The sequence below is a fragment of the Oikopleura dioica genome, chromosome YSR, assembly GCF_907165135.1.
Source record: "Oikopleura dioica chromosome YSR, OKI2018_I68_1.0, whole genome shotgun sequence".
Classification (NCBI taxonomy): domain Eukaryota; kingdom Metazoa; phylum Chordata; class Appendicularia; order Copelata; family Oikopleuridae; genus Oikopleura; species Oikopleura dioica.
In genome coordinates, this window is record NC_137295.1 from 2,164,685 (window position 1) to 2,303,469 (window position 138,785).

Consider the following 138,785-nt stretch of genomic DNA (forward strand, 5'->3'; position numbering starts at 1 on the left):
TCCCGAAAAATAAAACCGCGCATTTGCAAGACCTGACTGTATATAAAAGATATAAATTATATTCCAAAAAATTGCTGAGAAGGGGGTCGAGCAGATGGCTAAAATTTTGGATCGATCAATGATCAATTCTCTCTTTGATTAAATACCGATGAAAGTAGGGGTTGCCCTGGACTCGAGCCCAAATAAGCGAGACCAAGTGTTCGTGTTTCGCTTTTTCATTAAGCGGAGGACCACGCGGAGCCGTTTGATGCACGGTTCTACTGCAGCGCACAAGATCACTCTTTGGTGCTAGGGAAGTACGTCCGACATTCCTGCTAAAAATCTTATATTTATTTAAATTTGTCTTCACTTTTGTGGCTTATCCGCGGCTGAGCTTGATTCAAATCTCAGGCTCAATGCACCCTTGATTATGTTTACTCAGAACTCACACCGAGTCTTTGCGCGAACTTCGGCCCAGTAGCTGTCTCTGCAGGCTACTGCTCGCTCGCAGTATTAACTCGGAACGCGTCGCGGCAAAAGCTTCTCCCCGTGACCCTTTGCGTGATGCTTTGCCGCTGCGCTGCTAATTGGCTCTTCTATTCTTCTCTTTTGAATTTTCAAAGCGTGATAAGTTCTTTCTCGGGAGTTCTTGCGAACTCAGGTCTACGTCTTAGAAGAGCTGTTTTGAATCTTGAATCTTGTAGTCGTAGTGTATTGTCTCTTTAGTCGTACACGCAAAGACCCAAGTATAAAAAACCAGATCAGGAATTTGACTTTCTTCACGAGACTGAATCATTGTACTTAGTACAGTCTATTCGGTGAGCGAAGTAATCGGTTCCACGATAACAGATTGGACACGGTAGCTAACACCAAAACTTGCGCTGTCACCACCCTGGAGTGACTCTGTCAAGGTCTACCCTGATCTATAGCGGACTCTTTAAGAATCTTTTTGATTCGGTTCTCGGCGTATAGGTTTTATCACCTAGCGGGGAATAAAAAGATCCGTCTACGGCGCAAAGACGAAAAACTATCCGAACGCGGCCTAGCGTATAGGCGATTCCCTGTGACATCGTTCACATTCCCCTGAAATACCTGGAGAAGGTTTAGTTGACGCATTAGCAGTAAGCATGAGCAACAGCATAAGCAGTTAACTTACACTTTTCTTTTTAGCTAGGCCCAAAAATATGTCGACTTATTATTCAAAATCGACATTTGATCTCTCCAAAAAGGAGCTCTTGTTACGACTCACTTCCTGGTCGTACTTACCCAACTAAGCATTCGACAACAGACAAGGCTGATGTGTGTTGACATAAAGTCTCCAATTAATCGCCCGGGCAACCTAGATTAATTAGCACACTTCCGCTCTTTATCAACTGTGCGCACCTTAATCAGCTGCTTTCCCGCGCTTCTCCCTGTGCAAGATCCAAATAGTATTATTCAATAAAGTGAGCTTGAAAGAGTTGGACGACTTTCTATCACTAAGAATCAATACAATACAATAGGCATTACCAAATTGTATCACTGGTAACTGCACAGATTGAAAACCCAGAGACCTCCCACGAACGAAGACTGAAACAACATCAAAGAGAAATTTCCAATTGTGCCGAATCCAGATCCTGTTGCTGAGACTTGTAAGTTAAAGTGTGAATCTTGGGAGTGGGAAGAAGGGCAATTTGGAAAAAGTGTGTTATCTTTTGGTGGACGCCTTCTTTGGATCTTTTGATTGCCTGGTTACTTTATCGTCGTGATCTCCACGCGCTTGTGGTCTCCAACCGAGCCGCGCCGATTTCGAGCGCCGCATCGCCGCACGAGTGACTTCCTACCGCGACGCCGGAAAAACTTGCGCTAGTGGTCTCCAACCGAGCCGCGCCGACTTCGAGCGCCGCATCGCTGCACGACTGATTTCCTACCTCGTCACCGGAACTCGCGTTGCTCTCCCCCTGCGCAGATACACATCTTCTTAGTTACAATAGTAGTTAACTACCCACTGCGTTTTGGTTTTTGTTTCGAGCACCCGCTTGGTTCAGTAAACACAAATAACGACTATCAACCTCGATCATCAGCAACCCGCTGAGTGATCACAACGACGGTCGTACGTGCTGATATCCGCAGAAATCCGCTGCTCATTATCAGTGACCTGCTGCGCTAGTTGCAATCACACGAAGTATCCCGCAGAACTCCTCATTAGCAGCGTCCTGTCATTTCTGAAACCTGCTGAGCTGAACTCAGAAGAGACTTCCCGCTGCGACTGACGCCATTCCTCCCAGTCGAAATTTTAGGGTATCTCTTGCTTATCCGAAAAACGCTCGCTTGCCTGTCAATTCGTCGGAAAAAACTCATCTGTGCAAAAGCGCGTCTCTTCCAAAGTCAAGATGGGCCTCAAACCTGTTGCTGAACTTACTGTGGCCGAGCTTCGAGCGGTCTGCAAACGCCTCAAATTGGACACTAAGGGCCTGAAGACTGATCTCCAACAAACTCTTCGCGCTGATGCAAAGGAAATTGGATATCGCCGAACGGACGATCTTAAAGACCATGTCATCAATACTGACAACATCGATACCGAGATCGAGGATGCACCAGTCACGACTGCTAGTGGCGCTTATCCTGCTCTCACATCTTTTTCATCGATCATCCCAGTACCCACGACGGAGTTGCCATCGGTAACGAGTCCAGCGCCTGTTCCATCATCGACTTTTGCATTCCCCAAGTCTTGCTCAACGGCGCCGATCTCGATCACAAGTCTTGATTCCATGACTGCGTCTTCGATGTTCACTCCTAAGAAGAGCAATTCAAGAGCCGATTCTGTCTCTCGCATTCTGGATGGATCTACTACTACTATATCGCCAGCCTTTGGTGGTCAATATGGTCTTTTCGGAAATCGCCTAAATTCTGGATTGAACTCGAATAGGAACGTGATTGGCCAATCGACGCAATTTGCAAAGACTTCGCCTCCTGTGACTCCGCCGATGAATCAATTCGCAGTCAACTCTGCTGGCGCAAGCACTTGAAAAGCCAGAGACAACTTAAGGGTAATCCTATACATCGGCGCGGCGCTGCTCGCTCGATCCGCGCTACGCCAGAACCTATTTTTCACTAGCCCATAGAATCCGAACGGAGTAAGAATTTTCAAAATTCAACAAGATTTAAGATGCTTAAACTCTCTACTATTTCTCTAGCAAAAATGAAAAAATCGGCAACGAGGAACCATCTGAAAACCGCCGGTTTTCTCCAAAAGACATTTCCCGCCACATTTCTCATTCAAATTTCACAAAACTCAGATGGTCTGGTAGAGAATCGTCTGCTCTACAATTCCTGTTTCTTAGATTTTGATTTTGTGCTCTCAATAATTTCATATGGTCATTTGAAAAGAGCGCTATTCTTCCTCGCGCCTCTTTGCTTCCTATTTCTCACGGCGCGCTCGCGCAGAAAAGAATAGCACTCTCTTCAAACTATCAAAGAGAATTATTGAGAGCACAAAATCAAAATCTAAGAAACAGGAATTGTAGAGCAGACGATTCTCTACAAGCCCATCTGATTTTTGTGAAATTTGAATGAGAAATGTGGCGGGAAATGTCTTTCGAAGGAAACCGGCGGTTTTCAGATGGTTCCTCGTTGCCGATTTTTTCATTTTTGCTAGAGAAATAGTAAAGAGTTTAAGCATCTTAAATCTTTTGAATTTTGAAAACTCTCACTCCGTTTGGATTTTATGGGCTAGTGAAAATAGGTTCTGGCGTAGCGCGGATCAAGCGAGCAGCGCCGCGCCGATGTATAGGATTACCCTTAAGAAAAAAGTTCTGACATCAAACTCGTTGTCTCGCGAGAGCCGCAGGAGATTGAGAGTCTGCTTGACCAAATTCTGAATTTGGGAAGTATCTATGAGTGGAGCGACGCGCAGCGCATGATCGTGCTCCGAACTAAGCTCAGTCCGCAAATTCAGCGAGAAATTGGAATGTCGGGTCTTGGAAACTTCAATGATGCCGCGGAACGACTCCGTAAAAGATTGGGATTCAGTCATCAAAAACTGACGCTGTTGATCGAAAAGCTCTCTCGTGGACTGTGACGGCGAACTTCTGAGTAATTAGGGACCGCGAGGCCCTAGTTACGCGGTAAGCCCGCGCTCTTTACGGCTTAACCGCAGAATAGCTCCGTGCACTATAAAAGAAGCAGTTCGGCTGCAGTTGCTCAGTCTCATAATAAAGTCTCTATTGAAAAGAGGACTTGTATTTATAAGCAAGAGAAGCAGGCAATTCGGCAGAGCATCCATCAGTTTTATACTGGTGAAGAAGACAGAACTCCCCGAAGAAGAAGAAGAACAAGCCGCCGCCGCCACCTGCTTTGGACTCCGTAAGTTTTTCAATCAAATTTACGTAAAAAGGCGAAAAATTATCTGAAAAACTTTTATTTTCCTTGCCTTTGTCAAGGAGCTTTTTCAGAAATAAAAGGTGTCCCCCTTAATTGGAGAGCTATTAAATTCACGGAGTGATTTTAAATAGCTAATTAGAACCTATTCCATTTCCCCAAACAGCGGACGGCCACCGCGAAATCCGTTTCCAAAAGTTTTTGGAAGCGAAGTATAAAAATCAAGCCAAAAACGGAGAACTCCTTCGCGGGTCTCAAAGCTCTGGTTAGCCGAAGGGTTGAATAAAATAGTCAGTACCCCGGTAGGCTTAAAATTAGTTTATTTTCTTTGTTACGAGTTATTCGAACGGTAGCTCTTATATTGAGAACCGGTTTTAGAGAAGCGCGCCGCCAAGCGGCGCGAGAGAAAAGTGGCAGCGAGCGCGTTGGAGCGCGCTGATTGGTCCGCTTGAGAGCGAAAACCAGTCTAGCGAGATTTCGATTTACCCAAAATCCAGCGCCCCTTTTGCGAATAAGCGCCGCCTAACGAGCAATTTCGTAGCTTGTCGGAGCGGTTTTGAATTTTGCTGAAGCGTCAGAAATTTATTTTTCTCTATCGTTGTCTGAGTGGTTTCCTCTTTTGGTAACTAAGGATTCAGTTGATTCTTTGAAATTTCATCGATCACCTGCACGATTACAATGGACATTTAGGAATGGGAATTAATAATTTGGATTTAACAAAAAGTCACTTTATTAGAGTAAATTCGAGCATTAAAATTAATTGCCTCCGAGCGTGGACTATTTTGCTTTTTAAACAGGATAATAATTCTGACAAAACAACGCTTCTTAATCAAATACTCAAAAGCCCATTAATTACGTTCACGTCCAAATTCTAAGCGAGAACGGAGGATATTATCTTTATCCCTTGCAATTCTGGGAGAGTTGTTCGAAGCAAGTCGTTGGTTATAATCGCCTTATTTACAGCTTCAATAGTTTATCTGAAGAAGGCCTTCAAACCATCGTTAGCGTCAACTCACCCTTATTGGAATCTTTCAAAACTCTCGATACCGCGCATAAACTCGCCGAGAAAACTCCGAGCTTTAAAGCCCTTCTAGACATGGAGGAAAATTCGGAAGCATTTAATTTCGATGATATTAAGATCGAAGAGGATCTTCTTGCGAAGGAGCGCAAAAATAAGGAAGAATCGCTCCAAAAAGCGACCTTATATGATATGAACTTTTTCTCATTGTCAAAACCTTTGGACTTGTATTTATTAGCAAGAGAAGCAGGCAATTCGGCAGAGCATCTTCCAGTTTTATACTGGTGAAGAAGACAGAACTCCCCCGAAGAAGAAGAAGAACAAGCCGCCGCCGCCACCTGCTATGGACTGCGTAAGTTTTTCAATCAAATTAACGTAAAAAAGGCGAAAAATTTTCTGAAAAACTATTATTTTCCTTGCCTTTGTCAAGGAGCTTTTCTCAGAAATAAAAGGTGTCCCCCTTAATTGGAGAGCTATTAAATTCACGGAGTGATTTTAAATAGCTAATTAGAACCTATTCCATTTCCCCAAACAGCGGACGGCCAGCGCGAAATCCGTTTCCAAAAGTTTTTGGAAGCGAAGTTTAAAAATCAAGCCAAAAACGGAGAACTTCTTCGCGGGTCTCAAAGCTCTGGTTAGCCGAAGGGTAGAATAAAATAGTCAGTACCCCGGTAGGCTTAAGGGATCCCCCGATTTCGCCAATTTTGACGTCGAACTACTTTTTCTGGGCTTAGCTTTTTAAATGGTTGATAGCTCATTTTGAAGCCCGTTTCTCAGTGAACAAACTCTAGTACAGGAAAAAATTTTCATAAGGGGAAACACCTCGAAAAAGCGGGCTGAATACATAGATACTCGCGAAAACCCCCGTTTTGGGCCTTTTTCAAAGTCGAACTAGTTTTTTTTGCTCTTATATAGAGCCCTAAATCAATTTTTATTATCTTTCTTGATCCTTTATCTACAATCTCTAGTACAGAGAAATCGTTTGGTCAAGTAAGAAAAATTTTTTCTTAAGAAAATTTTTTTGATGCCATTTTGGCCCTTTTCTGGCTCAAAATTGCTCTCTAGCGCCGATATATGGCCGTAAATCCGAATGCGGTTATCAGATTCTTAGTCAGTGCGCTGTAAGCGTTCGAAAGACCCCTTACACGTTTATTTTCGATGACATCGAAAAGTCAAAAATAATTGCGATTTTCACGCTAAGTACAAATAACATGCATTTTTACGATTTTCGAGGGTCAAAATTTTGGGTAAAGATGATCGTAAGGGGGACATATAATATATCAAAATGATCCTCAGAACACGGGGATTCTTAAAATGCCGCATAGACACCCGTCATAAAGACTTGAAAAATCGGGGGATCCCTTAAAGTGAGTTTATTTTCTTTGTAACGAGTTATTCGAACGGTAGCTCTAATATTGAGAACCGGTTTTAGAGAAGCGCGCCGCCAAGCGGCGCGAGAGAAAAGTGGCAGCGAGCGCGTTGGAGCGCGCTGATTGGTCCGCTTGAGAGCGAAAACCAGTCTAGCGAGATTTCGATTTACCCAAAATCCAGCGCCCCTTTTGCGAATAAGCGCCGCCTAACGAGCAATTTCGTAGCTTGTCGGAGCGGTTTTGAATTTTGCTGAAGCGTCAGAAATTTATTTTTCTCTATCGTTGTCTGAGTGGTTTCCTCTTTTGGTAACTAAGGATTCAGTTGATTCTTTGAAATTTCATCGATCACCTGCACGATTACAATGGACATTTAGGAATGGGAATTAATAATTTGGATTTAACAAAAAGTCACTTTATTAGAGTAAATTCGAGCATTAAAATTAATTGCCTCCGAGCGTGGACTATTTTGCTTTTTAAACAGGATAATAATTCTGACAAAACAACGCTTCTTAATCAAATACTCAAAAAGCCCATTAATTACGTTCACGTCCAAATTCTAAGCGAGAACGGAGGATATTATCTTTATCCCTTGCAATTCTGGGAGAGTTGTTCGAAGCAAGTCGTTGGTTATAATCGCCTTATTTACAGCTTCAATAGTTTATCTGAAGAAGGCCTTCAAACCATCGTTAGCGTCAACTCACCCTTATTGGAATCTTTCAAAACTCTCGATACCGCGCATAAACTCGCCGAGAAAACTCCGAGCTTTAAAGCCCTTCTAGACATGGAGGAAAATTCGGAAGCATTTAATTTCGATGATATTAAGATCGAAGAGGATCTTCTTGCGAAGGAGCGCAAAAATAAGGAAGAATCGCTCCAAAAAGCGACCTTATATGATATGAACTTTTTCTCATTGTCAAAACCAACCAAGGTGACAATTTGCCAATATAACAGATCACTCCCCATCCTCAATTGGATAAAACTTGCCACTAATCAATTGGAACGGCAAGGGGTGACCGATCTTAATCTGGAGATCGAAAGTTTAATAAAGGCGTTACCTGCTGCCGACCAAATTTCTCTCAATACTGATTTTGCTAATTTGCCCGAAAAGACCAGAGGAATTTCGAGAAATTCCTTGACCTTCTGAAAAAGAGGTATAGGAAAAACAAAGCGGTCGCCCTGAAAAACCTTAATGACCTTAAATTCGGAAAGCCGACCGATATGAGGTCTTTCTTTCAACAGGTCAGAAGCTTAACTGAAGAAGCTCATTCAGAAAAGCCTAATGAGGTCATCGAAGCCTTGGCATGGGAAGCTTTTAAAGGCAAATTGCCGAATTACCTGACAAAGGAAGCTATGTTTAGAACGGCTGCCAATCGATCCAGAGATGAGCAGATCTCTCTCCTCGACGATTTGTATGCTACGGCTATAGCGCCAGCAGATCTGAACCAGATTTCCCATAAAAGGTAATGGCAAATCAGCAGACTCCGAGAAGGAATCGCTGAATGCCTACGGTAAAAATCAAAGTCATAATTCTGGCAAGAAAAAGGGTAGTGGAGGAAATAATAAAGGGAATAAGGGGAAAAAATGGTATAATAAAAGAAGTGATACCAAAAATAACGGGGACAAAAACAAAAATCAAGGAAAAGATGAAAAAGGCGGAAATAAAAAGAAAGACGGCGATAAAGGTAACAAAAATCAAAGGCTCACGTTGTTTGTAAGAAATGTGGGGTAAGGCCCACTATGCCAACGAGTGCCCTAGTGTTTTTTAGCCGTAAAATGATCATCATTCATGATCTTTTCGCGTTTCTTTTCTTTCTCTCGTTTTTTAAAAAATTTTTTTCTGCCAATATTTTTCCTGTAAATATTTTTACGTTTTGTTATTTTGAATTCCCATAAAAAGCCATGGGACATGATCTGCCTGTTTCCGAAATTGAAATCGTCCAGTACGACAACGACCACATTCTCACTTATGAGGTCAAGAACGTGTTATTGGACACTGGGGCCAGTTCGAGCTTTATCCGTAAGAACATGGTCCCAACCAATTTTAAAACTTCAAAGGTTTCGGTTGCACTCACCAACGCCTTCGGGAGCAGCATGTGTAGTATAACGGAGAAATTGTCATGTTCTATCAAAATTGACAATAAAATTATTCCGGATGTTGAGATGTTGGTCATTCCGAAGCAGAATCGAATCGATTTTAATGCTGTTCTCGGATACAACGTCTTAAAACGTTTTAAATTGAACCTCAATGGACCGACAAACAGTCCTCTCCTTCTAAATCGAATGAAAATTGAGTGCCTTAATGAGGAGGTTGAAGAGGTCGTTAAACGAACGGAAAAGTCTGCGCTAGTGGCTAGGGAAACTAGCTTTATTGGGCCAAATGAAACCAAATTTATTCGAGTAGTTAGAACCGAAACACATAAAGCGCCGTTAGAGTTAAATCTTATCGGGTCCGAAGGGCTCATTGAAAGAAATTTGGCGCTACAGACATATACTTTAACCGGCAATCATGATCAATTGTCGGTCAGCAACCATAATGATCATACAGTTGCTATTAAAAGAGAGCTGCTATTGCAGATTTAGCTGAGGAAATGCCTCAGCAGGTCTTAAATTTTTGGTAAAGAAAGCTGATTTACCACTGCGTGAAAGAAAAACTCATGAAAGTGAGTTTGCTAAATGGAAAAAGCGGCGAGACCTTCTAGTCGCGGACATAGATATGAGTTCCGACATTGAAATGGTCGCAAATACCGCGCCGATTCAATACGTTAAAGGTCTCCGCCAACTCCTTGACCAATATAGCTGGAACTGGTCAAGGTCGGCATCAGACACAGGTCTGTCCAAGCATTATCTATGTGAGATAAAGCTCAAAGACATAACTCCTGTCTATCATCGGCTTTATCCGATTGATGCCCACAAAATTGAGCCAGTGGAAGAGAAGCTCAAGGAAATGGTAGAAAGTGGAATTCTTGAACCAACCGTTAGTGGGTTTAACAGCCCTTTACTGACGGTGGTAAAGAAATCAGGGAAATTAAGAGTAGTGAATAATTATTCTGCGGGAGGTGAAAATTCGATTAACTCGAGATTGATCCTTCCAAGATTCCCCACTCTTCCCGTTCGAACCCTTTTGGCAAAATTGTCAACGGCCATCACAAAGCTGAAAGAAAGATTTCCCGAGGATAAAATTATATTTTGCAACCTTGATTTGGCAAATGCTTTCTATACTCTTGCGATTCGTGAAAAGCATCGAGAGTATACAGCCTTTATCTTTGGAGACAAACAGCTCCAATATCGAAAGATGTGCCAAGGGTTGGCATCAGCGCCCTCCACCTTTCAAGCTTCAGCAAATAAAATTTTGTACGAGATTGAAGGTAACGAGGAAAGTTTCTTCTGTTTCAATTATCAGGATGATTTCTTGGTAGTTTCGACAGAAAGAAATCATCTTCGCACTTTGGAAACTATATTTAGGAGAATAAAGGACTTCAACGTCGTAGATTCCCTGGCGAAATGCGAATTTTTAAGAAATCCGTGAAAATTCTCGGGTTTGTTATCGATGAGTCAGGGATAAAAGCTCCAGAAGCCAAAGTCGAGGCGCTTCTGAATTTGAAAAATCAAGAAACAGCCAAACAAGCGATGAGTTTTAATGGATGTCTTAATTATTATTGTAGACTCATCCCAAAACTATCCGCACTTCTCTCCCCAATTGCAAAGGCAATTTCTCAAGGGCGACAATTTAAACTGACCGAAGTCATGAAGGACAATATCGAAATTCTTAAATCACACATCAAGAACGGAATCGGTGTGTGTCATCTCGTTTATCCTTCAGATGAGCAAGAAAATGAACACATTTTCGTCGCCTCGGACACAAGTCAATTCCAGACAGGTGCAATTATTGGCAACCTTACGCTGGACAATGACGAAATCAGCAACGTTCGCGTTTGTGGATATTCGTCAAAAGCTCTTGAAGAACCCGAGACATTCTTGTCCGCAAGGGCAAGGGAACTTGCGGGCCTTATGCATGGCATCAACTCATTCAAAGACCTTCTTCCGAAGGATGCTAGGCTCATCTTCATAGTTGACCATAAGTCACTTGAAGATCTCCACTGCAAACCAAGTCTTAAACCAAGCAGCGGGACAAGAGCAAGACGAGCTTACAGCTCTGTCATGGAATTTTCTCGTGCTAGAGTTATCTACCTACCTAACACGAGTGATATCATTAAAACTTGTGATAATCTGTCACGACATCCAATCTTTGAAATTGACCACAAAGCTGTTTTCCATCCCTCAATTCTCTGTCCAAAGAGGACCAAAGAGAATTCATCGAGTGACCATCTGAACAACTTAAAGCTTCAGATTCCAAGACCAAAGGTCGATGTCAGAGCGATCATCGATGCCCAGAAAAAGTGCACTGAAATATCTGGGATTCGAGAAAATATTGAGCAAAACAAGTCTAAAAACAACGATTATTTTTTGCTCAATGATCTTGTCTATAAGAAGGTCCGTAACAAAAAACTTGTTGTTATTCCGGAAAGCCTTACCATAGACATCATCAATTATTTTCATCAAGCTCTGTTTCACATCGGAGAAAAACCCCTGCTCCAGCACCTTAATAAGAATGAACATTTTCTTTTTAAGCAAAAGGGAAAACATGTCAAAGCATGTGTTAAAAGTTGCCTCAGATGCAATCATATTCACCGTCGCTACAAGACTGCGGACGTCAAGCAGAAGCTCGAGCCGACATTACGTCCATACTCGGCTGTTTATGCTGACACGATGCACTATGTCTGCGAAGGAAAGAAATTTTATTTTTAACATTCCTAGACGGATTTAGCCGTCGGCTAACAGCAAGACATGTCCGGTCACTCAAAGCACCCCATATCTGCCCCGCTCTCACTGAACTCATCTATGAAGCAGGCGCGATTGGGAATTGCCACATGATTCTAGACAGTGGCCCTGAATTCCAAGAAGAAGTCATGACTCTTCTTACATCATTAGCAGTCAGTCATAGCAGAATTTCTCCCCGAAAATGTCAAGCGAACAGCATCATCATATCATCATCAGTCGGCCCCTTCCGCTGGACGTCCTGAAAATGGAACCTGAAGTCGACCAGAGACAATGCGACGTCGACCGCTGCATCAAACACTACAAAGCCAACCGTTGGGACAGGAGAGAATGCACGGAAAACCTCGCTAATAAACGAACTTTTGCCCTACTGGATGTGATCGAGCGATAATTCCGATTGTAACTGCAGTCGCTGAAAGCACAAGCAGCATATGCCAGATCTCATGAATCGCATCTGGGGAAAAGATTCGCCGGCGCTCCCGCTCTTGTTCTGGCAGCAGCGAACCTGGGTCTTAAGGGACCTTATCGAGCTGGCTGAAGCGCGACTTCAGGGGCGCTTCATTGATTTTTGATATGAGCTTTTTCGAAATTCTTTCTGCAAACATTATCTACAGACACTCTTCTTTTTATTGCAGCTCTTAGTTTTTCTTTATCATTCTAAATTCAGTCGCTATCGTTAGGGACCGAACGCAAATCGGGGGTCAAAATTTTAAATTGCTTGAAATGAAAATTTACAATAGTAAATCGACTACGGCGAACATTTTCTTCCATTACAGCCACCCCGAAAAATGTCCGGAAGACCGAGAAATCACAGCTGTTTTCACAATTTGGTCGTTTTGAGGGTGCTAGAGTTGATGCGCAATTTTAGTCCCCAAAAAATCGAAAGATAAAATAAAAACCATTTCTAAAATTGAAAAATTTGTACAGGTTTGTAGGGGTCCCTGGGTGCGCAAGCCTTTTGAAGGTTTCAAGAGTGAAAATGACTCATCATCATGGCGCGAGAAAAAACGAGGCGGCGGGTTTCGAACCCGGAGCGCCAGCATGCCGATCCATGACGCTACCGATGCGCCACATACATGTACGTTATCCTGAGAAACTTTATTTATAAACTTATATGGAAACCTCTTTGTTTCAAAAAAATCGGGGTCAAAAAAATCGATTTTTTTATTTTTGCAAAATTAGGCCTAGTAAAACCTAGCCGACCATTTTTAAAACTCAAGAATGATTTTTTCGACTCGTAAAAAATTAAAGCAAGATAATAAATCCGCAAATAAAGAAATTAAAATTAAAAAAAAAACATGTATATATAAACCATAAGAAAGCGTAAAATTTGAATTATTTATATTTTCTCCCTAAAAGGGTGTGGGTGGGGTTGGGGACATAACTGAGATTGATCACCTCAGAGACCGCCGCCGATCTCAAGCCCCTTAAATTTAATAATCAAGGAACGGGGCTGAGACGGCCGAAATTTAATAATCAAGGCTGACCAACTTTTTTTCTCGTTTGTGCCCGTAGAATTTTTAACCCTTTTCCTTCCCCCTAGCAGTTTGATTTTTATCTATTCAATCAGGTTTTCTCGCTTCTTTGGTCAAGAGAAATTAAGGGGGAGGTCGACGTGAATAAGAATTTTTCGGACAAATTTCCCGAAAAATCTGATTATGTAATTATATTTTGACTTCTCAGTTGGTAAAAGAAGGGTATTAAGAATCTATCGGCAAAGAGTTTCGCGAGTCTTCGCAGAAATTTCGTGCACTTCTTTACCAAAAGTGGCAGAAGAAAAATCACGAAAATATCAGAAAATTGCCAAAATGGTAATTTGGGGTCCACTTTGAGACAAGTTTTCGACCATTTTTTCTGGTCAAAAATTTTTCTTCTCTTCGCCGATAGATTTTTCAAACCCTTTTCTTCTCCCTTAAAAAGACAAAATTTTTCCAACCAATCAGGTTTTTCCGGAATTTTGTCCGAAAAATCCCGATTCTCGTCGACCCCCTGAAACTAAATTTATACCCATGCAAAATGGGTTGAGTGTCTAAGAACGAATGGCCTAGTTGGCACAAGATAGGGTCGGGTAACCTCTGTAGAGCGGGTTCGAATCCTGCCTGGGCACTCTTAATTAATTTTTTATTGGTGGAAGCGCAGGCTCGCTCGCAGTGAAAACTCGAAACGCGTCGCGGCAAAACCTTCTCGCCCCGGAGCGCCACCATCAGAGTAAGACTGCGCGCTTGAAAGTGGTTCGTTCCTGAAATTTTAATTCTTTCCAAAGGTCAATATCTCGGAAACGGAAGGGATTGGGAAAAATTGAGAACACAGTTCAATTTCTCTGGTTTCAATACCCCTTTTTTCATTCATAACTCTCAGAACTAAATTTTGGTCCGATTTGCGTTCGGTCCCTAGCTATCGTCGAAAAGACAAGTTCAACTTCAAAAGGAATCAGCACTTTAATTTTGAAGATATGGAATTATAATTACATTCACCGGAAAGCGCAGAAAATTCTGTACAAAAGTTACCTAATGGGGTTATGATGGTCGTCACTTCCAACCTTTCGGGATCCCGAATGTTTCGGGATTTCCCGAATCTTTCGGGATTACTCCCGAATCATTCGGAAATTTCGTTGAGGATTACGTTATGAAAAAGTGGTATAAATGCCGAATTCGGGCATTTTACTTATCAAAAAGAGAACTCTAGCTGCTTTCGTCAAATTCGATGGTCTAAGAAGGCCAAACATTGTTTCAATTGTGAATTTGCAGTCAAAGAGAATGTGTGCGCTCCGCGCCTGTCTTATAGAGAACTTCATGAGTTATAAATCCAATTATTCGTGTAAATTATTTTTTCCTTCGTGCCTTCATTTGCTTCAATAAAGATGTACTTAGACGTTACTATTTTGCTTTAGATATTTTCTCGGACAGAAATCATTCAAAAATCATCCCCGAAAGGTTCGAAGACAAAAAGGCCCTTTTTCACTGCGAATGTTTCGGGAAATCCCGAAACATTCGGGATACCGAAAGGTTGGAAGATTCAACCGGTTATGATAACAATAACCTGCCGTGTGCAAGGTGAGCTTTTCCGGAGTGTATCGGTTCCACAGCGGGCGTTCGCGCTGCGCGAGGCAATATTTTGGCTTGTTTGCGCTTGATTTCCGCAAAGCGCACGCTAATAACTATGGATTACAGATTCTTACCACTACATCAATGATTTTCATAAGACCCCTTTAGGTAACTTTTGTACAGAATTTTCTGGGCTTTCCGGTGAATGTAATTATAATTCCATATCTTCAAAATTGAAAGTGCTGAATCCTTTTGAAGTTGAACTTCTCTTTTCGACGATACCGACTGAATTAAGAATGATAGAGAAAAACTTAGAGCTGCAATAAAAAGAAGAGTGTCTGTAGATAATGTTTGCAGAAAGAGTTTCGAAAATAGCTCATATCAAAAATCAATGAAGCGCTCCTGAAGTCGCGCTTCAGCCAGCTCGACAAGGTCCCTTAAATTGAAAAATACGAACGACATTGCCAAGCAGAGTTCCAAAACACGCGTGCGTACGTTTGCACGCACTCGCACGCGGATTTTGAAAATTGTTGCGCACGCGCACGCACGCGCACGCGAAGATTGGGATAGCGCACGCACGCGCACGCGAAGATTGGGATCGCGCACGCACGCGTTATAATTAACGATTTAATTAATTAGAAAGGCTAAAAAAGCTAAAATTCGACAATTCTACCCTTTTTGCGCACGCGTGTTCGAAAGTCGTTTCCGCACGCGCACGCATGCGCACGGGAAATTTTAAATTTCTCCGCACGCGCACGCACGCGCACGCGAGAATTTTGCGTTTTTTGGAACTCTGTTGCCAAGCTTCGATCTGTATCTCTTCATCAAGGAAAGAACTTGGACAAACTCACACGAAACTTTGCGAAGCTCCAAAGCGCCGTCCAGGTCAATCTCAATGCAACTCAGGACCAGCTAGCGCGAATCGACAACGATATTTGCCGACTCAATAACCGGATGTTGGAAGCTCGATTCGAGGACTGGGCCCGGATCACCGTCGACAAATTCATGGAGGACATGGATTATCAAGTCGCCAGTTTGGAGAAAGGCTTGATTCCGAGCCGTGTGGAATGGAACAGACTCTTTACGTCTGCGTGTTGGGGATCATGCATTGCTCTGGAACCGAAAATCTGCGAGCGATGCTGTGAGAACATGCTGAGAGAATTTCCACAAAAATTAAAACCTTAACTCTACGGGCTGAACATCACTGAAAACTCTCTCGACATCCACATCCAGCTCTCTTTTCCAATCATCGAATCCGCACCTACACGACTGTATCATGCAAACTCCTTCGGAATCATCTCAAAGGACCCTTCAACCGAATCTCCTGATCGCCCCGGACATTTCCCCGTTTGCGACATTGATCCAGAACGAGTTTTACAAAGTTGACCGCTTTAGCTGTTTAAGCGCTCGCAAAAACATGATCTGCCGGCACTCAGCAATCTCAAGCGCTTCATGTCTCCGCGATGTCTAGAATTGCAACATCCGGAAAACGGCTACAAAAGCAACCTGTTCCTTCGCTTTCGACAGAAATGGACTCATCGTTTACGCGGCAGAGACAGCAATCCTCAGAAACAGAACGGTCTTGTCCGATATCGGATCGGCCCACGATACCTTCACTGGCTTCAAATATTTCCACGAAACAAGCTTGGAACAGGAAGTCTTTTGTTCTGGATCGCAGCAGCTCATCAAGATCCCAAAAACAAGCATCGTGACGTCTGACAACACCAAGATCGACTTCAGAGGAGCAAGAAACAACTTCACCTTCAGCGCCGCTCATCTTGACCACAACGACCTCACCGATGACGTCGAGGACCGTCTCGATGACTTGGAGGATGTAGTCGACGACAACTTCACTCGTTCAAAATCCATATCTCTAATCTCTAATGGTATTCTCATTCATTCTACTCTCTCAATACTGATTCTCTTCACTTGCATGTTCTGCAGGCGAGTACGCGGACTCGACAAAGCGATAAATAGGCATCTTCAACCACTTGTATAAGCTAGCGCCGTTAAGTTCACACCCACGTCCAACTTCTTTTTTTTTGGTGGAGTCAAGCCACTTCGAGTCCTACCTCTGGAGAGCCTGGTTAACAAGTCATAAAAAGATATTTTTTTGGTCCGATTTTAATTAAAGAGGGGGGCGGGAGAGACTTGGTTGACGGCAAGTCTGGCTCTGTATACGTAACGGTTGCAGAACGGGCTTTCCTCGATACCACTTAATACTCCTTACTTTTTATCGCGGAAGCTAACTCCACGCTGACCGACCCACATAAGCGGCCTTTTGGTAAAGGCGGGGGTTAATTGCTCTGATCGGACACTAGGATTAGAAATTAGCGAGGTCTAGCGTTTTACAGTTCAACTTATATATGTTGGATAAAGTAGCTAAGTTTAATCGCTTGGTCAACCCTGTACTCCGCTTTGATTATTGCAACCTTCAATACTATAATCATTTTTATCAATAGCTCTTGACATCATATACTCAACCCACTTTTCCTTTAAATCTCTTTGTTCTTTTATTGTGCGTGTGTGTGCCTTTCCGAAGATGCAGGATTCTTCAAACAACGACAAAACAACTCTTCAGAGAAGAAAACGTTGGAATATTACTGTATCTAATCTGTTTCTCAAAGTCCACCCTTATACTACGGTGTAAAACTTAACCGCTCGTGCCAGTCAAAATTTATCCAATCAATGTGTTTGTGTATTTCTTAACCTTCTACAGCTCTAGAATTCTGGTGGTGGGTGATGTGTGTTGACATAAAGTCTCCAATTAATCGCCCGGGCAACCTAGATTAATTAGCACACTTGCGCTCTTTATCAACTGTGCGCACCTTAATCAGCTGCTTTCCCGCGCTTCTCCCTGTGCAAGATCCAAATAGTATTATTCAATAAAGTGAGCTTGAAAGAGTTGGACGACTTTCTATCACTAAGAATCAATACAATACAATAGGCATTACCAAATTGTATCAAGGCATCACTTGTCTTAAATATCTTGTCACTTGACAAAGATTTTTTGAAAAAAAGCGAAAAACTAAATTGTTTCGAGAGAAAAGACATCGGGGATATTAAATAACATAAGGACTATGCGGAAACTTGCGAACAAATTGCGCAGAAGCGTTTCAAAATAAAACCGCATGATATCTTTGCACTTGTGTCAGCATAAAGCATGAGCGAGAAATACAAAAAGGACCTTTCTTGCTCTGATTACAAAATCAAAGCACCAAAATACCAATCATCAGTACTATTGAGAGTTGGCTGCGCAATAAATGAATTTTTTCATCTTGCTCAAATATGTCAAAACCAAAGCATATCACGATCGCTATTTCTCATCTACTGAGTTGTGAGGCAGGTGCAAATATAATTTAAAGCCTTGATAACAAAGAACTGAATGACTGGAGCTTATTCAAAAGCAAACTCATAAGCATAATGGGACGAACTAAAGAATTCTACAAGCATGAGTTTAGTAAATATCAGAGAGGTGCAAATTCATTCGGAGTCTGTATAGCAAATCTAAAAGCATACTTCAAGAAAGGTTACAACAAAACCACTATCACTCCTTCCGATGAGAAAATTATTCTTGAAAGATTCATCGATTGCCAGAACCCAAGACTTAAAGAGCTCTTTTTACGTGAAAAATCGATGCTGTCAATCGAAAAGAAAAATTTAAAAATATTCGACTCAAACTTCAAATCGATGTTTAGCCCGAACGGCAAATTATGAATAGCCTCATCGAAAAGCCCGTAGAATTTTGACCAAAGTTACGTTAGTGGCAACACGCGAAACATATCCGAAAACTGGTAATCGAGAGATTACTACAGTTACTTGGTGTGAGACTTGTCGCCCGCAGCTTAAAGCTCCTCTTTTCAGTGCAAATACCCCAGATTCAACGCCGAGCGCTCCGGGTAACTGAATTAATCTCTTGATCACAAGTTTCCGGATTCATTCTGCGAGTCGCCAATAACGTAACTTTGATCAGAATTTAACGGGCTTTTCACTGAGACTATTCACAAGTTGGTCATGTTAGCCGATCGGGCTTAACATCGATTTGAAGTGTGAGTCGAAAATTGTTAGACATCTCGTGAACAAGAAAAGGTATAGTCATAATTTTGAACTGTTCTTTTCACTCAAACCTAGCTGAGGGTCTAATCTGTGGCATGGTGGGGTTTAAAATTCTAGAGATGAGTCATTATTGCGTAATAGACCTCTAAAGTTGAACTTCTCTGAAAATCGCCATTTTCCCTTTTCCAAACGACCATTTCCCTTTTCTGAAAGAGAAGAACATCTTTCTAGACTCTCTATCTCTCTTTTCCAGAATAAGGCCACCACTCAGGCCCTTTCGATAATTTCACGAAACTAAAGTTTAGTTACTAAACTTAAAAAAAAATTAAATAAAAACCATAAAAAACTAAAAATAGGGACAATATAAATTTTTAAATCAGATGGTGGTGGGCGGGGTGTGAGACGGTAAAATACAGTATAATAATGCATGACGATGGCACACGCACGAAAACGGACGAGGCATATCCGCAAAGCCGGATAGACCTTCTCCGGGCCCTCTCCGGGCACGTGGCGTTGCTAATCGTCATAGTGCTGAAAAGGTGCTCTAGTGACACCACTAGCGCCCTCCACGGTGAGCGTAAATATCGCGAGCCGAAAGCACATCAACACACATGTTTTATTGATAATAAAAAGACCGCAATGTCTCCTCAAAAACTAGCAACAACAAACAAATAGAGATATATGATAGTAAGTATTTGAGTAGTAGGTGATAGTTTGATAGAGGTAGAATTACTATTAATACGGGGTTAGGGACGCAACTAAGAATGATCAACTCAGGCTTCTCCCAGCCTTTGTCAAGCCCCTCAAAATTGAAAATCAAGGGACGGGGCTGAAACGAGTTGTTGACTACGTGAAATCCCTTTGACTCCTTGGGAAGGATAGCCAACAAATATTCACTTGTCCAAATCTTTCATCAGCACCTATTTTTCTCAGATTTGTAAAAATAACTATCAATGATCTTGTCTACACTAGACTCTACACTGCCATGATAGACACTGGCTGTTCAAGAACTTGTATAAGATCTGACTTACCATTTATAAATAAGACAGCTGAATCAAATAAAAGACTCACTTGCGCAAACAATGACTCGATTCGAACACGCATTTTCTGTAGCGAGATTGTTATGACCGCATAGTCTAGATCTGGACAATTGAAACTAATAATAAGACCACTCGTTACTGAAAAAATATCTGTCCCCATTATTCTTGGTCTTGATGCGCTCAAAAATATGTAATCATTAACAATCAGATAATCAAAACAACGACACCGGACTTTTCATGCTCATTGTTTAAAATCTCAGCAATTATCGAGATAGAAGAGGAGAGTAAATCACTCAAACTATTTCAATCATCACTACAAATAATTGCGTCCCAAACAAATTTTAAACCAATTATTGGATCGTTTGGCGATGCTAACACTGAACGAAAGCAGCGCTTTAATAGTTGCTTCAGTTCATAAGCTTAGTTAGTTCATAAGCTTCAATTTGAGCTATAGAACGTCATAATAGCTCGCGTTAATCAAAAGTTGAAAATCTTGAATTTTCGTATCTGACGATTTCAGTCAACTTTGAGGCATCAGATACTACTGATAACGTTGAGGTGCAAAACCAATTTTTGGTGTGTCGATAGAATGGACCCTAAGCTTTCTTCCAAGGCGGAAGAATGCAATTAGTCTGGTCCCACGTGCCAGAATTCGACCAAAATCTGAATTCTGGTCCACCGAGCCAGAATTCGTTCCAGAGTTTAATTCTGGTCCCCCGAACCAGAATTCGCCTATTTACTTCTAGTCTGGCCCCAAGGACCAGAATTGCCATCTGACTACGAATTCTGGCTCACGATAATCTTCATATTTCCTTTCTTCTTCGTTCCAGCTTCATCAGATGTCCACAGTAGTCCATTGTTGCAATTTGAACGCATTTTTTCTTCTTCGACGATTTGACGATTCTAGATAAAAATATTTTATGTTTTGATTTCAGTCATAGAGTTTAATCTAAAATGTCAAGCTATCGACAGCTAGAGAACGTATTTATCCGATTCATAACAACTACAAGAAAAGCTGGGTTTCCTGCCTTAGTGATCTCTGATGAAGGAACAGATTATCGCTTTACTACTGGTTCTCCGTCTGGTCAATATTATACTTTTCAATGTGAGGATTCTCGTTGTAAGCGTACCTTGAAATTGCTTGTAAGTTGTTTTCTTCGTTGATTTCTTCCTGACTCTCGCTCTTTAATCTCATGATTAATATTTTAAGCTTTCACCTCAAATTTCTGAGACTAAAACAACAACAACAATCAAAAGATTGCCTGATGGCACGGAAAAGACTAAAAAGCGAAATACGTGTAGTATTATTCGAGGTGCTGAGGGAATGGAAAATACTGCGAATTACACGATAATTGGTGCTTCAAATGTCCATTCATGTACTGTAGATGGAAATGAAGAAGAAGAAACTGAAATCAAAGCAAAAATTATCGATGCAATTCGCGATTTTCTTTATGCCAGTGGAAAGTCCCTCGAAAATGCTACTTGTCAGGACATTCGGTCAAAGCTCCTCAAGATTCTCATCTACGATTATGGCTTTTCCTTCTCTGAAGTTCGTTACAATTTCCCAAGCCGTAACAAGTTTGATTCATTGATCCGGTACTTTTACTGTTTTTATCATTTATCATTCATTTATCACAGTTACCGCTTACTTAAGGGACCTGGCCGAGCAGCGCGCGCCTGAACTTCAGGCGCAAGCAGTATCTGATAAAAATAAGATATTTCAAAAATTTTTTGGGAAGGATATCTACTGTCTCTCAGCTTTCTTCTCGTGTTCTTTATTTTTCACTAGCATAGATTAAAGACTCACAAATTTAGAAAAAGAGAAGTAAAACTTTAAACTGCATCAGTTTCTTTACTAAGAACAATCAGATCACGAAAATCATATCATTGAAAAGCCCATTCAATTCTCTATAAATCTTTTAAACTTAGCATTTGCGAATTGTTGTTTTTTGGTTCGTGCGCGCTGATAAGTTATAGAACTCAGCGCACGGAGGCGCATGTGGTGCGATTATGAGCCTCGATCGAGCCAAAATAGTGCAAATGCGGGAGATTCCCGCCGTGATTGCGCTACATTCCCGGACTTATCAGCGCGCACGAACCAAAATACAACAATTCGCAAATGCTTAGTCTATATTATAGACTAAGCTATCGAGACTAAGCTAGGGTTCCGCACGATTGGACCAAAAATTTATTTTTTAATAAAATTTGGAGATTCCACCAAAAATATGCCAAGGAACTCATTCCTGGCCTCTGTTTTCCCCAAAAATCCCCCCTTCAGCCCTTTTTAGGGCTTCAAAGTAAATTTTGCCAAAGAGGCCTGCTGCGCGCTGATTGGCTGGCGCTCGTCGCGGGAATATAAATCGGGTAATGCTAACCACCGTCGCCCTGGAGTTGGCTGAGTGGTGAGCGCTTCTCTTTGCAAAGAGGAGGCGGCGAGCTCGAAGCCAGCTCGAACGCACCCCCTTTTCCATGTTTGGCTTTCTAGCTTCAACATGGAAAACGCGGATGGGCCTCGAAAAAGAAAAATTCTTTTTGAGATTCGAGCTCACGCCCGTCCGCCAATCCTTTTTGAAGGACTGCGCTCACCACTCAGCCAACAGCTACTTGGGGGGTGGTCCCGTTTACCGAGTTTCGACTCGAAATTTCCGGAGTCAAAGTTTCCGGACATTTTTTGGATTTTAATCAATCCCCCCGATTTCGTCAACTTTGACTTCGAACTACTTTTTTTTTGGTCGGTTTTTTAAAGGTTTTTAAAGGATGAGGGCTCATTTTGAAAATAGCAAAGTTTCGAAATCTTCAAAAATGGGATTCTCAGATTATTAATGAATTTTCTTGAAATTTTTACTTGTTTATATTCTGCCTATTTATGATATGCTTATTATTTATTATTTTCGAAATATTTTTTGCTTTATATATTATCTGGTTATTAGAATTTAGTCATTATAAATGATAGACACTTTAAAAAAGCGAAAAATGATCAGAAATAGCATCATTTGGGCCCAATTCTGATGGAAAATTTTTATTTTTGAAAAAGCGGCCAAATTTAAGCTTTCTATAGAGCCCTTATTCGTCTAATTCTATCGACTCTCAAAAGTGGAAAAATTGCGGGACCCTGCGAAATTGAGTGAAAGAAAAAAGAGAAGTTATAACGACATAGTGATTTTCAGAATTTACATTTTAAATTTACTGTGGAACAATGACAGATTTTTTAAATTTTCGCGGTATGAGCGCTAGCTGGCGTTGGTCTTCCTGTAGGCTTCTTCTTTTTCTCTCTTCGCGCTGAGTTTTCTGGCTTCTAAAAGCCGCCATCAGCTTCGATTCTGCTTCGTGCGGCTTAAGATCATCCAGCCATTCATTCAGCTTGTTGAATTTGGCTCGCCCGTTTTCGTACATCTTTTCGTGACATAGATTTTGGATTGATTTCTCAAATCCCTTGAGAGTGGCGAAGGACGATTCTTAATTGAAATTCAGATATGCTTTATTCAAAAGAAAATTACCGACTGCTCTGTTCGAGCAACTAATTTTTCTGTCGTCTGGCAAGTTCAAATCCTTTAGAAGCCCGAAATCCTTCATGTATTTCTTCAGACTTCCACCGACAACAGCAACAGCAACAGTGTTCAGTCGCTTGATTCTTGTTGCGGAAACCTTCTGGAATCTTTCTTCAATCAGTTCCACGGTTTTTTTAGATTCCTCGGATGAAGACATCAGAGCCGCCTTCTCCAAAAGACACGAATACGGCTCGTTTGAATCAACAATCGTCTTCATTCGCTGAATCACTGACTGGAACAAGTCTTTCAATCCCAGGAAAGACAGAGCTTCGTTGTTCACCTTTGAGATCTTCTTGTGGAAATGATTGATGTTCGCGCAGTAGTTCAGGAACAATGTTGCAGCGTCGAGCAAAACCCCATTATCTCGACCGGAGCAAAGTTTGTGGATCTGGTGAAACTTGCTGTCCTCAAAACTTCTTGTCATCATGTGCTTTGTCGCGTTCATCACCGTCGGAAAATGTCTCACAAGAGCGCCCGAGTTGCGACAGTCATTACCGAAGCGCTTGCCTATTAACATTAATTGAGAAAAATCATTCGAAGGAAGTTACCTAGATCGTGAGAGAAATTCTTTGTTTGGCCAGTCCCGGAACCTTTTATTCTGGTGCTCTCCAAATCGTATTTAAGAAGCAGCTGAAGCGATCGGCGACCATCCTGTTGGACGTACCCAAATTTTTCTGGTTTTCCGAAGACACTCTTCACAAGTTCCAGTAAGGTAAATGCTTCTTCATTGACCTCTTTTAACGCAGAACAGCTGTTCTTGTCGCAGTTCGAAACGCAGTGCATCGCACAAAAGAGTGATGGAGGTGCTTCCTTGTTGATTTCCCGCGTCAGTTTTTCTGCAACGATTGCGTTTGCGTTGATTTGAGCTGACTGCTGGTCAGACATAAGGAGATCAATCTTCTCGCCGATGACTCGTCCCAAACTGGTCTTGTTTATGATCGCAATCATTTGGTCGGCAATTATTTGACTTGTACCTCCGATCGAACGCTCGGTTCCGATGAGATGAAGCTTGCCAGACTCGTCTATCAGCCCGACTGAAATCGTTTTGGATGCATCTAACATGGCTGCGCCGTCACTTGCGAGGTGGAATCGTTTGCCTTTAAGAATGACATCTTTGGTGTGCTCTTCGTTCAAATACTTCAATGAATCACGAAGTCGCTCAAACCAGTCAGGCGATGGAACTCTTTTTTCTTCGCCCAGAAGCTCGGGATAATACTTTGCTGTCGTTTTAAAGAAATTGTGGATGCTACTTGCTGTTTCTCCTTTAATAAGCATTTCCAGCGACAAGTTGATAAATTTGGGACTCCAAGTTCTGTTATCACCACCTTTTCCGTTACTAGGAAGTTTCCCGCTGCGAAGAAAAATATCGGTGATCGGCGATTTATCTTTAACCAGTTCCGGCTCATCATTTGCTTCCTGGATTTTGTCGACAACTTCATCTTCTTGGATTATTTCTTCTGATTCAGGCATCCATTTTTCCTCAAGCTCACCAGAATCTTCAATGAACACCTCGTTCATTTTGTCGTTGTTGTCTTCGTTGATTTCAGTCGTTTTCAATATTTGCGACAGACCAGTCGATCGGGTTCCAAGATCTTTCGCCGCAAAAGTAACGCAATCTTCCTTCGAAAAAAACTCGTTTTCGATTCGAAACCAGTGCTCAAGGTCTCGACGAACCTGATTTTTTTTCTTTGTCAATTTCATTCCTTTCAAGCAATTGTCAAAGACAAGTTCTGGTTGGTTTGTGATGATGTCTATGAAGGAGGATAGAAAAAATAACTTAGATGTATCATACCTTCGAGATAGGGAATTATCGCTGAATAAAATCCAGAAGTGTTTCTCGAATGTTTCTTTGCAATTTTCTCCCATTCTTCGGAATTCTCTAAGATAGTTTCGAGGTATTCTCTTGAAAAGCCGGTGAATCGGACTTTCGTGTTGGAATGCTTAATAATAAGCGGTGCGCGAAGGAACTTCATAAAAGATCGCTTGTTGAAAGAAAACATCTTGACGATAAAATTGAGAAATATTACTCGCTCAATGATTCAAAAATTCGAATGAATTTTATTGCGTTAAAAAGTTAGGCTGAAATTGTAATCTAGAAAAAAAATTAAGTTTTCGAGAAAAAAAATGCTTTTTAATTTCTAGAACTTCTACGTCAAGAAAAGACTGAGACAGCACATCAAGCGCAAGAACAGAAACTTTATTTGAAAGAGAGTAGAGTTTCTAAAAGAAGAGACAGCTATCATTTTTCGCCCCTAGTCCCCCTATTTAAGGGATCCCCCGATCTCACCAACTTTGACCTCTATCTACTTTTTTGAGCTTACGTAGCTGGTTTTGGGCGCATTAGAAAGCCCGCTTCGAAAGGAGCAAATTCTGGTAGAATCAGCTTGCCAGCAAAACATTCGCTTATGCATTAGAGGCCGTCAAAGTGATTAACATTTTGAAAAATGGCCATTTTAGGTCATTTTCAAATCGTATCTACTTTTTTGGGCTTTGGGATTCAAAATCTTTTCGTTTATCTAAAAGTATAGACGCTAATCTTTATTTTTGGTAGAATCAGCATGATCGGATAAGTTAAGAAACGCGACGAATGTTTTTGCACAGTTGGACAGTCACTGGCGATAAACTTGGTGGATAGATACTTCTGCAGGTCGATTTGCACTTTGAGAGGGGCATTAGACCAAAGTGAGGGGTTGAATTTTGAGGCAGTTTTTGGATTTTTTAATTATTCTAATAAGTTCTTTCTGGTTTCATAAGAATAATCATTCTTCCGTTATAAGAGGGCCTCCAGAGGCTGCTTCGTTTTTAACCAATCAGAGCGCACCTAGCTTTCTCACGGCGATTCATAACAAACTGCTAGAATTAAAACTACCAGCACAAGAAAACGGTGAATTTTTAGAGAAACTTTCAAAAAGAAAAACGATTTTTTATTTTATCGCTATCATAATTTGGCAACGCGAAGTTCGTGCTGCCACTAGAAGTATGAAAAACCGAGAGAAATCGGCGACTCCGATGGTGAATCGGAATATTAATATCATCATTTTTTCGCCGTATTCGAAAACCTAAACTTTATAAAAAGTCAATTCTTAATACAATAAGGATTTGGATTTTGAAAAATAAGGTCCTCCAATCGTGCGGAACCCTAGACTAAGCTACTATAGCTCTATACTATAGACTCTATAAGATTTGTGGAGAATTGAATGGGCTTTTCAATGATATGATTATCGTGATCTGATTGTTCTTAGTAAAGAAACTGATGCAGTTTAAAGTTTTACTTCTCTTTTTCTTAATTTATGAGTCTTTTATCTATGCTAGTGAAAAATAAAGAACATGAGAAGAAAGCTGAGAGACTGTAGATATCCTTTCCAAAAAATTTTTGAAATATCGTATTTTTATCAGATACTTCTTGCGCCTGAAGTTCAGGCGCGCGCTGCTTGGCCAGGTCCCTTAATCTTTGCATTAATAATTTTGTATATAGTGTTTTCAAAGACAGTCTCAAGCCAAAAACTGAAGAAATCGAAACAATTGCCTCGTATGAATTTACTGAAGAACAAGCTAAATACAGTTATTTATGGAATTTGTGGACATTTTTTGTCCCCTAGTTTTCTGAAAAATGTCCACAAATTTGATAAAGAGCCTCGAAAAAAATTTCCCAACGAACTTGTTTAAATTTTTTCCTAGAAAGAAAATTTGATGATTTTTCTCAAAAAATAATGAGAAAAAGAATACAAGATTGAATCTAAAGACGTAAATCTAAACAAAAATTAAGATTTTTGACGAAAAACAGTTCTTTGCAAATAAAATTGGCTTCAATTACGAAAGTAAGACCATAAATTTAGAAGTAAAAGATATCAATTGAGAAAAAATGTCCACAAAGTTGATACCCTCTTTTTTTGAATATGTCCCAAGAAAACCCCTTATAATCTGAAAAATGTCCACAAATTTGATGTCCACAAATTCCATAAAAAACTGTATGGGGACACCCTTGTTCTTCGAAAATTGGATGATGATACCCTTATTTTTTATACAGAAGAGAACCTTGAGGTGTGCACTGACTTGGAAGCGCTTCTGATAGGTACATTTTTGAATGATATATGATAAAAGCAGTATAATTACCTTTTCAAACTGAATGTTGTTGCATTGCTTCATCAAATGTCCGCAGTAGTCCATTGTTCCAATTTGAACGCATTTCTTCTTCGGCAGTCTGTAATTGATAATTAGCTGAATTATAATTTGTCCATGATTAAATAAGTTTGTCTAGATGGATCTTTATGGAGTCTTTGGAAGGGCAAATTTGAGCAATGCCTCTTCCTTCAAGGACGTCTCAAGAACAAGTTTGGTGTCACTCTCAATACATTGCTCTTTGCCTGTTTACATACTGGAAAGAAGATGGAGGATTATCAAGAGTTATTTAAAAAATTAAAGGTTATTTTTAAGGATGTCACGGGTCAAGAATTAAGCGCATCTCGCTTAGTTACTGATCAAGAATGTGGGCTTAAAGGAGCAGCTGAGAACGTGTTTTTCAATGAAAAATTTGGCAAGTTTTGCTATTTTCATTATGTTCAAAACAGAAAGAAGGATTTTGCGAAATTCAAAAAGGAACTTTAATCCTCAGGTTTACTTTTGCGGTATTTCTTCGTTATTCACCTTCTTCCCCTTCTTCCTGATACCATATCAGTAAATTTTATTGAATGGTTGAGAAATGACCTAGCTAAATCCAAGGATTGTGTATTCTTTGAATATACAAAAATTGATAAAGACCACATGAAATTGATCGACGCAGAAAATCTAACCATGAAACTTGTACTCGATAAAAAACTCGAAACACTCGAGAACCGGTTCAGATCTCATGCAGGATCTCTTTCTTGGTATCAAGAACTCGTTGATGCCAAAAGACTCTTTGTGGATCGCACATCCAATACAGTAGTTTGGAGCGATCTAATCGTGAATTTAGAGATCTATTCCGAAAGAGCTCCAACAAAAGAGTGGTTGATAGGATTCAGCTTATAAAGGTTATGATGTTCGAGAAAAACTTGGCGTTTCTTATTGATTTGATCGCAGAGAAAAGGCTCGTCCTCAATCTCGATCTACGGAATTATCCGCGAAATCAACTCAGAGGCTCCTTAAATTGGTCCATGATCAGGCTCAATCATCCTTTGACTATCCCGAAATTTTTGAAATTCTCGGTAATGCCTTCCAGAAATCTGACCTTTAAAATCTTTCTACCTTTTCTATTTTTCTACTTTTAACATTTATTTTATATTTTATGAAGCATAAAAAAACAAAAAAAACAATAAAGATCATTTATCTGAACTGTAGTTAACATCTTTGTCCAGCATCAGCAAATCGCAAAGACCAGAATTCGAATCAAGAGCTGAATTCTGGCCCCTGGTGCCAGACTTGAGAAAATAAGGCGAATTCTGGTTCGGGGGACCAGAATTAAACTCTTGAACGAATTCTGGTTCGGGGGACCAGAATTCAGATTTTGGTCGAATTCTGGCTCGGGGACCAGACTAATTGCAACCCTCCTGCAAGGCTACTCTCGAACGTCTTACCAGGTGGGAAGGCTTTTCTAATCAGCTTCTAATCACTTTTGTGCTTTTTTCCTCGTCAAAAAACACCCAAAAAAGGTGTCAAAGAGACTCATTTCGAAAAATCGGCTAGTGCAGTTTTTCATAGCTTGTCTTGATGCATATTTCCAGCAAGTTTGGTTAGATTCGGCCAGAGAACCTGGAAAATAGAAAAAGGTGCGGGAAGCCTAATTATAATCTATTTTGATGATTCGATTTGCATTGATTCTTCCTTTGAAGACCACCTTAAGACACTTGAGTTTATTTTCAAAACTTGCTACGATTATGGTCTTCTCCTGTCTGCAAAGAAATGCAATCTATGTATGAGCGAAACCGACTCTTAAGGCCATAAAATTTCAGCCAGCGCCTACCCATAAATACCAAGAGGTTATTAAAAAGCTTGAGCCGCCAAGAAACAGAAATGAGCTAAAAAGATATCTTGCTATCCTAGCACCTCTATAATACCTAACAAGTCACAAAGTTGACTACTTTTGGACAGATGAACATCAAAAAGCGTTTCCAAAGATGAACGAAGAATTGCTTAAGGAGCCAACCTTACCGCATTTCCAATAAGGATCAAAACTCTTACTAACGACTGACAGTTCAGAGAAAACTGTCGGCGCAACATTGTATCAATATCAAAAGGAAGACTTTAAAATCATTGGTTATTTTTCGAAGGCTCTTCAAGGACCCCACCTCAAAAGACCAATGAGAATTAAAGAACTTTTCGCTTTAACATGGGCAATCAAGCACTTTGAATTCTACCTTATCGGTGCAGAGTTCGATGCATATGTTGACCACAAGTCATTGATCTACATTGATCTATTGATTGTATTTGTTAAGAGAACAACACCAGTCAAGACTTGATATTAAATTGACAAATGTCCATAATTATTTGATGCAATTTGACTTTAAAATCTTCCATAAGCCTGGAAACGACCCAATTATGACGTCGGCAGATTTTTTCTCCCGACTTCCTTACACCTTAAGGGACCTGGGCGAGCAGCGCTGAGCCAAACTTCACGCGCTCGCCGTTCTTTTTAGAAATAAGATTTTTGAAATTTCTTTTTGTAAATTATATCTTCTTATCTTAAGCTTTCTGTTCCCATTCTTAGTTTTTCTCTATCATTCTTGGTTGATGAGCTAGCGAGAAAAGGAAAAGCCCAACTTCAAAAGGCATCAAGTCTTGCAAACTTTATTTTTTCTTCATGAAACTAGAACCATTGAAAAGCGCGTTAAATTCTGAACAGATCCCACTCCATCAGCTTGACTAACTCTGTACTTGCTGGAGATAGAGCCCAGATAAACAAGATAACTTAGCGCCCGCCCAGCGGGAATCATGTCCAGGGAGCCCAAAATAGCTAAATCGGAGCGTCCAGCCGTGCCGCGACTAGCTGCGCGCGCTAAGTAACTTTGTTTATATGGCCTTACACGCCAACAAGTTCGAATTTAGCTCAGCTGATGGAATAAGATTTGTTAAGAATCAAACGGGCTTTTCAATGGTTCTAATTTTATCAAGAAAATATTAAGTGTGCAGGACTTGATGCCTTTTGAAATTGCGCGTCTCTTTTTCTCCCTAGCTCAACAACCGTTAGTGCTAGAGAAATTCTGAAAATCGGAAGAGAAAGCTTAAGATTCGCAGATATGATTTGCAAATATAAATTCCAAAAAATCATACTTCTAAGAGAAGCTATGCGCCCGTGAAGTTTGGCTCCGCGCTGCTCGCCCAGGTCCCTTAAGCAGCTCCCTCGATGAAGAAGCTTCAAAGTTCACAAATATTTCAGAAACTGTATACATGTTTCATACAAAGGATAGTTCAACAAAGCCTATTTTCTCGTTTGAACATCGTAGTTTTACATCTGCTGAACTCTCTGTTCTCCAAAACGCTTGCAATATCTGCAAAAACCTTATCGAAAAGACAAAATTGCAGAAAACTTCGAAATTCCATATAGTGGATGATGTTCTTTATGTTGATTCAAGACTCGTTCTGCCATCAAATCTTGCTGACAAATTTATCAATTATCTACACATTATCACTGGTGAGCAGGGTCGAAACAACTCCCCTAACCCTGCTAGGACTCATGGGTATTCCGGTCTCTCTGGCTGGAAATTGAGCAACTCGATTGGCCATCGTCAATCACCCCGCAGGCCTTTTAACAAATTACTGAATTATTACTTTTTGGACGCTTAAATGAATCGACCGCATGATTTTTGTGAAAAAATAACGATATTTATTAATTAAATGTGAAGAGACCATCCCATCAAAGAATGGGCAAATTATCGAGATTTGTTAACACAGCTCTGAGTTTGAAACTCCATTCGTAGTCTGTCTCAGAGTCATCCAACATAGATTCGTATTGCATCCAAAACAATCAAAAGCCAAAGTTGTTGCCATCGACACTTTCGGTTCACCTTCAGATCACTTTTATAGGTAACCGGTGAAAATAATTCGTTGGAACGAATAATTCGTTTTCCTAACGAATAATTCGTTACATACCGAATAATTCGTTGTTTCCTAACCCTGACCCTAACCCTAACCCATGAACCCAACCCTAAACCTAACCTAGCATTACAACTACCTAACTGCTTAAATCAGGGTATGTTACATACAGTTCCCTTCCTCTTTTGTGGACATTTTTTGTCCCAAAATTTTCGAAAAATGTCCACAAACTTGGGCAACGTCTTCCGAAAAAATGTCCCATCGAAATCGATTAAAATTTTTTTTCGAGATTTGAGTACGCCGAATGGTTTTCTAGACTTTGCATTTATGCTCCTGAAAGACTGACAAAGGCCCCTTTGTCTCTAGTTCAACCTTTAATTTTGTTTTTTTTTCGTAAACAATGAACAACTCGATCTTGATTAGCCGGAATTAATCTCACCACAAAAAAAAATTGTCTTTTTTATTTCTTTCCGCGAAAAAATGTCCACAAACTTGGAACATCATCTTTTATAAAGTGTCCCACTTAAAGGCCTAAAAATGGAAAAAATGTCCACAAACTTGGGGTCCACAAAAGAGGAAAAAAACTGTACCGTATGTATGCGCTCCGCGCCTGATTTCAGAGATAAGCTCCTTTTTTAGTATACTAAAAGCATATGCTGTCTTTCTTTCAGCCACGCCTTTAGTCAGTTTTTTTTTTATGAAAAATAGAGTTGTGAACCAAGCGGGAGGATAGCCTTTCAAAACGAATAATTCGGTATTACCGAATTTCGGTAACCCTAACGAATTATTCGTTTTAAACGAATTATTTTTACGGAAAATAGCTGTTTTCCCTTGAAAATAATTCGTTAGGGCAACGAATAATTCGTTGCAACGAATTATTGTCACCGGCGACGCTTCCATAAGGTCTGATCAACCGCAAGACCTCTCAAAAGCGTTACAGAGCAAGTGCTCACTTAATACAGCGCCACCTAGCAAGGGCTCTCGCGCCCCACCTGGTGGCAGGTCTCTAGCGTCACCTAGTGGACACTCAGGTAAAGCTAGGCCACGGACGTTAAAAAGACGATTTTCACCATCGGGTCATCGCACGGGAACAGGAGTGGGCTCATTCGAAGGTCTTGATAGGGGCTATTTATTTGACCGATAAAAATACTGGGCCCTCCCTTTCTGTTATGAGTTATTTTGAAAATATTTTTCGAAGCTTACATTCAAAATCAAATATCTCGAAAAAGGAGGACAGGGCCCAGTTTTTTATAAGCTCAACAGAAAGCCCTTTTTAAGAGCTTACGAATGAGCCTACTCTTGTTACCGTACGACGACCGGCTGGTGGTGATGATTTTTTACGTCCGAGGCCAAGGTATAGCTCTCTACTGCCCTCTAGTGGCCCCACAACAGCGCCATCTATGGTGAGCACTAAACCTTGCATTCCAACGCATTGAGTCACTAATGGTTACCTTGATGTGTGGGAGACAACTTCACAGATGACTCTCGTGCGGGAGACAACCCTGGATATGAGTCATCATTACATCACCTGGCAGAAGCCGCTAGAAGATTCCATCCAGCATGAGTCACATTGACTCACCAATTACAGCACCTTGGAGAATCAACACGATTGTTCTTCTACTGTCTTAGAAGCAACCTGAATATTCTATAACTGTTCTAAGAAGCTTCTCGAACATTCTTATTTTCCTTTTTCACTGTATAAAAAGGCGACTTCTGTCACAATAAAATCATTCTAACCAGAACCAACGAAACAACAAAAACTTCTCTTTTTATCCAGCAACAACATCAAGCAACAACCAGCAACTAGCAGCAACCAACCAGCAACTATCAGCAACCAACCAGCATTTACCGCCAACCAACCGGAAAATAGCAATACCTCTACAAATCTTTTCGCCGCGGCCACCCTACGTTCCCAAATAAGGAAGGTGACGCATCGCACGCTGAAAGAGCATCGCGCCACTCATTTTTGCATTTTTTAAGCCTTTTTTCAGGGGATTACAGACAAAAAACGCCCCATTACAAAAAATTTTATCTTGAATCTAGCTTAAATTAGGCCGAGAATTACGGGAGTGGGATTAAAATTTTTCTATAACTTGTTCTTCGTAGTTTTCTATACATTTAAGGCTTGTAACTCGTCAATCCTTATTTTTTGCAAGGGTAAAATTATGCTCAAAATATTCATTTTCTAAAGATCTAAAAGTTTTATGTTGATGAAATCATCCAAAAATCAATATTTTAAGAGTTATATTTTTTGTGGAATAACCTTATATATTGATGAAAGAATAAGATTTTAGCCTTGAAAAGGGCTTGGTTCTCTAGACTCGCAAATTGCGAATCCAGAAAAAATATGCGTCGCGACGTGACCAGCGCCAAGAAAAATCGCTGGCAAAGGGTGCAGCAAAGCCTCAATCATAAAGGGTGCATTACTTGCGCAATCCACTGAACTGCGTTTGTTTTGCTTCTCTCAAAATATCTTATATTTTCTGTTTAAATAAATCAACAATGTCAAGCGGTTAAATATATTTTATATTCCATTCGTAAGGCTGAAATAGATTCAATGTGCTATGGTGTCAATGTGTCAGTTATTTAATCCTTAAAGGGTATTGCCTCCAAATCGCCAGGAGGCATCTCCAAGGAGATTAAGGCTTAAATGAGGAAAGTTTCAACATTAAAGAGTTTACTATCACTGGTTGCTTTACATTAAGTTGATCGACGTCGAGAAAAATAAAAAGAGAAATCTCGAATTTTTTCTTTCAAACTTCAGCGTAAAGACTATACCTAGGCTTTGCATTAGAAAAATCGTAATTTTTTCTAGCTTTGCAGGGGTGTTTTTTTCAGTGGAGGTGAAAGAGCAGTGTCTATTTAGTCAAAAACCACTTTTAAAAGAAAAATAAAATTGGGGAAAGACGATTTTCGGGGGATCAAAATCGGGATGTAGGGCGCGTAGGGTCTGCAAAATGTAGACCGCGGGTCTGCACATGAAAAAAATGTACAGTTATTTATGGAATTTGTGGACATTTTTTGTCCCCTAGTTTTCTGAAAAATGTCCACAAATTTGATAATGAGCCTCGAAAAAAATGTCCCAACGAACTTGTTTAAATTTTTTCCTAGAAAGAAAATTTGATGATTTTTCTCAAAAAATAATGAGAAAAAGAATACAAGATTGAATCTAAAGACGTAAATCTAAACAAAAATTAAGATTTTTGACGAAAAACAGTTCTTTGCAGGTAAAATTGGCTTCAATTACGAAAGTAAGACCATAAATTTAGAAGTAAAAGATATCAATTGAGAAAAAATGTCCACAAAGTTGATACCCTCTTTTTTGAATATGTCCCAAGAAAACCCCTTATAATCTGAAAAATGTCCACAAATTTGATGTCCACAAATTCCATAAAAAACTGTATTTTCATTGAACAGGCGCTTTGATGCGCTGCGCGCCTCATCTTAGAGTAAGCTTCATCTTTGAACATTTCTAAATAAAAACGGGCCAAAAAAGCCAAAATTTTGCTCGTCAGTGCAGACCCAGGGTCTGTTTTTGCAAACTCCGGGTAGGGCAGCCCTACGCGCCCGACAAGAGCGTTTTTGCGTATATTGTTAAAATGTTGTTCTCTGCAAGAATTCCATCTTAAGAGCGTTTTTAAGATTTTTATTTATAATTAAAAAATTTTCAGACTCACAGTGAATCATCAATTCAAAAATTTTGTAATCTTCGACTGCTTTTCTGGCCATTTCAAAGTCAAAGGTTTTGCAGTGTCGGTGCTCTCTATTACTTGAACTTGAGGCTCTTCTTCAATCTCCCTCGGGGTCGCGGCTTGTATTTCATCAATTGGAAGCGCGAGGAAATGCTCGACCAGATTTTCCTCCATCATTCTTCTTTCGATAAAGCTCCATCACAGCCTTTCTACAATCGTTTTGGCGCCTTCAGAAGTATCTGCGCATATTTTTTTTTCTTTGCCAAGGAAATGTGAATTCTTTTCTCTTTTCCTGCCGTCTTTGCGGTAGAATTAAATTTTGAGGAATGAATGAACTAAGAATCATGAAATGCGCTCAAGCCCAATTCTGGAAAAATGATCTGATCTCGAAATACAATTTTTCCAAAGAAAAAATGGAAAATCCCACTGACATCCTACCTTCATTGAAAATTTCCCAACTTAACAGCGATTTAAGCGAGGCCCGGAAGACCGTTATACTGGAAGACAGGTTGCTGGAAGACAAATATTAAAAAATTAAATAGAAATGAAAAATGAAGCCTTGATTAAGATGTAACTGTCATATTTGGCCATTTATTGCGGGGGCGCTTGGTTTCATTACCAAAAATTTTTGGTATTTGAATACCAAAATTGGTATTTGAATACCAATTTTTTCTACTTGAATTAATTTTTTTCCTTGAAAAACAGGTAAATCATATCTAGAGCTTTCTATAAAGTAGGCGCGGAGCGCACACTCGCATTTTTTGGTGGGCGTTATTGGTATTCTTTGGCGAATTTGGTATTTCAATACCAAAATTGGTATTTGAATACCAAAAATTGGTATTTGAATACCAATTGGTAATGAAACCGAGCGTCTCCCATTTATTGCCGGAGAACCTCCCTGAGGACCCTTCTGCTGGAAAATAGGTTGCTGGAAGACAAAAATTTAAAAATTGAATTCAAATGAAAAATGAAGCCTTGATTAGAAACTTACTGCCATATTTTGCCATTTATTGCCGAAGGACCTCCCGGAAGACTCCATTTCTGGAAGACTAATTGCTTGAAAATCAAAATAAAGAAAACATCAATAATGAGCCTTAATTGACCACATGTTCCCATGGACCCCTCGGGTGGAAGACCATAAGCTCCAAGACCAAAAGATTTGGTCATCCGGGATGTAAAAATAGATTTGACTAAAATAAGCCTGTATAAAATAAAATAAATAAAGGAGAAATTTTATAACGACTGAGGTTAAACGAAAAATATAAATTTAAGGCATATTATCTCATTGAAAAGCGAAAAAGGCAACTTTTTGTCAAATTTAATTCCATTCAGTCTGAATCGGGGCCAAGCCAACCCAAAAGGGCGCCAACCCACGTTTATTCAATTCAAGCCGACCCGAAGGGGAGGCCAGCCCATTTATTCAATTCAATCTAGTGCAGGGCCAAGCCGACCCGAAGGGTCTTCTGAGCTTCCCTTCTCTTCGGCTCGGCGTTTCATACTCAATTGAAAAACGGGGCTTGTCTCTTCTTCAGGTCGGCTCGGTCATGGTCCAGACTGTATTCAACAAATGGTTCTGGCCTCCCCTAGCTTGACCTCTAGCTTGACCTTGCGTAAGACTAGATTGAATTAAGGGCAATTGTTGAAATCGGCGCTATGCTCCCCTCTCGATTCGCGCACTCCGTGACTTTTTAATTGATGCTTTCAAATCACCCCTTGGCGTTTTTGTCCCAGCCAAAATGTCCTCACCGCTTTCTCACTTTTGACCAAAGCAATGGCGGAACTAAATAAAAATATTTTTGGTGCTGTTTTATCTAACATGAAGTTTAAAATATAAATTAGCCCCTGGTCCCTCCTGGAGGGGTTGGGGACTGAACCGGCCTATGTCAAGCCCCTTAATTTAAATTTGCCAGGGATGGGGCTGAGAATTGAAAAGTTTTTTAATGAATAATTTAAATTTTTTTAATTTCTAATCGTTTTGATTATTATTTTATTAAAAATCATAATGAGTTAGGTTTTTTATGTGAATTAATTATTATTATTCAGAATTATCATTTTCTATAAAATCAAGAATAAAGAGTTTAAATTCTATTTAAAATAATAAATTATCTTTTTTATTTTTAATTCATTTTTCGACGCTGTATTTTTCTTCTTACGCCGCGCTCACCCTACGACTTCCAAATAAGGAAAGTGAGGCGCTGCACGCGCGGCGCGCCGCAAAAAGGCTCATTCTTGAGCTTTTTTCTCTAATTTGAGCATGTTCTCCTCGTGTTTCAAACTTTTTTATTGAAGATTAAAATAAAAATACCCCTTTTTACATAACTTGAAATTATAAAATTTTTTGAAATCGATGGAGAAGGCTATTTTTCAGCCTGTTTTGGCGATTTACTCCTCAACCCTTTTTCAAAATTTATGAAAAAATGTTTTTTTATATTTGTTTAGGGCATCCAATTAACCCCTTAAAATTTTAAATCATTTACTTGATGGACAAAAAAGTTAGAATTTTTGTGTACGGACCCTACCCATTACCCAATTTTTTTAAATTATATTTATCTGCTCGAAAATGTTTAAAAATTATTCTTCTTCCAGCAAGAATTTGTCTTCCACCAGTGTTAAATGAAGGTCCTCCAGGCGATTCCTGATCGATCAGAAACCCAAGCACTAAATTTTTTTCTTCCAGAATGATCAGAATTTCAAGGCGCATCGATTGAGAGTTATTTCGTTCTCATAGCTCGGTGCGTTCGGAAAATGGCATTTTCGGTGATTTTAGATGGCGCTAGAAATTAACACCATGATCATTGGGAATTTTTCTTTTCGAAAATGTCATTCATGTAATTTGGACATATGTGTTACAAATTTTTAGCCTCCTACGACCATCCAGTAAAAAGTTGATTTTTTGTAAGTTTACCCTAGTTATAAGGTTTCGGTAAACCTTACGTTTCATGTCTCATACGTAGTCATGGGTGAATACACATGAATGCGACGCGGTATTCCTTGTACCAGCGGTTTCACAGGTGAAACCGGTTGATTAATTACTTTCTACACTGCGCCACCTATAAAACCCTTACCCTATAAAACTGGAACTGTTCTCAACTAAACACGCACACTTCACTCACAACACCCACAGTGAGATGCACACGCTAGAGTGCAACTCACGCACAAAAAAGGCTCACTTAGAGTTAGAATTGTAGTCTTTCTGTACGCAGGCAGCGTTGGCCAGTCCCGAAACCTTTTACTGGTGGCTGAGTAAACGCTTGCTGTGAAAAACGCCCCCCGAAGAGATCCAGCCGCCGTTACAACCTGCCTCGCCAAGCAAACTGAAGATCGACAACAGAGTTGCCCGAGCACCAACCGATGTTTCATCTTGTCTACAACAGTCTTACTTTCTACATCGGTCAAAATGGTCTACCATCACCTTCAGCTTGAGCGTTCACGAACGCGAGATTGAGACGAATTCTGACTCCTACGACGCTGATCCTGAGTAACGCGCCCGGGACACATTTTCGCCGACACGGCCAATGAAGAATTTTATCTAAGTACCCTTGTGTTTCTTTTTTTTATCGTTGAACTTATCTTGTGCTATTAGGAGGTATAAGATCCCGTAACCCGCGAAATTTCTGGCTAAGATTAAATCGTGGTATGGGCTGATTCTTCGGCAAGGCCGAAGAATCAATGTCTGCAATTGCTCTGATTCTTCGGCTAAAATGCCGAAGTATTGATGCTTTTATTAACACTGATTCTTCGGTATCTCGGTCTGAGACCGAATAATGACTGGAAAATAATACACTGATTCTTCGGCAAAATTATGACGCAATATTAAAAATCTCGAGATTCGTTATTTCTATCATCTGCAAATCTTGTGACTAAAGCAATCTAGAAATTTTCCTCTATTAAAAGTCAGAAATCTTCTCTCATCGCTCATTCTTTTTCTTGCAGATAATCTTTATAAATGCAATATGGATGATATTATTTTTATCGAAATAAAAGAGATTGTGAGGAATAACAAGGACTATCCTTCCATCATAATTGTCGAAGGTGATCGAGAGATCTTAATTCACCAGAAATATGCCTTGTCCTCCTTCATTACTTATGGATGTTCCGGCGAAAACTGCCAAGTCACGTACAAAGTTCAAGTTATGGTTCAATTTTATATGTATGAAATAAGACTTTTTCATTTTATTGGACAATTTTTGAACATTTTAAAAATCGATCAATCTATCTCGGAAAGAAAACACTATATCCGATTTAGAAAAAAAGATGATGGAACGCCCTATCAAACGAATGAGTTCAAGACATTGATCGTCCGAAATTCGAACACATTTGATCCTTCAAAATACCATATCATTCCTGTCGCTGGTGGTGCTCACACATGTGGCAATCACATCACATTGAGAATTCGTGTTAAAAATTCTCTTAAACAAATTCTTAACGAGAATTTTGAAAGGTTTTTGGAGTGATCATTTTAAATTTTTAAAATTTTTCAAGCTTGCGACACAGTACTGATACGGAAATCAAAATGCTCTGTCATCGTAAATTGTTGGAGCTCTTTTCCGAAGATGAGTTTATTGAAAATTTCCCTGCTGACAGAGAGTTCTTTGAAATGATCCGATTTCTCCGACGAAAATACGAGCTTGAGCGTCAGGAGATTGATGATGTATCGAACTATGATTTTTCTGAGTCAGGAAATGAGCTCGAAAAAATTCATGAAAAAAATAAAGGAAGAGAATCGTATCTTCTTTCGTTTTGCGAAGCTTTCTGTGAGCTTTGACACAGATCTTTGTGAAAATGGAAGAAAAATCATGCATCCAGATGCAGAAACAGGAGTGATTTATTTCTACAACGAAAAACTCATTCGAAAACTTCCTTCTCAATATCAGTCGATTCTCGTAGGTAAGTGACAATTTATTAAAAATCAACTTTAAGCTTGAAGTATTCTTTATAATTTGAGGCTAGTGTTAGGGGCACTGGGCAAAATGACAGAACAAACTTACCCGAGGGGGATAGGCTAGGGTTAGTTAGGGTTACCGAAGGTAACCCTAAGTAACCCTAGACTAGACCCCGGCATCTTAGGACCAAAGGGGCGAAGCCCCGTGGTAAGGGGCAATTGGATTTGAAAATTTTCTGCTGAAAAGTAGGGGATTGTTCTTCCCCTTCAAATATTAATTATGCTCCTAGATTTCTTAAGCCAAGAAACACCAGACCATCGTTAACCCTTTACAATTGAAAAGCCTTCTTTCCATGGCTATTATTTCTCTCTTGAGCAAGTTAAATTTCCCTTCCGTCTATTTCAAAGGAACGTAAACACGCGAAAAAATTCGATCTGCGCGCTCTCTTAATTTTTAATTTTTGTTATGGCAGAGATAGATAAAATAGAATACGAGAGATGCTCATTGTTTTTTCGCGGTTTAAAAAGAAAAGAAATGTATTCTGATGATCAGAATCTTGCTATTGACTAGGACTATGACCGAGTAATTAGGTTAAGAGCAATTTAGAAGAATCTCTTTGTTGCCTGCAAAAATCAGCTTAAAATCTTTCGATTCTTGCTGTTTTTTTATTTCAGCTAAGGCGAATTAAGAAAATGATCTCGAGGAGAAAATAAAACCTGGGTTCCATCTCGCACAAAGCTTTTTGGTGGCGGATAAAGATTGGTAATTGATTAACTTGTCACTTTATAAAGACGCTCAGAACGATAGTACAGTCAGCTTTGACTTAAACGCATCTTTTATGTTGTGTTCTGATAAGTTTGATTGACTTAGCTTATTTGAGTGATTTCATGGTGAAGTTTCAATTGAAATTGCAACTGATAACTTACATCGTTGAGTTTGCTCTTTACGCTTGCAGATTGCATGGGAAGTGTGGAAAGATTTTGAATATTCGGAAAAGGGAAAAAATTCCTTTTTAGAAATTCATCAAATTTCTTGTCACCCTCATTTGATCCTTTTTCTCTGAATAAAGAACTGCCGTTTCTGGCATATTTTAAATCAGAAAATGACTCGAACGAAGGTCGACGAAGGTCAAGATTTATTAGGCCGGAACTCTGACCAGATACAGCAGATGTTGGCCAGAATGGCTTTAACTAGAATCTCTTTAGTAGCAGTTTATGAATACTTGGCATGAGTCTGTGCGCTAGTAGCTTGCTCCATAAACGAAATTATTGCGCCAAAATCGCAAGAGTGACTCATTCTAGGTACAATAGGCGATAAGTATAACAAAGTCGTCTGATTATTATTAGCGAAAGGAATATGCCCAGGCTTATTATCGCACGAGTCGTTAAAATGATAAAAACGGGACGATTAATAATAGTCATACATCAAACTAGCAATTTATGATGGTAAACCATTAATCTGCACAAATTGCAGAATGAAAATTCTTATTAATTATTTCTCTAAATAAACGACCACTATTAGCGTGTGGTCCTTTTTCCCTTCAATAAATTGACAATTTTGATCGAATGTGTTTTCGAAAAATGATCTTTTGGAAAAAGTAATTGTTCAAGAAGCGTCATTTTTGGAAATTTTCCGGAAGCGAAACCTTTGTTGAACCCCTCTTTTTGGAGACACTTTTTTTACCGCGCGAGTTGTAAAATAGATATTCGGAGGGTTTGCCTAGTAAAGCCGTTTTTGTCGTGCTCGACTGCACTGGGTACTTTTTCGATTCCCTCGGTTCATCAATTTGCCTCATATAAACGTAAAGCCCCATTGAGATGTAACTTTTTTGCTGAAGATTACGAGAGTTTTGAAGAACATGCATGAAGAAGCAAGATAGTGCTAGACCGTGCATGACCCCCATTTTTGATAGATGAATAGTCGAATTATCAATCATCGGTTGCGGAGTTAACAGATTCATTTAAGATGGTTCTTTGTGGACATTATGGCGAGGTCGCTTCAAGCAATGCTTATTTGTTCAAGCAAAGATCCATGATGAAAATGGCTCAATGCAAAATTGCGTCATATATGCGGTTTTACATTTCTACAGGACGTTTGAAGAGTACAACATGATTTTTACGAAGCTTAATGAAATTCATTTGTCCATCAAAGGTTCGAAAATGTATGGGTCAATTTTGTGTACAGATTCTGAGCCTGCTCTTTATTCAACTGCAGCAAATCACATTGATGGTATTTATACGCAAAATTGTTTTTTCACTATACAGCTAACGCTCGAAAGATTTTAATGCTGACAATCATGATGACTTGATTGAGAATGTGAGCTTTCAGAATTTGTACACTTGTATTCGTTCTCTTCCTTTTCTTCCACATGAAAGGATTGTTTCCTTTCTCGACTTTCTTCTTGAAAAATTCAATTCGATGATCTTTGTCGAGATCGTCTGAAAAACGACGAGTTGCGTAAAGCAAGTGAGAAACTCATTAAAAATATCGAAAACGGTTTGCCACCGACGCAGAGCGTTTGAGTTGGTACAAGCCTCTTAGTGAGGCTGATATCTTCCTTGATTTAACTAGTAATACTTTAGAAAGAAGTAATCAGGAGTTTCGAAAAATTGTTGCCAAGTCCCATAAGCGTCGGTGTATTGATCGCGTGTTTGTGTTGAAAAGTTACATGTATTTCCGGAGTATCGATTTTTGACCAATTTGGGTCGTAAGGCCCATATTGTGTCAGCAGAAGCACTGCAAAATCATAATTACAGAAAGCACATTGTTGACACTATTCGATCATACGAGGGCGAAATGGACTTTCAGCAAATTTTCAATCTCATTACTAATTCCTAAGTAATGACCTCTGAATGCTTGAATGAGATCTGAAGACTTCATCCTTTTTTGGCCTACCCTTCTCTCATTTTTTTATTTTTCTTATTGAAAATGATACTTTTAAAAAGGTGACACCCTTTTTCTTCTGTCTCTACCGCTGTACATAATGACTGGAATAAAATCAATTGAAAAATATTTATTCAATAAAATCTCGAAACTTACTTATTTTTATTTGATTTCTTAGAGCTAACGAATTTTTTAAGAAAAAAACAGAATTTTTGAGAAGCCGAAGAATCAGTGAATAAGAATTATTCAATTCTTCGGTTGTAATTATCCATAGCCGAAGAATCAGTGTTTTTATATCATCTATTCTTCGGATTCTTGCCGAAGGATCACTGTATAAATAGTCATTAGTTCTTCGGCTTTGCCGAAGAATCAGAGTTCTAACACGCATCAATCCTTCGGCCCCCAAGCCGAAGAATTAGGCCGTATCACCGATTAAATAATTTGTTGAAGGAGTTATAATTTCAGCCAAGCCCTCTCTTTTCTCACATTTTGCGATTCCGAGGTTCAAACTCCGAAATGAGTACCTGCAACGTTCAAACTCCGAGAGTACCTGCCAGTTAGTGGATCGAATGTGAGCTAACCCTTTCTTTTTCGCTTTTTGTGACTCCGATGTTCAAACTTTAATATGAGTACCTGCAATGTTCAGACTCCGAGAGTACCTGCAAAAATGGATCCAATGCGAGCCCTTTTTCCGCATAGGGTCGGAATTTATATAGTGCTGGTTACCTTAATTTCTTTGAGAAGTCTCGAATTTTATCATATTTAAAATTTAATTTTTAATTATCTTATGCTCTCGTGACATCCTAAAATAGGACTGTTTTAAGCCCATTGAAGTAAGTTTGTCAATTCAAATTAACTGTGCGACGCCTACCTCAGACGGATATAAAGGAGGAGACTTTCGACTGAATTTGAATTTTGCTAATGAGAATTCATGGCCTTAAACCTTGAAAATTATTAGTTTATGCTACACTTACTCTACTCTACCATGTGTTTAAACTTTGATTTCTATTTCCTCGAACTCGTTCGTGGTGCACTCCTATTCGAGAAAAGGGGAGAGCCCAGCCTCAACTTTTAGTGCGTCAAAAAATTGTGCCTGGTCACCTTAACTTCCCTTTTTTTCGTTGCATTTACGGATTTGTTCTTTTCTTTCTATGTTTTCTTCAAAGTGCTACTGTTTGTTCTTTCTGATATCCTAACCTTGACCTCTGTTATAAAGCAGGGGAAGAGTATAAGGTTTCGGTAAACCTTACGTTTCATGTCTCATACGTAGTCATGGGTGAATACACATGAATGCGACGCGGTATTCCTTGTACCACCGGTTTCAAAGGTAGCACTATCCACTCAGCCACACTTATTTGCTTGGCAATTACATTTATAAGGGTATATTGTTACTTTTTCTAGAGAAAATTTCAGCCCCGTCCCTTGATTTTTAACTTAAGGAGCTTGACTTCTTCCATATTTATCGGTCTTCCAGCAAAGTTAATCTTCCATTGGAAGAGTCCTCCGGAACAGGAGGGTTCTTCAAGGCCACGTGGTCAAAAAGTGACCGAGAAATTCTATGTGTAAGACTTAATGCCAGTGATTATTTGTCTTCCAGCAAAGAGGTCTTCCAGCAAAGAGGTCTTCCAGTAGAAAGGGTCCTCCATAGGTCCTCCAAGAGGTCACGTGGTCGAAAAACCTAATTGATAAGAGTTATCATAGGTTCAACCTTCGGTCTTAGTCCTGGGGTCGGAGGACCTTTCTGTGAGAACCCAGTCAAACTCACTCCGCCCACGCAATTTTTTGCAATGCAAATTTTGTCCAAACGATTTGATCGCCTAGGGGTCGGTCAGTCAGGAATGATAATCGCGGTATCTTTAACCCGTTAACAGGCGCGTGGCAGTCAGTAGCCGAACTTGGGAACATGTTGACAATTAAGGCTCATTATTGATGTTTTCTTTATTTTAATTTTCGAGCAATCGGTCTCCCAGTAAGGGAGTCCTCTGGGAGGTCTTTCGGCAATTAATGGCCAAATATGGCAGTAAGTTTCTAATCAAGGCTTCATTTTTCATTTCTATTTAATTTTTAAATATTTGTCTTCCAGCAACCTATCTTCCAGTGGAAGATTCCTCCAGGAGGTCCTCCGGAACAAACTGAAGATCATTTATTTTTATCATGAAAAATAATGGCGAAAAATGGCTTAAAAATGGTGTGTTTGGACCTTTCTCTTAAGCAGAGTATGGTGGTTTTATACTGAAAGTAATTGGAACACGGGAATCAATCTCGAATATGTTTATTATTCCTGATAGGTGTGAGCAGAAAATAGAAAATTATAAATATATTATATTTTATGTTATACCTGTGAAATCAGGGAAAAAATGATAAAATTATAAAGGTACAGTCGCTTTTATAGTGTAGGACACCACCCATCGGTGGCACGGACTTAGACTTGGTCGTATGAACTCGGCGTTGGCCATATCGCCAACGCTGGAATAGAGAGGGGCGAGCTGTCAACTGAGCATAATTATGTTGACCACGCGCGCTAGAATTCCATATTTGTATAGTAATCACGCATAATAAGATATGGTAAGAGGAATATTCCCGAGCACGCGCGATAACTAATACATGGGTATGGTCAAATTAGCAGGTAGTTTTTGGCAGATTTCAACAAAATATGCTAAATTGACCATTTTCTCAAAAAATTTCCGAATTTTGAGATCAGAATTTTTAAATCATCGAATTTGGCACTAACAAAGAAAAGGAACAATAAAGATATGACGAGACACGAAATGAGTGAATAATATAGTATCGTTCACCAAAGGAAGCGATTTTTTGGGTAATATGCGGTCAATAGGAGATTAACCCCTGCCCGCATGAAAAATTTGTTACCCCTGCCCGCATACCAACCTACGCGTAGGTCGGGCCTTTTGAGGGTCTTTCAGTCGTGATAAAACTCTCGAAAGGATATAAAGCCAATTTACCTACGTGTAGGTCGATATGCGGGCAGGGGTTAAGCTCCTAGTTCGTGCTTTTTCGAAATAGGATATTTTTTGGTAGGGAACCCAAACTAACAATAGACTAGACCCCGGCATCTTAGGACCTAGGGACCGAAGCCCCCAGGTAAGAGGCACACGACGACGCCTGTCGCAGGAAAAAATATCTCCCAGTTCAAAGATTCTTGACCGCGGTCAATGGGAGAAAAAACTCCTATTTCGCAAAAGTACGAACTAGGAGATAAATCTCCTATTGAACGCCTACAACCATTTTTTGGAGCCAATAAGATTGCTTTATTTGGCCTACCGGCCAATCAAGACCCTATCCTGGATAAGCTATCCATCAAAATCATTCCTTTGGTATCACGTACCGTGGGCGAGAGATATCACGACGGAGTCTGAGGGCCCGGGCCGGGGTTTTGAATATTTCGCGCACATTCAAGTATTTTCCCATGCCTGATGGAGGACTCTTATCTGGTGGAAGACCCAATTGATGGAAGATAGGTCTAACCTAGACTCTTTAAGATTATTTAATCTTTAACTCATAAATAGATAATAATTTTAAAAAATCTTGATCATGTGACTCTTGGAGGACCCCTGGAGGACCTTTTCTGGTGGAAGACCGGCCTTCCTGGAAGACCCTTAAAATTCAGCCCCGTTCCATGATTTTTAAATTTAAGGGCTTGACGGCCCTTCGGGCCGTCTCAGCCCCGTTCCATGATTTTTAAATTAAAGGGCTTGACGGCCCTTCGGGCCGTCTCAGCCCCGTTCCATGATTTTTAATTTAAGGGGCTTGACGGCCCTTCGGGCCGTCTCAGCCCCGTTCCATGATTTTTAATTTAAGGGGCTTGACGGCCCTTCAGGCCGTCTCAGCCCCGTTCCATGATTTTTAATTTAAGGGGCTTGACGGCCCTTCGGGCCGTCTCAGCCCCGTTCAATGATTTTTAATTTAAGGGGCTTGACGGCCGTTCGGGCCGTCTCAGCCCCGTTCCATGATTTTTAATTTAAGGGGCTTGACGGCCCTTCGGGCCGTCTCAGCCCCGTTCCATGATTTTTAATTTAAGGGGCTTGACGGCCCTTCGGGCCGTCTCAGCCCCGTTCCATGATTTTTAATTTAAGGGGCTTGACGGCCTTTCGGGCCGTCTCAGCCCCGTTCCATGATTTTTAATTTAAGGGGCTTGACGGCCCTTCGGGCCGTCTCAGCCCCGTTCCATGATTTTTAATTTAAGGGGCTTGACGGCCTTTCGGGCCGTCTCAGCCCCGTTCCATGATTTTTAATTTAAGGGGCTTGACGGCCTTTCGGGCCGTCTCAGCCCCGTTTCATGATTTTTAATTTAAGGGGCTTGACGGCCCTTCGGGCCGTCTCAGCCCCGTTCCATGATTTTTAATTTAAGGGCTTGACGGCCCTTCGGGCCGTCTCAGCCCCGTTCAATGATTTTTATTTAAGGGGCTTGACGGCCCTTCGGGCCGTCTCAGCCCCGTTCAATGATTTTTAATTTAAGGGCTTGACGGCCCTTCGGGCCGTCTCAGCCCCGTTCCATGATTTTTAATTTAAGGGCTTGACGGCCCTTCGGGCCGTCTCAGCCCCGTTCCATGATTTTTTAATTTAAGGGGCTTGACGGCCTTTCGGGCCGTCTCAGCCCCGTTCCATGATTTTTTAATTTAAGGGGCTTGACAATGGCTGGGAACTCCGAGGTGATCAATCTCAGTCCCTAACCCCACCCACACCCATCGTTTTTAAAATTCAAATGGATCAAGTTTTCAATTATGTTATGGTTTTGAATATATTTTTTCAATTTAAAGATTTTCTTTGATTATTATTTACAAATTATTATTTAGTTTATTTTTTTATTTAAACAAAATCAAAGTTATAAAAATTGAAGGAAGAAGAAGTTTCTTAGGTCAATTATTGAGAGAGGTGAATTGTGAAAAATGTTTCTAGACGGGGGGTTGTTGTTGTTCTTCGCGGAGGACCCACTCCCACGTGGCGCAAGATGCGCGCCAAAAGAGCAAAAAGATTGGGACGAGAAAAACACGCGCAAATGCCCCAATCTATTTCGCTCTCCGTCGTGAAATCTCTCGCCCACGGTACTCTTTTACTCGCTCGATTTGTTCCTTGTCCTATCTTTTCCGGGAAAATTACGATTTTTAATTTTTTCGATTTTAAGCAAAGTCTGCTAATTTGACCGCTGCTAAATTGACCATACCAACTGTACTATGGATGACTCTAGGGTCCGGCACGATCGGAGGACTCAATTTTTCAAAGGGCAAAATAAAAAACAAAACCCAATAAAATCATATGATAACCTAGGTTTTCGAATACGGCGAAAAATATGCCGGCGCTTAAAGCCCGGTAGATCTTCTAAATCGCCGATTTCTCTCGGTTTTTTGGAGTTCTAGAACACTCACAAATCCAGGCCTAGTCATTTTAGAAAGACTATAAAAAATAATAATTTTTGCTTTTTAGCTTCTTCTAACTCACTGGACTTTTTTTGTGAATTGATTTTAAAGTCCTACTCTTTATTTTGATTTTCCTGGGAAAAGAGCGGGGCGCTCTGATTGGCTCACACGGAGGACACTCTCCAAGCTTGCTCTCCAAAGAAAACTGAAGCACGCTCACTTAAACTTTGGTGAGGGTACTGTATTCGCCCGGAAAAGGATGAAATTTCCGAAGAAATAGCGTCATGACACGTGACTGAAGTCCAAAAAGTACCTAAACTTTCCCGCCCGGGCATTTTCGACTCGTCTGAGATACAAGAGCTAGTAATAGCTTAAAATGATCGTCTTCGGGCCGTCTCAGCCCCGTTCCTTGATTTTTAACTTTAAGGGGCTTGACGGCCCTTCGGGCCGTCTCAGCCCCGTTCCTTGATTTTTAACTTTAAGGGGCTTGACGGCCCTTCGGGCCGTCTCAGCCCCGTTCCTTGATTTTTAACTTTAAGGGGCTTGACGGCCCTTCGGGCCGTCTCAGCCCCGTTCCTTGATTTTTAACTTTAAGGGGCTTGACGGCCCTTCGGGCCGTCTCAGCCCCGTTCCTTGATTTTTAACTTTAAGGGGCTTGACGGCCCTTCGGGCCGTCTCAGCCCCGTTCCTTGATTTTTAACTTTAAGGGGCTTGACGGCCCTTCGGGCCGTCTCAGCCCCGTTCCTTGATTTTTAACTTTAAGGGGCTTGACGGCCCTTCGGGCCGTCTCAGCCCCGTTCCTTGATTTTTAACTTTAAGGGCTTGACGGCCCTTCGGGCCGTCTCAGCCCCGTTCCTTGATTTTTAACTTTAAGGGGCTTGACGGCCCTTCGGGCCGTCTCAGCCCCGTTCCTTGATTTTTAACTTTAAGGGGCTTGACGGCCCTTCGGGCCGTCTCAGCCCCGTTCCTTGATTTTTAACTTTAAGGGGCTTGACGGCCCTTCGGGCCGTCTCAGCCCCGTTCCTTGATTTTTAACTTTAAGGGGCTTGACGGCCCTTCGGGCCGTCTCAGCCCCGTTCCTTGATTTTTAACTTTAAGGGGCTTGACGGCCCTTCGGGCCGTCTCAGCCCCGTTCCTTGATTTTTAACTTTAAGGGGCTTGACGGCCCTTCGGGCCGTCTCAGCCCCGTTCCTTGATTTTTAACTTTAAGGGGCTTGACGGCCCTTCGGGCCGTCTCAGCCCCGTTCCTTGATTTTAACTTTAAGGGCTTGACGGCCCTTCGGGCCGTCTCAGCCCCGTTCCTTGATTTTAACTTTAAGGGGCTTGACGGCCCTTCGGGCCGTCTCAGCCCCGTTCCTTGATTTTTAACTTTAAGGGGCTTGACGGCCCTTCGGGCCGTCTCAGCCCCGTTCCTTGATTTTTAACTTTAAGGGGCTTGACGGCCCTTCGGGCCGTCTCAGCCCCGTTCCTTGATTTTTAACTTTAAGGGGCTTGACGGCCCTTCGGGCCGTCTCAGCCCCGTTCCTTGATTTTTAACTTTAAGGGGCTTGACGGCCTTTCGGGCCGTCTCAGCCCCGTTCCTTGATTTTTAACTTTAAGGGGCTTGACGGCCCTTCGGGCCGTCTCAGCCCCGTTCCTTGATTTTTAACTTTAAGGGCTTGACGGCCCTTCGGGCCGTCTCAGCCCCGTTCCTTGATTTTTAACTTTAAGGGCTTGACGGCCCTTCGGGCCGTCTCAGCCCCGTTCCTTGATTTTTAACTTTAAGGGGCTTGACGGCCCTTCGGGCCGTCTCAGCCCCGTTCCTTGATTTTTAACTTTAAGGGGCTTGACGGCCCTTCGGGCCGTCTCAGCCCCGTTCCTTGATTTTTAACTTTAAGGGCTTGACGGCCCTTCGGGCCGTCTCAGCCCCGTTCCTTGATTTTTAACTTTAAGGGGCTTGACGGCCCTTCGGGCCGTCTCAGCCCCGTTCCTTGATTTTAACTTTAAGGGCTTGACGGCCCTTCGGGCCGTCTCAGCCCCGTTCCTTGATTTTTAACTTTAAGGGCTTGACGGCCCTTCGGGCCGTCTCAGCCCCGTTCCTTGATTTTTAACTTTAAGGGGCTTGACGGCCCTTCGGGCCGTCTCAGCCCCGTTCCTTGATTTTTAACTTTAAGGGGCTTGACGGCCCTTCGGGCCGTCTCAGCCCCGTTCCTTGATTTTTAACTTTAAGGGGCTTGACGGCCCTTCGGGCCGTCTCAGCCCCGTTCCTTGATTTTTAACTTTAAGGGCTTGACGGCCCTTCGGGCCGTCTCAGCCCCGTTCCTTGATTTTTAACTTTAAGGGGCTTGACAAAGGCATTTAACTCCGAGGTGATTTTCAGTTTTGTCCCCAACCCCACCCACACCCATTTACATAAAAATTAAAATTATTCCTATTTCTAGGTTTGTTATGGTTATCATCTTACAATGAATTTTTTTTTCAAATAACGAAAATTATTCAATGACTTGTATTTCTGCTCAAAAAAGTGTGTCTGTGCATTTTCTGGTCTTCAAATTGAAGGAAAATTAGACGAAAAAAAATTGATTTTAGGTGACTCGATCTCACCACCTCTTGCTTGTCAAGCGAGAGCGCCTACATTTGAGCCACCAAGGGAATCATTCGGGCAGTAATCAAAATCGCTCGGCGGAGCTGACCAATGAGAGCGCACTTAGCTCTCCATTTAAATTTTCATTAAAGCCCTGAAAAGGGATGAATGGGGGTTTTGGGAGAATCAGTGAACGGAGTTGAATTCCTTACCGTCGAATTAGTGGAATCGTGAAGTTTCATTGAAATTAAATTTTTGGTCCTAATCATGCCGGACCCTAGATGACTCTTAGCAGCCTTAGAGTCTAGGTTATGGCTTGGGTCAGGGGTCTGGATTCGCTTTGCGAATTCGCTCATGAGCGAAGCGAAGCGAAGCGAAACGAATTCGCTTCGCTTCGCTTTCGCTTTTGTTATTTCAATTCGCTTCGCTTCGCTTTCGCTTTTTACCAAAAATTGCTTAGCTTTAGTTTAAACTCAAGTGGAAATTTTGCTGAATGAGCTAAGTTGGCACTTGTAAAAGCTGAGCTCAGAGAAGTTTTACTGTTTTTAAAGTAGACAATATTCTGAGCTGCGCTGAGCTGAGCTGTCCTTCACAAAAAAATCATTGAGCTGAGCTGACTCTTCAAATTCATTCAGTTAATTTGAGCAAGGCAGTCAATATTAAAAAATGATTGACCTGAGCTGAGCCACACAGCCTCTTCAGCTCACTAATCTCAGAAAATTTGCAATTTGAAAAATCGGAGAGGGAGTCCGAATGGAGTGGTCTCCATTTTCCTGAGTCGCCGTTTGCCCAAGATCTCTGTATGTCCAACTTGAGGAATCGGCGAATTGGACAAACGGCGATGTATTATAATTTAAATCGATTGATCTTATAACTTCATATATTGGCCTCCCGACAATCAATTTTGACATCACCATCTTCAATCCCGGCTTCAAAAATTTCGATCCTTGCTTTTCAGACGTCAATCAATCTTGGCATCTCCAGCACCGATCCGGGCGTCACTAATAAAAATGAAACCATACATAAAATGGACACTTTTTCAAAGGTTAAATATTTCCGGAAAATTTTCGCATTTTTTCGCTTTTTAGAAAAATTTTTCGCTTCGCTTCGCTTTCGCTCACGAAATTTTCATTCGCTTCGCTTCGCTTTCGCTTTTAATTTTTGAAAAATTTTCGCTTTCGCTTCGCTTTCGCTTTTCATTTTTGGCCAAAATCCAGACCCCTGCTTGGGTAGTATGTAAGCAAGTGCTCATCACCTACACACTACCTAGGGGAAATATAAATGAGCTTATTCTAGGGATGAAGGGCGGGTGAGAATTTTGAGAGTTGCATAATTCTCGGCTTCGCGAGTTTGGATACTCTCAAAATTCTCTTATCTTTTCCCCTAAGAATATTAAAGCCCTTGGCTATAATTTTCGGAACTGCTTTGCGTGAGTACCGGACAGCCGCTTAAATGACTCGCTCTCTCACGCCCGTATCACCTCCCAATTTTTTTCTGGGTCATGTCGTCTCCCTGGCTGCTTATCCGAGTCTACTAGCGCTTGAACTGATAATCCGAATCCTATATTACGAAGCAAAAACAGTAGGAAAACCACTACATATTTTCCCCTTTTCATTTTTGAAGCGAAGCGTCCGTTAAGCGTAGAAATTTTTATTGTTCTTTAATTACATTGTAAGTCCCAAACATTTTCTGGTAGAGAATTGTGCTGGATGGAGTTTACGACTTGTAGAGATTCCGAATGTGAAATTTCTGCATTATTGATTCGATAAGTCGAGTTATTGTGAGCAAGATCATTTTTGAAAATTTTGATGTGAGTCCTCGCGTATCTGAGCTGGTCGGAAAACGATTTTGAATCGGCTTCTAGAAATTTGAAAGCGATCCTTGAGGTTTAGTATCGTTTTTCATAGATTCTTTGAAATTGTTTCATCAATTCGATGCGAGTGTTTTTATCGACCAAAAGCTGATAGAGAATTGCTGTCTTGATTGACTGTCATGATTTTCAAAAAGCGATTCCTGAAATTAGTTCATATCAAAGTGAAAGTGATCTTTAAGGGACTTAACTTCGTTTTTCAATTCTTGCAAAAAATCGAGCAGTGACTGCAAGTTTTCTTTCGAAATTGTATTCGGTAAGAAGTGAATTGGAATAGTGACATCAAAGAGAGCAGAAATGATAAAGCGTTGAATAAGCCGCTTTGGAGGAGCGTCGGTGAGCAGGAAGAAGAAAGGTCATTTTCGCGCTTTTCTCTTCTTTAAAATGAGTTTGGGACCAACCAGTACTCCTTTCAGAACATATTTTTCTGAGGCTAGAATACGCCATCGAGTGGATCTTCCAGACGTTGTGAGGTCATTCCGATGTCCTCTAGTGAATTTTCGTGACCAGTGAGAAGTAGTCAAAGTCGTGAGTTGGGCCTTTCGTGATGGATATTCTCTGTCTAATTCTTTCCCCTTTTTATTTTTGGGCGAATGATCTTCACGAGCAGGAGATCGTCAATGAGCGCCAAGTGTTGAGTTTATGATCATCACGAGCAGGTGATCTTTCAATGTGTACCTGTGATCGGAGCAGTAATCTAGTAGAACTGAGCAGAGATTACAATAAGAACTAACAGCGAGTTCTTATTCGAAGAGAGTGTGACACAATGAGCGATAGAAAATTGTGAACAGAGCTATGAGATTGTGAATACAGTTTTTTATGGAATTTGTGGACATCAAATTTGTGGACATTTTTCAGATTATAAGGGGTTTTCTTGGGACATATTCAAAAAAAGAGGGTATCAACTTTATGGACATTTTTTCTCAATTGATATCTTTTACTTCTAAATTTATGGTCTTACTTTCGTAATTGAAGCCAATTTTACCTGCAAAGAACTGTTTTTCGTCAAAAATCATAATTTTTGTTTAGATTTACGTCTTTAGATTCAATCTTGTATTCTTTTTCTCATTATTTTTTGAGAAAAATCATCAAATTTTCTTTCTAGGAAAAAATTTAAACAAGTTCGTTGGGACATTTTTTTCGAGGCTCTTTATCAAATTTGTGGACATTTTTCAGAAAACTAGGGGACAAAAAATGTCCACAAATTCCATAAATAACTGTAATTTGCTTGTGATTATAATATTTAAGCAAATGTGAATAACAAATACCCTCTTGTGATAAATTTAGAAGCAAATGAGCGATATTGCTGCCAATAAAAAAAAAATTAAAACTTTTAGGCATGTGATTATAATGTAGAGCAATAGAGCGAAATTGCTGTGAACAGAACGATAGACTACTTAAGCGAGATTAAGTTCGTGAAAGTATTGTTATAGGGATTATATGGCCTACGAGCAGGGCGTGAATAAGAATTGATAAAGAGTACTTACCCTATTCTGAAAAATTTGTAAGCTATTGAGCGAAGCTAAGAGCGGAACTTGTGAGTTAAATGCCTTAGTATTCATAGATGGACTTTCTGTGTGTGATTTGGGCAACTGCACCAATTGCCAAATGAGGCTGGACCAAAGTTCGGAAAAGAGGCCAATTAATAAGTAAATTAGCTGGGTCATGAGAACGAAAATCCACAGAGGCCTGCATGTAAACTTCGTAATAACGATCTGGTTGAGCATTACCAGTAAGCTGGATTCCCATTTGAGCTTGATCGGGGGAGTTAGTATTCTAGTGAGCCAATTTCCAGTTGTGCATTGAATCGTTGAAGTTGTGAGGAACCAATTAAACAATTGACATCGATGTTGTGTGAGCAGGGCTTTAGACTACAGTGTGAGCGAGCAATTCAAATATGAGTGAACGGTGGCTAGATATTGGGAACGCATATCTGATCACCACCACGTCGTGAAAATTTGACGATTTGTGAGCGAGATAGTCGAGCAGCTATCTGTGAATAAGGTCGAGTTATGAGCAAAACTTCTAGACCATTATACGGATTAGTCGAGCAGCTAATCACTTGACAACACTATCGTCGTGAGCGGAGACGATCTTTCCAAACGTTGTCGTGAGCTGAGTCATCTCTATCACTTGGCTCTTTATGATCTTTATGACTCGTTAACATCTTTTTATTCTTCTGAGCAGGAATGATCTCATCTCTATCAACAAGGAGCGGTTGATCTTTATGAGAGCTTATTTTTGACTTTTCATTCTTCTGAGCAGGAATGATCTCATCTCTATCAACAAGGAGCGGTTGATCTTTATGAAAGTTAACTTTAGACATATTCTTAACTTCGTCTTTTAGGAATTTCCCTTGTAATTCGGCCACGTCATCTTCCTTGATAAATTCTGTTCTGTTTAAGGCAGTCTTTCGTTTGAGCGGTCGAATCAGACTGATATGACGCCGATATTCTTTCTTCGTATATGGACATTTGATTATGCAGCTGTCCTTAGATAATCGTCGGTGAACTTTGAATGGACCTGACCAGTGAATTCCAAGTTTTCCAGAGTATAAGTCTTGTTTCCAACAGAGTACGGAAGTGCCAATTTCGAGAACAGGGCAATCACTTTTGTCTCTTTGAAGGAGTTTTTGGTATCTTTGAACTTGGAAGTTAAGTATCGCAGGATGGAGTTTCTTCATGTATTCATTCAGAGCAGTAATGAATGGTTTGGAGTTTTCAGCAACTGGATCTTTGAGCGTAAATGGAATGTGAAATTGCCTCCCGTAGACAGCTTCGTTGCTTGAGATTCCATCGAGACTTCCTTTTGGCATGTTATTTATGTAGTACTGAGCAAACGGCCAGTTATCAGACCATGAGCGGTTTGTTGCGAGTAGGACCTTGAGTTTTTGGTGTAGGTCGCGATGAGTCCGTTCAACTTTACCATTCGCTTTACTGTGATAGGCTGTAGTAGTTGAGTGACGAATTTCGAATCGCTGGAGAATCGCTCTTGTTTTTGGTCCAAACTCACCGCCATTATCAGAAACGCAATTCTGAGAGATGCCATGACGCAGTATGAGTTTGAGGAAGGCTTATGCCACTAAGTTATCAGTTTTATTCGAAAGTGGTTCGCCATCCAAATATCCAGTTAAACTATCGACATACGTGAGCAGGTATCGTTTTCCATTGCGATCAGTTCGTCCATAATCGACGAGATATATGAATACTTTTTCGAAGGGTAATTGAGCAAAAATTCTGTCCTTAATGAGCGATGGGCGAAGTTGTTTGAGTGGTTTAAGTCGGATGCATGTTTCACACGAGCTGGTGATCGCTCTGACTTTTGTTGAACATTACTGATGAAAAATCTTGTGAGCATTTGCACTAGCTGTTGACTTCCAGCGTGAGCGGTTATTGTGTGCAAGTATTGTATAAATTCATCAGCAAGCAAACTTGGGAGAACAAGTCGATCACGAGAATAGAGCACATTGTCCTTGATCGTGAATCGCTTCTGATAAGGATTTATTTGCGATTTGACAATTAAATTTCTCGTGTCCGAGCAGGCATTCTGAGCAGTTGCCATTTCTTCTGACGAAAATGAGCGATCTTCGAAAGAGAATATAACATCATCTTGTGAAAGAGCGTGAGCAGCAAATGTTGTGTCAGCGACATCGAAGTAGTCTTCTGACTCTCTTTTTAGATCAACGGACTTTGATTTCGGTAATCTGCTGAAGAAGTCGGCAGATGCTATTTCCGGACGTGATCCACTTTTATGTATGATGTTGAAATTAAATGATAGCAGGTAGTGATGAACATTCACTAATTTTATATCCAATTTTGATTGAACTGACAGAGCAGATGTTTATGATCCACATAAACATCGAATTCAGTGTTTATTAGGTAGTGTTCAAAGAATTGAATACGCATTGGTCTTTTGAGATCGGGACCCTGGAGAGCTTTTGAGAAGTATCCGACAGTTGTGAATTGGTCATTTTCAACTTGATAAAGAGTTCCACCAACAGCTTGACCGGAAGAGTCAGTGACGAGTATGAGTTTACTTCCGGGCTTGAAATGAGCAAGTGTCGGTTCCTTAAGAAGTTCCATTTTAACCTTGTCGAATGCTTCTTGATGAGTAGGTGTCCATTCTTATACGGCTTTGGCAGATGTAAGACGATAGAGAGGTGCCAAAATTTCACTTCCTCGGTGAACATATTTTAAGTTGAAGGCAAGCATTCCAAGAAGTCTTTTAAGTTCAGCTTTGTCTTCTGGTGGCATCATATTTTTCACGGCTTCAAGATGCTTTTAAAGGGTACTTCCTTCGATTTCCCCGACTTTTGCCTTGAATTACTCTGAGCCCATCAATGCTAAAGCTTACGTTATGGGGTCTTTATGTAGATCTAACTTAGCTCTATAATCTGTCAGATCCGTTTTATAAATCTTCAGCAAAAAGTCGGCTGAATTTTAGCGCAAAGTCATCAACTATTCGAAAATAGCCTATGTTTACGGTCGAATGGCTCGGAAACTAGTCTGATAACCTACCCTGATTTTATGCTAGAATAAAAGAATGAGCTCTCAACTTTGATCTGTTAGAAGGATTTTTGCATTGATTAAACTTTTCATTAAGAAAATGGTATTTTTCCTAAACATACTCGACGGGGGCATGAAAAGATGCATATTTACGCATCATATCATTTTTAAATTTTCAGAAACATTTTTGGGTACCGTTATCTCAAAATTTTTTAATTAAAAACTCAATATTTATTTGCTCAACAAAGAAAGAAGATCAAAAATGATTTAAAAAATTTCAACCCTCTAGATGGCGGTCCTTATGGCTTAAGGATAAATTGTGGATCAATTTCGAGGGATTTTTTTTTTTGCCTTAAGGGCATTTCGTCATTTCCCACGTGATTTTGAACTGTCGACGTAATGAAAAAAAATGATCCTCAGGTCACGAGGATCAATTTCATGTATTGTCGAAGGTAGTACCGTTAACTTGAGGGCCGTAAGGGGTTTGATGCCAGCTGCAGTGATTCGGTGACCAATAAAGTCAAGTTCTTCACTTGCAAGCTTACACTTCATTGCACTAAGGATAAGTCCATAATCCAAGCATGTTTCGAAGACATATTCTAATGAGCATAAATGATCTTTCCACTTAGAGTCAATGATAATCAAATCATCAAGATAGAGGATGATTGATGGATGGTTCATGAGTTTCTTCATGATTCGGCTGAATGCTGCAGGAGCGTTGCACGATCCATAAATAGGGTCCGTACACAAAAATTCTAACTTTTTTGTTTCAAAAGCAAATCCTTTGAGAGTTTCAGGGGTAATTGATATGCCTTTGAAGATTGTAAAAACATAAATTTACGAAAAATACAAAAAAAGAATTGATGAAATAATCGCATAAATAGGCTGAAAAATACTGTTGCATTAAAATTTCAAAAGAATTAACTACACTAGTACATTTTTAGATAGCTATTTTTATTTTAATCTTCAAGAAAACAGTTTGAACACCGTCTGCAACATGCTCATTTTAAGAAAAGAAGATCAAAATTCTGCCTTCTTGCGCTGCGCAGGGCGCGCAGTGAGTCACTTTCCTTATTTGGGAGTCGTAGGGTGGCCGCAGCGCAACGACGCAATAAGAAAAAATTCCATTTTCATAGAAATATAAATTCTAATAAAAACTAAGTTTTTTGTAACAAAAGATAAATAGAAAATTAAAAAAAAAGATTTAAAAAAAAAGAAAGGATAAGTATTTCGGGTACTTAATTTTTGTGTACGGACCCTATCCATAAAGCATCCGGTTGCATTAAAAGTGCTGATTAAAATAACTGAATGCCATTTTGTGGGGGGTAGGAGAATGGCGTTTCTAAAATTACGAAAGGTTCTTTAATTAAGAAACTGTTCCTAAAATAAGGAACGCCATTCTCCGAAAATTTCTTCATCTCATAAATAGGAAAGGAACCGTTCCTAAAAAAATTTTCTAGAGGTCCTATTTTCATGTTCATTTTTCATTTTCTTTGCCTCAAAAATGAGCGAAAACCGATTACGGTTGCCTAAAAGTCGATAATCTGTTTTACTCTAACCCTTTTTTGATGAGAATCATATAAACAATGCTTTGAAAATCATGAAACTGTTAATTCCTAACCTTTCTTTATGAGAATTCAAGTCTACTAAAAATTTTTTTGCATTGAGTCCATCTGCTTGCCGCCAAAAACAAAATATGCGCTCCGCACCTGTTTTTAGCAAATTCAAGAATTTGTTTGCTTTTTGAATGAGAAAAAGAGAGACTATTGCTTCCCCTTACCCTAACCTTACCCCTAACCCTTACCCAAATTTTAGGAACGGTTTCTAATTTAAGGAACGCCATTCTCCGCTTTTTCGTTTAAGATCTTCAGCAACGGTTCCAAAAAAATTAGGAGCGGTTCCTTAAATTAAGGAACAGTTCTTAAAAAGAATTTGAGGAACGCCATTCTCTCATCTTCATTTTGTGCGCATCAGACTCGTTGATTTAGACTTGCCAATATCCCTTGTGAAAATCGACTGAACTTATGAAGCACTCTTTACCACTTGTGAATGGTTCCCCTATTGCAGTGAAAACAGTCTGCATGTGAGCGAGTGGGAATCGATCCTCCTCAAGAAGTGAGTTTATCCCTCGTGCATCCAGGCTGATTCTGATTGTATTATCACCTTTTCGAAGGATAATAAGTGGAATATTAAATGGTGATTGAGTTTCTTGAATAATTTTGAGTTGCTTCCATTTTTCGATTTCTTCTTGAACTTGCGCTTGTTAATGGATCGGAATGGGCCTTGGAGGCTGGTGAGAGGATTTTGTTTCATCGAAGAGCGGAAGTGTATATCGAAATCCAAAAAGTCTGCCAAGATCATCGCTATCCATATTGAAGCTTAGCCTGTACTTGTGAATGAGTTTATCTAATTGAGCTTTTTGTCGAGGAGTCGATGAGCCGTATGATTTCTGGAAAGAAGTTTTTCTTCTGAGCGAGTTTAGATCTTCTTTCAATGAATTCCTGTTAGAAGTAAGTCTGATGAGTAGGGATCAATTGTTGGTACGGTTTTGTTTTGGACTGTGATTGAGTTACAGTGATAACCCATTTTAAGGCCGGCCCTTTTAAGGCCACTTTTTCGGAAAATCCCCAAAATCTGTCATCCTCAAAAAATCCATTTTAAGGCCACTTTCTTTCAATTTTTATTCAATATCTTTAAGTTGCAGTGTCATTTTAAAAAATTTATATTATTCGCCTGCGGGATATCTTGTGTTTTATTCAGAGTTGGTAAAAAATGATACTTTTTATTCCTCTTTTTTGGTACTCTTTGATGATTTTTTCTCGAATTTTTTAATTGACGATGATTTCTTACGGTCTTCTTTAAATTTTCACTTAGATTTGAGTCCGAGAGTTACAATCTATCATTATATAGGCGTGTATAAAAACGCAGACAAATTTACAGACCATTTTTCTATCGAAAAAGCTCAGTAATTGTCTTCTTCACGTCACTATTCTTTGACGTCTTCGCTAGAATCTCTTCATATCTTTTTTCTTAGCATTTGTCATGTTTATATTTTTTTCAGACGTGTTTTACGAATATTATTTTTGAAATAATGAAAAAAAGAATCACGTTGAGTTCAATTCAAGAGACACATTTGGAAAAAGTCCATGAATCATGGACCATGATTTATACTTTCTTCGAGCGAAAAAAATATGCGATAACCCTATAACCCTCATTCATCATTTTTTATCCCAAGAATGAAAAAAATTTGTTGTCATCCGACTCGAAACAAAGAATATCCAATTTAAGGCCACTTTTGAAATTCGCTGTCATCCGAAAATCGGCCTTAAAATGGGTTTTCACTGTATCTCCTATCGTGATGATTTTGAGCGTGTCCATACCAAGAGTAATTGGACATGATAAGTTCTGAACTATCAGCGGGTTCAGTTTCAGCTTGAGCGGTGCTGATGATTACTCAAGTGTGGCCTCAACAAGTGAATCGAGCGTCTTCACTGTTACGAATTTTAGAATTCGCACACTTAAGAGTGATATTTGACGGTTTTTGATGGATGGATGCAGGAAGAAAGGCGAGAACATCTGAGCGGATGCATAATCTTCTGCAACCAAAATCAATGAGAGCGGGTAATCGGAGTCCATTAAACAAGATTTTGACATATTTAAGGCTACGGGTATCGATCAGGCTACGTTTGAGGCCGTATTCCTGACAACATGTAAATGGTGGATGGTTTCTAATCATTTTCAGATAAAGAACTATCCTAGATCTTAATTTTGTCAGAAGGAAATTATCTTCAGTGTTGACCTCTCATAATGATTTGATTCGTAATTTATTTGTGGTACGCGTTTCGGCGACTATTGTGCCTTCATCAGCCCCTAGTACAGATATAAATTTCACAGCTCAGAAAAATGAAAGAATACTCTCACCTAGAGTTGGACAATTTCGAATGAGATTGAAAGTTGAAAACAAAAGATGAAAACTCGCTTTCGCGGCAGATGTAATGGAGCGCCAGAGAAAGCGAGTTTCAAAAAAATGTTCCCGAGTTTGCCTGTTAAAGAAATAAGCAAATTAATTGTAGATCAGTATAGTAATCACGCATAACAAGATATGGTAAGAGGAATATTCCCGAGCACGCGCGATAACTTATACTATGGATGACTCTTAGCAGCCTTAGAGTCTAGGTTATGGCTTGGGTAGTATGTAAGCAAGTGCTCATCACCTACACACTACCTAGGGGAAATATAAATGAGCTTATTCTAGGGATGGAGGGCGGGTGAGAATTTCGAGAGTTGCATAATTCTCGGCTTCGCGAGTTTGGATACTCTCAAAATTCTCTTAACTTTTCCCCTAAGAATATTATAGCCCTTGGCTATAATTTTCGGAACTGCTTTGCGTGAGTACCGGACAGCCGCTTAAATGACTCGCTCTCTCACGCCCGTATCACCTCCCAATTGTTTTCTGGGTCATGGCGCTGTCGTCTCCCTGGCTGCTTATCCGAGTCTACTAGCGCTTGAACTGATAATCCGAGTCCTATATTCGTATAGTGATCACGCATAACTAGATATGGTAAGAGGAATATTCAAATGACTCATTTGAGCGCCTATAATTCGAGGTGCTCGAATGTAATGGAAGTCTTTTAGGCCGACGGTACTGAATATATAACGAATGTAACGAAAACTCAAAAACATGTCTTTTTCTCGTTACATTGTCAGTAAAATTCTAGAGATTTTTTGTTTTTCTAATTTCACCCCCTTAAGTATCCTACAATTTTACCCGCGGAGCGGGCGTTTTCCATCAACCCATCGAATTTCGAGCGGGTATGGAGAACGAATATGCCATTTTTTATGGTCTTTTTTCTGTATTTTTTGGTCTTTTAGACATTTTTTATCGTTTAAGAAAATATCGCACCCCAAAATCGCTCTTTACAAAAAGTTTCTAGACCTTCGGTTACCCTAACTAACCCTAGCCTATCCCCCTCGGGTTAGTTTGTTCCGTCATTTTGCAGGTGCCCCTAACCCTACTCTTAATTCTGAGCAAATACTAAAGTTTTAATAAATATCTTCGGTAGCCATCGCTTATCTTAGTCTGACCCTTCAAGTGAGTCTTTTTGTTAAGGAACGTACTTTCTCTTGCCCTTATCAGAAAACTTTTGACGCAGAAGACTATTATTATAAACCTTTAGCTCGAATTTTAGCTGCTCAAAATACGCCCATTGCATTCGAGCACCTCGAATTATAAGTGCCCAAAAGACATTTATAGCCAACTATCTACAAACATTTTAACGGTTGTCCCAATTTCCGAGAACATAACAATTCATATAAAAGTGATCCAATCACTACAACATTTCAATGATCCTACTACACTCTCCAACAGGGTGGAGAATGTCTTAAAAAAATTCAACGGCACCGGCACGGCACGGCACACCAAAAATTCCTGTGCCGCGGCAAGGCACGGCACGGCAAAAAATTTGAGAACGCGTGCCGGGACACGGCACAGCACGGCACGGCACAGTTTTTTCCTTTTTTTTCACGTAAAAAATACTCAAAAATATTTAAATATAATTAAATTTAATAAATTCGTCTACAACGTTGGTATCGGCCAAGAAATTTCGTGAAAAATTATTTTCGAAAAATTTGATTTTTCTTTGAAATCTGAATAACAACCATAATTTGAATTAAAACCCTGATAAATTGTATTTTAAGAGTTAATGGGGGTGGGTGGGGTTTGGGAAGTAACTGAAATTGATCACCTCAGAGTTCCCTGACATTGTCAAGCCCCTTAAATTTAAGAATCAAGGAACGGGGCTGCGCTTTACCGTAACCCCAGTGCCCCGGCACCGTGCCGTGTCCAAACTGAAATTCAGCGAATGGAGCGGCACGTGTCCGTGCCGCAGTGCCGTGCCGTAGACCTTTCCCCACCCTGCTCTCCAATACTAAACGAACAGAAGGACTTTAAAACCTTCAGAACCTTCCTATGACTTTATCGAACACTGATTTTGGGCAGCTTGGCGCTCGATAAAAATCGCTGTTTTTCTTTCCCTCATGTTAATTATTCAGTTAGCGGTACGCCCGTTTTATCATTAAACGAGGTATTTTGAGAGTATTTCTTTTTATCTTATGCTTTAATTAGTACTGGAGATGATTTTAAATATAAATCGAAAACGTTCTAAAACCTATTCTGTAAAAATAACAAAGTAAACATCCGAAAATAAAAGAAGTATTTAAAAAATAATAGACGCATCTTGCCAACCTTTGTCAGCTGGAATTCATGCACAAACTAAACATATTTACGTCTCCTCCTTGAATGTTGTCTTCTCTAAATTTGAAGGATTAAAAATCAATCAATTGACAGGTTTGTCTTTTATTTTAATAGATCCAATAGAACTTGTTGCTGAGATCGGAATTTGCTGATATCAAAAGCAAACCCCGACCCCATTTTGTAGAGGTTTTGCTGCGAAAAACTACAGTTAGTTTTGGATGAGCATCGTTTATTGAAAAATAAAGGTTGTGTTAGGTGGAAGTAGAGTTGTGAGTATGAGTAACAGTGTTGAGAAGCAGAGTTATTTATATAGTATTTTGGTTCGCGTGGATGGAACTTCATTCACGCGAATAAAACACAGTTTCATTCGGGGTCGGACGGTGCCGGTACCAATCAAAAATTGGTACCCGGTACCAAATTTTGGTACCCGGTACCAAAAAATGTTAGGATACCGAGCCAAAATTGATTTTAAAAGGTATATTCGGTCAATAAATGGAGTTTCCTCACACTTCAGCCGCGGAGCGGACATTTCTGGTACCGGGTACCAATTTTGGTACCGGGTACCAATTTGGTACCGGCACCGTCCGTCTCCCGGTTCATTTGGGTAGAATGTTAGTTCACAGAACTGAAAGGTAGTTCATAGGAATGAAAGGTAGTTCACATGAATGAAAGTTATTTCGCGGTGATGAGATGATAAATCGTTAGGAATAAGTTTGGTGTGCTGGCGCTGCTCGAGTCTCTGTTTGAACCGGTGAAATTTTGTTCGCGCGGCTGAAGCCAAAAAGTGTTCGGTGAAATTTTACTGTCGCCCTGGTGAAACCAGGAAGCCATGTTTTCACTAGTTACTTATAAAATAGAGGAAATCCATGAACCTTTCTATGACTGTTTCCTCTTCATTCGGACTAAGGAAACAATCAGACGAATTAAGAATCTTCTCCTCGCGAAACAATTCGACGATCCTTGCAACTTTGCGCATAAGCGCATAAAGATTCTGGCTTAAAAAATCTATCGCTGTCAAAAAGTGCTGCTGAAGAACAGTCAAAAAAAAATCAAAAATGCTGTTGGCGCGAAATTATAAAATAAATTTTCTCAAATTTTACTTTTTGTTTAATTAGCGATTACCTCGTTAAAAAATGACTTTTTACGATCATATTTGAAATAAATCAAGCAAAAATCACTTCTCATCAAAAAGCCATCAAAGTAAAAACACAGGGTGCGCGTCGATCGCTACGGTTTCGGGGTTTTGCGTCGATCCCTACGATGCGCCGATCGCTACGGTTGCGTCGAACGCTACGGTCGGTGTAAATAAGGGTCGGCACGCGAACAAAAAATACGGGAGACACTGAATTGTGCCGCCCTGCGCCGCCAAGCGTCGCCCGGTCTCGCTGGATCCGAAAATATTTTGCCTTTCAAAAGCAGATGTTTAAGATTTTCATGTCAACTTAGTTATTCTGACTTTTTATTCAGTCGTAAAATATAATAAAAGGTTAACCTTTTATAAAGGGTACGGGTATCGATTTTCTTAAGGGGTTATATTGCCTGTACAGTGGTGTGAGGAGTTTCCGCACCCTTTGTGAGTGCTGCGTTCCCGCACCCCTAGCCCGCACTTTTTCGCTAGATGAGGGTCACGTCGCGCCGGCTGTTTCGCCAAATCTAGAAGAATGAAGCCCTTTTAAGGGCTAAAATTTTTATGCTTTCATCAATCTTCAAAATTTAACATGCAAACCACACCCGGTAAAATTACCGATTCTGTCAAAGGGAAAATTTTTCGAACAAACAAGAAGCTGACACTCCATCAAAAAAGGCCGTGGTAGAAATTCATCACATAAATATAAGTTTGGGCTATAAACGGCTGATAAAACTTCTTCATGAGAAGCTAGATTTTACTGTATCCGTTTCAACTATTAGAAGTATTATAAAAACTAACTTTTAAACTTTTAAAAATCGACTACTGGTACTTGGTTTCCAGTAAGACTTGCCCCCAGTGTAGGAAAAACATTAGCTGGAGCGAAATTAACGGACAAAAATGGAAAACGAATTTGATTGATAGATTCAACGAAGAAAAAATTTAAAACATCAAATTTAACGAATAAGAACGAGAACTAAGAAACTTGAAAAATTTCTAACCGAAGGGAGGAGAGAAGAGGAAAGAAGTTGAATCTTCTTGTATTATTCTGGATCGCTCGCACATTAAAAAAATATTTTTTTCTGATTATTCTGACAGGTCCTACCTTCGTTGATCAAAGACTCCATCATTTAAGAAGCCTTACATGAAAAGCATCGTGATCGAATCAAGTCAGGAATCAAAAAGCGACAGCTATACATCTCGAACAAGACCTAAATGGCATCTTTCCCACTTAAACATTCACTTTCTTCTTTCGATTGTGGACAAAAGTCAACGTTTTCAGTGTTTCACGGAATGGATGATTGAATAAGTCGGAGTCAATTATTTTTCTAAATCAATGAACCGCTTTCGTCAAACAGTTGTGGACACAATCATTGCAGAAAGCCATTATATTGCCGTTAGTAATATAAATATACAGGAATATTGCTTCATCATTCAAAAATATCCTGAATTTAGAGAAGATAAAGCAATAAAAAAATTGACTTTCAATATGCACTGGATCCTTTCATTGAAAAAAGACTACGTAATAACTCATCGTAAAATCATAGGCAAAAAGAACTAAGTAAAACAAGACGCTGTCGATAAATGTAGAAAGCAGCTGAAGGAATCTTTGTCTAGCTTTGATAAGTCTGATAGGTGGAATATGGATGAGACCCGTTTCAATTTTTGGCAGGCAAACGGTAAAGGAAACTATATAAAATCCTTCGATACCGCAATGACCCATCGATTCGATGAAAGGGACGCTTATAGTGCGGGCTCATTCATTTCTTCCTCCGGTCAGACAATTTTTCCTTTTTCCATCGCTTCTTCTTTTCCTAGAAATCTCTTTGGTAAATCCATTAAATCAAAAAAAATTTAGTTTACAAATTCTCGAGGAGATAAAATGAGCTGTTATAGTATGACTATAACGTATGACTGTTTTACTGCATAGCATTTCTGCTTCTGATCACTGTGCGCGCCCAACGCGGGGCGACCTTTCCCTTTTCCCTTTTGTTATTAATTATTCACTGCACCACCAATAATTTCGGCGGCTCCGCCGATATTCTCGCGCGGCGCTCCGATATTCTCGGAAGGGCCGAGAATATCCGCGGACGCTCTCCCGATATTCTTGGACGCTGCTCTGATTTTCTCGGATAGGCCGAGAATATCCCTGTAGAAAAGTGTACCCTATATAAGGACGACACCCTCCATCAAATCAGTAACGTTCTCAAGGGTCACTTTGAGCAAGACGTACGGCTTTATGCCGAGAGATTACTGTACTGAGACTGTACTAGTGCTGGTCGCGGAATAAATCGGAAACGCTTGTTAGCTTTTTATAATAATTGTACTGTGTCTATATTTCACGCAAGCCATACTACAACATTGGTGTCAGAAGTATAAAGAAACCCAGCGCCAATCAGAGAATCACATCGACACCAACTGCAACATTGGTGTCAGAAGTATAAAGAAACCAAGCGCCTATTAGAGAATAACATCAGTCAGAAATATTCGGAAACCACACGCCAACCAGCTTCTACTTCACTGGCGATCAATGATGACATTTAGTAAGGTAAAAGTCTATGGGTTATTAAGGGTATAGAGCCAGCGATTTTCTCAGTAAGCTGAGCTTGCACCCTTAAGGGCAGCCACCGATAGGAAATCCTTTAGGCGAATCATATTATGATTTTTCAATAAAAAAAATAATCTTGAGGGTTTACATAGGCTTAACTTGACAGCTAATTTTATATAAGTTTTTCTCTTAAAAATAACAAAAAAAAGGGGAGTAAAATATTTTTGAAAAAGAGAGCATTTTCTTTCAAATTTAAAAATCTTGCCAAGAATAAGTATAGGACTAATTATATCATTAAAATTTTTATTTCCAGAAATAATAAAGACTTTATTATCTTTTCCCCAATTTTTCTCTTTCAAGGAGCTGAAAAATACGCGAAAAAAAGTGCGACTGATCACAAGCGAGGCAAAATGCAGAATAACGCTCGATTTCAAAAGCGAAAATTTCGGCGCTGAATGCATTAATATAAAAGGGCGAGCGCGCGCTCTGAGTGGCTCGCAGCACCTTTATTGACTTAGGCATCCAATCAGACGATAGAAAAAATAAATTATTCAGGAAGTGCGCACCCTCTCGAAATCACCCCTCTTAAAAAAGTAAGGCTTACTTCTCTTCGAAAATTGAAAAAATTCAATTTTTCCATATCGTGCAATGCCAATCAAATCGTAACAAATAATTTACTATTTTGAAGATGGCACCGAAAAAGAAATGGTTTACCGCTATGTCCTTCCACGAGTCCTGTCAATATATCCACCAACTGAACATATACAGAAACCAGAAAAATGGCGAATCATCTATCAGATGGTTGATCTAATAGAAGATATCCGTAAAGACGCGGCAGAATTTATAGTCAGGCAGAATTCTTCCGTCGAAGAATCAAAAGCTGCCTTCGATTCCTGGTTGTTGTTCAAGTCAAAAAAAGAGCACTTAATCCTCTGGATCTGCAAAGCAACGTTAATGTGTGACATATATAAAGCAAAGCATGGATCAATAACAGCGATCGGAACACTAGTGCGCGAAGCATTTGATAAAATGTTCAACGGACGACAGGAATTTTGGAGAAATTTTATGAAGATGGATACCAACTCTGAGACAAGAATTGCGAAAATTCTGATGGAGCAATTCAAGAACAAAGCTGAAACCTGCCTGTACGGAGGTAGATCCACTACTACTCAAGGATTATCCGAAGGAGAGGAACCTAGAAAGAGCCAGGCTGAATCAGGCATGGCATTGATGAGTCAAGATTTCGGACATTCTGCGAGAAAAGAATCCTTTTCGAAGGAAAGGGCACAACAAGTGATGGAGATAAATAAACTTTCAGTTCTTAATGTGCAATTTCAAGAGATGTATTACGCACCATTTAACAATAATGCCTCAGCTGTCGATGAAAGCCACCTTCCGACTATTACCAACCATCACAGTCAACAATCAAGCCTGCAGACAGAGAACAAACTGATGAATCAGACGGGAAACGGCGGAATTCGGCCAAGCCAAGAAGCTTTCGCCTCAACCGATGCGACCGGCCCACCAGCTAAACGACAAAAACTGTCGGCGACGGTGACTCTTCCTTCACGGCACATAACACTGGCGAGAAAATTAAAGCTGACCAATTGCCTGATAAGTTATCAGTGATAACGTTGACAAAATTTTGAAATCAGATGGTAGCCAGGGTAATTTTTCCGAAAATATGCATGAAGGGACACACACACTGGAACCAAGCAATCAGCTACAGTCGGCACCTACTGACCAACAAACTGATCGACAAACCAAAAGAGCGAGAACTCTTTCAGAGCAAGGATCAACATAAAATTTCGCGACTATTATTCTTCCAAATCCGAGTGCCGAACCATTGAATAATAACAAGAGTATTCAGCCAGATATACGACCAGCAAACGAAATCGGAGAGCCTAATCGAAACGACTCCAACAATTTAGATATTCCTTTTCCGTGCCTCGATGCAGACACCGACTTGGAAAGTTTTCTTGCTCAACTTGAGGACAATGTCAAGAAGTTCGATGAAACTTTCATCTACAACGGGAAGAATTAAATCTCGCATTGCGAAAATTATTTCATTAATAACAGAATTTCTTTAACTGAGGTTCACCTCTCACTTCTCCTTTACTGTCTAGTCTGTTCTGGCATAAAAGACACTAAGCTTATCAGAATTAAAATTCGTATGCTTTCAGACAAACGCAAATCTTAATAATGAAACTTATTAAAATCGCGATTCACGTGAACAAAGAAGATCTTGAAAGAGATCTTCAGCAGGCGGCGAAAGAAGCAGATTGTCCCGACACATTCGTCTTGATAGCAGAAAGCTCAACAGGTATAGTTAAGAGACTTGGTGAGAACGAAGAGGAGCTGTGCCAATCAAGAACAAAAGCAGAAAGGATCATGCGAGAAGAGTCGGATGAAGCGATTTTCATCGAGGAGGATTATGCAAAACGATCAAACATAATCATTGAAAGACCACAGCAGACCCAGACAAACAACATCGGAGCAGGGGTCTGGATTTTGGCCGAAAATGAAAGGCGAAAGCGAAACGAAAGCGAAAATTTTTCAAAAATTTTTAGCGAAAGCGAAGCGAAGCGAATCAAAATTTCGTGAGCGAAAGCGAAGCGAAGCTTAAAATTTTTCTAAAAAGCGAAAAAAAGCGAAAATTTTCCGGAAATATTTAACCTTTGAGAAAGTGTCCATTTCAAGTATGGTTTCATTTTTATTACTTTTTGGACGGTGGTCTCAGTTTGCCCGCGTCGCCGTTTACCCAAGTCGCCGTCTTTCAAAATCGTCATTTACCTTACTATGGGAAACGGAGATCTTGGGCAAACAGCGATGTGAATAAATTTATATAGATTGATAATTAAACATTGTTTGGCTTCTCAAACGTCAATCTTGACTTCATCAATGCCAATCATGGCTTCACATATTTCAATCATGTCTTCTTCAATATCATTAATATTTTATCAATGATGGCCTATCCATCGTCAAGTCTGCTTTCAACATTTTCAATTATGGCTTTACCGACTTCAATCATGGCTTTTTTATTCTCAATCCCGGGTTTATCGACGTCAATTACGACTTCTCCAACGTCAATCGTGGCTTCTCCAATGTCAATCTAATCTTGAAAAAGCCACGATCGACAATTGAGAAGCCGGAACTGACGACTGAGAGGCTAGGATTGAAATTAGTGACGCCCGGATCGGTGTTGCCGGGATTGATGTGAAGCTGGGATCGATGCTGGAGATGCCAAGATTGATATTTAACCAACCAGGATCGACTTCTGAAAAGCAAGGATCGAAGTTTTTGAAGCCGGGATTGAAGACGGTGATGTCAGGATTGATTGTGGGGAGGCCAATATATAAAATTATAAGATCAATCAATTTAAATTATCTTTTGAGCGAAATTTTCGCGAAAATTTTTGGTAAAAAGCGAAAGCGAAGCGAAGCGAATTGAAATTACAAAAAGCGAAAGCGAAGCGAAGTGAATTCGCTTCGCTTCGCTTCGCTTCGCTCATGAGCGAATTCGCAAAGCGAATCCAGACCCCTGAGTTAACCATGAAAAAAATTCGAATACAGTGTGAAGCACTTTTAAGGCCGATTTTCGGATGACAGCGAATTTCAAAAGTGGCCTTAAAATGGATATTTTTTGTCTCGAGTCGGATGACAACAAATTTTTTACTTTCTTTGGAAAAAAAGATAAATGAGGGTTCATAAAATTATTCAGAACTTAACTTTCTTTCACTGTTTTCGGAATATACTTTCAACTTATTTCCTAAAAAATAGAAATAGTATTATTTTTTTCGGCCGAACAAAGTATGAATCGTAGCCTTTTCAGAATGTGTCCTTTAAATTGAACTCAACATGATTCTTTCTTTCATTTTTTCAAAAGTAATATTCGTAAAGCATGTCTTAAAAAAGAAAAAACACGGCAAATGCTTAGAAAAAAGATATTAAGAGATTTTAGTGAAGACGTCAAAGAATAGTGACGTGAAGAAGACAATTGCTGAGCTTTTTCGAAAAATAATGGTTAAGACATTCCGAGAAATTATCGTTAATTGAAAAAGTCGAGAAAAAAAACATCGGAAAATACCGAAAAGAAAAATAAAGATAAAAGCACAAGGCATCACGCAGTCGAAGAAATAAAGGGGGACGGGCGGCTACGTTACAAATTTGTAACGCCGTTACAAGAATTCAGATTTTTTTCGCAATAAAAATTATTTTCCATTCCGTAATTCTTATTATTTTGGACAGAATAAGCGATAAGGTGTGCCAAAGTGTAGTTTCCTTTAATTCAGGCGCGAAGCGCCCACTCGTTCAATGATTTTGATTTTGAATTTTTGTAACGCTGTTACAATTTTAACTATTTGTAACGTAGCCGCCCTACACCCGAAATAAAGCTTTTTCAAGTGACACTGTAACTTTCGGATTTTGAACTGAAATATAACTGCTGACAGTTTTAAGTTTTCTTGGCGAGCCCTAATTTAGAGGCTACAGTTAGACTAGAGAGCAGAGCAGGACCACAATAGAGTGGAGGCATTCTTGACCTATCAATATCGATAAAAAGCCCATGATCCACTGATCATTATAACATGTGACTTGGGGTCATTAAAGGTCACGTGAGGTCACATGAGGTCAAAATCTGATTTTTCTCAAAATCGACGTAACTAGGGTTTCTTTGCATGATTTTGATCGCTGATGATCACTGATCATAAGAATTATCATATAACACTCATCCGGACCCCTCCTGAGCCATCAGATCAAAAAATGAAAAATGGCAATAAATTTTGGCAATAATCCAAAATATCCTGTCTAAAGCAAAACCAAAACCACCATGATGTTTCTCGTGCTCTGAGCTTTCAAAAAAGGCCTCATTGATAAAAATTGCAGCCAAAAATTTTTTTTGACCAGATTTCTAGCGCTCATATCTTGAAAACGACAAGTGATAGCAGCTAACATTAAATATTAAAAATGCTCAGAATTTCGTATTATAATCACGCATAAATAACAATGGTAATGGGAATATTCCCGAGCACGCGCGATTACAATACTGTAGCGGGGAAGCTTTAGAGCTTCTTAGGTTGAGGACTGGGCAGTATGTAGGGCGTGTGCTCGTTTACCCTAATTGTACTGCTTATTTCAGGGATGGTGGGTGGGTGAGTCTTTTTGAATCAGGTAGGAGTCTTATTGGTAATGCTCCAGCTGAGAAAAAGTCTCTTAATAATTTCCCCGTTTAAGGTTTGAGCTTCAAGCTATAACCTTTTTGGAATGAACCTGCGTGATTTCGGGGCACCCGCTTGAATAAAGATACTCTCGAGCGCCTTTGACACCTTCCGCTGCTCCCTGGGAGTTTCTGCTGCTGCTGAAGAGGCTATCCTGCCGCGTTCTATTTTTGGCGGGCTGCTTATCCCTTGTCCTAGGTTCGTATTATAATCACGCATAAATAACAATGGTAATGGGAATATTCCCTCCCTACCATTTTCGTTATTCTCATCAATTGTTAATGAGTCACCTTTTATATTTGAGTCTGAATTCTAAGTGAAAAAGGCATCTTTCTTTTAGGCTTCTTCAGTTGTATTTTTCGGCTTCTTTGGCTTTTGACTTGCTTCTGGTCGTTCTTGATTCTAAAGCCTTTCTATTGATTCCTGGAATCCGAAATATCGATACCTGTGGATGGTCACTGCTGGTGCTATCATTTCGTTTTCTGGCTCTTGATTTTGCGACGCTGACCGGTGCTCCTGAAGTGCTGCATTCGAACCAGCATCTTTCGTAGTAGTTTGGCATGGAGCTTCCGGGAGCCCAGCGGAGCGTGTGGGCGAGAGTCTTTTGTGAAAAGCCTGTCCGGCGTCCTTCGATGTAGAAACTGACTCTTCCTGTATGCGCAGAGACCTTAAAAATTAATCTTGAGAATCTCTTTTATTTCACGAAATCTGTACCTTTTTTGAAAATTTTGCCTTGGATTCGTAACGCGCCTAGTAGTCCGAGGCGATGCGAGTGTGACCTTCGAGAATTTTGAGTACGAGGCCTGAATTTTAACTGGCGAGTCTTGAAGTAAGGAGTACTGGATACCTGAGTCTCGGTATTTGAGCTGGGCTCTGAGTTCAAGGGCGAGAGGGACTCCGTGTCTCATATCCATGGGGATGGTAAGGGTTTCCATCCGCTTGCAGAACGGGTCGGTTTTGCTGCTCCTGATGTGGAAACGCCAGAATTCGTTTCCGTCCTTGGTGACCACTTCTCGGACTTCGACTCTCAAGTTGAGCGTTTCTTTCATTCTTGCCCCCGTCGTGAAGCAGATGAAGAAAGCGATGGCCGCTTCTCTTGGTTTTGGTTTGTTCGTTTTTAGAAGCTCTCCCAGAGTCGGACTGCCTCGGGCTCGTCGAAGAGCCAAGTCATGGTTCTTAAGGTTATAAATGTGACTCTTTTTTTTGAAAATTCTGATGATGGGCTATTTGGAAATTTCAGCAGTTTGAAGCAGCTACAGTTATTTATGGAATTTGTGGACATTTTTTGTCCCCTAGTTTTCTGAAAAATGTCCACAAATTTGATAAAGAGCCTCGAAAAATATGTCCCAACGAACTTGTTTAAATTTTTTCCTAGAAAGAAAATTTGATGATTTTTCTCAAAAATAATGAGAAAAAGAATACAAGATTGAATCTGAAGACGTAAATCTAAACAAAAATTAAGATTTTTGACGAAAAACAGTTCTTTGCAAATAAAATTGGCTTCAATTACGAAAGTAAGACCATAAATTTAGAAGTAAAAGATATCAATTGAGAAAAAATGTCCACAAATTTGATACCCTCTTTTTTTGAATATGTCCCAAGAAAACCCCTTATAATCTGAAAAATGTCCACAATTTGATGTCCACAAATTCCATAAAAAACTGTATAAATTTTTTTAAGGAGTCCTAGTAATTTGAGAGTCTGGGTTGGTTAGTTTGAAAGTCTTTGCTGTTGAGCTTTCTGGTCTTTTTCCGGTGGCGGTTTTTATTCAACTCCGCCCTGGTCCTGGAATTTCTTGGTTTCGTTTCCGGAGCTGCCTCCTCCTCGACCTCGGCCTCTTCCGCGGCCTCCCGAGTCGCTGTCTCTGTCTCTGGATTTTTGCCGTCCCCTTGGTGGTCGGTTTTTTGTTTCTTGGGTTGGCCACCGTTGTTGTGGCCACCTCGGCGTCCTCGACCTGTTTTTGAGTCTTTTTCTGACCGCCAATCCTCGGAGCCATCGCAAGGATTGCCGATCATCTTTTTGAAGACGTGGTGATTGGAGTTCATTGTGAGGACCCGGTCGAAGCTTTGTCGGACATTGGGGCGCATGAGTGGCTGAAAAGATACTTCAGGCAGTGTGGCTGCTTATTACGAGTCTTACCGTGAGCGAGAGCAGGGCATCTTTTCGAGTCATATCAGGCATCCTGATGAGTTCGTCCAGGATGCTTTCGATGATTGCCCGCTCCGGGTATTCTGGGAAAATGGCTCTTTTATAGTTGCCCAAGAGTCTCACAAGCTTGTCCTTCTTGAACATGCGCTGGTTTTTTGCGTCTGAGACGAACGCCCGGAATTCTTTGCCCATTTCCCGGAGAGAGTCGCCGTCGTCTTCAGGCATATTGCTTGTGCCTATTTGAGTCTGACGCGCAATTTAATTAGAGAGTTTTGGACTCGGTATATTTCATCAGCTTGAAAAAAGGGGTTTTTGGCTTACCATGAAATAGGACTCTTCTCCCGTGAGCGGGTCAACTTCTTTGAAGACTGCCGAAGTGTCCGTGCCGCCCGAAGATAGTTCGGCAATTTTGGATTCTCGGGCCTTGATCTGCTGGAACATGGACCCTTGATGCTGTATCGCTCCATCTTGTCCGCAATCAGACGGCGGATTTTCGCCTTCTACTCCGCCGGATTCCAACGGTCGTAGAATCTGTTGTCTTCTTAGGACCGTTCTTTGGCGTTTGGCTCGTTTTCCTTGATTGCAAGACTCTTCTCGCGGTTCGCTTCTAGTTCCGCGATTTCCGACTATAAAGCGCGGAGTTTTTGTCGATTTCGCTTTTACGATGAGGGCGTCAGTGAACTTGTCGTGAGTCAGTATGTCCTTCTTGATGTCCTCGATTTCCATAAAGAGTCTGTCCGCTTCTTCCGATGGTGTCTTGGACTGGGCGATTTCAAAGAACTGGGCCATCGAGATTTGGACTCTGGCTGCTCGCGTTTTTGCCTCTTGCTCAGTGAGTTTTGTATGGTCTGCCAGCAGCTTGGAGAGGATCTCGGTTTAATCCGACATTTTCACAAAGATTTCGAGTCTGAACAAAAGAAAGGTTTAACGCAGGCGATCCTCTTCCGCATTTTAGTGGGGGATTTATGGAGAATCTATTTGGCGCGAGGAGGCCGAGTTTCGAGTTTGTAAAGACATGATTTGTTAGGAAGGTCGTCACTTCCAACCTTTCGGGATCCCGAATGTTTCGGGATTTCCCGAATCTTTCAGGAATTCCCGAACCTTTCGAGATCGCCCGAATCATTCGGGAATTTTGTTGAGGATTACGTTATAAAAAAGTGGTATAAATGCCGAATTCGGGCATTTTACTTATCAAAAAGATAACTCTAGCTGCCTTCGTCAAATTCGATGGTCTAAAAAGGCCATACCTTGTTTCAATTGTGAATTTGCAGTCAAAGAGAATGTGTGCGTTCCGCGCCTGTCTTATAGAGAACTTCATGAGTTATAAATCAAATTATTCGTTTAAATTATTTTTTCCTTCGTGCCTTCATTTGCTTCAATAAAGATGTACTTAGACGTTACTATTTTGATAGATTCGCTTTAGATATTTTCTCGGACAGAAATCATTCAAAAATCATCCCCGAAAGGTTCGAAGACAAAAAGGCCCATTTTCACTGCGAATATTTCGGGAAATCCCGAAACAATCGGGATCCCGAAGGGTTGGAAGATTCAACCTGTTAGGAAAAGGTTGATGATGCGAGAGAAATCGACAATCTTGAACCCAGAGTCTAAATGCCTCCTGCTTCCGGCTTTTCCTGACGTGGCCTTTTCGTTATAAAGATGTTTTTTGGGTCTTTGAGCTTCATGAGGCTATCTTTGGAGTCGTAATTGCCTTGGAATAGAATCGCCGATGACTTCCATGCCTCCAAGACTGAGTCAAAAACCTGTACAATGGTGTTTTGGATGCTCTGGATAAGTTCAGAGTCCATGGATGAAAGATTTTGGGTCTTAAAGGCCTCCGAGAGTCGGGTGTACATTTGCTGCCATTCATCGCTGGCGTTGTTGATTCTGATTCTTTCCCCCACCAGATCTCTCTGGTAGATTCCATTTTTGGACATGCAGGATTCTGTGCATTGTTGCTGACGGAACTCTTTAATTTCTTGAGCCTCTTGGTGTCTAATGCACCAGGCTGATTTCTCTTTGGCTTCCTTGCAGAAAGGCCACTCGCAGGACCTCTCTCTTTTTTCCGGTTTTTGATGTCGGAACTTTAGACGCGTCATTTTTGAGACCTTTTCCCTTCTTTTTATCCAAGCGTCGGCGAAGCTTTTCAGGATCATGTTTGGGCTGAATCTCTTCCCACACCCCAACATCCAGCCTGTTGTCAGGATTCCCAGGTTTTGTTCCAGAGATCGGAATTGAGGGTAGGCTTTGGTGTCTCTGACTACCTTCCCGATGATTTCCGGGATCGTCTTTTGAGTCGAGAAACGGTTGTAGGCGGTTTGGTGGGATTTTAATCCTGCGAACACTGAAGTGCCTGTCGTGGCATTTTTAATCCCATGAAATGAAATATGCTGTCGTGGGTTTTTAAAAATCCCACGACAGGCACTTCGGTTGTCATGGGATTTTCAATCCCACCAAACCGCATTTCGGGCCATTATTTTCGTGGGATTTTTTTGCTCAAAAGTCGAAAACAAATTTGGAGTTTCTAGTGCATCTCCAGAACAAAGTTGTTATTTTCAAAAGTTAGTTTGCTCCTAAACGTGATTGAGGAAGTCGAAATGGATTTAAAAAGAGAATTAGCAGCTCTTCTTAGCGGAAGATATTTGTCTACAGCTGATTTGAAAGAAATTATCAATGAAGCTAATGAAGCAGGGGTCTGGATTCGCTTTGCGAATTCGCTCATGAGCGAAGCGAAGCGAAGCGAAACGAATTCGCTTCGCTTCGCTTTCGCTTTTTGTTATTTCAATTCGCTTCGCTTCGCTTTCGCTTTTTACCAAAAATTGCTTAGCTTTAGTTTAAACTCAAGTGGAAATTTTGCTGAATGAGCTAAGTTGGCACTTGTAAAAGCTGAGCTCAGAGAAGTTTTACTGTTTTTAAAGTAGACAATATTCTGAGCTGCGCTGAGCTGAGCTGTCCTTCACAAAAAATCATTGAGCTGAGCTGACTCTTCAAATTCATTCAGTTAATTTGAGCAAGGCAGTCAATATTAAAAAATGATTGACCTGAGCTGAGCCACACAGCCTCTTCAGCTCACTAATCTCAGAAAATTTGCAATTTGAAAAATCGGAGAGGGAGTCCGAATGGAGTGGTCTCCATTTTCCTGAGTCGCCGTTTGCCCAAGATCTCTGTATGTCCAACTTGAGGAATCGGCGAATTGGACAAACGGCGATGTATTATAATTTAAATCGATTGATCTTATAACTTCATATATTGGCCTCCCGACAATCAATTTTGACATCACCATCTTCAATCCCGGCTTCAAAAATTTCGATCCTTGCTTTTCAGACGTCAATCAATCTTGGCATCTCCAGCACCGATCCGGGCGTCACTAATAAAAATGAAACCATACATAAAATGGACACTTTTTCAAAGGTTAAATATTTCCGGAAAATTTTCGCATTTTTTCGCTTTTTAGAAAAATTTTTCGCTTCGCTTCGCTTTCGCTCACGAAATTTTCATTCGCTTCGCTTCGCTTTCGCTTTTAATTTTTGAAAAATTTTCGCTTTCGCTTCGCTTTCGCTTTTCATTTTTGGCCAAAATCCAGACCCCTGGTTAACTTGGATTCTCCGTAGATCTGAGATTAATCCCCTATAGAACAGATCATTGCGCTTTATTTGCGCCCTTTGCCGCGCGGGGGCAAATTGGGGAACTCGAGATATTTAAGGTTTTCTAGGTTGAAACGAGGCCAAAAAATGCTGAATTTCAAGGATTATGAAAAAGTTACGCTAAAAATTGAAAAAAATATTGAAATTTCCGAATAGATGACGTCATAGCACGTTATTGAAGTCCAAAAACTGGAATTTCGGCCTAGCTCTAGAATTTTTTCCCCAAGACTTACGAGTGACATAAGCACATCATTTGAATCAGAAAAGAACGGGGATCATTTTAAGATAAAATTCGTAAGGGAGAATCGACATCGACTTTTTTTTGGCGAGCCCTACTCTAGATAACACGGAAAAGGGTAGTTTAGGTGTTGTATTCAAGTTAGGTGAACACTGACTTGTGTTGAGTTAACACTTAATTGTGTTATGGTTGCACAGACTGAACGCAGTGAAAAAGCGGCGGGCGCCTCCAGATCTCTATCAGATCTAACGGCTTCTTGCTGACCTAACAGCTCCCCAGTCTTCGAAGTCTTCTGACGATTGGAGACTCTAGAATTGAAGAAAGAAGAAGTGTAGAGATGATCCAGCGGAAGATGTCCAATAGGAGTACAGTACACTCGCACAATTTGGCCCCGCACAATTCGGCCCTTTTTTCGAATTTCGCTAAAACGTTTGAAAATCGCACAATTTGGCCCCCTGACCCTCTTTATCAAAACTAATAATAGAACGAAAGTTTTATTTTATAGATATTTATTGTTTCTTGAAGAAAGACAGAATTGTAGAGTCTAATGTAGACTGCTTCGTTTTCTTCTAAGTGGGAGTTGGATGATCGCGACTTCTTCGGCGTCCATGTTTTCTTCGACTTCTTCGGCTTCCTAGTTTTCTTCGTTTTCTTCGGCTTCTTTCGGCTCTCACTGTAGTTGAGCGGTCGCGGAGGCAAGCTCATCGATTTCTTCTTCAAGGGCGTCCATTTGATCCCAGATCCTTTCTTCATCCTCGTCTTGAATTTTCATGTCCTTAAAAGTTTTTTAAAGAAAAGGGCCAAATTGTGCGAGTGTACTGTAGAGATGAAAACGGTGCTGAGCCAAGCGTTTCAATTTGTGATGCGCGTTGTGAAGATCGAACCAAGCGAGTAGAAAATATGCAGTAAGTTGACCAAACAAGAAGATTTACCTTGGTTGGGCACTCATGTTTTGGAACAATGAGTGGCGCGTTAGCGACTTGGTTTGAGCATAGTTCTAGTTGGCTGATCAGAACCTGTTGCCGATCAAAGGCGCAACTTTGACGGAGGTTTTGAATATCATCCAGCTCCCCAAACTTTCGGCAAGGCATGAAGTTGGAAGAAGGTTCTAGATGAAGCAGACGGGCGGTTTCGCATCGCGTCCAGGTGAGCATCCCCAAATACATACACTTGAAGCACTTTTAAGGCCGACCCTTTTAAGGCCACTTTTTCGAAAAATTCCCGAAATCTGTCATCCTAAAAAAATCCACTTTAAGGCCATTTTCACTTCAATTTCAGTTCAAAATCCGAAAGTTACAGTGTCACTTGAAAAAGCTCTATTTCGGGTGTAGGGCGGCTACGTTACAAATAGTTAAAATTGTAACAGCGTTACAAAAATTCAAAATCAAAATCATTGAACGAGTGGGCGCTTCGCGCCTGAATTAAAGGAAACTACACTTTGGCACACCTTATCGCTTATTCTGTCCAAAATAATAAGAATTACGGAATGGAAAATAATTTTTATTGGGAAAAAAATCTGAATTCTTGTAACGGCGTTACAAAATTGTAACGGCGTTACAAATTTGTAACGTAGCCGCCCGTCCCCCTTTAGTTCTTCGACTGCGTGATGCTGTTCTTTGACGTCTTCACGTAAATCTCTTAATATCTTTTTTCTAAGCATTTGCCGTGTTTTTTTCTTTTTTAAGACATGCTTAGGGTTTTTTTCGGGAAAATGAAGTTTGTCGTATTTTCATGAAAATTCACTGGTATATGTAACTTTTCTTGCTGATTCCAAATATATAACTATTTTTTTGATACGTCCACTAGTTCGCGCTCGAGAGCACTTTTCTTGAGCCATATTTGCCTCTCTAAAAATGGATTCAAAAGCCCGATAATCGTTCTTTTTTTTCAATTGCTAATACATAATAAAGATTCCGCAATCATTCCGGTCTAATGGCAGTTCTATTCTGGGGTTTCAATAAGCTCATTAAGTCCGTCAATAAACACAAATTTTCGGTGCGAGCACAAATGCGCGCGCTAATCCTGCCAATTCTGAAGAGTTTTTTTTCTTAAATTGTTTTTTATTTCAAATTATCTGGCAGTGTAGTTAATATTAGTGAAGAAGGATAAGAGTGTTGAAGAATTACAGAAGCTTCTTTTTTCGTGGGAGGGACGATCGCACTGGTGTCTGCATTTCTTTCTTGATTCTTTTTGCTTCTTTTTTCTCCAATTTTTTTGCTTTTTCTTCGGCGATTCGTTCTTTACGGCGATTCGCGATGTTCTGAAGCTTTACTTGAGTAGCTTTACGCGCAGCATGGTAGTTCGATAGTGCTGTCTTTGAGTCGATCTTTTTCCACAGCCTCTCAACTTGAGTTTTTGTCATTGAGCGGAAGAAGTTTTGCAGATTGTTCATTCGGGCGATTGTCATCTGAACAATAGTGTCTGTACTGGCCGCTGATTTGTGAAGCTCTGTCTCCTTGAAAAGGCCAAAGACGGATTCTGCAAAACGGTTGCAGCAAACATAAAGGCCCTCCACTGTGAGTGTCTGATAGTGTGCAAAATCTTTCTCGATTTTGTATTTCAGCTTGTTGATTGACGCGAGAGCTGCAGCATTGAGATTTGCCGATACAGTGTCACTTCTTTCTCCTTTCATCATCAAATCGAGGTCTCTAAAATGAAAATTAATTCTCATAAAAGGCTAGTCTGTGAAAAGCCCTTCTCAAAAAAGGCTAGTCTGAGAACAGCCCTTCTCGAAAAAGGCTAGTCTGAGAACAGCCCTTCTCAAAAAAGGCTAGTCTGAGAACAGCTCTTCTCAAAAAAGGCTAGTCTGAGCAAAGCCCTTTACTAATAAGGCAATTTTACCTGTAGAATTTTTGTCTGGAAGAGTTCGTAGAAGCAAGAAGATACAATGTATCAAATGGACTGTCGCATTGGAGAATTCTTGTGGCCTCTTCAGAAGATGTTCTCAAGGCGGTCTTGACATCTTGAATCGTTGATTCTTCCTTCTCTGCCGTACGAAGGATCGGTCCACAAAATGCTGACCAGACAAAGACAACGATCGCGATCTCAGGCAAGACTCCTTCTTTCCCAAGGTGGCTGAGAAGATTTTTCGCCCTGGTATTCGTGTTTTCGTTTCTTTTCAGAGCAGCCATCACTGCCTGGTAGTGGATGATGAGATTTTCTGCATTCTGTCGCGCTGTTCCCATGCGGCTTCCTAGATCTGTCGTGAAGGGAAATTTGTTCCTGCCTCCTCCACGAGCTTCGATTTCTTTCGATAAACTAGAAAAGCGTTATTTTGATTAAAAAGTATTAGACTTACTCATTTTTAATATCGAATTTATGGAAACCGCTGTTTGTTGGTGATCCAAACAAAATTTTAATCTCCTGGAGACACTCTTGAGCGAGAGTTGTCTGCCCTTCATGTCCTTTTTTGTCGAGATTAGAGCAGGTATGCAGGATACACCAGAGCACTTCTATAGGAGCATTTGGATCGTTTCTGCGGAGTCTGATGTGTTGAAGAAGTCGTTCATTCGCATTGATCTGGCCGGTGAATGTATCGCTCAGAATCGTATCAACCTTCTCCCAGATCTTCATACCAGTTGCTTCGTCTTGCTCGACAGATGCGATGATGGCTTGCGATGTGTTCTCACCATCTTTTCCGTGGCCAAGCAAAATATCGAAAAGAAGTTGCTCCTTCTTTTCGTTTATCAGCGTGATGTTGAGGATGTCCAAGTTTGCTCTTGCTGTTGTCTAAAACAATGATTATTACATGCATAGGGCATTAAATTGAGCCTCAAAGGCTAGTCTGAGTAAAGCCCTTCTCGAAAAAGGCTAGTCTGAGAACAGCCTTTCTCAAAAATGCTAGTCTGAGTAAAGCCCTTCTCAAAAAGGCTAGTCTGAGAACAGCCTTTTTCAAAAGGCTAGTCTGAGAACAGCCTTTTTCAAAAGCTAGTCTGAGGAAAGCCCTTCTTAGAAGGCTGGTCTGATAATAAGTTTAAAACTACTTACTCCGTCGGTGCCAAGTGTTAACCGCATGGGACAGAAGGTGTATTCCACTGCACTTAAGGACTTTTCAGCTAAATAACTTCCGAACGAATAGTCCAAATTAGATAAAAATTAACATGGTTGTTCCTTCACTTTATTGAAGCATGTCTGCCAAGTTTCAAGGAATTATCGGTTACCGACCGCCCTCTGCACCGGATTATATGCGGCCTAATTGCCCTCCCGCTGAGTGTTTGCACATTGAAACCGAACCAATATCAAGAATTTTGTCTACTAAAAGGGGTTTTATATGTTTTCGATACTGCTGATTTCAAATATTGAATTTACTTTTTCGAGAAATCTAAATAAGAGATAATTTTTGAAACCCTCCATAGAAAAATGGCATTTTTCTGCAATAAGAAAAAGCGCTATGCAAATTTTGATAGCGGATTTGAAATCTACACCCCAAAATTAGTATTGGGTATAATTTTCAAGTTTATCCGACCAGTAGTTTTCTTAAGTGCAGTGGAATACACCTTCTGTCCGAGCGCCTCTATCCCCCGATCTGTCCCATGCGGTTAAACGAGTTGCATTATCCACGAAAGCATCAATTTGCTCTTTGTTGGCAAGAGGAAGTTGTTGCCTCAGCTTGTTGAGTTGAGATGCGGATGGAGCAGCCCTAACTTTGTTGTCTGGTGAGTAGTGGAAGATCTCAAAATCGTCAAAGTAGTTCTGGTTGTTTCGCTGTATTGATGCAATCGAATCACCGCTTGCGACTTGACGCATCAACTTGTGTTTTGACGTTTTCGAAAGCTGCGGATTGTTAGATCCTTTGCCTTTTCCTTTTGACTCCTGTGACTCCTTGATGAAAAACTGATTCGCTTGGAGCGCAGCCCTCAACAAAGCGTTTTCAGCCGGTTCCTCTGTCTCTTCATCAGTTTCACAATAGTTCGGAGCTGTTGTTTTGCGTTTTTGCAGGTTTGCAAGGAAAGTCTTGCGACCCTGAAATTTGCGTCACTGGATGCTTGATTTTTGTTTAAATTTACCTCCATTTCGAAAAAGACGAGTAGCTTTCTCAGTGAATCTCTTCGGATCTGGTCTCTCTGGAAAAAGAAATTTTCTTCATCATCCTTGACAGCTCTGATGAATCGGTAAAGAATTCGGCAATTTCCTTTTCCGAACCTTTTCGTCTTTTTATCAGCATCGATCTCTTCTCTGGTCGTAAGACCTTTTTCAATCAATTTATCTTCTGCTTCTTCTAATGTCAAGAACATATTTTGGAATAATGAATTTCATTGTAACACTGGACAAGCAAGAAATACACATCGAACCACCTGTTTTTGTCACCTCGCAATAGAAGGTTCGGACCGCGCTGCGGGCGATTCAGCTCGGCGCTTCGAGCGCGCACCGAGAGTACTCTAGTTATCTGACGATAGTGGGCGACCGGAGGGACCCGGAAAATTTATTTTTGAGAGAAGAGAGATGAATGTTTGATTAAAAACATATCGAAAAATGAGCGTCCGGCCAAGATCGGCTCTATATGATTTACCCCTTCGAAAAGTAAAATTCAAGTTTTTGATTATTTTCAATCTTTTTTGCCATTTTTTCTTATATTTGGAATCAGTAGGTAAGATTACATATAACTCTTAAAAATCAAAAAGAAAGGATCAATATTTCGGGTAGTCGGGGATGCGAAAAAGGGCTCTCGCGTTCCCAAAAAACCCTAGACATGCTTTACGAATATTACTTTTGAAAAAATGAAAGAAAGAATCATGTTGAGTTCAATTTAAAGGACACATTCTGAAAAGGCTACGATTCATACTTTGTTCGGCCGAAAAAAATAATACTATTTCTATTTTTTAGGAAATAAGTTGAAAGTATATTCCGAAAACAGTGAAAGAAAGTTAAGTTCTGAATAATTTTATGAACCCTCATTTATCTTTTTTTTCCAAAGAAAGTAAAAAATTTGTTGTCATCCGACTCGAGACAAAAAATATCCATTTTAAGGCCACTTTTGAAATTCGCTGTCATCCGAAAATCGGCCTTAAAAGCTCGTAGTCTTTCGCTGTAGCTATCTTCCGATGAAATCGACGAGTCAGCACTTACATCAGCTGGCTTTTGCTCGGATTCCTGAGTCGAAGTAGGGTCGGCGGCGTGTCTGTTATGCGACTTTTGAGAAGATTCTGGATCTGGCGAGTTCAACGGAAAGTGCGTGTGAATCGCGACCAGAAGTTGAAGAATGGTGTCCGTTTGAGCATCAAGAAGCAGCAATTTCTCCAAAATGCTCGTGGCCAAAGACATCTTCGCGGCAACAGCTAGAATAAAATCTGCCTCGTGTTGTCGAGTCGAAGGGTGCCACAGAACAAATACATCATACGCCCATTTTACCATCGAGGTAAAATCTTCGACGCTTTCACGACTGATCAAGTCGTATTCAGTTGACAAGTCCAAGCAGTTGTAGATTTCCAGACGTTCATCGTGGTTGAGACAAGCCTCACTTACAGATTCATGAGCGCTTGCGTCGGTGGTGCGACGTGTCAGCCGTTTCAACCTCGCGCCAATCTCGGCGGGAGAGAAGAAGGAGAGTTCGCGGGAGACGATGGAGTCGAGAAGGTCCGATTGAAGTCGACGAGCGTATTCGAAGTCGGCAGTATCGATGAGTTTATCGGGGTGCAGAAGTACGTGAGTCATGAAGTGCAGATGCGCAGTGAACTTTTTGGCGGTGAGCGAAACCAGGCCAAAAAATTTTGCCGTTAAGATCGCATCATGAGCAGCAGCGTAGTCGGCGAAAACGGGCCGATCAGCAATGCCAACGGATTTCTTCGCGTTTGAAACCCAGCGGACTTGTGGAAATTACTGGTCGGGTTCTTGGGCAATCGTGCGCTGGCGAAAATCAGCGGCGGCAGAAGAAGAGGCTTACTACCTGTGGAGAGCACTGAAGTTGATTCCAAGTCGAATTACTTCGAGTGGCGCGAATCCGCGTCTTTTTCAGCTCCAGCTGTTTCGGGCGACGTTGAACAAGTGAAGAGGAGTTTAGCAACGGCGGTGACGAGTTAAAGTTGACCCAGCTAGGCGGGCTAGAAGATAACAAGTCGGGCAGTACGTCTCGGGAAGTTTGAGTCGACCAATGCGAGGCAGTGGCAGAAAGGGCGCTTCCGTTGTCGTCGTTGTTGAAGTCGAAGGTGGTGCAAACAGCGCGGTCACTGTTGGCCTGGTCGTTGGCGTGATGAAAAGAGCGGTCAAGTGTACACGAGACTTGATTTACCTCAAAGAAGCGCTCAAGTTTTTGAAAAACTATGAGCGGCGCGTTTTACGCGTCTTTGGGTCGTGACTTTACTTGCAAAAGTCCATCAGCAACAATTCGGTTGGTCCAAGCAGAAGTAGCGGTGTTGGCGGGAGATGTTGTGATTGCGCGCGGGAGTTGGCGGAATCAGCAACGGCAACGGTTGTTTTTGACCTGGCGCGCGAAGTTTGGGCCAAGTTGACTGTGGTGCGGTGGTTGACACGTCAGCAAACAGTCGAAAATAAGTTCGTCTAGGTCCAGAGTTGAGCGGCAGAATTCCGGTAGTTAAACTTGGCGGCAGAATCGGTGAAGTCGAAACGAGTACCTGCGTTGACCCCGAGTAATAAACTGATCAAGTTTATTTACTCCTCCAGGGGCTTTGTGGTGAGCAAATTCAGGCAGTTCCGAGGTAAGAATCACCGTTCGTGGCGGAGCAAGAATAAGCGGGAATCCAGCGTCCCAAAAGGTCTCCAGAAGTCTCCCAGATCGCGTAGTGGCCGAGTGAAACCAGGCGATCGAAAGCGTGTTACTTATTGTGAAGTAGTAGTCCGGTGTTCGTCGAAGAAAGCAAAAGAGCACACGAGTTGTCACCAGTTGATATTGCTTTTCGCTCTCTAAGTCTAACTGTAGCCTCTAGTAATTCGTAGGGGAGAATCGACATCGATTTTTTTTTGGCGAGCCCTACTCTAGATAACACGTAAAAGGGTAGTTTAGGTGTTGTATTCAAGTTAGGTGAACACTGACTTGTGTTGAGTTAACACTTAATTGTGTTATGGTTGCACAGACTGAACGCAGTGGAAAAGCGGCGGGCGCCTCCAGATCTCTATCAGATCTAACGGCTTCTTGCTGACCTAACAGATATATTATTCTGAATAATTTATTCATCATTATAAGAGGATGATAAAAAATTCGATTTTCCCACTGTGCACCCCCTAATTATTGGGAAAAAATGCAAAAATCGCCGAGATCAATTTTTCAAAAAAATATTTTCGATGTAAAAGTATATTTACTCTGAATAAACTACTGGCAAAATTTAGATAAAGGTCCGAACTTTCATATAAAAATATGAAATATGCATGTTTACAGGCAACATTCCTCGGAATACGGCCATTTTTAGGGCGAATTTCGACCGAGATCAAAACTTTTAGGCGAAATTTTGTTAAAAAAACCTTAGAGGAAGAAAATTTCCTTCTGACAAAATTAAGGGACCCGGTTAGGTAGCGCCGCGCCGAACTTCAAGCGCTCGCCGTTATTCTTGTGAATGAAATTTTTGTAATTTTCTTTTTGCAAATGACATCTACAGCTCTTCAGCTTTCTCATTCAGTTTTCCGTTTTCCTCTATCACCACTCATCGATGAGCTAGATCAAAAAAGGGGAGCGCAACTTCAAAAGGCATCAAGTCCTGCAAATTTAATTTAATCTTTCAGAAACCTGCACCATGAAAAAGCCCATTAAATTCTCTACAGATTCCACCTAATGCGCAAAACTGAAACAGTACTAATAAGCGATACAGGTCAAACAAACAAAAATTCCTTGCGCGCGCCCAGCAGGAATCATGTCTCGGGAGCCCAAAATAGCGTCCTGCCGCGCCGCGCCGTGCTGAGCGCGCTAAGATTTCTGGTTTATCAGCCGTTAATCCGAAATAAGTTATGTTTCAGTTTTGCGCATTAGGTGGAATCTGTAGAGAATTTCATGGGCTTTTTAATGGTGCAGGTTTCTGTAAGATTAAATAAAATTTGCAAGACTTGATGCCTTTTGAAGTTGCGCTCCCCTTTTTTGATCTAGCTCATCGATGAGTGGTGATAGAGGAAAACGGAAAACTGAATGAGAAAGCTGAAGAGCTGTAGATATCATTTGCAAAAAGAAAATTACAAAAATTTCATTCACAAGAATAACGGCGAGCGCTTGAAGTTCGGCGCGGCGCTACCTAACCGGGTCCCTTAAGATCTAAAATAGTTCTTTATTAAGAAATGATTAGAAACCTTCCACCAGGGGTCTGGATTCGCTTTGCGAAGCGAAGCGAATTCGCTTCGCTTCGCTTTCGCTTTTTGTAATTTCAATTCGCTTCGCTTCGCTTTCGCTTTTTACCAAAAATTTTCGCGAAAATTTCGCTCAAAAGAATTCTTTCCAGGAGTTGAAAATTTTGCCTTTTTTGCTTAGCTTTAGCTTAAACTTAAGTTGAAATCTCGCTGAATGAGCTAAGCTGGCACTTGTAAAAACCCGAGATCGACGTTGGAAAAAATTTTCGCTTTCGCTTCGCTTTCGCTTTCCATTTTTGGCCAAAATCCAGACCCCTGCTTCCACCATTTACAGGTTTTCAGGAATACGGCCTCAAATGTAGCCTGATCGATACCCGTAGCCTTAAGGGTGCGAATAGAGTTATTCTCAACTAAATTCAGATTTTGCCAAAAAATCACTTATTAATTGAGCACGCGACGGGCCAGAGGTCCTTACGCGTGCATTTTCTGGTAGAGAACTCATTGGGTTGGCGGGGCCCAACTCTCGCTCTTGTTCAGAATTGTTTCCTAGGTCATAGTTGGGTAGAATGAGAGCCGGATAGTTTCGGACCGGGCGGCGCTGGGCGGCGCAGGGCGGCACAATTCAGATACCCCCAAAAATACATTCAAAGACATGTTCATATGAATAGTTTATTGAATTTTCTAGTTATTATTTCGGGCTTTCGTCGAAGGGTTGGTAGGTAGGGTTGGTAGGTAGGTTCTCATCAAAGGGCCATCAAATTAAAAACAGACAATAACTCAACAAATAATAGCTGTAACCCATTAGATATTTTATGATAGAGTTAGAAATCTAGGGAAAATGGCGACTGCCACTGCTAAGCGACTTCCAGCATTTTTTAAAATGGCGACTGGCAGCCTTTTTTAAATTGCAACTGCCACTGCCAAGTGACTGCCAAAATCGGCAGCTGCCAGTGGCAGTCGACTGCCAAAACTGCCAATTTCGATACAATTTTTATAGATTTTTAAAGCCAAACTTAGTCCAAAAAAGTCTTTTCGACAAGTAAAACTTATAAAAGAGACGATATCTGAGATATAAATGTCTCTTTTGATTAAAAAGATTGAATATTATAGGTCTCGGGAGCGAATTTGGATCATGAGCGTTTTTTTGTGGTTCTAGAAAGAAAACTTTATTAATAAATTAATATCTTTCGAAGTGGCAGTAGGTTGGCAGCTGCCAGATACTGCCAGCCCTTGAAAAATGAAACTGCCACTGCCAAGTGACTGCCGAAATTGGCAGCTGCCAGTGGCAGCCGTGGCAGTACTGCCAACAAATTTCGAACTCTGTTACAGACCCTATCGTGGTTGCGCGTCGATCGCTACGATTGCCTTGCTCGCTACAGTTGTATGAGCGGTTTCCGCACCCCTACGATTTTTTGAAATTACAAAGTTAATTTCAGAAAAGTTTTTTTATTGTATTTTTCCCTAATAAAAAATGGCGTGAGAATTTCATTACTGAAAACAGAAATCAAATATCGTATCTAAGTCAAAAGATATGAAAAATGATTCGGAATCGGAATTTCCTAAATAAAAAGAAAAATTTGAGTCACCGAATTAGACAGTCTCGGCCTCGATCGTTGGGGAAACCCTTAAAAGGCGAAAAATAGGGGTGCGTAAACCGCTCATACAACTGTACGGTGCGTCGATCGCTACGGTCCCCGTGATTTAGGGTCGGCACCAAACCAAAAGATATTCTTCAAAAACAAGTTCTTATGAATATTTTGTTGTTATTTTATTGATAAATTATCAATAATCTAATTATCAGTGATTATAAAGATTGAATAATATAGGTCTCGGGAGCGAATTTGGATCATAACTGTTGTTTTTTTGTGGTTCTAGAAAGAAAATTTTATAAAGAGATTAATATCTTTCGAAGTGGCAGCCCTTGAAAAATTTAACTGCCACTGCCAAGTGACTGCCGAAATCGGCAGCTGCCAGTGGCAGTCGTGGCAGTACCGCCAACAACTTTCAAACTCTGTGACGAACCGTAGCTCTTTGGCATTTCCTGACGAATCGTAGGTAACCCGGATGATCCGCTGAAAAAAATTTACATGGATTCCATCTTTTTCACAAAATTAACATGGTTTCATTTATTTTATCAGAAAATATACTTTTACATGAATTCAGCTTTTTTGATCGGTTGAAACCATGTAAAGATGCAATCCATCTAAAAGAATATTTTTACATGGAATCATTTTTTACATGCTTTATTTTTTACATGGATCGCGCTTTTACATGGAATCAGCCGTACTCTAAAAATGCTTCACACTGTAATGAATTCTCCCGCAGGAAATCGACTTGGAGAAGTTGTGTTGATTGGAAGGTCTTTTTCATAAATCTTCAATTGAAAATGGTTACAACTAATGATAAATGTGGCAGTTTAATTGAAGAATGATAACAGATAATTAACTATAAGTACTTAATTTGAAAATTATATTATTTGAAGTGTTATCAGAGCATAAAAATCTATGTGATACGTGAAAATCAGCTTCCTACGACTTTCAGATAAAAAGTCGATTTTTTGTGCGTTTTGCGGCATAACTTATGCCTACAGATAAAATATAATTTATAAATTGATAATTATAAGCGGTTTTAAAATTCTTCATCATCGCTTTTCTCAATAAATTTTCTTGAATAAAAATTTGCAGCGTCATATTTGGGGAATTGAATAAGGGGTATCAAGGGGATGACCTATGTTACTCGAATAATATAAGCTCAAGATGATAGAAAAGAGACTGTAAGTGTTACGTAAATGAGTTTATCGATTGGTAAATGAAGAAGAGGGGTTACACTTGATTCGTTTAGAACCCTGGTCCAAGCATGAAAAATTTTTGTGTCAATTATAAGTTAATTTTAATGCTTACAACGACTTTGTATCAGTTTTCTTTAGATATGGCTATCATTCACACTTCACCAATGAATGTGCAAAAAAAAATTATTAACTTGTGTTTAATTTTGATTGTCATTATTCAAGGGCTCTATATCTGGATCGGGTATTTTTCTTATAGCGGAGGTTCTCGTAGTCGCTGATTTTTCTTCGAGCTTGCCCTTTGAAGCAGCTTATATAAGAGTTTTTACGAAAGCTTCAAGAAATAAGTAAAAAAAAAATTCTTTCAAAACAGTTCTCCTTCTGATTTTTTGTTAAGACATGTGTAAAAAATCATATAAGCTCAATTTTCGCCAAAATAACCCTCGCTTATTATTCGTTAAAAAATTTGTGAAAAATAAGTATCTTACTTTTTCTTGATTCTTTTCCTATACAGTAAAAACCCAAAATTTCCCCACCCGAAATTTGGCCGTTTTTTGTCTAAATCTGCCTTTTTTGGAAACTGAAATCAACCCTTAATTTGGCAGCTTTTTCCAAAATACATACAGTTTGAAGCACTTTTAAGGCCGACCCTTTTAAGGCCACTTTTTCGAAAAATTCCCGAAATCTGTCATCCTAAAAAAATCCACTTTAAGGCCATTTTCCCTTCAATTTCAGTTCAAAATCCGAAAGTTACAGTGTCACTTGAAAAAGCTTTATTTCGGGTGTAGGGCGGCTACGTTACAAATAGTTAAAATTGTAACAGCGTTACAAAAATTCAAAATCAAAATCATTGAACGAGTGGGCGCTTCGCGCCTGAATTAAAGGAAACTACACTTTGGCACACCTTATCGCTTATTCTGTCCAAAATAATAAGAATTACGGAATGGAAAATAATTTTTATTGGGAAAAAAATCTGAATTCTTGTAACGGCGTTACAAAATTGTAACGGCGTTACAAATTTGTAACGTAGCCGCCCGTCCCCCTTTATTTCTTCGACTGCGTGATGCTGTTCTTTGACGTCTTCACTAAAATCTCTTAATATCTTTTTTCTAAGCATTTGCCGTGTTTTTTTCTTTTTTAAGACATGCTTTACGAATATTACTTTTGAAAAAATGAAAGAAAGAATCATGTTGAGTTCAATTTAAAGGACACATTCTGAAAAGGCTACGATTCATACTTTGTTCGGCCGAAAAAAATAATACTATTTCTATTTTTTAGGAAATAAGTTGAAAGTATATTCCGAAAACAGTGAAAGAAAGTTAAGTTCTGAATAATTTTATGAACCCTCATTTATCTTTTTTTCCAAAGAAAGTAAAAAATTTGTTGTCATCCGACTCGAGACAAAAAATATCCATTTTAAGGCCACTTTTGAAATTCGCTGTCATCCGAAAATCGGCCTTAAAAGTGCTTCACACTGTATTTCTTCTCCAATGAGCATTTGAAGTCCTAGAAATGTCGACATCAACGAGAAGAGTACTTCGGATGATCGTGGCACTTGACTTCTCCCTAGTTTTGGACCAGTGCGCGTCCAAAAATTTCGGCGAGCTGAAGCTCTTTTGAGCCAGAGGCGCTTGGGCGTAGCTACAAAAGCATCAGAAGCAGCATGGTCGAGCAGTTCGCTGTAGCTATCTACCGATGAAATCGACGAGTCAGCACTTACATCAGCTGGCTTTTGCTCGGATTCCTGAGTCGAAGTAGGGTCGGCGGCGTGTCTGTTATGCGACTTTTGAGAAGATTCTGGATCTGGCGAGTTCAACGGAAAGTGCGTGTGAATCGCGACCAGAAGTTGAAGAATGGTGTCCGTTTGAGCATCAAGAAGCAGCAATTTCTCCAAAATGCTCGTGGCCAAAGACATCTTCGCGGCAACAGCTAGAATAAAACCTGCTCTAGGCAAACTCAGCAGAGTTTGGCACGGTCCTTATACGATTCATAAACGAATTGCAAAGGATTCCTACATTGTGAAAAACGTGCATACAGGACGCGAATACAAAAGACACATAAATCTGATTCGGCCCTGCAAAATAATACAGCTGGACAAAAGCGACTATAATAAAAACGAGAGTATGAAAACCGACAAAGCAGAATCAACCGATGTAAAAATGTCAACCGTGACACAAACAGAAAACGATGATCTTCCAGCGAAAGGATCAATCAAACAAACGCAAAATTGTTTTGATAAGATTTTGTCAACCGAGACAATAATCAACTCCAATGACGAGCAAAATTCTTGGTCAAACCGACTTCGACCGAGAAAGCAAATCTGAATAAAAATGGGGAGGAAGAGCCTCCACAACCCTTTTGTAAAATCCTCTTTCAAGCAAGAATGAGTGGTTGCCAAATATAAAAGTCCATAGGACGTCCGACTTGCCAAATTATCCAACTGTAGCTCATGAAGAAGGGACCTTCAACAAACAATGCAAATTCGTCAAAACCCTTTTGGATAACACAACAAAACAAGTCAAATATAGCCAGTCTTCGACTTTACCGCTGTTGCTGAATATACAGTTATTCAATTGGCCAAACGAATTTCTGTCATATCTGCGAAAATGTAACTGCCGAGCACGACTGTGGAAAACAAAATTGCTAAAATTCCAATTGGCATGAATAATTGAGATAATGAAGAAAATTTCAGCGAAATCTTCAAACACAAAACACCGATATACAATCCGCGAAACGAAATTTCGAAATACCAAAATCAAACAGATGAGCGCAGCGCAGCTCATAAATCATAAGGAAGCAATTGTGAAAGCGTCGAGCAAGGAGCACACGCACCGCGACTCGTCCGCCGTTACCCCGACGGGGAAACCCCCTCCTCAAAATGTACCTACGAAAATTCAGAAAAATGGAAAAACGTCAGCTTTTATTTAAAATATTTCGAAAAAAAAGAGCATATTACGAAGAAAATGTCCGGCAGTCGATTCGGCATAATTGAAAATATACCGTATTTGCAAAGAGAAGATCCGAAGCGACGATTTATTCAATTTTCACTTTCCTTCATCATTGGATTCAAAGTTAACCTTCATTGCCTCCGGAATGAACCAAAAACGCGCATTTTACGAGAATATCTCATCAAAATTCAGGAAGCCCTGCTAAAGATTGTCCAGAACAGAGAATTTACTTTCAAAGCGAGCAACCTTCGAGTCCAAGGAGCCAGTACGACTGAAGCTCTCCTAAACTGGTCGTTCAGAGCACTCATTCTTAGGTTCTCTAACCTACACGAAGATCAATCGTGAATGGAGATCATCAAGTCTTTCGAGACCGAGTTCTATGGAAAAAGATCTCTGTGGAGCGCAATGGCGAATATCAGCCCTTCAGATTTATCATCAATGACAACGAGAGCAGAAATCGTCTGCTATGACTATCTCAACTCATTGAATATTAGGAATTTCACGCTTTGCGTTGCCCAAGGACCCATGCTTACATGTGATACTGCGACGACATCAGTCCCAAATCTTTCGACTTCTGAACAACAGTATCCAAATGCAGAAGAAGTTCAATCGACGTCAACCGTTTGTAGCCGCGTAGACAACGCCATTTATTTCGACCAACATAAACTCGACAATAAGTGGATAAATTCTATAAATGGAGACAACCCGAACGATTCGACTCCTTGCTTTACATCTGCATCCGAACAAAAGACACGTCCAATCAGATGAATGATTTGCCAAAGCGAGGACGTTTCTAAAAAGGAGGAGGAATATATGTAGTAGTTTTACACTTATAAAAACAAAAATTCTCTCTTGCTAAAGCGCCAAGCTGAAATACAAATCCGTCCGCGTGAAATATTCACCCGCGCGCACGAACGCTCTCGCCGCCGCGACGAGTACACTCACCGCCACTACAGCGCTAGTCACTCTACCCAGCACGGACAGCTAATTCAACTCAAACTACATGTTACTCATCTCAATCTTCACTTAGCCCGCCGAAGAATACTTTTTATTCACCCTTACTTACAGCTCGTTCGCGTGAACTAAAGCTCTATTCACGCGAACATAACCACTATATAAGTGTGAGGTTCGCCAAGCTCCTTATTTGGTCATTCTCGATTTACGTCGGACCGCCCGCTGTCCAGCTGCAAAAAGCCGGCTCTCGCCCTGCCCTTTTCACCGACTGTCACTTTCTAACCAATTTGTTTTCCGCGAATACAAAAATTACGCTAAAGCTACTTGAATTCCTTATTTGATTACTTGGCAATCCTAACAGTGGTACCAGGAGTGAAACACCAGTATGGAGAGATACATCAAAGACATCGCCGAGTTGGAAAAAGCTATTGCAGAGCTGGAAGGACTAGCGACTCCACCTGAACAATCGATAAAATACCTGAGAAAAGCGATGAAAGATCTCAAACCGACGGACCACATATCAGTTAAGTCAGAAAGTACTCAACAAGTAGCATTAACTTCTCAATACACGGGCAGGCGACTAAGCGCTCAAAACACGGGGTCGGGAAAACCGACCACCAAGCATTATTCAGCCCGCGCGGCGCGCCAAATTCGGAGTGTGAAAAACAGCGCCGACTATTTTGATCTCTCATTCATTTTTCCGTCGAGATAATTAGTTCAAAACTCTACTGTTAGAAAGCCTGAACACTAAGCTATTTACTCATGTTATTATCAAGGAGAAATAACATTTCAATTTTTCGATAATGAGCTCGAAAGAGATCTGGTGCAAAGCGCCATCCCTCTTGAAAAATTTCACGAAACTTTGCAGAGTGGTTCGGTTTGTTCATATAAGTGCACATTGCAAAAATTAGGTCAAACGGATTACCACATTTGAAGTAATTGAGGGCCAAAGTCGCCGTGGTCGGTTTTACCGACCACGTGTATTGAGAAGTTAAGGAAATCCTGCGAAAATGCCCTTGATAAACTGGAATTGGAGGCACATGATTACGAGGAGGTTTCTCAATTCTGCGCCACCGTAGACAAAATAAGAGCCAGCTACGGAGGCATCTGCGACGAGGAATTCATCAGAATGGTAGTCTTGCGCTTCGGTACTGACGCCTACGCTAGATATGAAGCGAGCGGGAAAGATCATGGAGATTTGGCGAAATTGAGAGATTGGATTTTGGTCGAGTTCAGCAGCGGTCTCTCGGTGCTTTAGCTGATTGGACGAGCGCTCGATGCACCATTCGAAACCGCGCGCGGATGGAAACATTTTTCAATTTTGATAGAAAACAGGCTGAAATGCGCGGAAGCAGCGATTTTGAGGAAAATAAGAGAAAAGAAAATCGCCGAGGGTAAACCGAGAGAAGAAGCGCGACATGTGAATACCGCGCAAGAAGAAAGGGATCATACGTTCAGCCAGCAACTCCGCCATTGAAACATGTTCTCAAGGGCAACCGGCCCTTCGAGGTGATTTATTGCGATTATGTCCACATGCCGCCCGGTAAAACGGGAAAACATTACATTTTGACTATACAAGATTGATTCTCTCGGTTTTTGTATACAACTCCTCAAGCTAGGAATAGAGCGATAGATGCGGCACGAGGACTCTACACTTTCATGCTTCAGTACGGTTTCCCGCGAGTTTTATCGTCGGACAAGGGTCGCTATTTCATCTCAACAGTGATCAAGGACTTCGCAAAACTTTTGGGGATACGGCAGACTCTCCACTGCAGCTTCCGACCGCAGAGCACAGGTACGCTCGAAAGAGCTCATCGGGTTCTTAAGAACAGCTTATGGGCCCTTGTTAACGATACAGGGTGCGATTGGGAAGAGGCGCTGCCGTCAGTGACATCATGGATGAACAGAGGCTACAATAAAGCAATCAAATCTTCTCCTTGGAAAATTATCTATGGCTACGACTACAACGATTCTGGACTACGAGTTCCGACCAGCACAGAGAAAGAGATGAACCCGAACCAGTACGCAAAAAGACTGCGGAATACACTATCAGCAGCGCATAAAATGGTTAAACTCGCGCAAGAAGAAGCAGACCTTGCTATGGGCGCAAAGAAGCCACATTACACTCCAATAAGTATCTCACCGGGCGACCAGGTATATTTGAAGCGAGAGGTAAGCGCCGAGGCTAAACGAACGCATCAGCCCTACATCGGGCCCTACAAGGTATTGAAATGCAATAGCTGCGTGCTGCTCATCGAGATCGACGGAAAAACGGAGTTTGTGCATAGAGGTCATGTTGTGAAACGACTGCAGCGCGCCGCCCAGCAGGACGACGATCTTCTCGAGCTCATGGACATCGAGGAAAAACCGCCAGACAAAATTGCCCCACCTCTCCGCAGAAGTGGTCGAGTGAGGAAGCCAATTGATTGCCTCGGAATACGCCCAACGAGTTAATAGTCGAGGTATTACTCTTCCTTACATGTTTTCATCGTTTTATTTATCACCGATCACCGATACTTCGCCGCCTTTTTACAGCATTCGACGACTCTCATCTGCGCTGACCGGAGGGCTGTGAGGTTCGCCAAGCTCCTTATTTGGTCATTCTCGATTTACGTCGGACCGCCCGCTGTCCAGCTGCAAAAAGCCGGCTCTCGCCCTGCCCTTTTCACCGACTGTCACTTTCTAACCAGTTTGTTTTCCGCGAATACAAAAATTACGCTAAAGCTACTTGAATTCCTTATTTGATTACTCGCCAATCCTAACATAAGTTAGCTGCTTCTGCCTTTGACACACAACACAACACACTTTTGTAAACTTCTAAAAACACCAATACACTTTTTATCAAGCTCAAACCAACCGTCTTGTAGTTTTTATATGCATAAAACCACTACAAGGTCAGGATGCCGAGCCCAGCGCAGCTCAGTTTGCCGAGCCAAGAGCTCACGTCAGTGATTGCTGAAATGTCCTTCTCAGCTCAGCTCAATTCAATATTTTTCTGAGAGAACCAGCTCAGCTCCCATGTGAGAAATTGTAACAATAAACCCTTGTAAATGTGGGTCTTCCGACAAGTTAGTATAGCTGAGTGGTTAGTGATCCCCTTAGTGAGTGGCGGGCGCGAGCTCGATACCTCTTTTCTAACATTTTTTTCAGCATGAGTCCTTCGATGACGTCATGCAAGAGAGCCCCGCGCCTCGATTAACAAGGGTGCCATCGTTTTACCGATTAAATTTTTTTTTGCTGCGCCATCGTTTTATTGAGTAACTAACTCAAAAGTGCCAGCGTTTTATCGAGTAACAAAGGGTCGCTGGAATATCAATCGCGCTGGTCGTTAGTGCGCTTGCAAAAATCTCAGCGGGAATCATGCGCTCGTGTAGTAGGTCGGGCGCACTAGGAGACAAGCATTTATCCCTCGATAATCAAATAAAGAAATTCTGCCATGAGACTTAAAGAGATTACTATTATAAAGTAAACAACGGGCTTTTCAATGAATGAAATAACAGACTGATAAACTTCGTATTTTGAGGAAAAAAAGGGGCAAAACCTAATTACCTGAAGAGTTTAGTCTGTGACCAAATTTTCAGTGATATCGGCTCACTTTCACAGGCTTGAGAGAGGAAGGAAGAGCTGCGCGCGCTTTTGTAAAAATGGGTACACTTTCACCGGCCAAATGACTGGCTTTACATTATCGTTTTCTAATTTTTTAATGTTTCCGAATTAGTTCAAACGATTATCTAGCATTCTATTTAATTAGAATTTCGATATCAATTCTAGTTCTCCCTAAATCAATCGCCACAAAATTGGACGTTTTGATCTGTGAAGCGCCGCGCTTATCGCTTTTTCACACCGGAAGAGAAAAAGTACAATTTCTTCCGGGGTTTTCGAATACGCTGATTCGATAAACATAAAATAAAAAAGATCCAAGAAATTTTACTCTTACACGTTAATTTTGATTTATTTTTTCCATCGCGGAAGGGTTCAAACTTTTCTCTGGCATAAAAAAATCTTAAACAACCCATCTAAAGGTAACTCTACGACGTCAATACTGGCCGAAAATTGTTGTTGATACCCTTTATCTTAATTTTCTTAGAAATCATTGAAAATTTTAACTCATTCCTTTCCTTACTTCAGCCGAGTACTTCTTGATTTTTCTTTTACAGCAGGCTCTCTTTCAGAAAAACGAGCAGATCAATTTTTTAAAATTTTTGAAGAAAAGTTCCTTCATTTTTAATCCATATTTAAGCAGGAAAATCGCCAAAAGAGGGCGTTTTTCACCCAGAGAATCAGTAAAACAGATGAACAGGGAAGAAAGACGTCCCGCTGTGTGCATTCTAGTTATCAGAGTTCCAAATCAGCCATGAACGGCTGCTCCTGCCCCCAATCCGTCGGTAATTTTCTTGTCTCAGTTCAACTTGCCCCGAAAACTCTTTTATTTTTAATTATGTAGACTTTAAATAATAGTTTATTGACTATAATTACCATAATTATAAGAAAAAGAATTGCCTTGTTTAGCAAATTTGTCGAAAATTCGTAATTTATGTATTAAAAATGTCAAAATCACCATTAATTTAATATATTTCATTCATTCTTAATTTCATTTTCAAGTGAGGGCGCTTTTTTTACGCCGCGCTCTGATTGGCGCGCGCTCGGCAAATCTCCGAGCTTGGGGGAGTGTGGTTGGTGTTGTACGCCTCAGAAGATACACGCCTCGCGCTAAATCTCGGTCTGATGGAGCCTCAAATCCAGATTTTTCACCACCTAAAAAGTGAGAGCGCAACGAGAGTTCTGCCAAACAAAATGGTTCTGTCAACAGAATTATTTCGAAGGCCGGCCGGTATTTTCGGCCAAGGCCTCTGGCGAAGCCCTGCTCAAATCCTGCTAAAAATTACAGTGAGAAATTCTTTTGTGGGGGCCCCGACGGAGCCCTACACGAATTCTGCCAAGAGGCAAGAATAAGGATTAATTTGCGCGGGCCTTGAAAGAGTGCTGCGGAATTTTTGGTCGAAGAGTGATTTTTGAAGAGATTTTTGGCTGCGGCCCTGGCGGAGCCCTGCGCAAATTATGCTGAGAAGGCACATTTAAAACTAATTTAAGGCCGGACCCCGACAGAGTCCTGCCCAAATTTTGCCGAGAGGCATAATTAACTAAATTTTTAGCCGGGCTCAGGCGGAGCCCTGCAGAAGTTTGCCAAGGAGGCCAATCAAAACTTTATTTTTGAGCAGGCCCCGGTGGAGCCATTCAAAATTTTTTTGCCAAGAAAGCCCATTTTAACTCGTTTTCCGGCCGGGCCACGAATAAGTTCTGCAGAATTTTCCCCGAAAAGGCTCATTTCAACTTGATTTTTGACAAAAAGGTTAAAAGTTTGTCCACAAGAAAGCATCGTTTTTGCTCAAAACGCATTAGAGCTGTTATGTTCCTGCCAAAAACTCTCGGTTTTACGCGAAAACGTGATTTTCATGATATTTATGCCTTAGCTTCGGCTAAGCCCAGGATTTATAGAAAAATGAGCCACTTCCTTCAACAAACCCCCGCGGAGCAAATTGATTAAAAGGGCACCGGAGCTCCCGAAAATTACGTCAATTGATCATATTAAGATACGATTGCAACCCCTTAAACCCCAGAAATTATGAGTGAACAAGGCAGCAGTGTCACGGGTAAGATTTCACAAAGAAAAATCATTAATGAACGGTCCTGGGCTTTGCTAATCAATTCAAAATGGATAACTGCGAGCTTTCCCGTGGAACCGACTATCAAATCCGACAATTCTCATCTAAATACGAAACGCAACGGCAACGTCGGCAGAACAAACGATCGTTCGCAAATTATGGCATGTCTCAAAGAACCTCTTGTTGCCGAAAAGCGGTAATACGCCAAAAATCCTTCTCTCGGCAAAACTTTCTTTAAACTCAGTAGACGACGGGAATAATAAGTATATGTTGCAATCAATCTTCTTTAACATTATTTATCAAGCCTAACAACCTCATTAAGCAAAAAAAGGCTTCAGAAGCACGTGACAAATCAAAAAAGATCTCTGTCTTCAAAAGAATGCTGCCATTTACCGCCACTGCTGTTACATAAATTCCAGGCTTGCCAAGATTATCAAAAAGGAAGAACATAAGGCAATTTTAATTTTGAATATATTTATTTACACTGCGAAACCCGAAAATGGATTCTCAAAACAACGAATCAAAATCTACCTAGACTGAACCCGATGTCGTGTTTTTCCGTCCTCAGCCGGAAACTAACAGATCCAATTCAAAATGGACTCAAACTGACGCCCCTCCGTCTGAACAGCCATCTCCGAAAAAGGCGAAAACCAACGATGAGGCACGCGGCCCTGAACAAAACTCACTCGTTAGTCGAGCAAAATTTTGAGCGATCATCTGGCAAGATGCCGAGAAAATCGACTTTTGGGAACACTATTGTCGGAATCGCCTCTGCTTCAAAAATGCGCGCGAATCTGGTTTTACAACAAAGCAGCTCATCAGCCTACATCTCCTTACACTAAGACGGCAGGATGTTTTTGTCGACGAAGTGATTGGACAAGACGAGCGCAAGGACTTTGATACGTATTTGGAATCGGTTAGGAGGTTTCTGAATAACACAAGAACAACTGCATTTGGGGAGATACTGAAAGTAAAACGAAAACCCCAAGAAACCTTTATACAATTATTCATACGAATATGTGAAATATGCCGTTACAAGGTTGGAAAAGAATCAAAATCACTGGCAACTTTGATATACCCGACTCCTCTCGAGATCTGCATGCCGTTGGAAAAGATGGAAATGACACGGGTGATCGAAGCCGCTGAACAACTCGACTTTGAAACCCTCAGAACAGCGGTCAAAAAAACTCTTATTTGGACGGCATAGGTAATATTCGTTTGCGACTGCTACAGAATTAAAAATTATTTTCGGCACTTTGGATCAGCGAATCAAGCGGATCTGGATCTTCTTTAAGAGGCAATCGAAAATCACGCTTCTGCACTGAGTGAACCTTCAAAGAAAGGGGCACGAGCGGCCTTGACGACTACTTTTGTGAGTTGGAATGTTGTAATATGCTTCCTCATTTATGACTTCTATGTACTAAGCTAAGTTCCTGCTAAGTAAGCATACTACTTTTGTATTGACGGTAATTCGGTGTTTATTTGTGATTCTGGGGCAAGGCCAGAATGAGGGAAAATGGGCATGGTCAGGCACTTTTATAGGAGCGCTCGCTCACAAGTCTCACTTCGAGTTCGACTTTATTTCTGAGCTGCAGTTCCGAGTTGAGTGATGAGCTCGCGCTTCGCAGTTGGTGCTCGCGCTCGCCCCTCAGCTTCGGATTCTGTGAGCTTGGCTCGAGACTCGACTTTCGTTTTTGTAATCATAAGTTATGGACCATAACACTTTTCCCCCCTTGCTGGCAAAATAAAATTGAGTTCAGGTTACAGCTACAGTAAAGTTTAACGATGAGCTTCAGTAAAGATTAACGTTGAGCTACAGTAAGGTTTAACGTTGAGCTACAGAGAAGATTAACGTTGAGCTACAGTAAGGTTTAACGTTGAGCTACAGTAAAATTAGACGTTGAGCTACAGTAAGGTTTAACGTTGAGCTACAGAGAAGATTAACGTTGAGCTACAGTAAGGTTTAACGTTGAGCTACAGTAAAATTAGACGTTGAGCTACAGTAAGGTTTAACTTTGAGCTACAGTAAGAGATAAAATGTTCTTAGTCGAAAAATTTGATGGGCTGTTGCTTCTGTTTGAGGTCTTCTTCCCACCTATTCTTCCCCTCCTTCAGCCAGTGTCGTTGAGTTGAAGTTGTTATGCTGCAAAGCCATCGTAAGAAATGCCATCCTTGAGCATCTGCAAAGTATGCATTTTCATGTAAGGCGAGCGAATTGTACGGCGCATTCAGGATGAAAGGAGTGAAGGCAGCGCAGTGTTATTGTGGGGTTACCCTTTCGACAAATCGGGCATAAACGGCCGTTTGTATGATTCTCCATGTGTGTGGTAAAGAGACGAAGTCCCATCGAGTCCCAGCAAGCAGGACAATGATCATATTTTTGGCATCGCTCAAAGAAGCAGTTTATATGAAGAAAGTGCCCACATTTTGCTTTGATACCCATCTTCATACTTGATTCACTGTCTCGCGTTGAACAAATAACGCAGACTTCGTCAGGGTTTGGCGTTACTATTCGGCATCCTTCGACGAAAACGAACATGAAAGTTGTTGTAACGAGCCAATTGATGGGTGTTTCTACGGCTTTTCTATTGACAGAGCTTGTTCTACCGGCGCTTTCAAGGTAACCACTCGAAAAATCGTTTCGGTTACTCATGATCTGAATCAGAGTTTTGGTAGTTTAGATAGAAAATTTCATCGTTCAAGCTTTGTTACTTCAAGAGAAGAGCTTTTAGCGAAAATTGTGTTTAAAAGAACTGTTACAGTAAAAATGAAGTTCAGTTTTCCGTAAAAAAACTTGCGTTTTCGGAATCTGTCTTTAGATGCCGTAAATCGATGTTTTAAACGGTATCTCAGAATATCCCTTTTTTTTTAAAAGCTCATCGATCATGCTACCGTTTTTTTTTAAATGAGCCCATTGAATTGAACTTACAGTTAATCAGTGTTAAACTACAGAATGATAAGTGGAATCCTTAATGGTTCAGTTTTTCTGTAATCGGATTCAACTTTTTTTATGAATCAGTCTTTCATGAGAGTCCATGATTCTTGTTGTCCATATTTTCTGATTTCCATGAGATTTTTGAAAAAGACAGACGTCAGCTAAATATTTTCTACTTTAAATCGTTTAAATTCGAGAAATGGAGGTTTTGGCTCTCAAATATGGCTAATTTTTTCAAAGAGGAAGAAAAAGGGAATGAATGAAAGAACTTTTTAAATGAATATTTATCTTATGGGTACGGCTATCGATTTTGAATGGGGCTTATTCTGATTGTTGAAAATACTTAGTTATTTCCTGAATTAAAGGGGCTTCCGTGAGTTTTTTGGTGAAATGAGTCTCGTACGGACCAAAATTTTGGAGAAATCTGTATAAAGGCTATTTTTCATTAAATCAAATGATCTAAGGGGGAAGAGCCCGATAAAGATTCCTTATTTTGCATTTTCCGAGAATCAGGTTCGCGCGGACCAATTATCTTGGTGACACCCTAAGTTGATTTGAATTGCTGTTTCGAAAAAGCATCCATTTAGCTTTTATCAATACTGTTAAGGGTTTTTGGATCATTCAAGAAAGATAAGAAATTCAATTATTGAGCCTCTTCAGAGGACTGACTAGGTAAATTTTACTTATTTCCTCACAAAGAAAGCAGAATTTGAATTTACAAAGTCGATTTTCGTTAATATTTGAGATTGCGCTCTAAAGATTCTGTTATAAAAATTTCTACCGTCACCTGAGCTACAGTCGAAATTCGTAAAGAAGAATTTGAAATCGATTGATTCAAAAGCGGGGGTGGGGGTCCTTAAGTCGAAAATCTTCAATAATTGAACATTATTTTCATCAGTGGGTATTTAGATTGGTTCTGAGAAACAAAGATCAAGTTCATGCAATCAATGTTGGTAACCTTAATATTCGGCCGATTTGCACGTTTTATTGAAGCCCGTGATCTGCGCTAGAATTGACCCTCCCAGAGTTATTCGAGCGTTACGGTGGTGTTCTTCACTACAGTTCGCTCCAAATTATTTTATTGGCCGTAAAATTTTGAACTTCTCCTTTTCCGCCTTGACCTCTTTATTTTTATGGTTTCTGCCTGAGCGCTTCAACCGAGTTTCTGAATTTCAGAATTTCTCATTTTGAAAAATCGGTCAAAAAGAAAGGCCGTGAAAATGATTTTTTCAAAACTAGAGGTTTAAAGAAGAAACGCAAAGAAAGAATAAGATGGAAGACGAATTTTTGAAAACATCTAAAGTAAGTCGGGAGCAATTCTATTTAAGCACATTTTCGGACTTAGTAAAATTTAAGGGTTTATATTCCTTTTAGATTTTCCGGATTTGGCATTTTCCGAAAATGAAATTTTCACGAGTCAAAAGTTTCAAATTATCTTACTCTAACCTTCAGTTTCATAACTAAAAGGGGCGACTCTAAAATGGCCAATAAGAAATTCATTCCATAATTTGGGGGCCTAAATTTTCTTAAATTCAACGAACTTAAAATGCAAGAATTTCATTTAAAAATCGACTGAACCCAAAGGGTTTTGCGCTCATAATTAAAGTAAGCCTCCATCTTTAAGGATACCCCTAACAATTTTCCATTGAACTACGACTCCCGATTCGAATCGTCATTTCAAAGATTCGGTTCAAGAATATCAGCAGGGAACAAGCACTCGAAATTATGGTTGCATCAAAAATTCTCCAGGTCACGTGACCTTCACGAGTATCATTTTAAATAAATAGAATCGTTTGATAATCCCTAAAACCTGGAATGAGCAGAAATATTTGGCACTAGTTAAGATTTATGTTACCGTTAATGCGAACTTTTTCTTGGCTTGATTTGGGTGGGTCAAAAGTTATTTACCATTTCTAATTTGGACAATTATTAGGCACGCTCCATTAGCTCTTAGTCTCGAGAGAACTGTAAGTGGTCATAAGCGCTGGTTAAAAGTTGCGCTTTTCAAAAAAACATTTCCCGGTCGTTTTAAATTCCGGTCCCCGGAATACGACCAAAAGTAAATAAGCTTTTTCACCGACTCAGGTCTTTCATGTGACTCGAAGTCGATAATTTTTCTTTGAGATTATTAACTTTTTCATAAGTTGTTACAAAAGCCATTTCTCCTCAAATTTTCCTGATGGCTGTCATATTACTAATTGCTTTTAAATTAAAATATTAACTATCAGTTTTTCACCTTGAATACTTTTATTCTTAAAGATATTTGTTTTCATCAAGCGCTGACTTTTATTCGCGTCCTATCACAATCGTATTCAAAAATGATTAAAATTCCGTTTGAACTTATAATTTGAGCTGATTTGCTCACGCTTTGTGGTTTATTTATTTACTGATTTCTAACGCGAAAAGAAATCGGTGGGCTCATTCCTTCCCACAGACGTTCAGAGATTTTTTAAAGTGAATCTCCATGGGCCCCCTTTCGTGTAGTGAAATGGCCAAACGTCATTTACAGGGTGCTTTAGGCTCCCTGGCAGTATACGGAGACCAACTGCCCTCCAAATGGAATCCCTATTATGTTAAATACCTTTACTTAGCGTGAGACCACATGCATGATCCATGCGTATGGCTAAGTTATCTTTTTCTTTGCCTATCCCTCTGCAAGGTGATTACTTCATCTGTCACCGGTCTACAGTTTACCAGCGAAAACGTAAAAATAAGGCTAATGCCGAAAACATTTTTACATCGCAAAACTTTCAGAGGTTAGTTCAGCTTAGATTTTGAGTTTTTCATGATTCTTGATCATTATTCGTTTTTTTTTTTTCAAATTTAATTGCATCAGTTTGCGCTTGATAAAATCATTTCATAATGTCATGATAATTACTATACTACTGTCTTTGTTGTTTGTAAATAACCCTTTACATACCTTTTATGTTGTTTTCGTTCGAGTTTTTGAAGGAGTCGTTTTGGCGTTGGGGCCTTCCTTCATTTTTTTCATCTTTTTTCGGCGTTGTTCTGTCGTTATGATGAGATCGTTTCGTAGCACGTCGCAAGCCCAACTGTGTTGCGATTTCTCAGGCAGTTTGCGCTCAAAACGTTTCATCTTGGATCAATGTCGAATCCTTTCTGCTTGTTTCATCTTTTCCATGCTGCCAATGGAGAAACTTTCGGCTTTATTTGGAATAATCCCGTCTCCAAGCTGAAGTTTAAGAATCATTTTGGACACTTCGCCTTTTTCTGCCGATTTACCAAGCTAATTCTGTTGTTTCTTTGTCAATCATATAGTTTTTTCTGTCCTCGGTTATCAACATCGAGATCGGCAGGGCTTTATCTTCCAAGCACCCAAGGTTGTTTACTTCGAAACATTCCAAGTTTCAGTGTCCACCGCTTTTCGAGCCATAGTGTCGTTTAATCACTCAGAATTAGCAATTACCCGGCCGGGTTTTGCCCTTGCGATTTCCGGGATTCTGTGCACCAAGCGTGTACGTTGTTGGGGGACTGAAATCGCCCTCGAAAAGCCCAAGCAGAGTTCGTGTTCCAGATTAAGGTTCGCTCAATCGTTTCGACCAGTTCAATTTTTTTCTTAAATTCAATTTGTTACATTAACCGTCAAATTTGGTTGAATTTAAGGGAAAGCGGGAGGATCATAGGTTTCAGAACAATATGGATTTTTCGCGTCGCCAGGATCGAACATCTTCTTTTTTCCTAAAGCAGGCGGGACTCAGGACCCTTCGCGGTTGATCAGACCAGGTCCAGTTTCCCGGAGGTGGCGTAGATGCTAGGCTTCCAACTCACAGAGCACTCGTCAAAGCTGCTCGTGCCAGGCAATTTGAAGATTTCACTTATTGCAGAAGCGCAGTTTTGGCTCGCTTCTTTGAATGTAGAGATCCAGATCCGCATGATTCGTAATTGTCCAATGTGCCGAAATGTATTTGATTTTTGTTAGAAGCAGTCGCAAGCGACTGTGCCTAAACCGTCCAAATAAGGGTTTTTTTGACCGCTGTTCTGAGAGTTTCAAAGTCGAGTTGTTCAGCGGCTTCGATCACCCGTGTCATTTCCATCTTTTCCAACGGCATGCAGTTGTCGAGAAGAATCGAGTATATCAAAGTTGCCAGTGATTTTGGGTCTTTTCCAACCTTGTAACGGCATATTTCACATATTCGTATGAATAATTGTATCAAGGTTTCCTGGGGTTTTCGTTTTATTTTCAGTATCTCCCCAAATGCAGTTGTTCTTGCGTTATCCAGGAATCTCCCAATTGATTCCAAATACGTATCAAAGTCCTTGCGCTCGTCTTGTCCAATCAACTCGTCGACAAAAACATCCTGCCGTCTTAGTGTAAGGAGGAGTAGGCTGATGAGCTGCTTTGTTGTAAAACCAGATTCGCGCGCATTTTTGAAGCAAAGGTGATTCCGAGAATAGTGTTCCCAAAAGTCGATTTTCTCGGCATCTTGCCAGATGATCGCTCCAAATTTTGCTGGACTAACGAGAAAATTTTGTTCAGGGCCGCGTGCTCCATCGTTGGTTTCCGCCTTTTTCGGAGATGGCTGTTCAGACGGAGGGGCGTCAGTTTGAGTCCATTTTGAATTGGATCCGTTGGTTTCCGGCTGAGGGCGAGAAAACATGACATCGGGTTCAGTCTGGGTAGATTTTGATTCGTTGTTTCGACAATCCATTTTCGGGTTTCGCAGTCTAAATAAATAGATTCAAAGTTAACATTGCCTTCTGTTCTTCCTTTTTGATAATCTTTGCAAGCCTTGAATTCTGTGAAAGCAGTGACGTTTAACGGTTGCAAATTGTGGAAGACGAAGTTCTTTGTTGATAAGCTCGGTGCTTCTGAAGCCTTTTTAGCTTAATGAGGTAGTTAGGCTTAATAATTAATGTTAAGTTACATTGATTGTAACACTTACTCATGCTATCCCCGTCGGCGACTCAGTTTTTCAGGAAGCTTTGCCGAAAGGGGTATTTTACGCGTATTTGATCTTGTAGGGTAGGGGAGGTTTCTTTGTGGCTGGCCATTGATTGCGAACGCTCGTTGTACCCGCCGTTGTTCTCGCTGTGCTTCGTATTCAGATGCGAATTGGCGGAGTCGATGGTCAGTTGTACGACAAAGCTCACAGTTATCCAGGTTTGAATTGAGCAGCAGAGACCAGGTCCGTTCATTGTTGATTTTTCTAAAGAAAAACCTTGCCGTTTGCTTTTGGGCTGCGTAAAGAGAAATGTAGTTCGTCCGGATGCGGCGAAATTCAATTGCGATGATAAAATGCCATTCTAGCAGCTCATCAAGCGTAGTTGGCGCAGGGCTGGTTTCAAGGATTCTTTCAAGATTTCTCAGAGCTGTTCTTGGTGAATAATTCGGCAGGGCTGAAGAGTTAGCCGTTCTTTGAATCATCACTACGATTGAGCCGATAATTCCGTCACTTTCCGATCGATGGCCAATCGGGTATCGTTTGCCGGCGAGTGCGTCGGGAATCAATTCGAGATACATTTGTTTTATTCTATTCGTGACGTTGCTGCCTTGGTCCACACTCATTATTTCTCGTCTTTATTGTGTTGCAATCGTATCTAAATATGATCAATTGTCGAGATTTTCCGAGAGCTCCGCTGACTCTTTAATCATCGAGCTCCGCCGAGGTTTTCACGGAGGAGGTGCACTTTTGGCTGTTAATCAAGGGCTTAGCCGAATGCCAAAGCTAAGACCTAAAGAACACATTTTTACGTAGGAAATCGAGAAATTCTGGCTGAAGAATAACAGCGTATATGCGTTTTGAGCAAAATCGATATTTTCTTGTAAACAATTTTCAAACCTATCTTTTTTTGGCGAAAATTTGGGAACTCTGCCTCTAATTACAGCTAAATTTTTGTTAAAGGCAATTTTGGTTAATTTTGAGCAGAGTTTTGCTGACGGAGGAGCAAAAATACATATTTAAGATGGCCCTTTTGTCAAAAATCGAGAACTTCGCTTGAGGCCGCAGCCAAATTAAATTAAGACCGGCGAAATTGGCAAAAAATCAAGGGCTCCGCTGGAGGCCGGGGCCGAAATAACTTAAGATAGGCTAATTGGCAACAAAGTCTAGGGCTCCGCCGAAGCCAGCCAAAAAATCAATTTGAAATGAGCCTTTTCTGCAGAGCTCCTTCGGGGCCCGGCCGTAAAACGAGTTAAGATTGGTCTTCTTGGCATAACTTCTGCATGGCCCGGCCAAAAATCAATTTAAGATGGGCCTCTTCGGCAAAATTCTGCAGGGCTCCGCCGGGGCCCGGCCGAGAATCAAGTTAAGGTCTGCCTTTTCGGCAAAAATTCTGCAGGGCTCCGCCGGGGCCCGGCCGAGAATCAAGTTTAGATGGGCCTTTTCGGCAAAAATTCTGCAGGGCTCCGCCGGGGCCCGGCCGAAAATCAAGTTAGATGGGCCTTTTCGGCAAAATTCTGCAGGGCTCCGCCGGGGCCTGCTCAAAAATAAGTTTTAATGGGCCTTTTGGCGAAACTCTGCAGGGCTCCGCCGGGGCTTGGCCGAAAATCAAGTAAAATTGGCCTTTTCGGCAAAAATTGGGCAGGACTCCGTCGGGGTCCTGCCTTATTTTTAGTTTTAAATATGCCTTCTCGGCAAAATTTTGCGCAGGGCTCCGCCGGGGCCGCAGCCAAAAATCATTTTCAATACGCCACTTGGCAGAAAAATCATAAAAGCTCCGCCGGGGCCCGCGCAAAAGTCCATCTAGATCGCTTTATTGGCGAAAGTTGGGCAGGACTCCGTCGGGGTCCGCCTCAATTTTAGTTTTAAATTTGCCTTTCTGGCAAAATTTTGCGCAGGGCTCCGCCGGGGCCTCGGCCAAAAAATTTCTTTAAACCTAGCAATCGCCCTTACCCCGACCCGAAGACCTCTCCTAAAGGCGTGTCTATCGGATAGCCCCTCTAAGAGCGAGCTCCCGATCCTTACACACAGCCCTGGAGGTAAGCCTTTCTCCAGCAAAAAGAGCTTGCGACCCGTTAACGAAATTTACCTCACTCAGAGCGTAACGAGCGTACATTCGGAAAGTGGTCCGCCCCAGCCGAAACATCCTTCAGGCAGACCCTGCCGGGCCCTAGGGATCACATGGCCGTCTCATCGTGGTGGTAAACCCGTATCCCCTTTAGTTTTTTTTTGGACTAACCTGGTTTTGGCGGCTTCTACTGTGGAGCTTGAAAATCGCGAAAATTCTTTCTTTGCTGTGTCTTCTATCTCGGGATCGGCGGAAATGGCGCAAATTTCGGATTTCCAAATCGTAATTACCCATATTCGTTGCGCATTCAGCCATGACTGCATAGATTCGTAGAATCAGGTGCTATTTTTGTTGACAGCAATGATTGATCGGGAATCGTACCAACGGTCATCAATCAGGATCGGAGCAGCAGGCGGGCAGGTTCGTCAATACTTCTGACACCAATGTTGTAATATGCTTCCTCATTTATGACTTCTATGTACTAAGCTAAGTTCCTGCTAAGTAAGCATACTACTTTTGTATTGACGGTAATTCGGTGTTTATTTGTGATTCTGGGGCAAGGCCAGAATGAGGGAAAATGGGCATGGTCAGGCACTTTTATAGGAGCGCTCGCTCACAAGTCTCACTTCGAGTTCGACTTTATTTCTGAGCTGCAGTTCCGAGTTGAGTGATGAGCTCGCGCTTCGCAGTTGGTGCTCGCGCTCGCCCCTCAGCTTCGGATTCTGTGAGCTTGGCTCGAGACTCGACTTTCGTTTTTGTAATCATAAGTTATGGACCATAACAGGAAGCCTAAGAAGCCGCGACATGCTCAACGTGACCTGGTCTGATCAACTGAGTCCTGCGTGCTTAAGGAAGAAAGAAGTCGCCCGGGCCTTGCGCCAAAAAGTCATCCTTTTTGTACTGAACTGAAGATCCTTATCCTTTGACACTTAAATTTTACCAAATTACACGGTAAAATTAACAAATGGAACTCTGAGACATAATGAAGTCGAAACAATACAGCTGACTGGAATCATCAATATGAACTCTGCTTGGGCTTTACGAGGGCGTTTTTTAGTCCATCAACAACGTACATGATTGATGCACAGAATCCCGGAAATTGCAAGGGCAAAAACCTGCGCAGGTAATTGCTAATTCTGAGTGATTTCCAAATTTTTCCCTGTAGCACTGAAGATTCCGTAATGGCGAAAAGCTTCTGCGAATTAAATGTTATGTAATTTTTTATTTTGTTTATAATGTCCGTTTGTTTATAATTTCCGTTTTGTTTTCATAAATTAAAAAAATGTTTATTATGTCTGTTTTGGGAAAATAATAGAACATCGGCTCTAATATGAATTATTTCTATTATCAAAAAAATCTAAAAGTGCAGTTTTATTCAGTTTTTTCTTTTCTTTCAAACCATTTTTCTTTGTGTATTGCATGCCTTGGGTAAAAATTTCTCAGATACCTCGTGTACCTGATTTAATGCCGCTTTTTTGGCACCAAAATTTCGAAAATCCGGCATTAAATTGGAATCGTATGGTTGCCGATCTTGAAATTGATTTGGTCGAGATTTTTGGTTATTAATAGAGTCTGTAGAAAGAGTTTTTTGTTAATTGCTTTTGATTTTAAGCGATACTACTCAAAACAACATAATGGACAATCAAAAAAGGGCTACAGTTTTTTATGGAATTTTTGGACATCAAATTTTTGGACATTTTTGGAATTTTAAGGGGTTTTCTTTGACACTTTTCAAAAGTGCCTGTATCAAGTTTTTGGACATTTTCTGCGCCAAAATTTCATATTTTCGCTTTTTTGCCAGATATGGCGTTTTTTCTTATTGAAAATCTTACTTTTTCTTTGAAAATGATGAGATTTAAGGTTGATCTCGTACTCCTAGAACATTTTTTGTCTTTAGAAGAAGAATGAAACAGAGGATGATGGAGATTTTCCTCAAAAAAAAATTATTTTAAGCGATTTGGATGGGACATTTTTTTTGACAGCATGCATCAAATTTTTGGACATTTTTGCGAAAATCTTGGGACAAAGAATGTCCAAAAATTCCATAATTTACTGTATTTGCAGACGAAATAATTCTGCATGCAGAATAGTTCTGCATACAGTTTTTTATGGAATTTACGGACATCAAATTTTTGGACATTTTTGCTATTTTAAGGGGTTTTCTTGGGACACTTTTCAAAAGTGCCCGTATCAAATTTTGGACATTTTCTGCGCCTAATTTTTAAATTTTCTGTTTTTTTTTTGCCAGATATGAAGTTTTTTCTTATTAAAAATCTTACTTTTCTTTATCTTAAATCTTTACTTTTGAGAAAGATAAGATTGAAGGTTGATCTCGTACCCCTAAAACATTTTTTGTCTTTAGAAGAAGGATTAAACAAAGAATGATGGAGATTTGGATGGGACATTTTTTTTGGCCGCGTGTATCAAATTTTTGGACATTTTTGCGAAAATCTTGGGACAAAAAATGTCCAAAAATTCCATAATTAACTGTATAAGAAAAACAACTTCTATCAAAGAAGGCGCGAGAGAAGAGTCTCTTTCTGAAAGTCCGTCATCTTCAAAAATAAGTTCCCTACAAGAAGTCGCGCGCAAGGACCGTAGCCCCGAAGCGTGCTCCCTATCGGGAACCCTCGACTCGCCGGGATTTCCTCGACTCGCCGGGATTTCCTCGACTCGCCGGGAGTTTGCATATTTTCTCCCGGCGAGTCGAGGGTCTTCTAGAAATTGCTAAAATCATCAATTTTACCCATTTTTAACGCAGATTGAACACTATATAGAATAGCTCTGAATTTGTGCAGAATAGTTCTGTTGAGCGCAGAATGGCTCTTCTTTTTGCAGAATAGTTCCATTTTTTGCAGTGTAGTTCTACATGCAGAAAAGTTTCGACCACCTCTCGGAAAAAAACGGCATTAAATTGGAATTTGCAGGTTACCGATTTTTCAAAAAAGCGGCATTAAATTGGGCGGCATTAAATCGGGTAGCCGAGGTACCACAATTAGAGACTTCTCCCTAAGATCGCATTCAGATTTCTTTATAAATTTTTCTCTCGCTTTAATGGTTGCATTTATGCTAACTGGTTTAAAATTGATGTTATAACAGATTTGGATTCATTTATATATAAAAAATTTTAATGAAGCTTCTGGACATCAAATTTCAGGAATTTTCTAAATTTTTTCTTACACTGCAAATAAATCGAACACATTTATCAAGACTGATGTCAAAATTTAAGAATGTTTGCAATTATCCGATTTTTTTTAGTCGATCAGCAAAAATCAAAAATGGCGAAAATTTCAAACAAAACAACCCGGACGATCTAATTGACCTAATACAAACATGTGCAAAACTTTTGAAATATATCTTAACCCCACGAGTCAAATTGGAGGGCGTAACCCCACGAGTCTAAGTCGACATTTTTTGTCGAAATGGCCTTCCCGATGAGATAACTTATTGGGAATTAGTACTTATACTAATTGAAACGTGCTCTTTCACATGGTGGTCTTTGTTTTTCTCTAGCATGAGTTGAACATGATTTATTGGGTCTGACCCAGTTTTACAAGCACCGTTCCACCTATTTTTAGTAACGCGCTGATTTTCAAATCTTCAGGAACATATTTGAACGGAAACAGACTGAACCAATTAATTAGGCCAGGGTTTTAGCAGGATTACTGGTTGATGTATAAAATGCTTCCGTTTTTGCTGCCTCGACGCGATGTGCAAGCAGCACCGACATACAGTTTGCGACTTGTGTGCCAAGTGAAACTGGAATTGCCAGTAGTTCACCTCTAATTTATAGTCTGTAGATTTACAGATTATAATCAATTTGTTGTGTCTGCCTCCTTAAAACTTTCACCACTTGAAGTCATCGCTTCGATCCCTAGCCCAAGCTCGTTTTTCTTAATTTTATCTAGCTGTCAATATCTTTTTCGAATACTACGCATTTAAAAATCTATATGTACCTTTATGAACGAAGTAAATCCGATTCTTTTATCCGAAATAATTGTCGGAGGGTTCTCGCACGTACTTACAGGTTGGTGCAGAAAGTGATTAATCCTTTACCAAGCGCCACCAAAAGGGATTAGCGCGCTCTATTTTTGATCAGAGATGCTTAATACCAGTGTGAATACACATTACAATTTTCAGCCCGATCCGAATCACAGATAGATCAGTACAGCCGATTAAAACCGGATTTCGACAAAAAATGTCGACTTAGACTCGTGGGGTTAATTAATTCACAAACAAAAAATAAATCTTGTTATTTGCGAACCGAGTTTGGTAACCTTCAAATGTTTCTATATTCGTCTTAATAGTATTATTTTGGTCTTCAAGCAGTTAGTCTTCCAGTATAAGGTCTTCCGGGAGGTCTTCCGGCAAAAAATGATCGAGTTTTACCAAATGTGGCAATATGTGGCAAGTCAAGGCTTTCTATTTATCTTTTTAAATATTGGTCTTCCAGCAGCCCAACTTAAGAGGACTTTTGCGTCAATTTGGCTGATTTTGTCACCCTGAAAAATTCCAACTAAAGAGGACTTTCATGATAATTTTATTAAATTTTAGAAAATTTCTATTTACCTTGGCCAGCCAGGGTGCAACACCTGTGGATCACTGGTCAAAGAATCAGCTCTTTCAGCAGGCTGTAAGGGCAATTCATCAATAAGCTTAGGCCCCCTTACGGCTATTCTCAGTTAGGGTTAGGGTTAGGAAACAGCCTTACTTTGAGGATTACTTAACCGCATGGGACAGAAGGTGCATTCCACTGTCATTTAAGACTTTGATCCAAAAGCGCTGAAAATTTTAATGCGCCTTCCTACACCAGATGTCATCTTATTTACTGAGTTTCAAATAATTATCGCTCACATGCCGAGCTTTACACCGGATTAAGTACGGCGCTCTTCCCCTCCCGCTGGGTGTTTGCTCATAGAAACCGAACCAAGTGTGTCATTTAAGTGTTTTCAAAGGCCTTTCATAGGTTTTTGATGATGAAGATTCCAAAAATCAACTTACTTTTAAGATATCATTTTCAAAATACAGTGAAAACCCAAAATTTGCCCACCCGAAATTTGGCCGCTTTTCGTCTAAATCCGCCTTTTAAGGAACCTGATATCAACCCAAAATTTGGCCGCTTTTTCAGAAATAAAAAAATTTTCATCAGAATTGGGCCCAAATGATGCAATTTCTGATCATTTTTAGCTTTTTTAGAGTGTTTAACCCGTTAACAGGCGCGAGGCCCTCTCACGGCCTTTTCGCCTTTAGAGCGCGATAAAAAGGCGTAGACTCAATTTTTTATGAAAAATTTATATATTTTTGAAAATTTCAATCGATTCTCTATCTGTGTGTTTGATTCCGGAAAATAATCGGCCTGAAATTCGGACAATGGGAGGCGAAAGAAAAACTTCAATCCTCGAAAAAAAGGGAAAGCGTAATACAATTCGCTCCCGTTTTCCTTTTTCTGAATTTCAACGCCAAAAGTGACGTAACTTTGACCTCCGTTTTCAACCACTGAACGAATCAGAAAAACTTAAAAACAACATTTAGAAGAAAGGGCAGACGCTTGTGAATCATCTCGTCTTCTTAGAAATGAATTTCCTCAGCCCTGTTTCTCGGAAAACGCCAAAATGTGCGAGGCCGTTAACGCCTCATATTGACTGCCTAGTTAACGGGTTAAATCATTTTTAATTACTGAATTCTAATAAAAATGTCTTTAAAAAAGCAAAAATTTGAATAAAATCCATCAAAATGTGAAAATCATTTCGATTTTCGAAAATTTGGAAACTTTGCTTTTTGAAGGGGAAACTTGGCTATCCGACAAAAAACCCGAAATTTGGCCGCTTTTTTCGGGAATTTAAATCCAAAAACCGGCCAATTTTTGGGTTTTCACTGTATTATTTTATTGAAGTCAAGCAACGATCAATTACTATTTTTGAGCTTGATGTACCTGTTATACATTAATTTTGACAACAGATTTGAAATCTACAGCCCAAAATTAGTATGTGCTGTAATTTTCAAGTCTATCCGCCCAGTAGTTTTCTTAAGTGCAGTGGAATGCACCTTCTGTCCCAGCACCTCTACCCGGCGATCTGGCCCATGCGGTTAATGCACCATGTATGGTGCACAGCAATTATAGTGCCGACACCTCTGAATGTGTTTTTGGCCGGTAGGCTAAAATTTTCCGAAAAATTCACCATATAATCTCCCTCTTCAAATTCGATGTCTGTATCCGATGTAGAAACCCAAACCCAAATCCGAGCCAACTTTTACATTAGTATTGATTTTTCTTGGTCCAAACTTCCTGTTGTCAAGTTTTTGTAGCAATTTGAACCTTCGGACGCATAAGGAAGCAAAATAAGGGTTTTTAAAAATTTCAAATTTTTAAAATCTGTATACCTGATTCGACTCGAAGTTTCCAACTTAAGAGGACTTTTGCTCAGTCCTTGTAATCTCAAAAGGCCTCTTAAGATGGAAAAAAAACTTTTCAATATTGGTCTTCCAGCAGCTTGTCTTCCAGCAGAGTGGTCCTTCGCGAGGTCCTCCGGCACCCAGTGGCCGAGGTCGGCCTTAAGTATTTATAGGCATAACGCACAAAAAATTCAACTTTTTCCCTGTAATAGATACAAGTTTGAAACTTTGGGAGCAACTAAAACACCAAAAATGACTTTTCAAAATTTTTTGGAAAAAATTTTTTGTTACAGTTTAGTACTTTTTTTCATCCCTTTTCTGACTACTTTTCGAGCAATCCAAGCTACGGTATTCTAAGTATGCTCATTCGAAAGAGCGGAAAAAACTGAGTCAGAATTATCAATAAAAAGGGGTTCCTGGTGGGGTTCCCTGGATTCTAGGGATGAAAAACCCCTTAAAATCAGCCAAAAGTTCATTTTCGGGGTCAAATCGGGTCATTTTTGAGTGATGACTCATCATTTTTGTGATTTTCAACCCCTTAAATCTGGGGAACCCCCCTAGGAACCCCTTTTTTTCGATGTATCTGACTCAGTTTTTTGTGCTCTTTCGAATGAGCATACTTACAACCCCGTAGCTTGGATGGCACGAAAAATCAATTTTTTGACAACTTTGGGGTACTAAAAAAGTACTAAATTTTAAATTTTTGAAATTTTTTTTTGTTGAAATGTTGTCAGAGCACAAAAATCTATATGATAGGTGAAAATTAGCTTCCTACGACCTTCAGATAAAAAGTCGATTTTTTGTGCGTTATCCCTAAGTATTTACGTTTAGGACCAAAAGGAATGAGTTGTTAGAAGCCTATCCTTAATTTCCGGGATCTTTGTCATTTTTCGACGGTATCCGGTACCTTGCGACAGTCTTTACTCAGTATCCAAGTAGCCCAAGACCATTTTTTTTTGGTACCTACAGATAGCTCAGAGCCTGAGCTATTCGATTAGAAGAAAAAAAGAGTCACTTTTACAGTGCGCACGGTATGCGCAGGCCCGAAAACCGATTTTGGTGCGATTTTCGGAATTTTGAAGATTATTTCCGGTCAAGAAACAAAAGTTTTTCAAAAAGTCTCCAACATAAAAGTTGCTCAGCTTGACCTGCTCTTTCATCCTATCGTGACAGATTTTGAAAAAAACAGCGATTTCGAGTTGGCCATTTTTTCTGGCTGGGCTCTAGCCATAAGTTATTGCCTGGTTAACATTGTGTTGAAGCTTAAAATCGCCCGAGAAAATAAAATTCATTTCCAAATCGAGGTAAATCGACGCTTACCAAGCAAAAATGCGAGATTCGCGAAGCCGAGTCCATATTTTTCAAAATTTTGTTAAAAAAATCTTCAAAATCGAAAAGTCTGCTCAGTCACAGGAGGAGGCTTTAAACTACAGTTTTTTTCCTCTTTTGTGGACCCCAACTTTGTGGACATTTTCTTCATTTTAAGGGGTTTTTGTGGGACACTTTTGCAAGGATAATGTTCCACTTTTGTGGACATTTGTCCAGCTAAGAAAATTTGTGAGGAATTAACAGGGTGTTTTTTTCAAAAATAAGGATGTTTTTGATAAGAAATCAAAGTCTAATACAGTTTAATTGACCAAAACTGGTATAACAGTCAAAACAAAGGCATTTTGATGATATAATTCGCCATTAATGAAGAAAAATTTATCGAAGAAAAAAATTTTAAGGCAGTACGGCGGGACATTTTTTTGAAGACTCTTGCCCACTTTTGTGGACATTTTTATGAAAATTTGGGACAAAAAATGTCCACAAAATAGGAAAATAACTGTATATATATTCATAAAAAATTAATAAATAATTCGAATGGAAATTTTCGCCTGAATTGGGCATTGAAATTGGCCATTATTGGCCGAGACGCTAATTTCGACGACATTTATTCTGAAAAATTTTTTTGAAATTAAAAAATGTGCTCTGTCACTATCCGAGATCTAGGATAGATCTATCGAATGAGCTACATTACAAACCTCCAAGGGTAGTAATTTTCCCGCAAAGACGGCCAACTCGACCCAGGTAGCCTTTACCCGTTGCCCAGCGATAAGTTCATAAAGGCCGTCTACGAAAAAGGTATGGCTGGATTTCGAGCCTCGGGGCAGAGTGTAGGATCCTGAATGCGACGCGCTCGGCAACGGGTAAAATCAGGTTCCCAGATCAGGAATTTTCCCAATTTCGCATAGAAGATTAAATGAAATTTTTGCTGCAAATGTTGCGATCAGATATCTTTATAATGAATCCATCTCTGTTATTTTTTTTGTTCTGGCAGGTACAGTTAGCAATTTTCTAAAGCCCAAACTCTAACTCCTCTGAGCGGTAGTTTCGCCTCAAAATTCTGCCAAATTCCGAATTTTAGTGAAGTCATATTTTGAATAAAAAAAGTTATATTTTGAATAAATATTTCGGCAAGAGTGGCTGACTTTTGACCGAAATCAAAGAATTTTTGACTGAGAAATTCTGCCTCCAAGAGTTTTTATCCTCTTTCGATGACTTACCAAAACAATTTTCATGGCAAAAAATTTTTTTCAAGGTATCACTAGGGCCGACACGATAAAAATCAACTCCAAGAAAGCATTAACGTAGAGAGCTGAAACTTCGGGACAAGATGTAGTTCGACCCAACTAAAAAAATTGCTATTGAAAATTTATTGGTCTGGTCAGGTGGTCACGTGATTAAGAGTGGGACTCGGCTCGGGCAAGACTAGGCAAGACTCTAGGCCAGACTCCTCAAGACTGATCTCTCCCCTATCCGGAGGCCTGAGGTAGCGGGGCATGCTCGGCAGCGCCGGGGGTCTACCCGACGGCCTCGCACACTCCTCCACACTCACCTCCCAGATAGCTGAGATTGTGTTCATTTTGAAAATGTGAACAGAATTATAATAATTAAACAGTTATTTAATAAAGATAAATTTTAAATTATTAAAAAATGACTGAACAAAGTGAAATTAATTTTTAAAATCAAATTTTTGAAATAATAAGCAAACTCATAAAATGTAAAATAGTGAACAGTAAGAAATTATAAAAAGCAGTCAAAGTAATATTGACTCACTGCGCGGCGCGGCGCGGCCAACTGATAAGGCAGCGCGCACTCTCCGACTCTCCTTTTTTCACAATGAAACAGTTTTTTTCATATTTTTGTACCGAGAATAATTAATAAAGTGTAAAATATTAATTAAGGTAATTTCAAGTAAAGAGAAAAGCATATTCAACCAGCCAGAATTTTGAAACTATATTATAAATTTGATTGTAAATATTTTAATTTTATATATATGTAATTTTTAAAAGAAAATAAAGAATATTTCTATATTCAAGCTCATATCACTATTTATATCATCAAACTAACACGATTTATCATTCTTATCACTATAATACTAACAATGCGGCGCCGAGAGCGAAGGGAATGCGATCATTTTCCAACGCGATCACCGGTCAGTCGCCTAATTATTCATCTCTTTTTCATAATACAATCATTTCTATCATTATTACTAACATGATTAATCATCCTCATCATTTTCATACTAACTGTGGCCCCGAGAGGTCTTGCTGTCATTTGACGTCCCGAAAGGGTTCCGAAAGGAGGTGAGGTCGATCACCGGTTAGTCACCTAATAAATAATTTTTCTAATTTGATTACTTATCTTTTGAATATATATCAAGTAAAAACAAAAAATATATCTATTTCTATACCTAAAAATAATAAAAAATGGACAAAAATCGATGTTACCAATTTTTCGGTCGTTGTGCAGAAACGGGTTAAAATTTCAAAAATTATCTCAGAGGCTCAAATATATTATATAAAAACAATTTAAAGATTTTAATTTTCATTGATGCGCGTGACTTCGTAAATAAAAGACGAAAAGCTTTCTCGGGCGAACAACTTCGCCTCTCCTTCCCTGTTGTTATAAAATGAGAAAAATTATAAAATTTAAAATAAAACTAATGTAAATATTTATAACCAGAATAAATTTGAATTAAATTGAAATTTGTCAAAAAAATTTTTATGAAAATTTGACTCTTTATTATCGAATGAAAGATTTTCATCTTTTCTTGAACCCAAAATAATTCTTTAATTCTCCGCTGAATTTAAATGCGATAATAAAGATGAATTAAACAGCTATTTAGAATCAAAAATATTCAATTTAATTATACTATGTAAAATTATTATTTTTATTCATTCTACTAACAAAAATTTCATCGTTGTTACTCATCGTTTGCGTTAAAATTTTAAAACATAAAAGAGCATGAAATACCATGAAGTTTTACTCTTGATGGAGAAAACCCCTGGGCCCCTTCTCCGTTTCCCGCACAATTCAATGTCGGGGGATTCTAGAAATTTTGCCAAGCCCGTGTTTGGCGTTATCTCGAATCTCGAAATTGTTTGCGGAAGAAAAATGTCCGCTGATTGGCTAATCACAGCTGGCGCAGAATTAGGCGCGCTCAGAATTGGGGTTCGCGCAAAGCCCATGTATTCTCGCGAATCTCAGATTCTCCCATCTCCACTTAGAGCTCAACTTCATAGTATTCTATCCATTCTAATTTTTTTCTGTTTTATTGGCCATTGCTATCTAAAAAGAAATTTTTTTTTCAAAATCATATCCCTATAATTTTGGCGGTTGAAAATGATTATTTCTAGTCAAATCCTACATAAGAAAAGATTCTTAACTCAATCTAATAAAGGTTAAATAGTCATCGAAAGTACTGTTACAAATTCTTTACTCAACAAAAAAGGTAAAACAGTCATTATAAGGCAAAATAATCAATTGAGAATTTCAAAAGTTTGATACAAATATAGCATAACGCGAAATCGCGGGTAAAATAGTTTTCAGTCTAAGCTTTTTTATTTCTTTTTTCATGCATTTTTCGTTGTACTTGCTGTTTGTCGTCATGTCGTATAAGTAGGGACCGCACGCAAAAAAGGGTCGGATCAGTGCGCTCAATTTTTTCAAAAAACGGCAACGATAGGATGATAGAGCAACTCAAACTGAATATTTTTCATATTGAAAGTTTTTCACCACCACTGACTTTTCTGCCGGAAATGATCAGGTTTAACACCGGAAATCGGTACTTTTTCACGTTTCTGGCCGGCTCACCTTGATCTCATCGTGATAAGATATCGATAAGGGGCTCAAAAGAAAGCTTGTCGTCTGAGCTTTCTATTGGTACCAAAAAAGTAGAAACTTAGTTCAAATTTTTGGCGCTAGAAGCGATTGAAGGTGCTCAGGGAGCCCAAAAATTGCTCAAAATCACCGGAACTAGCCGGTTTCGCTCTAAAACCTCATGTAAACCCTTACATATGGATATCTTTCGATAGGATTTTTCTCTCTTGACAAAATATTGACCGGTTAAGAGCTCAACCAACCAGTTCTCAAGCCAAAACCAGCCGGTTTCTCTCCAAAACCACGTGTTTTCTATTACATATGGATATCTATCGAAGGATTTTTCTTTTTTGAGTACAAATTAACCGGTTCGAAGCCGGCTAAAAGATCAACTTTGGTCGAGTTCGGCCGGAGGACCTTCCTGGTGGAAGACCATCCGCTGGAAGACCAGTATTTAAAATTTTTAATATATGGCTATGCTCGGTCAACATATAACCACTTATGGTCAACATTGGTCAAGTTTGGCCGGAGGACCCTCGGAGGACCTTTCTGGTGGAAAAACATCAGCTGGAAGACCAAAATTAAAAAATGAAATAGAATGCCTTGCTGGGCTAAGAATAAACACTTTCGGCCAGCTTTGGTCACATTTTGCCGGAGGACCCCCGGAGGACCCCTTCTGTCGGAAGACAATCTACTGGAAGACCATTATTTAAAAAAATTAAAATCAATTACAGTCAACTCAGTGATTAAAGGGGATCGCAGACCAACTTTGTGGCCACATAATTAAGTGAGTGATAAGATAAAGCCGTCAAGAGGAGAAGGGAACGCCCATTAATTCGACCCGAAGGATGGTCTTTGCATATGCTTGTGTCAACCTGACGAATGGAAACCTTGCGTGGCTCTTTAAGGAAAGTATCCGTCTGGGAAACCTGGAAAAGCATCTGCTCAATGCTAAGGATGTTTCTTATCTCCTACCGACCAGGCTTATTGATCTTGGAGATTGCTCCTATGTCAGGATGGCGAGAGATAAAACCACCAACTTTGCCCTCGTGCGAAGCTTCCACTCTGTCACAAAGAACTACCTGCTGATGCACGTGGGTCAAAATGCCAGACCCTGTGAACTACTCTTTTCAATGCTTGACTCTGATGAAACGAATATGACCACCCTCCAAGCCATGCTAAAGGAACTTCACGTTGCTTTTGCCCTAGGTGTGGGAGCTCCGAGCAATGGTCTTCTTCATGGGCCCTTTTGCAACACCCGGAACAGCGCTGCCATGAGAGAATAATCCTGTCCAAGAGACACCAGAGCCGGTAGTACCCTGGTCTCGAGTGGAGTAGTAGTATTCCTTGCCTCAAACAACATCAACCAAGTGGGTCGCGACTCCTGGACCAAGTTTCATGCCATGCTCATCCAAATTGAAGGAAGTCGTACCAGGCCCTCTGCGGCCTGGAAGATCCTCACTGAGAACACTGTAGTCTATGAATCCTGGACCTCAGTGGGTGCCAAGTACATGGGCTTGACTTCCCATCTCTGCAAGGAACTGGATGCCCTTGCCCAGCTCAAGGTGGGCTCTCCCTTTGATTCCTGGCTACAGAAGAAGCTTTTTCAAGCGACCTGGACAATGGGTAGAGTTGGCATCAGCCTTTCTACTCGTTCACTAGCTCCCTGCAGTACTGCTAGAATCATCCAGGATGTTGCCCTCCTGAGTCAAATCACCGGCGATCAAGACATGGCCAGCACCCTTGCCTGTGACCTAGGAAAATTCCAAGCTGACTCTCTGGGAAAGCTCACTTGCTTCACCTTTCCGACCCTTGTTAATCCTACAGCCAAGCAACGAGGGAATCTTGAGCAAGCTGGAAGACCGCTGCCTGGCTCTCCCTCTTCTGGCCAAAATGAAATCCGTAGCTCTTCTTCTCCTCACGCTGAGCGACAGCCTAACAAGGGTACGAGATGAGCCATTGTCCCCTCGGCCCTACCCTTGAACGACCACTATCCCTTAATATATCTAAAAGTCCCTAATATATTGGTCGTGGCGCATTACGCAACTACCAAGAAGGCAGTAAAGAAACTTCCTCTAACTTCTAGCTTCAGATCAGCACAGCCATGACCCTCTCCCTGAGCAGCTGACAGACAATGGGGTGGCCATCGATACTCAGCAAGCTGCTCTGGAAAACCCTGGAACTGGAAGTGCTCGGACCACTATGGTCCATAGACTATGGACCCTGACTCCACAGAAGGGATGTCAATTGACTGCCCGGACGAATTTGCCAAGAAAACAAAGGCGCTGAACTGAGCCTGAATCCCCGCTCACTTCTCTTACTGACCTTGCTTTGTGAGACTGTCTCTGCCTTACTGCTCTCCACTTTCTCGCTCAGCGTTTAACTAAATCATGGCATTGGTTTATAAATTACCTTCACTGCTAAATGAAATAGCAGTTCAGTGTTCTCTCCTTACTGCAATCTAAATGCACTGAAATCATGAAACACCTAGGCTATAGGCAGGGCATGTATGTACGCTTTAACTTCTCAATACACGTGGTCGGTTGAACCGACCACGGCGACTTTGAGCCACCGTAATTTCTCTTGTGATAATCCATTTGACATGATTTTTGTAATGTGAGCTAAGATGACTAAAACGAACCACTTTGTGAAATTTCGGAAGTTTTCTCAAAAGTGCTGGCGTTTTGCACCGGATTTATCTTTGACTCTGCAGCTGAAAATCCAAAAAGTGTTTTTCAAAAGTAATTGTTAATCTTGATAGCTGAGTGTTCAAGCTTTCCAGCGATATGTATAGGGTTTGTATCGGGAAATCAGATTTGTGTCTTTCTCCTCAAAAATAAGGTCATTAGATCAGTTTTTTACACTGATTCTGAAAATGCAAGAGAAAAAACCATCTGAGCTTAGCTTGGTGGTGGAGCGGCTCGGTGCGCGCGCCCGGTGCGCTTGGAGTAAATCATAAAATTCGATCTTTTTTTTCGAAAATTTTGGTAGACTTAGGTTTTCTAAGGTGCTGATTAAGAATAAATTATTTATTTTATTTAATTCAACAAATAAAAAATAAATTTTGCATGTCTTTGTTCCGTAGTGAGAAGTCTCTTTACTTTCGTTAATCTCTCTTTGACTTGCAATTCTATGCTCGACAAGATTTCAAAAAGTGTTAATTCGATTATTTACATGTTGCAACTGCAATGAGTACCGGAAATCCCTGGATTTTAGCATCGAACCACTTGGTTTTGTCACCTTATGCATAAAGGTTCGAACCTAACATGGGGCGCAATTTCAATAGAGTCCGAGCGCGTGGAAGGAAGGCTAGTTCAGCCGCCACGCTCGGCGCATCATCTCCCACCGCGTCGTCAGTTCCAGTCAGTTATCGAGAAATTTCAGACCTTCTAGGGCTTCCCCGGTTTTCAAACTTACATATGTTCTTAAAAAAGGTCCTTTTTTGATTATATATAAAAATCAGAATTTAAAAAAGTCGGTTAGGGCTTCAAAAATAAGAGAAACCAATTTTTTGGCTGCGTTCGCCGCGCAATGCACTATCGCGCCGCCACCAAGACTCCATCAACAGGACATTTGAAAGCCTTCTAGCTTCTTCCCGGTTTTCAAACTTTAACAGACTCTAGAAAAATGTCTGTTCTTTGACATATCTCAAAATCAGACATTCAGAAGGTCGGTTAGACACATAGAGAGCAGGTTTTCTGTAGATTTTCGAGGAAACTACGCTTTTTTGATGAAAATTTAGGTTTTTGAGGTCAATTTATGAACAAGCGTCATCTTTTTTCATATATTCAGAGGTTTTTCACTGAAATTCTTTCAAGTTACGCGAAATAGATTGCCATCATTTTGGGCAAGAAGCGCCTCGCCTAGCGCCGCCTTCCCGATACAAACCCTAGATATGTATTGTAACTTTTTTGCTTGCCGGAAACGCAAGTAAGAGCTGAAAGTCTTGAGCGCTCTTTATCACACTCCTAATTTTGCGCGCCGCGCGGGGCTGAATAATGAATTGTGGTCCCCTCACCCGACCCCGTGTTTTGAGCGCTTAGTCGCGCGCCCGTGTATTGAGAAGTTAACTAATTCTTTGTTGCAGCACCTGATCCTTATGCTCGCAGTTCTAATCACAGACCATGATACTTAGGATTTAATCCTCTTTATTGCTCCTTGCTGTTAAATGGTTGCAGAACACAGGGTTAAAGAAAGAGCTCCTTCGATCTTCGGTTTTTCTTCTTCCAAAGTTGGCCAAGATCTACAGCAGCTCGGTAGCGTGGAACTCCTGTGAAGAATATGGCTTCTTGGACTGAGGATCTCGCTTTCTCCTCGTTCTATAGGCGAACAAATGACCGTAGTCATTTGTTTTCTCATCCATGGCTTGTTCCTTGCAGTAGCTCTTTTCCTCGCCCATATGCATCAACATCCCCTGTGAATTGATTCTTCCAAACTAGGGTGGTAATATTTTTTCCACTTTCGGTGAAAATAGGTCCGAATGGTCTTGCTAGATTTGTTAGATCCTAAAAATTACATTCCCGAAGTTTCGTCGAAAATTTTCATCTGAGACGTGATTTATGGCAAAAAACATGATTTTTTTGCATGTCATCGGGAAAATGAGTCATAACTCTGTGATGAGTCATGATGACGTCATCATTATTAGTAAGAAAACAAAGAACAGTGTCTAAGCTTCATTTTCAATACGGGTATGAAGACGTCATCATGACTCATTTCGGAGATATGAGGCGCTGAAGATGGACAATGCCATTTTTTCAATAAAATCCGATCGGTTTTTGAAAAAAATTGTTAAGAAAAGGGTGGTTCCGGAGTGAGTTAGTACCCATACAATAAAGAAGAACGTCTTGCGCATCTTTTGAGCCCATATTGACCAAAAAATATTTGTCGGAACCCACTCAAAAAAATCGATGAAAAAAAATTGAAAAGTGAAATTTCGCCAAAATCAGAAGGAAACATTCTTGGACTGCACAAACCCATTTCAACCACTCGTTTACCTTAATTTACTGCTCTAAACTCATAAGAAATCAAGAAAATCCAGAGGAAAGGCTTGATAGCCCTTGGCCAGCGCCATGAATTGCTTCCAAAAGCAACTCCCAAGAAAAGGTTTCGAAATAGCGCACTCTTTTATTTGTCACCACATATTTGGAAAAGATTCTTCAGTCCATTTTTCAGTTCTTTCTGAAAAGAGCGCAGTCTATTTTCAGGCTGCTCTGGTAACAAACAAGCATCCACTCATACTGTTCGCGGCGCTCGCATGACATTAGCTTGAACACACTCTGAAAACGGTGCTTCGTCTAAAAACAAACCTTAATTCTTTCCTTATCTAGGGCAATGTAGGCAGAATTAATGCACTTTGACCGCGGCGTTGCCTAAACACAAGTTTCAACACACTTGGAACACAGATCCCTGCTTGAAACGACCTTCAACCTCTTCAGAATCAAGCGCAGTCTCCTTTTCAGTTCCACTTTGTCAACCAACAAGCATTCATGGCATTCTTACAAACAATAAGGCAATAGTTTTTCGTAACTTTACTGAAACAGCGTTTTCGACGATCTTTCACCGATGAGCTATAAGGAGATGAGTCATAATGAGTAATCAATCACGGATAAGTTGTCCGCTGATGGATCTTTTGTGATGACAATCTTGCTCGAGGAAAGATAGGGATGTCTTCCTCACTGCAGACTCATTGTGCTCATTACCGCCCTCTTTCTCAGCGTGGTCGATATAGTAACTGGTTCGATTTTAAGAATGGTTCGGTTAAGAATGGTTTGGTCTACCTCAAGAGTTTTGATTTGTCAGGATTGAAAATTTGGAGTGTTTTCATTGGCTAAAGTGATATTGCGTAGGTGTTTGAACCTATATAAGACGACGTTTTTGAAGTTTTCATCATTTTTACCAGAGATCACCTAAGAGAAAGACGAAAACGACGAAAAATGGTTTTGTGCAAGCCCACCACGAACGATCTCTCCACCTGTTATTTTCCAGGAGAGCCAATTACGTCTGATAAAATTTTCAAGGTGCTTGGGAAATTGTTGCCGATTTCGGAGTCGTCACACGCGATGAAGCTTACGATTCATTCACCTCTACAATTCGACTTAAAATGACCGATGAGCAGAAGGAGACTGCGGCGAACAAAGTCAAAGAGGCAAACAAGAAGCGCAAGCAGCACAAGAAAAGTATCTTTCTTGCTTACCATTCTGTGCTTTTCTCTGAATAAATCATAGATCGCTCATATGCCTTGTCTTTCGAGATTATTGTTTTTGTTTGTTGCTTGTAGAAAGTTGCCTTCATTTTCATTCGGAAAGGATAGCTTGATCGCGCGACTTTGTCTTGCTAAGGCCAGCCTTGCGCTGCCTCTCCTTGTGTTGCCAAGGCTTGCGCTGGTTCACACTGCAATTCGAAGCCCAGCACTGCCTCTCACTGCGTTGCCAAGCCTTTCGCTGCTTCTCACTGCGTTGCCCAGCCTTGCGCTGCCTTTCTCTGCGTTGCCTAGGCTTGCGCTGCTTCTCACTGCGTTGCCCAGCCTTTCGCTGCTTCTCACTGCGTTTCCTAGCCGTGCGATGCCACTCGCTGCATTACCTTGCAATGCCTCGCGCTGCCTTGCCCTTCTCTGCCCTGCCTTGCCTTTCCCCGCCCTGCCCTGCCCTGATCACGATATCAGTCGGCCGTCCCACTGATACCGGGCCAAAAGCGCCTAGGACAGGGATCCCTGCTGGCGAGTTAGGCCCACCAGCAGACTTTCCTGTCAACTCACGATGCGTGTCGAAACCGATAATGTGCGATAAAGATGTACGGACGTACGCACGTATGCGGCTTTGATCATTGTCAATAGTCCGGGCCAGAGTTGGTAAAAAAGTATACTTCACTCGCCCTTCAGAACAGGGTTCGGTATTTTGAATTCGCCGAAAAATTCGCCAATACACGCAGCGAATATGCTCTTTTCTTAAGCGAATGAGCGATTGTTCGCGAATCGCCTATTCGGGCGAATATTCGCTCGAAATTGAGCGTACAGCCCTGGATTGGCTGAACTCCATGGCCGCGGGTGAGAAAAGGGTGGCGCCCGCGAGCTATAAGGTTATTTAGGCGGTGAAGATAAAATTATAGGCTGCGCAACGTCAAAGCCCGACCAATCAGAGCGCGCGGAAATTTCTCAGAATTTCTCAGAATTTTTCAGAAATTCGCTGAATTTCTGAAAAATTCTCAGAGAAAATTCGTTTTCATTCGTTTTGAATATTCGCTCAATAGAGAATATTCGTAAACGAATACATAGAAATTCAAATGAAAAACGAATAATTTCGCGAATTCAAAATACCGAACCCTGCTTCAGAATGAAGTTTACTTCATGAAGTATACTCCAGGGAGTTGCAGGGCTTTGAAGGGCGTGAAGTGTACTTCCGCCCTTCCCTCTACTTCAACCGCCCTTCCGCCCTTCACTCTACTTCAACTTGGTTCTGTCGGCCACCAGAATCCATCCACCAGAATTTTTTCAAATTTTGCGCATATTGGCTCTCAGGCGCCATGATTTAAATCACGCTGATTGTAGCAGATGAAGTGACAGCTAAAGTTTTCGATAAGAACCGATAGCTGAATTATACTTCAGCGCGTGAAGTATACTTCAGAGCCATTTCGTACTTCACCGCCCTTCAAGAATGAAGGGCGCCCTGCAGATTTTTGAAGGGCGGGGGGAAGTATACTTTTTTCCAGCTCTGGTCCGGGCTGATCTAGAGAGGCCAAAATTATTTTTTTTGTCAAAAATAATTTTTTCAAGGCCCCTCAGAGCTTCCCCCTATGTCCCCACCATGCCCGTCTCAGGCTCTTTGCGTCATGATCCCTCGTTAGTCATTTGGATCGCGGCGCGGGAGGCATCCTCCTCCGCGCATCGCGAGTTACGCAATGCCCCAGCGCACATGGCCAGTGAGGCCAAGGCCCGCGCAGCTCCACAAGACTCCCTCAATGCCCATATTTCTTGGCGAGGAAGACCTTTATTATATTTTTGTAAAAATAAGGGTATTACTATGTTTATTAAGGGGGTCACTAAGTTTTTAAGTCAAAAAAAAAATGAAAAACGAAAAAAAATACTTGTTTTTAGCGTTAAAGCTATAATTTTTCTATTATTTTCATCTTTGAGGTGCGGCTTTTTTGCGGCTTAAGCGCGGCTAAAAAATAGAAGAAAAAAAGGGGACAAAATAATAGCCCTAGGGCATTTCCTATTGAAAAAAAGCCATATTTCATGATTAAAAAAAAACTAAATTTCAATCGGCTCTAGAATTTTTCCGACAAAAAATTTTTCTCAAAATTTTTAGGGACTTCTTTGGACCCTAGAATTCACCCAAAAAAATATCTAGCCTCGGGACCAACATCCGGAAAAATATTCCCACCCTATTCCAAACCTTTCCTCCCATGACTCTCCTAGTCACGGTAAGAAAATAGGAATATTCTGAATCCAGGTTGAACTCAGTAAACCTCGTGAAAAACGGCGGGCTGAGAAGGCATCCCATTATCGAATTTTGTGCCGTGCCGTGCCGGTGCCGCTGGAAAATTTTCTCATATTTCCATCCCTGTCCTAGATGAACCTTTTTCAATGGAAGTGTTGTACCGTGTGTCACAAGGAGTCGCTGTCCAGGTCTTGTTGTCCTATAATCCCCTCCTCGAGGAAGGAGAATCCAAATCACTCCCAGCTGATCCTAAAAACTCCTTGGAAACTTATTGCTTAGCATCTCCGCTTACGTCTGTATGAAATTTCGCTCATCGTTATTTCCTTTCACCAAATACTGCTTTTCATGTAGAGTCCCTGGACGATACTCTAGGCTAGTTTTCTATGCTCCAGGAGGTGCGCCCTGAGCAGTATCGGGAACGGTGGCCGCCTTAGCCTCCCTGATGGTCTTCTTCACAGCATAATAGCCCTGTGGACCCAAGCCTGGATCCGCAGATTGCCTGGTGACGTCGGTATACTAGCAATTCCCGCCACCACATAGAAACAGGTTCAGAGCTCTCGCCCCAATCTTAGCTGGAAAGAGATTCCTCATTGAAAACCAAGGCTTGGCGGGATCTGGCTCTTGTCCCCCGCCGATGTTAAACGTGTAGTAGCGGCTACTTTCTGTTGTCCGGTTTATCTGACTTTCCAAAATTCGCATCTTTGTAACCATATGAGTCGGTAGAGCTGATTGTGTATTGGCCAAACTCATAAAGGCTGTGATCTTCAGAGCAGTGAGATCAACCTGATGCAATGTCTGTGTCTTAGGATCAATGTTCTCGGCGTTGTGCACCTCCATGTAAATCTGCTCGCCCAATGCTTTCTTTGTGACATCTTCTCGTTCTGCTGGGAGTCCTACTGGACTTCACCCTGTAGTTGGAACTCAAATCTTCCTTGCTCCGACTGGAACTGCTTCTCTCATTCCTGGGCATCTTCCTGCCCGGGCTGGCCAGCAGTCTCTCGTGTGCTGGGTAATGCGTGATTGCGGAATACGGCTGGAAAACATCTGGTTAGGGTATCCAAGTATCCTTGAAAGTGTGGCTGATATGCTGAGGCCACCCATCAACCTCTGGTCCTCCGAAGATTGGTCCGACCTGATCCACATCAGGTGGTAACAGGTTTGACAAAGCTCGTGGGCGATGTTCTTCTGGGCCTGAAGCTGGGATATCCAAATCTGCGCCCCACTCTGTTTTATGGGGATTTTTTGTGGCGTACAAAGACTCCAACACAGGATCTTCTGGAACTTCTTCCAATGTCTCTGGTTCTGCTGCTCGAAGATCTGCGATGGCACCCTCTGACACTACTGTTGCTGCTTCGTGTGCCGGTGCGGCGGCGTACTCCTCCACTTTTCTCTAGATCCTCCATGTTGTGCTGGTCTACTCTTGGGTACTCAGAGGCCACGGTCTCTCTGCGACATAACCGACAAACCTTATCGGTCATTGAATCTAGCAACACAGCAGCGTCTTCTATGCACGGGCACAGCTCCTCATCGCGGATCAGGAAATCTGGGACGGCTCCGAACACACTGTCCTCTTGGGATGGGCTCTCAGCTGACTCATGCTCTGGCCTGCAAGTGAAGCACCCATGTAAGAACTTCTCATGTTCCAATCTCTCCTCGCTTGGGCTTCTCTCTCGCTCCTCCTGTACCCAGCGTAATAAACAAGGGACACATTAAACAAGGGACACATGGAGCATCCAATCACCAGACCCGAGTTTCGGACAATTAGTCCCCAGATCTTTTACTCTGGACTCTGTGTGAAATAGAATCCCATGGAGGCCATCTTGGTACGGAGCTTTGCGAGGTCCAAAGCAGTGGTCTCTTCCTCATGTAGGACCCGCTGCACAAACAACTCATATAGATCAACTCTACTTCTCGATTCTGACCTTGCTGATCCAAGTCTGGTCTTGCTTCTCGAAGAGCTTGAAGGCGCTCTTGAAGTGTAGAGCCAATCTCTGTCTCTCTCAATAACGGCTAAGGAAGGAGCGATTTTCCATGATTCTTCGCAGGAGCTCAATTTCATTTTCCTCTTCAAATAGGATGCTAAGCCGCTTTCGTTCTTCGCGAGTTGTCTTGGGCAGAGCGCTGCTAGTATATTCCAGAGTCCTTCGCTCTGTGTCCACTGCTCAATGTTGGTCTAATCTCTTCTTGGTGCCGGGCAAGTGATTCTGCAGTAAGATAGTAGTCTGCCTTCCGCTCTGGGGGACCATATCCTAACAACGAGGTTGCGGTATCCAGGCCAAAGTAATTCTCGGTTATAGCAGTCTCGCCTGCTTTAACGATACGCTGTCTTAGGGTCCCCATGAAGACCACTGTACCAACCAAATGGCCCTGTTGGAATGCTTCCATTACGAACGCACGCCTTGGTTTCTCTTGTAAGACAGCAGCTGACTGGGTCATGCTGAAGAAATGTTCGACTGTAAGTAAACAATCACTTTTTTAGGGGTCCTCTCGGCTGACTCCCAGCAATTGTCTAACCTCGGTTCTCTGACGATGTCGTGAGAATACGTTATCGAAGCGGGATACTGAGTAGATCACATCTGGTAGCCGTGGGGAAACGGTCGGTTACAATACCAATCGGTATTCCAATACCAATTTTGGTATTCCAATACCAAAGTCGGCAAAAAATGCAAATTTTACCAAAATTAAAAGTCGGGTGTGCGCTCCGCGCCTGTATTATACGATACTTTAGGAGTGTTTTTAATAATTTCTCGGGCAAAAAATCGAAATAGTCTAAAAAATTTGGTATTGGAATACCAAATTTTGGTATTGGAATACCAAAAAAGCTTTGGTATTGTAACCGACCGTTCCCGTAGCCGTGTTCGCATCTCCTTGATTTCTCGATTGGGTTGCACCACTGGAGTCAGATAATTTCCCTCCATAGACAGGAACCCTACGTATCTTTCCTAGATCCTCGAAAATTCTCGGAAATGGAGCGCAAAAGATCGCGTCGGAAGTGATATGAGTTAGGCTTTGTACTCTCAACCACTCCAACTAGCTGCTCTCAGATAATTATCACTGAGACTGGTATCTGGCTCCCCTGAACTTATATTTTACTCAATTATCTTCTGAGAATTGCCCCAAGAGCTACTTACAGTTTTTATGGAATTTGTGGACATCAAATTTGTGGACATTTTTCAGATTATAAGGGGTTTTCTTGGGACATATTCAAAAAAAGAGGGTATCAAATTTGTGGACATTTTTTCTCAATTGATATATTATATTTCTAAATTTATGGTCTTACTTTCGTAATTGAAGCCAATTTTATCTGCAAAGAACTGTTTTTCGTCAAAAATCTTAATTTTTGTTTAGATTTACGTCTTTAGATTCAATCTTGTATCCTTTTCTCATTTTTTTTGAAAAAAATCATCAAATTTTCTTTCTAGGGAAAAATTTAAACAAGTTCGTTGGGACATTTTTTTCGAGGCTCTTTATCAAATTTGTGGACATTTTTCAGAAAACTAGGGGACAAAAAATGTCCACAAATTCCATAAATAACTGTACGTATATTATCTGCACCATAGCATCAAACTAGCAAAGCAGCGAATTATCTAACCCTTGGCATCCTCGCCCTGAGTTCTTTTCTGCCTAGTCCATTCCTCCCTGCATGATCATTGGAAGTGCAAATCGGATGTTGTCGGTTGTTCAAGCCTCCTTAGCTGCGTGGTCCTTCCATAAAGCGAACTGTCTAGGAGAAATCTCAGTGATCGCTTAGTGTTCTTCGAGTTTCTCTGGATAATCCTTGTAGTATAAGTCCCTGTTATCCATTGTTGGTGTCTCGGGCGTGAACTTGGAGTTGAGCTTGCTCAGCGGTGGGTTATCTGGGCTCACTGAACGCGTAGTCAAAGCTCTAAAGTGGGCTTCGTCCTGGCCTAATTATTCCTTTACCCCCTAGTCTCACTAGTCGTCCCTTCTGGCCCGACTGCCTGGCTCCCCGCTCTGCTTAAATTAATTTTTGCTAAAATACTTACTCGGCACTTGACTCCAAGAGCATGGCTTGCTTTAACGACCACTTCTTCCAGGCCTGACGATTCTGCTCCCTCTCGCCTGGCGAGTAACCTGGCTGATGGCTATCCAGCTGCTCTACTGCCTGCGCCTGCCTTGATGCCTCAGCCCAAAAGGTGCTGCTGCCGACGCCGAGGGCATATGCGCGTGTATACTTGTACAAATTCTGCTCAGACATTGATACTTGCTAAAGGACTACACTGTACTCATCTGCTACTCTATGCCCCCTTACCTGTTCTGCCTTGCAATGCATCTGACCAAATGACTGCCTAGGAGATGGACAAAGCAACTGTTCTAGAGACTATGCGCTCTGCTTGCTACAAATGCTGCCATGATTAGTCCCTGCTAGGTCATGTCCCTGTTTCTCAACAAGAATTCTCTACCTCCAGGTTCTAGAACCCTGGTTAAGTATTCTTAGTTTATTTTTTTCCGTTCCCACGTCTTACTCTTTTATGCACAGTGGGATGAATCAGAGTCAAAGCTGTGTCTTCGCTCAAGTGGTCGTCCACAATTCAAATCCTGGAGAGGCAATGTACTCCGCTCACGCGGTCAAGGTTTGATGGCTGCAACCCCTCACTGCGAAGACTCAGTTACTACCTTATTGTCATAGTAGCTTCTCTGTTACATCTTTATAAAAAAAAACACATCTTTCGCATAGCGCAGGAAGAGCCTCTCGTTTGACTATTATCTTGATTCTCTCATATAACAGTTAGCTTTCAATATTCGTGTAAGGTTCTCCCCTCGTCCGAACCAAAAGCCTCTCTTCCACCGCCCCCGCCTCGAGCCCTATAGGCTCATAACTTTTATCACCTCGACGCCCACGAGCCTCGGGCCCAGCTCCGCGCAACTTTTCAAATATCACTCACTTGCCAAATTGCAGTCACAGACACAACAGCAAATCAAGAAAACTTAAGGTCAGTTCTAAAGAGATTTTTCCACCGTATCTTCGCCGAGAGACTGTAATAAATGCTTATACTTTGACTCGAGATGTGTTTTCAGTTGTTTACGATTAGTGTGGAGTAGTTTGAAGAGTGTTACATATATCAGGCCTTGTCAACATTTTGGTTTTTGGTACATTCATAAAAAAATAGTCAAATTTTATTGACCGTTTAAAAAAACGGAGAGAAATCGGTTAACATCAGAATTACTTAAAAATATGCTTGATCATAAGAGTGGATATTCTCAGGATATTCGTGGCAGAAAAACAAAGGCACATTTCGGTGTTTAAAATTCTTCCACATCAAAATGGACGTACGATTTTGCACTTTTTTTATCTAAATTTAAGATTTGGCTGATGGTGGGAAGATGGTGGGTACCAAATTTGGGGTGTACCGAATTTTGAAAGCTAACTGTCATATGAGAGAATCAAGATAAAAGTCAAACTGAAGGCTCTTCCTGCGCTATGTGAATGATGTGCTTTTTTTTTATTGAGCACAACTTTAGCGCTCTTGATCACCTAAAGTTTGTGGTCGACGAGGTGCCGTATTCAGATATGTCACTGTTTAAGGGTCGCTCAACAATAATTGAGTAATACTAAGGGTGTATTTAAGATGTTTTGGTCCGTGCAAATTCGATTTCGGAAAAATGCAAAGTAAGGAATCTTGAATGGCCTGTATCTCCTTAAATCACTTAGAGTCATCACCTTAACCCGATAACGAGAGTTTGAAATTATGCGATAACGAGAGCGGGAGCACTTAGTGCACCCGGGCCATCTAGAACAATTTTCAGCAAAAAAAGGTCAAAACTGCTTGTTTTCTCGGTCTGTAAGACGGATTTTACGTCGGAATTTTGAAAAATGCTTTATCTAGAACTCTTTCTCTCTTCTTCGTCTTGAGAATTTGTAATCAAAGAGACTTTTTGTATTCTATTCTGATTATTTTCAACGAAGACTTTGAAAAGTACTTGGTGATTTTGAGCTTTTGAATACTTCCGCAAGGTAAAATAGCCTTAAATATTTTTTGAAAAGCAAAAGCATATTAAAAAATTTGGCTCCTTTTGAAAAGGAAACCTCGGCGGGGCACTGATCGGGCAAGAATCACTCCACCGATTTCGTGTTTTACCCTTGACTTCCTCCGTGAATTAACAGGAGGCAAACATTCATGCATGAACTAACGCATGGGACTAAGTTGGTTTTTTTGTGGCCATTAATTAATTGTTTGAAAGATGAAAAGTAATAATGTTTTTTCGACAAAAATAAAAATATGATATTATATAATTATTTTATAATAATTATTGAAATTATTTAATCTAAATTTTTATGTGTTATGAAAATAAATTTCATATTTTTTTTAAAGATAGATAAAATATTTATTAATTATATTTCCGGACCGGAAATAAGAGCTTCCGGACCGGAAGCATGTGTTTATATTAAGAGTGTATATTTATCTTTCTATTTGTAATTACGACGGCCGACTTAGACCATTTCCCTTAATTCAATCAAGTCTTGAGCAAGGTCAAGCTGGATGCGAAGGAAAGGCCAGAACCATTTGTTGAACACAGTCTTCAGCATGATTCGACCTGAATTAATCAACTTATGCAACTTACGCAACATACACAACATACGCAAAATACGCAGCGTTCTGCGTATTTCAGGTTATTGCGCTTTTTGCTGATTTTTTTGTTGTTTATTTTTTCTAGAGCTCAGTCTTGTTTTCATTATTTTCAATGCCTTTTCGAGCGATTACGACTGAAACCGTGTAAATGCCTGAAACCGTGTAAAGTTGAAACCGTGTAAATCTAAAACCGTGTAATTACACGGATTCAGCCTTACACGGTTTCAATATGCTGAAATTGTTTGAATCCGTGTAAAGGTAAAAAACCAATCTATTTCGACTAAAACCATGTAAAAATTCCCTAAATGACTAAAACCGTGTAATTTTTTTCCTCAAAAATTTTTCTTTCTCGTCTGTGGCGTTTTAACTTTTTATTTTAGTGAAGACTGATGATGCAAACGATTGAAGAAACAATGAAGTTCATAAAAAGTTGTTATTCTTCCTTGTTTTCATCAATTCTTGCATTTTGAAAATAAATTTTTCATTCAAAATCAGTTGCAATCAATGAAGTCCAAAAAACTTGCAAAAATAAGAAAAAAGTACGCAGTAGTTCTTAAATGATCGACATGCATTTGGAGAACCTTCGCATTTCTTTAACTTGAATTTCTTTTTTATTGACTTCAAATGAATATATCCAAATAAAATTGAAGTGGAACTGACATAAAATTTCGGATAGGGTAAGAATATAAAGTCAAGAATATTGCTGAGCTAGTTCTCTGCATACACATTGAGCACTGAAAAGAAAGAACGGAAAGTGTAATGAAAATAACTTCGACCGGTATTGAGAGCGGTAAGCTGAAGGAGTCTCCAATGATAGATGAGAGTTTGACTCACAAGTTGCAGGATCAGTCGAGTTTGATTTACAATGGGCCGACCGAGTAGACGGCGTAGGAGGCGATACTGCAGTGGTTGTCCTTGTTTCATTGGAGCTCGATGTCGGTGAAGAGGAGTTAGTTGAACGTGTCGATAGCCTGAATTAATAAATTTAGATTTGAAAAGTGTCTTGCTTCTAGAATTCTAGTGATAAAAGTTGTGATCCTACAGGGAATTGTTACTCCTACATCTTGGAGTCAAAAAAGGATGAAAAAAGAGAAATCGTCAGATAAGAAAACAAGTGCAAAGCACAAAGAAGCCGAAAAGAAAAAAGCTCAAAAAAGATCGCGGGATGAGTTTGACGGATATCACCCGGTCATTCAACCTCCAAGCCTTCCAAAAGTGATGGATCATTCTGAGTTCGCGACATATTCGGATCCGGAGGTAGAGTTCGATGATCAACGCAGATTTTTTACTTGCATAGGCCAACCCCTAGTTTACAGGATAAACGTCGGCAAAAATCTGAATTTAGCAGGATAGACTTATAAACTATCAATCATTCAATTCTTTAAGTTGCTCTCGATTCAAACGCATTCAAATGGCAAAAACGTTTCATTCTTCATATGTTTCATGGCGTCAATTTTCCGTTTTTATGGAAGATCGGCGCGGGATTTCAAGCGCGTAAAACTGAAACCAACTGATCAGTATTATGATGATAGTCATGGTAAAATTTGTAATTATTGATACAATTGAGATATTATTTAAAGCTTTTCAATGGAGAATAAATCTTCGTTGTTTTCGATGTTTCAAAACTAAAGAAATGGCAAAAGACGAATCTTTGTGCAATTGCTCAATTCAAGCATATGCAACTTCGATCACGAGATCTCTAATTGGAAATTGCTCCCTGTTAAACGACCTCATGCTGATGAAGATAAATGCCGAGTAAAATACACTGACATTTGGAAATTTTACGTTGGATATATGGGTCAAGAAAATGCAGCTAGCGCCAGTGGGTTGAATCCGAAGGCATTTAGAAATTTAATGGAGAAGGAAAGTTTGAAATACCTTTATAATAGAGGATTATGTAGTTGTTGTTGTCCTTGTGGCAGTTATTGTTATTGTTCCATTCTTCTTTACTAATAAAACAATCAGAAAACTTGAAAAGCATCTATCTGTTGACATGGCAGCCGAAATATTTGGTGGAAAGAATGCAAAAAATGTTCGTCAGAACGCAAACTACCACAAAAACAAATGCCCAGTCGACGAGGAAGAAGCAATCGTAGCCAAAGCATACCGTGTTATTGATTTTAGAACCTGGTGGGCCGATCCTTGCTATCCCAAGTACCAACATTCAGTAACGGGTCAGATATCATACCTTTAGAATAGATAATTTCTCCATTTTCGTCGCATACTTTGTACTCATCTATGTCTTCAGGCTTCAGAGCACAGCCTTGTTTTCTTTCTCGCTCCTACTCGATTCCAATAAAAGACCAAAGATTCTTTCTAGCTGACTGAATCTTTTCCATCAACAGTCCATTTTTACACGAGTACCATTCAGTATTTTCACAACAAATATTACTGTAGCCTTCGAAAGACAAGTCTCCAACGCATTGATTGTTTGTCTCCTTCAGCTCTCTAAAAATATGAATTAATATCTGAGTCCTGAAAAGATTTCTATAAAAAAACACAGTTTTTGTGTACGAGTACTGGTACCGCTGCCTCGCGCAGGCGAC

The 138,785-nt window shown here is 40.6% G+C and overlaps 1 long non-coding RNA gene across 1 annotated transcript; it reads left to right on the forward strand.

Annotated features, from left to right (window-relative positions):
- Nucleotides 1-63,290: 63,290 nt before the first annotated feature.
- LOC145710787 (uncharacterized) lies at nt 63,291-112,723 on the forward strand. Its single transcript, XR_014135083.1, has 3 exons — nt 63,291-63,371; nt 90,346-90,448; nt 112,699-112,723. It is a non-coding gene; the product is annotated as an uncharacterized LOC145710787 (long non-coding RNA).
- Nucleotides 112,724-138,785: the final 26,062 nt, after the last annotated feature.